This window comes from Mytilus edulis, chromosome 8 (genome assembly GCF_963676685.1).
Source record: "Mytilus edulis chromosome 8, xbMytEdul2.2, whole genome shotgun sequence".
Classification (NCBI taxonomy): domain Eukaryota; kingdom Metazoa; phylum Mollusca; class Bivalvia; order Mytilida; family Mytilidae; genus Mytilus; species Mytilus edulis.
The window spans coordinates 83,184,653-83,328,831 of record NC_092351.1 but is presented as its reverse complement, the minus strand read 5'-3'; the positions used below and the strand labels follow the sequence as shown (position 1 = coordinate 83,328,831).

The window sequence follows — 144,179 nt, the reverse complement described above, 5'->3', positions numbered from 1 at the left end:
TTTCGGGAATGAAATAAAATACAATTATTGCCCGTTGAAAAGGTTAATATCCGAGTTGAAAAGGTGAATTTCCAAAATTGTCAACACGAAAAGGTTATTACTCTGAGGCTCAACCCGACGTGAAATAGTATTTTAGGGTTGACAATTTTGGATATTCATCGCTTCCAAGGAGACACAATTGTTTATTTTATGAACTCACAATGGAAGGGATTTTCAACCATTGAAAAAGCACTACCTTAGTTAAAAACACATTTTTTTGAGAGATAACTCATGTATAAATTATGAAATTCAAAATGTTTTTCGTCGGTGAATAATAGGATTATACACCGTTGTTGAAAATTATTAGGGTAATTCGTCTTTCCTTGTAAATTAATGAAACTTAACTGAATTATTCCTTGTAACGTGGTCACGTTTTACCTAATAGGGTTCCTCATAATATATGTTAGGTATAAAAAATAACACTCCATACCTTCTCCTTTCCAGATATTAACATCATCAACAGGGAGTTATAAATGAATAATATGGAAGATATGTACGAATCATTTGATATAAATGTCCGTTCGACAGTCTATCAATACATCTTGTTAGCACAAATATGAACATAAAGGAAGAGATACTATTAAAGGTAGAAGAAAGTATAGCCATTTTGTTTTATTATATGGATTTTTATCTCGTCTTATCTTGTCTTGAATAGTTATTTTCATTTGAAGAGGAAAAATGGACACATCTGATTTATATAGACATGATAGAATACATTATCTAACTGGGTACACAGTTAATCTGCTTTCAAAACGATTTCCGTGATCGAGGGATGCTGCACACAAAACTCTATTTAACCAAGAGTTCCACATGGTGAAGTTGAAGGCATCCCTTCGTAGTTTTACGGACGTCATTACAACAATGACTATATGATAGAACTGTTTTTACATGTTTTATTTGAGACAACATTTATCCCATTCACTATATTTTTTAACCCGTCAAGTTATAAGACCTCACGGATAGCATTTGTCAACAATTAAAGCATGAATACATCAATTTAAGGGTATATCATACACATATTATTGTGCATTTATTAACGTTGTTTTATAATTCCCTCCTTGCTGTAATTTTATTTATTATTAATGATTAGAGGTATCGGTCCTAGCATTAGGTATAAAACCTTTCTTGTTTGGGGGCAGTAATCTTTTAAATAAAAACATACCATGAAATATCTTGCCGACGTAGATGTTAAAAAGGTTTTCTCCCTTTGAAAAAAAAATTAGTTGTATTTCGCTGAAATGTAATGACAAAGTCACTGGAAATAATAGGGAGCTGGCTTTACCAGCCTACAATATCAATCAAATCATTTATGGATCAGCTGTATCCTCTGACGATACAGATACTGGTGCTGAAACAACTGTTTAACCGTATCCCAGTACAATGAATTGGATGGGGTTCGACCAGTAATGAAAATCTTTATCGAAAATAAGCCAATTTTTATATTAGTCAGTATCGGACGAAAGATCAAGCACATATTCAATGATATAGGCAATTCATTAGTGGATAAAAAAAATTCAAAGAAAATTATATCCAGAATATTATGGTTATTTCAATGAATGATTGATCAATATTTTGCTATCTACGTTCAAAATGCTTCCATTTAATGAAACAGGGAACATACTTTTAGTGGGAGAAGCCATTTCTTACACAAGATGAAAACTGCACTTGTCCTGCTGGTTAATTTTGTTTTGAACTCGTTAACTGTTTAGTAAACTTATATTACTTATCCTAAAGCTACAACTTACCTATAAAAAAACAGATACAACATGGTAAACATAATCTTTACTAAAATGAACAAAAATGATGTAATTAAAAAATATCACTACAGGAGAAAAACAGAACGGCAATATGATTTATTTCCTGTACAAGATCAGAATTTGACCTGAATAAAATGCAAAGTTCAGTTTGTTAAAACCAATTTCTATGATAATTATCGTGTGTTGTTGCCAATTTGGTAATCGACAAAATGAAGTATACATTTATCTCTCTCTCTCTCATTCAAAACCGGTTTTGACAAAACAATACATGTATAAGCATGCTCGGTGTTATAAATTATCTATTACCAATGTCATAACTTTCCATGTGATGTCTTTAGGATATAACAAAAGTGCAATAAATAAGATGATTTATTATCCTCTTTTGACAGTTGATTGAATAATTGTAAACACTTCCCACCGTAGAAACAAGTTTAAAACTTTGTTATATTAAGCATGTTATGGTTCTAGGTAAACATGTAACTACACCCACAATAAATCAAATAGGTATACTCACATTTAAAAGAATCACAATCAGGTGATTGGGGATCATTCTTGCTAACATAGCCGGGTTAACAAATAGGTGGATAACACAAAATGGAAGGTAACATTTCTCTTTATTGCACACTATTTTATGATTTGTTTGTCAATTTTTAACGGTTCTATGACAATGTAGGAGGATTAAATTAAATTAATTATACGCCAAAAAATGTTTACACTTTTCAAATTTGTATTTGTTTATAAAGTTTTAAGTATATACTTATGCAATTATTTTGTAAGCAATCCTATATTAATCAATACAAACTTTGAGTACGTATTCAAAGTATTGTGCTGAAATTTAAGCTTCGGACCCTTTAATTTGTGTAATTAACGTCAGTGTATCATAATGTGACATTTGGTTCCTATACATTATAAATATTCGTCTTTGAGCGTTATTTATTATTCAAGACAAAATTATTCGGACGCATGCAATTTAAAAATATTGTTGTCATTTGTACAGCACAGGGTGTATTATTTCTCCAAGGTATCATCAGGTCAAAAGTCAATCGGTACTGATATGAGTCATATTTACCATTCCTAAAATGTTCCGTTTAAACATGTTTGAAATTAGATAGCAACTAAGGTTTCAACTCCCTCAGGCAAAACTGACCAGAGCCAGTTGTGGCTAATGTTGTATGTCTTTTCTTTGGTTACTTAGCTGTTCCACTATATCTGATCTAAAACATCCTTAAAGTCATATGAAACGAGTGAGTGAGTGATGAAAAAAAATGTTTATCCAATTCTTGAACCAATGTGCACACTTTTCTCATCTTTTACGCAAATTTATCGTATAATCGTAAAATGTTTTTCATTTGTTATGATTTAACAAATATGGCTGCGCATTAAATGCCGTGTTTTGAAGCCAAAGTTTACCGATTGTCTCCTTACAGCAAACATATAACGAAAAGCATGGGTTTTGAGCAGGTGTTTAACATTTACAATCAGATAATTGTTTATTTTTATGACAGATCCATGCGTATTGCGATCACCGGATTTTTACGAGGAGGGTTACGCTCAGGTCACTATGCATACGGAAAATATGTCGGCGAATTGCCTCTGGTTAGTTTTGCCTGAGGGAGTTGAAACCTTACATGCCTTAGTTGCTATCTAATTTCAAACATGTTTAAACGGAACACTTAATAAGATAGCAACTAAGGTTTTAACTCCCTCAGGCAAAACTGACCTGAGACAGTTGTGTGTAATGCTGTATGTCTTTTCTTTGGTTACTTAGCTGTTCCATTATATCTGATCTAAAACATCCCTAACTTTCAAATTTGCGGCTTTGACCATTTATAATGAAAGTTAATAAAGAAAAGCGCTCCGGACTCCTGACATTTGTCAATGTTTATTGTTTGTAGTTTCGTAAGGACAAGGGTGTCCGCTAGACATTAAGCGAAGCACAGCCAAGTTGAAAAAATTTTATTTCATGCGTTGCAAGGTATAATGATGTCAGCCATATAAAACTTCTGTTTAAGGCAAACTGTTTCTCGGAAACAGTAATACCGTCAAACGATTGATTCTCAAAGTCCATGCATGGCATTATATTTTGCAGAACTAAATTTTAAATACGGCATTACATCTAATAATGAGCAACTGTAAAATATTGATCACTTTTGATAATCATTTTAATAATGTCTATCTTTATATTCAAACATATCAAATCTACCATAGCAGCTAATATAAGCAACCAAGTGTATTTTTTATGTTCATTATATATGTTATAAATCACTTTAAATTGCAAATTCATTTGCAAAAATAATAAATTGATCATGTTAAACCGTTTTTATTTTACTATGCCCTAGATTTTTCTTTGTAGTAAGGAGATAATACTCAAATTAGGTGACCAGGGTACGAAATGTAAATATGCCATTAGGACAATGATACATAAAAAAAATATAATTTTCCCATTTTTGCAATTTTACAACTATTCTTTTTTCGAATCAAAATATTGAAAGTAATAATATATTATCACAACAATAAAAACGTCTCTTCAAATATCAATTCCCTGTAATATAGATAAGAAAGTAAAAGTTAGGGGAAGACCCACTAATGTATCCAGGTCAATGAATTTAAAATGGCAGGTAGTCATTATTTGAATGAAGAATTTATATTTTTAACGCTTTATTACATACGTGTTCTCTGCGAATTTTTTAAATAAACTTGACAAAAAAATCATAATTTTCTTTAAAAAGCAGATTACAATAAGCTGAGATTGCACAAAAACAATTATTATTACATACACACAAATCAATGAATGTGTTTGTAGATAGATGTTCTTTTGTTCTGTTAAATTGTTCGTTAAAATTGTTATACGATGATGACTGATGTACCCATATTCTGACTAATTTATTTAGTGTGTCTGTTTAGTTAACGCATTAATGTAAATATAACGGAATTTGATGAGACTGTCATCAAATTGAGCGGGTTAGCGCTATAAAACCAGGTTAAATCCACCATTTTCTACATTTCAAAATGCCTGTATCAAGTCAGGAATATGACAGTTCTTGTCCATTCGTTTTAGATGCGTTTGTAATTTGATTTTGTCATGTGATTATGGACTTTCCGAATTGAATTTCCTCTAAGTTCAGTGTTTTTGTGATTTAACTTTTTATGCAGTCCAGAAAATTGTGTAATTTCAAACTTTTAATAAATGAATTATTGGTTTATATTTGCATTCATGAGAAAGTATAAGCTCAGCACACTCACTGTAACCAATTAAAAACATGAGTTACTATTGTACTGGCCTGACTAACACGAAAACGTTCTCCTTGAAACTACGTTATTGGTCTGATGACTGTCGTGAAGTGGCGTAGGTTATCCAAGAAAAACAACAGGCAAGTTGTAGCTTTGTCACTGTACTGGCCTGACCAGTGAGTGTAACCCAGATGACTGGGTTTAAGTAAAGATAAAACAATCAGGAGCTGACTTTTATTTCACTACCAATTCAAATGGTGAAAAACTGAAAATACAAATATAAATGCAATTTTACAATGTGTTCAATGATAACTAAAGTTCATTAAAATACGGATATAAAACAGTTCGTAGATATATAAAGCTGTTAATGTTCTTTATAATGACAAATAGATAAATATTCTTGCACACGTCGAGTTCTGTCTGAATTAAATTGTGTAATCGCAGATACGAACAGTTTGAACGGTAAAATGTTTATAGTTTCTTTATAACCTAGGAAAATATATTAAAACCGTTCATCGCTGATGTGAATACAAAATTTGTAATGTTTTAAATGTAACTCACGCTGTGGTTAGCCACGAATTGTTCCTTTGGACAACGTGTCCGATGAATGTTCCTTGTAGTTGTGCACACGATTCGCTGAGCAGTTTTCGTCACTCAGAAGAGAGGAGAAAGTAACACGGATTCCTACACTGTCCTGTATAAACCTCATAAAACTGGAGCACGTAAAGCGATGTACAAAATGAAACGTTAACGAGATAAAATGATGATCACATGAAGAATAAATGATGAATGAGTTCCAGAACAACTATTTTTACTCAAAAGTCCTCCAAATTAATTACCTACGTTTTTGGAAAGGTCAAGTAAGCTTTTCTCATCACTTGGCGTCCGTCGTCCGTCAACGTCCGTAATCTTTTACCAAAAACTTCTCCTCTGAAACTACTGGGCCAAATTTAACCAAACTTGGCAACAATCATCATTGGTGTATCTAGTTTAAAATATTTGTCCGATTACCCGGCCAACAACCAAAGATAGCCGCCATGGCTAAAAATAGAACATGAAAATCTTTACCCGAAAATAAGCCACAAAGATGTGGAATCGTATTTGATAAATAGTCAATATCATGAATATCGGATGGAAGATCAAGAAATAGGCAATGCTATATTTAATTCATTAGTAGATATAACTTCCACAAAGAAAATTATAATCACGATATTATTGTTAATTTAATTAATGATGAATCAATATTTTGCTATCTACGTTCAAAGCGCTTCCCTTCTAAGAACAGGGTTCAGACATTCAATGGGTGTTCATGACAAAGTAGAAGTAATTTCTTACACCAGAAGCAAGCTGCACATGTCCTACTGAGTAATTTTGTTATAACTCGTTAACTTTTTAGTAAACTTATATTACCTAACCTACATATACAACTTACCTATTAAAAAGATACAACATGGTCTACATAAGTTTTATTATAATAAACAAATATGATGTAATTAAAAAATATCACTACAGGAGCAAAAAACAGAACCGCAGTATGGTGTATTACCTGTACAAGATCAGAATTTGACCTGAATAAAATGCAAAGTTCATATAAAAAAGAAGATGTGGTATGATTGTCAATGAGACAACTATCCACAAAAGACCAAAAGTTTGTTAAAACCAATTTCTACGATAATTATCGTGTGTTGTTGCCAATTTGGTAATCAACAAAATGAAGTATACATTTATCTCTCTCTCTCTCTCATTCAAAACCGGTTTTGACAAAACAATTCATGTATAAGCATGATCGGTGTTATAAATTATCTATTACCAATGTCATAACTTCCCATGTTATGTCTTTAGGATATAACAAAGGTGCAATAAATAAGATGATTTATAATCCTCTTTTGACAGTGGATTGAATACTTGTAAACACTTCCCACCGTAGAAACAAGTTTAAAACTTTGTTATATTAAGGTTCTAGGTAAACATGTAACTACACCCACAATAAATCAAATAGGTATACTCGCATCTAAAAGAATCGAAATCAGGTGATTGGGGGTAATTCTTGCTAACATAGCCGGGTTAACAAATAGGTAGATAATACAAATTGGCAGGTAATTATTATTTTAACATTTTCTATGTATTGCACGCTGTTGTATATATGATTTTTTTGCTAGTTTTTTAACGGTTTTAGGACAATGTAGGAGGATTAAATTAAATTCATTATACACCAAAAAATGTTTACACTTTTCAAATTTGTATTTGTTTATAAATGTTTGAGTATATAATTATGCAATTATTTTATAAGCAATCCTATATTAATCAATAAAAACTTTGAGTACGTATTCAAAGTATTGTGCTGAAATTTAAGCTTCGGACCCTTTAATTTGTGTAATTAACGTTAGTGTATCATAATTGAACATTTGGTTCCTATACGTTATAAATATCCGTCTTTGAGCGTTATTTATTATTCAAGGCAAAACTATTCGGACGCATGCATTTTAAAACGTATTTGTGTCATTTGTACAGCACAGGGTCAATACCCCTGTGGTGTACTATTTCTTCAAGGTATCATCAGGTCAAAAGTCAATCGGTACTGATATGAGTCATATTTACCATACCTAAAATGTTCCATTTAAACATGTTTGAAATAAGATAGCAACTAAGGTTTTAACTCCCTCAGGCAAAACTGACCTTAGACAGTTGTGTGTAATGCTGTATGTCTTTTCTTTGGTTACTTAGCTGTTCCATTATATCTGATCTAAAACATCCTTAACTTTCAAATTTGCGGCTTTGACCATTTATAATGAAAGTTAATAAAGAAAAGCGCTCCGGACTCCTGACATTTGTCAATGTTTATTGTTTGTAGTTTCGTAAGGACAAGGGTGTCCGCTAGACATTAAGCGAAACACAGCCAAGTTAAAATAATCTTATTTCATGCATTGCAAGGTATAATGATGTCAGCCATATAAAACTTCTGTTATGGGCAAACTGTCTCTCGGAACAGTAATACCGTCAAACGATTGATTCTTAAGGTCCATGCATGTCATTCCATTTTGCAGAACTAAATTTTAAATACGGCATTACATCTAATAATGAGCAACTGTAAAATATTGATCACTTTTGATAATCATTTTAATAATCTCTATCTTTATATTAAAACATATAAAATCTACCATAGCAGCTAATATAAGTAACCTAGTGTATTTTTATGTTGATTATATATGTTATAAATCATTTTAAATTGCAAATTCATTTGCAAAATAACAAATTGATCATGTTAAACCGTTTTAATTTTACTATTCCCTAGATTTTTCTTTGTTGTAAGGAGATAATACTTAAATTAGGTGACCAGGGTACGAAATGTTAAAATGCCGTTAGGACAATGATACATAAAAAAAATATAATTTTCCCATTTTTGCAATTTTACAACTATTCTTTTTTCGAATCAAAATATTGAAAGTTATTATATATTATCACATCAATAAAAACGTCTCTTCAAATATCAATTCCCTGTAATATAGATAAGAAAGTAAAAGTTAGGGGAAGACCCACTAATGTATCCAGGTCAATGAATTTAAAATGGCAGGTAGTCATTATTTGAATGAAGAATTTATATTTTTAACGCTTTATTACATACGTGTTTTCTGCGATTTTGTTTTAATAAACTTGATAAAAAAATCATAATTTTCTTTAAAAAGCAGATTACAATAAGTTGAGATTGCACAAAAACAGTTATGCAGTCCAGTAAATTGTGTAATTTTAAACTTTTAATAAATGAATTATTGGTTTATATTTGCATTCATTAGAAAGTATAAGCTCAGCACACTCACTGTCACCAATTAAAGACATGAGTTACTATTTTTACTCAAAAGTCCTCCAAATTAATTACCTACATTTTTTGAAAGGTCAAGTGAGCTTTTCTCTTCACTTGGTGTCCGTCGTCCGTCGTCGTCCGTAATCTTTAACAAAAATCTTCTTCTCTGAAACTACTGGGCCAAATTTAACCAAACTTGGCAACAATCATCATTGGTGTATCTAGTTAAAAATATTTGTCCAATTACCCGGATAACCAACAAAGATGACAGCCATGGCTAAAAATAAAACAAAGGCTTGAAAAGTAGATTTCGGCTAATTTTTCTGAAACCAAAGCATTTTGGGCAAATCTGATGTGAAAAACAGTGTTTGGAAGGTCGAGATCTATCTGCATGAAATTTTTCAACAGATCGGACAACGGGTTATTAGGTTGCTGCTCCTGAATTGATAGTTTTAAGAAAATTTTGCAGTTTTTGGTTATTATCTTCAATGTTATCTTAGATAGAGAAAGACTGTAAACAGCAATTATGTATAACAAAGTAAGATCAACAAATAAGTCAACTTGACCAAAACGGTCAATTGACTCCTTAAGGAGTAATTGCTCTCTATAGTAAATTTTAAACAATTTTCGTAAATTATGTAAATTTTTGTAATCTTTTACAAAAAAGTTTTCTAATGAAAATACTGAGCCAAGATTATTATAGATAGAGAAAACCGAAACAGCAAGAATGTTCAGTAAAGTAAGATTGACAAACACAACATCCTCACCAAAACATAAATTTGTCATGAATTCTATGCTCGTCTATAATGTGTGTTCTTTGTTTAATATGCACATAGACCAAGGTGAGCAACATAGGTTCTTTAGAGCCTCTAGTTTTAATTTTAAAATGACTTTCGTCCTGAAATTGTATTTGAACTTTAAACATTAAATCGGTAATAAAATAGTTTTTGATTTGTCACCGATTGATAGTGTTGCTTTAACTTCAATTCCAATAACAATGTATATTGATCTATTGAATAATTTATTTTACAGATTTAGCAACACAATGTGCATCACTAGTTCTGTATAGATATATGTGTCAGTATATTGTTGGAACAGAGGAATACGTTAAAACAATCAGAATGATGATAAATGTGAGAGACATTTTATCAAGAGATCGTGAAACAGAAACCATCACCAGCGGAAGCTTTGGAGAGGGACTTGAGATGCTAGGCAGTGATTTAGATATTATGCATATATTAAAACATCATGAGGTGTGTGAAAAAACACACATTTCTTTCAAAACTGGTACATCGTACTTTTTAATGGAAACAGATGATACACCACCAGGTTACACACAGTTACGTCAACTGTACAGTGGTATTTCAGATATTGTTGCATTTCATGAAAAAAGAGGAAATGATATCTACTGTTCGAGCGCTTTACTTAAACAGAAATTATTAAAGACATGTGTGACGCTCTCATGTATTCATGGACCATGTGTGTCTGATAAAAAAGGACTGCTTGACATTGCAATGTGCTTACATAGTAAATCATGGATAACACCGGCAATGCCATGGATAACACGACCAAATAATGGGTGGCCTACGACGGATATTAAACAGTCTATTGTTCAACATGGAGCTCTTTTTGTACCTATAGGTATTAAAGGTTCAAAACATGAAGAGTTAGAATGGCGAATATCATTTTCTGTTGGCGAAAAATTTCTAATATTCTCCTTTACACATACACAGTTATTATGTTATGCTCTTTTAAAAATTCTTCTAAAAGACGTCATAGAAATGGACTTAGAATGTAGCGAACTGCTTTGTTCATATTTTTTAAAAACAATTTTATTTTGGATTTCCGAAGAATTTTCGCCTCAAATATGGCGACCCGAGAATTTAATATCTAATTTTATGAAATGATTCAGAAGACTTATTTATTGTGTTCAAAACTCAATATGTCCTCATTACTTCATTCCCGAAAATAATCTGTTTGAGAATAAAATTAAAGGTCATGCACAGAAAATACTATTAAATAGATTGGTTATCCTGAACAATTATGATTGGCAATGTATCTTATTTTCACAAAAATTTTCTTTGTTTTATGAAAAATTATTGTATGGACTAAAAGACTCACATTCTTTACATGTTTACGAAATTGAAAAATTACTTCGTTCATTGTTAAATGCGTTGGATAGCTCAGAGTTTTTTGGTCAAAATGATTATTTCACACTGGAAAATGGAATTCGCGTTTCACATTTTGCATCGTCGTTTGCGAATTCTAAAATTAAATATCTTTACTGGTATCATATGTCCAAATATTTCCGCCGGAGTGTCCAAGTATGTCCATTTAATGATACATGCACATGTAAATTCGGTAATAAATTGAATAACCGGAGGTACAAAATCTGCAAAAGTAAATTATTACTGAATTTACGTCACGATGCTGTATCTGGGTGGTTATTGTTTGCTTCGTTTTTATATTATACAAAACAGTACAGTTCAGCTATTGATATCCTCAAGTATTCTTTATTGAAATGCACAGAGGGCAAAGTTCAACCATTATCGAGATTTTCATTAATTCATTATGATCTTTTTAATTTAAACATATTTAGGAAGATGAATATCACTCAGTTGTTTAAATTGCAGCTAGTTGAAAATGTGCATTTTTGGAAAAAATCTATCTTTATACCAGATGAATTATTAAGTGTGGTAGGGCCGATAGGATGCGAGATACCACCAGTAGTGTATGCTCATTTCCTTAGTTTTCTATGTCATTATCATCTCAACAATACCAGACAATGCCGTGATTCTATTCAAGACCTGCAATTGACTATAGCGGAAAACTATTTTATAGCAGAAACATTTCAAAAAGATATATGTTATAACATTCTAGGCATAGCATTTGAAATAATAGGAGACAAAGTATCTGCAAAGAAAGCTTTATTGCATTCTGTAGGACTAAAACCTGATAGAAGGCTTTCTGGATACTGTCATAGATAAATTAAGCTCATATTGATTTTAAAAAAAATCAATTAATATCCGAAGTGTATTGCGTTTTTTTTTTTTACTTTCGACTTATTTGTGCTCACATTGGTTTTTTTGGTTAATTAATCTTCAGTACTTAAAAGTTTTCAGTGTTTTATTTTGTGCAAATATTTTTTTTGTTTCTTTAAGAATAATTTAATTTTGGATGTAGCATGTCTTCTACTTGGCTTACAGTTTTAGTTTATCAGATCATGAACATAATTTTGCCAGCGTGGCAGTGTGAAACATATTTTTGATATTATTTCATCCTAGACAGAAAAAAATATTACATTTATTTCTTAATGGGATAAACATTTTCTTTTAATAATTTATATTGAACAGTTTAAGTCGATGTAAGACATAAGACTGTTTCTATACTTTTGTGAGAGTTTGCATTGTTGTATTCGAAACTTCATGCGATGTTACTAATAAAGTCTTAAATATTTAGTTATTGTTTTGATGCTGGATCAGTATAAGTCTGCAAATACAACAATATAAAAAGGTGATTTGGTAAGATTACCATCAGACAACTTTCCACCAAAGTTCAAAATATGAAGTGGATATTAGCAATTATAGGCAACATGAAGGTCTTCAACAATGACAAACGTCATACCCTAAAGTCGGCTATAAAAGGCCTCTACCAGAAAAAATAAAACAATTTAATTGAGAGAAATAGCAGTCTGAAAAAAATAGCAGTCTTAATTTATAAAAAAACAGTTTACGAAAAAGAAATGTGACAAACATAAACCTACGACAACCACACAACTACAGATTTTTGACTTGGAACAATGTAGCAGGGTTAAACATTTTTGTGAGCGATCAACCTTCACCTGGGACGGACGTACAACTAATGAACAAACAAAACAAATCAGTTGAAAATGGCTTAACTCATCAGACAGGTACAATGCTAAGTACATCTAATAGAAACACAAAAAGTAGACGTTGTTGGGTACTTATACATCCAAAAAAACACGTACATTAAGTATATATCTGTGCATATCTTAGGGTACTCAAGTTACTGACATCTAGTTAAAAGCCTATAACAACATTTTTATGACATAAACTAATATATATAAAGAGTGAGTGCGTACGCTTATGAGGCTCAACGTTTAAATATGGTAATCTTTTCTCAATAGATCATATTTGATTTAAGATATCAGTATCTGGCATTGGTCAGCTGAAAATCAATTTTAAAACTGCGACAGTAGATATAATTCGACAGCAGAAAACGGAATCTGATAGTTAAGGATCACAACATCAACAATTTATTAATGAACATAACGGAATAAAAAGAACCACACAGAAACATAAGCGTTGACAATGTGTATACTTATTCTCAAATAAAAAAAAAACTCGATTACCTGAATTTATTTCTTTTAAGATCAGTGGCTTTATAATGTGCTATAATTAAGGAGGCATAGCTGTGGTCCAAATTGTTGTACTTAAATCAATTACAAAATAAATAAAAGACAAGAGTTTAACAATGTTACTATATAGCACAATAACACAATGACTGGATGTAGGTGTAATACCACCAAATCATGATACGCCACATCCGGTTGCATACGAAAGGTCTAAAAAAATATTCCCTTGAATTTGACAGTTGTAGAAAATTAACCCTGCATTTCAATGCACTTAAATTTTTCTGAGTCATAAACATGTATGTTGGGTGTCTGAAAGCATCATTCTTTTTTTATTTGATGGTCTTATAAAATATTTTGGAAAGTTAAGGTTACATAGTTGCCAAAGCAGGTAACCAGTAAATAACCTGGTAAAAATGTGATTGTTTACTTCCGGTGCAGGTTACTTTCTTATATGCAATGAAATGTAGTGTGAAATTTTCACTGTAGCACCGGAAAGGATTAAACTTTATTCATGCAAAGTATTTCTTTGGTTGAAATAAAGGTAAATTCTGTACATTTTTTTTAAAAGTACCAATTTAACAAAGACTAATAGGGAAAAATCAATGGTGGTATTACACCTGTATATCAGTACAGAGCAAAGGCATATGTCATAAAATACTTTCGGTCAAAGATGGCGTCAACCAAGTTTTTTTTCTGTAGAGACATAAACAGCCACTAAGCAGCCAAAATCCTGATATATCACATGCATATAAACTTAGAAATATATTTAACATTTCAAGGAATCACTCATTATGACTACGGCTGACCAAAATAACGAAATTACTAGTGATAAACACAAAGTAAACATTACCTCGTATGACCTCAGTTTCAACAGTGTGTATAAGGACTACCCAAAACAATATCCCAGATAAACTCAGTAAACCAGCAGGGTCAAAAGCAAAAAAAACTTCGATAAGAAGTACTTGTTGAAAGTCTATATGAACAGCAAGCCAACATGGTTGCATTTCGAGTCACGGTTAATAAACTTGTCCCACACATAAAGGGCCTTTCATTACTTTACTATGAAATATATGGAGCAAATGACCAATGTCTTATTAAATGGTATGACGATCCATTTCTATGGAACAAAAAGTCTGGGGGAAAGAAATCTATCTGTATAGACGTTTGAAATCGTGAAATACGACTTGTTATTCAAAATAACTTTTCATATAACTACTGGAATTGTTCAAATTCAAGTAACATACAAAGACCAGTTTTTAAAAAAGACTTCCCCTTCCTGATATACATCGTACAACAAGTAATTGAACACAACACACCAACTGACGTACAAGTAGAGGGTATTAATGAGCATTTCACAGTTGATCATAAAACAACTGCAAAGACATTAGTAGATACTACTGATCAGCCATTTATAAAGAATGATGGTAATAAACACAATGTTTAACATTCTTCAAACCATTGCTGTCGACTAGTACTATAACTGACAAGTGTGTCACGGTTGAAAAAGAAAATTCAGAACTTAAATGCAAGCTGAAAAACCAACAACACACAAATACATTGGAACAGCAAATTATAAAATCCAAACTGGATGCCAAATGTACTTCTCTGAAGACTCAGTTTGACAATCAAAAAGACATAATTCAAAAACTGAACACTGACATCAGAGGAATTTCCTCACAATTAGCTGACAAATCAGTTACAATCGACAATCTTCAAACTCAGATAAGTTCCAAAAATAGTATCTTGGAACACAAGGAAATGGAAATATTAAGTTTGAAAATTCATGATAGCAGAGACGACAGATCTGAATTTCAACAAGTCCAAACTAGAAACTTGAAACAAAGAAAACCTCACGTTACAATAATCGGAACTTCTAATATAAAAGGTACTCAAGCAGAAAAACTCTCAAATCACTTCATAACATACAAAATTACTGCATGTACAATAGAAGAAACTACAACGGAAATAAAACAACTAGCTCAAGCCCCATCAGTGCTAGTTCTACACTCACTAACTAATAAACTACGTACAAAGGAGGCAAAGGACTGTGTTGAAAACATGTCAACAATGGTTAACTGTACTCAAAATGAGTACCCTGATACACCAATAGTGATTGCTTTGCCTACCCTTAGAACAGACTCTGACGAACTTAACTTTAAAGGGCAAATGATAAGTTTAATGATAAAAGAGCGCCTAAGAACAAACAAAAATGTATCTATTTGTGATAACTCTAATATTTCATACAAGGGAGAGGCTTTGCCAAGATTTATTTATGACAAGGATGGATTTCATCTTACCCCGAATGGTACTGCAGTATTGGCATCAAACATCAGAGACTCTTTCATACTGTATAATGACAATATTTTAGACTTGCCTAAACGTTTACAAAGAAAACTAAATGGCAATCGAGGTCGGGGCAACCCTTATTACAGAGGACGGTGCGGTGGACGTGGCCGCGGTAGATACGGATGAGACTAATTAGTATTTCAAAAAATAATTTCACAAACTGTAGTATTTGTGAAGATATTATTCATTGAGAAACATTAGTTTTTCATTTTTGTTTTTGTATTGTTTTTGAAATTTTTATTACTGTTAAAAACCAAGAGTGTTTCATTTAGATTCATTTTAAAGTATAGATACTTTTATCTTTGATTATTACACCGTAAAATTTAATTAAAAAAAGTAAAGATAAAACACTCTTTTATATATACATTTGTAACTAGATACAAAATCAGTTAATTGATTAACTGTATAGAATTTAGAAGGTGTGATTTGAATCATTATATATCACATATTAATCCTTTAGGGAGATTAAAATGAGAACATCATTAAATATTTTTACATGGAATGTGGGTGGTCTTATATCAGAAAATCTTGATAAAACAACAGACCCTAGCTTTTTAGCAGAGTTTATAAATGATGACTTAATATTTTTAACAGAAACACATGCCGGATACGATTCATGAATTTCATTTGAACATTTTCAGTATAACCCTTTTTGTAGGAGTTATACGAACAGATATTTTGGTGGGTTAGGTATTTTGATACGTAAGAAATTCAGAAAAGGTGTGAAATTTCAAAATGAAGGTACCTCTAGATCTGAATATCAATGGTTAAAACTCTGTAAGGAGGTTTTTAACTTTAAGAGAGACATATTTATCTGTATAGTGTATTACGCCCCTAAAAGCTCAATTGATTTAATAGAAATATTAGAAAAAGACATTATAGAGAAAATGGAAAAAACGGAGAAATCATATTGCTTGGCGATGTTAACGCCCGAACTGGAAATGATTGTGATTTCATTGAAGGGGACAATACCAACAACATTCCATTAAACAACAGCAATTATAACATTGATATTTTGAATGAGAGAAGAGCCAGCTGCGATAATACTGTAGATTCTAAAGGGAAAGGCCTTCTTGATTTTTGTATATGTAATCTTTTCCGTATCTTGAACGGGAGAATATTAGGTAATAGCACTGGCAAGCATACATGTTTTAAGTATAATGGTTGTAGTGTAGTTGATTATGTGTTAGCATCAGAACAATTATTTTGTAACATTTTATATATGTGTGTATCAGATTTCAAGGCAACTTTTTCAGATTGCCACTGTAAACTATCATTTAAGTTATTAGCCTCATTTACAAATGAGAACATTTACCCAAATTAAAAAGATTTCCCAACAAGATACGAGTGGAATGAGGGAAAACTAATAAGTTTTCAAAATGCCTTTGCTCATCCCGCTATCCAAAATGAGTTAAAGAACTTTATAACAGAAGATATAAGTTTTGATTCATCTGGTATAAACCAAGCAACTAAAACAATCCATTCACTTTTTTAGAAAATTTGTAATATCGCCCTTAAGAAAAAAAAAGAAAAGGGTAAAAACTGATACAAAATGGTTTGATCACGAACTGACATCGTTAAAAAAAATTGTTGATTGAAAAGCTGCACTGATGAATAAATATCCTAAAGACCCATTTATTCCTGTGTCGTTTTTTAAAACATATAAAAAGTATGTAAAACTTAGAAAGTATAAAAAAGGAAATTAAAAAATGTAATTCTAAATCGTCTAAAAATTTGGAAACTGAAAACCCTAAGGAGTATTGGAAACTTGTGAACCTCCTACGCAATGAGAACGAACACGGATAAGCCAGACAAATAATATTGATGGTGAAACTTGGTACAAATATTTTGCTTCTTAAGCATATATTCCAATAGATAAACATGATCAAATAAAAAAGATTGAAGTGAAATTAAAGTTACTTCAAAGTTATATAACCAGTTTCACACTTTTAGATAACAAAATATCAGAAGCTGAACTAAATAAAGCATTTAAAAAGCTTAAATCGAACAAAAGTCCTGGATAAGATAATATTAGCAATGAGATGTTTAAAGCATTGCTTAACGCATCTCAATCTTTTATTAATACAATTTTACTAAAACTTTTCAATGCAGTTTTCAGCTCCGGTATATATCCAAGTGAATGGTCAAAGAGTTTTATTTGTCCAATATTCAAAGCAGATGATAGAAAAAAACCCTGAAAATTACAGGGGAATTGCTATAAACAATAGTATCGGCAAACTATTTAATATCATTTTAAACAACAGATTTGACCATCTTTTTTAGATGAAAATAATATAATTCACGAAACCCAGATAGGGTTCTCCAAAAAAGCACGTACCTCTGACCATATTTTTGTATTAAGATGTATCATAGACATTTAAAGACTGGAAATAAAAAATATTCACATGTTTTGTCGATTTTCGAAGAGCTTTCGATAAAGTCCTACATATTGGTATTATGTATTAACTACAACTGTGTAATATCAATAATTATTTTTATAGAATATTGAAATCTATGTATACCAAAGACAGATTATGTGTAAAAATAAATGATAAAATGACAGAGTTTTTTTGTATCAGGGGTTGTTGTAAGGCAGGGGGACGTTTTAAGTCCAAATTTATTTACATTTTTCATAAATGAACTTCCAAAAAATTTGCTGGAAAAGTCAGAATCAGTCTGTTTAAATAACGAGAAGATACCATGCCTCCTATATGCTGATGACCTGGTAATTTTTTCAGAATCTAGAGCAGGGCTTCAAGACAAACAGTTACATGATATTTTATATAACTATTGTAACGAATGGTGTCTTGAAGTCAACTCCCAAAAAACAAAAATAATTATATTTAATAATAATGGACATTTGATAAAAGATGACTTCCATATAGTGGAGGAAAAATAGACTTTGTAAAGCAATATAAATATTTGGGTCATATAATTCAAAATACTAGTAAACTTACTGAGGCTAGAAAACAACTTTATCAAGTCTTAAAGCCTGTTTAAGCTCTATAGGGACTTTAAGTCGTCAAGTCCTAGTATTGGTACTTTTCTTCATTTATTTGATCATTGTGTTAAACCTATTATTTTATATGGTTGTGAGAACTGGGGCACTATTAATATAACCCCTAAGAGAAAATCATCATCTCTCTTTGATATATTTAAGGACTAGGAGTCTGTAAAACTGCACCATAAATTTTGTTAATATATCCTTGGTGTTACTAAATTGTGCACTAATATTGGAGTTCTTACAGAACTAGAAAGATACCCTCTTTTCGTAGACATGTTAAAACAAGTCTACGTGTATTGGCACAGACTTGAGAATTCCCAATCAAACCTGCTGAATAATACATATAAGGAGTATACGTATTTGCATAGCTTAAACAAAGGTAATCATTCCTGGTACACTAATATACTCTTGTATGGGGAAAAGTTAAACTTAAGGCTTACAGTAACACCCTAGGTAAATATAAATTTAAAAAATCACTTAAATAATGTCTCCGAAACAGTGTTCTTGAGACTTGGAAAGTAATCAGAGATTCTTATTTACAGGATAAAGGAAAATTGAGTACTTATTTTAAATTTAAATTCTCATTTGGTAAACAAAATTATCTATCCTCTATAAATAATGGCAATTGTCGAATTCTTACTAAATTTAGATTAAGTAATCACAAATTAAGAGTTGAGACTGGTCGTCATGAACGCAGGGTAAATATGTCAGGTAAATTAGAAAATATTCCACGATGTGAAAGATTTTGTCAATATTGTAATTTGAGTGTGACTGAGGATGAACTCCATTTTTTGTTGGAATGTCCTCTATTTGCAACTTCAAGAACCATTTTACTTGATGATTTATTTATGGAATATCCAAAACTAAGAATTCGCAAAACCTATTTATATGGATTATGACAAATGATGATGATAATTTTATTAAAAATGTATGCAAATATTTGACTTCAAACTTAGAAGTGAGAAATAATACTGTCAAGTAAAAAACAATACAGGTTTTACTGATAATATTTGGTGAAGAGTTATCTTTCTTTTGCTGAACTGACAATGTCGTATATATACTGTTCTTTTGTTTTTATATGAATCATATTATAATGTTTAATTTCATATTGTTTCTAAACATGTATATATTTTGTATATTATGATTTATTTGTTTGTAATTGATATGCCTATAAGGGCCCCTTGATTAGGAAATAAACATATTTAATATTTGATTTGATTTAATAAAGGAACATGCAAAGGCAAAAAGCCAAAGGACATTAGCAAAAATGAACGACAAGAATACAAAATCGTTACCATATACTAGTATAGCACAATGAAACAATGATGGGATGTATAAGTCAAGGCACACCAGAAACACTGACAAGCAGAAATAAGAACCACGAAACATAAACTCCGAAACAACAAACACATATTCATTATCGTGAAATTGCCTCCACCAGGGATTTTTCTCGCTAGTATCCACATATCATCCGTAACATATGAGTACTTCTCATTTTGCAGTGATTTCCGTTACCTTAAACTCAAATTCCTAAATTCTGAAATGTAATAATTAATTGATGGATTAGGTTCCTACAAAACTAGCATTTTCTTTCCATCTAACAAAACTCCCATCGTCAACAGCCTCGTGGACATTACGTAAAACAAATCTACATTTGTAGAGAAAAAATGGCCATAGAATTATGATTTGTTAGGCATTTGAAACGTCATATTTGCCATAAAATTATTATTGCCATAGATCTGGAACCCATCATATATCTGAGTCCTGCATATTTCCCATCAAATTTTGGTCAACCAAGCAAGACAACTAGTATGAATGCCAATTCACATAAAGCTATAAATCAGAAACATTTAAATTACACAATGATAGGAAACTTTAATATCATTTTACTAATTCGAGAAAAAAAAACTAGTTCAAGAATAGTAATTTTCAAATTAAAATGTACAATTTCACAGTTTTTAGTGTTACATTAAATTGGGAATGGAAATGGGGAATATGTCAATGAGACAAAAACTAAACCAAAAAAACAGAAATCTGTCGGACAGTGGTATTTACCACAGCGAGAAAATCCCGCATTACTATTAAAACGAATGGGATATAATGTCAATAACATATCTCTTCTCAACGTAAGTAAAACAGATCTTCAATCTATAAACCTTAATTCATGTGCCTCAATACAATATTACCGTGATGTATGTATAATAAGGAGATGATTCATATTGCCAATTAAACAACCTTTCACTAAACACATCAACACAAAAATTGAACTCACTCTTTGCCAGATTGAGTGTCATTTTTATCCTTTTACAACTGAATGTACAATTGTGACTTGAATGGAGAGTTGTTTCATTGGCATTCATACCACATCTTCTTATATCTATATGATATGTTCTGCGCTTTTGTTTGCTTTATTTATAAGCATACCGACTTTATGATATGATAGAGAAATATGGAGCTTTATCATTTGTTTGTATAAATCGAGTTCAAGTAAAACATTTATCGTTTAAACAAAGAAGTCATAAATCCCATATAATGTATTTTCTTTTTAAATTGGGTTTTAGATGGTGCTATATATAACTTATAAACTTTCGAAACGTATAGGTACATTGTGTTGGCTATTTTTTTTCGTATATAAATCTAGTTTGACAACGCGAAACGACGAGCATGTATATGTTTAGTTTATATATAACACTTAGTTGTAGACCATCATTATATAAACTAAATGCACGTCAATACTGTGTGCACATATTTTGTTTGATTTCTTAAATTTCTGTGTTTTCTAGAAAACTTGCGTGTACTGCATGTAGATCACGCGATTATACTATAAATATCTGAACGAGCAGTTATAAAAAAAAATGCATATTAAACTTTATGTGTTTTCTGTAGACTAGCTTTTACTCTTTGTGTTAAATATCTAGTTGAAATATGAGCCAATTACATTTTTTCTTTAAAATCACTTTTAGTTTAATCATGTTGATAATGTGAATATCAACCCATTACAATTCCAAAAGTGTGTGTTACGTTTTAATGTTGTGTCGTCATTCTCCTCTTATATCTAATGCGTTTCCCTCGGTTTTGGTTTGTGACCCGGATTTGTTTTTTTCTATCGATTTATGAGTTTTGAACATCGGTATCCTACTGTTGCCTTTATCCAGCAAGATTATTCTATCCGGTTCTGCTGAAATGTTCATCTTGATTCTATCATTCAGTTTGCATACCATTAAACATCCTGATTTTCTTTATTTTCAATTGCGTATTCATACCTTTTGTATTATGACTTTGACACTCTTATCAGTAAATGCACACATATGAATTCCATTTCTTAATGTTGGTATATATTCAGAAACATAACAGAATTAGATTATTGCTGTTTTACATAGTAACGGAAAACATTTTTAACATTTGAAAGTCAAATAACAACTCTAAACATAAAAATTGATATTTCTGTTAAAAATAGTGTCCAAATTTGATCTAAACCGGCCATTTTCATCAGAACAGGACTTGAATGACTTTACAATAAAGTATCATATCATTTTCGTCTCTCAATAAATGTTCAGAATTATCCATAATGGTATATTTTAAAAGTACTGTTCATACAATTTGCTTGCAGGCAATTTAGATCTGTCCAGTCGATGCTAAACCTGCTCGCTGGATGTTATATACCTTCACATACCAGCATCATAGTAAAATGTAGAAACAGTACTGAAATTAACGCATTGAATACATAAAAAAAATGAACATAAATTAATAAGTTAATAATATATGTTCAGAGTTTAAAAATGATGGACAGACTAAAATGGTTACTATAATTTCTATAGCGTAGAAAAGTTGATCACAAATGGATCATTTTGAATTTAATTGTTTATTAACTTTACCATGGTCACAATAGTCGTGTTAAACATCTACACATTAAGACAGCATATGCGTGGCATTTTGATGGATTTGGTCAAATTGTCTTTAAGAAAAGGTACCGAATTTTCCTACAAGGTTCTATGTAAAAGCCGCTCTCGTGTAGTTTATTTTATACCTAAAATCACCCACAGTTCTTATTTTAAGTGGACACTTACGCAATATTAAAATTTCATTAAAATCAACTTAGATATACTCAAATCATGCATCAAACCCCCAAGTTTTTTAATGTTCTACATTGTTATTGTATCAGTCCCCGAGGATATCATCAGCTCAGTCGTCGGTGCTGACATGATTTACCAAATTTTACTAAAATTGTCCGTTTATAAATTTAGAAATTATTAAGAAACTAAGGTTTAAACTCCCTCATGCAAATTGGCGTATATGTCTCCTTACCAATCATATATCGTACTCTTTATTTCTTTATTTACATGTAGTAATACCCCTTTATAAACATCCCGCATTTTGATGTTGCTCATTTTTTAGTTTTTTGCATGTTTGATATTCTTCGTTTATTTTATTATGTTGTTTGTCTTTCTTCATTATATTTATTCTCGTGGTGTTTTGTCTGATGCTTGGTCCGTTTCTGTGTGTGTTACGTTTCGGTGTTATGTCGTTGTTCTCCTCTTATATTTAATGCGTCTCCCTCGGTTTTAGTTTGTTACCCCGATTTTGTTTTTTGTCCCTGGATTTATGAGTTTTGAACAGCGGTATACTACTGTTGCCTTTATTTATATGCCATTTATAAAGATATATTGTTAAATGTTGTAACATTGTGTAATGACGCAATCATGATGTCGTTGACAGGAATACAACATTTAAGTCCTATTTCTATGGATACATGACCGTTAATGAAGCTTCAATATCATCATTCATTACTGCGCATGTGGCATCGACGAAATTGATTAAGCACTTGCTATTCATTAATTTGAAATTAAATGAAGTACCCTAGCATGTTACTAATGTTTTACTCCGGTTTATTATTATTAAAAAACTATCTTAGTTTTATGGTCTGTGTTTGTGAAATTTTGTTTGTTTGTCTCGTTTGGTCTCACAACTTTTTTTAAACTTTTGGTCCTCGACGATCTTCAACTTGGAAGTTGTTATGGCTTTCAATTTTTTTTACATCTGAGCATAGTTTTGTGTGGACGTAGCGCGCGTCTGGTGCATCACGATATTTTTCAACCTGTTACCTTTGGTTGGCTATTATTCGTTTGTTTCTCTGTCCTATATTTTCTCCCATTGATCTGTTAATCTATTGTAACCCTGTCATGTAATGTTGTAATTGTAATGTTATACTTAACACTGCCATTAAAGTGGGAGGTTTGGCATGCCACAAAACCAGGTTCAAGGTTAAAATTTGAGCTGAAATTAAAATGGGAGGTGTAGGCGAAGACAATGACGAAATTCGTCCTAGATCTAGTTTATTCAACAAACACTTCATGAAAGACAATGGTTATGATTATTATAATGCGTATAAATTGTCACAGTCAACGGTAAAATGATACTACTATGTGAATTCATGAATGTTCTCAAATTGTCACAGTCAATGGTAAAATGATACTACTGTGTGAATTCATGAATGCTCTCAAATTGTCACAGTCAATGGTAAAATGATACTACTATGTGAATTCATGTTTCTTTTCAAATTATCACAGTCAATGGTCACATGATACAACTATGTGAAGTCATGAATGCTCTCCTATTGTCAATAGTACACTCGTTCTTTTGAATTCTGCTCTGCGTTTTGCATTTGCTTTTTCCCTTTCTAATCGTCTTCTCATTCTCCGCCTGAATATCCTTTCGCCTGCAAGTAGTTCTCTGTAAAGAATAATGCATGGAAATTAAAAACGTTCATGAACACTATAAAGATATCGAATTAAAGTATGTTACAATTTCTGTTTCAGACAATAGGCCGCGGAAGCTATATAGATGTCAAAGACAAAGTGTGGATTATTTTCAGAAGATACAAGGCTAACTTTAATGTATTTCTGAGGTGACATTTTCGTGATTTTCATATTCTTCGTTTTAAATTGCAAAATAAGGTGAAATTAACGCATTTTTTCATATTTAATAAAACATTTAAAAAAAATAATCCCTTTCTATGGATTCACACAATCCGAGATATCTAAATGAAATAACAAAAAGAAGACCACACTTCATATTGTTCCGGCTTCAGGAGCGCTTTTCTGTATACGAAATCAGGAACGTTCCATGACAAATGTTTAAAGCACAAGGATGTATAGAAATAGATCCTTAAAAAGCATAAAGAGAATAGCCAAATCATTGTAAGGTCAAATATCTCTGGTGGAGATGAAACCTTTGTTTATCTATATTTTAATTTATATACGAACAATTTTAGAAAAAATTATTTCTATAATTTATGACAGTATCGAAGTAAATTGCTATTATACCAATGAAATACTCGGGGATTAATTTTTCCCTAGCAGTGGTATCAACCTATTGCTGTCAAAAACATCTGAACTACTTTTCTGGATTTACCTTAAAAGTTTATCTTTAGCAGAAAAGCTCAACGCCGGAGGCTTGGAAGCCAACGCTTTATAAGTACCCAAAAAAGTTCAAAGAGCTATATGACCAAATAGGATATGAACATAGCAGCCAAATCGGTGTAGGGTAGACTTTGTCTGAGGAAAATGAAACAAAAGTTCTTTTTTCAATTTCTAAATCTATTAACGGGAATTTTTAGAATGATTTGTTATAAATGTTGTTAGTACCGATGTACAGGAAAAGTTTTGTAAATTAACATAGTTTAATGAATGAAAAAATACTAGAAGTTAATTCTGATCATTTTCTGTACTATTTTGTTTACATTTTTTCATTATTTCTACCATCTTACCACATTTCACTATTATCAGTGATAAAATTGTTCATTGAAAAAATTGCAAAGTAAATGGACTATGCTCTTGTTTCTCCCTAAAATAATTCTAGGTCTTAAAACAAACAAACTAAAGGTACTGACCAAACACAATATTGAAAATTAAAATTATTTTGTACATTTATAAAATGCTACAGAACAAATATTGGAATAAGAATTAATAGTTATCAAAGGTACCAGGACTATAATTTAGTACACCAGACGCGCGTTTCGTCTACATAAGACTCATCAGTGACGCTCATATCAAAATATTTATAAAGCCAAACAAGTACAAAGTTGAAGAACATTGATGATCCAAAAGTCCAAAAAGTTGTGCCAAATATGGTTAGGTAATATATGCCTGGGATAAGAAAATCCTTAGTTTTTCGTAAAATTCAAAGTTTTGTAAACAGGAAATTTATAAAAATGACCACATTATTGATATTCATGTCAACACCGAAATGTTGACTACTGGGCTGGTGATACCCTCGGGGACGAAACGTCCACCAGCAGTGGCATCGACCCAGTGGTGTAAATAGTTATCAAAGGTACCAGGATTATAATTTAGTACGCCAGACGCGCGTTTCGTCTACATAAGACTCATCAGTGACGCTCATATCAAAATATTTATAAAGCCAAACAAGTACAAATATGATCGATATAATATTAATATGCAATAATAAACATCGCAAATAGTGTTAAGTGGAACGTATAATTCAGATCATAGCGGCAAAGTTCACGTTTGCTTTGTGTTCTTAAAAACTCATCTTGAAGGGACATTTTGATTTCAATATTATATGCGAAGACTGAACAAAACAATGTTAATACAAAATTAGACATTTTTGTTGTTATTTTTGGAACTATTCAGACATTATATTAGTCTTATGGTCAATTAAGTCCTGTTTAGATGCAGTTGATTAATTCACTGTCCAGAAAATAACAATTACTGCAAGAATTAATCCACGGTTGTACTGATCTTAATTGACTGAAAACGAATTGTCTTAACAGTACTCACTATTCCGCAGTAGATGAATTTAAGTATTTCCTGAGGGTATAACACGATTAGTAGTCGGAGATAAAAATTCACTTACTAGTGTTTATAGCTAAAATGTCACATATATCACAAATAATAGAAGAAATATCATAGGTTAACGAATTCGTCGTTTCTTTCACGATGATCTTTCAAGATTCAAAAGCTGTTCAGTTTCCATCTAATTGGTCTTTGGAATTGGAAACACGCAGCGCATTCATGAATCGTATGACTTGTTCAATTGTTTTTGAGAAACCTTCGATATAACTTTGCTATTCATAAATGTATTTCAAATCAAATTTCATTTAAAACTCTTAGTTTTGACTCATTTGCGATAAATAAAGCCAGTAACATTTGAAAATAAATCCTGTAATGCTCTCTAAAATATATAAATTACTTTGACCCTCGAAGTGCTACGCCACTGCACGTTTTGTCCTGAAATAAATTACTTAGGGACAGTTTTGACATATTTTAGGGGCAGTTTCAGGTGGTTTCAATCAATCTTCTTTGTAAACAGGGTGAATTTTAGGTGTCAAATATTATGAACATGAATAAAATGAAAAGACCATATCTTAACTCAAAAACAGCATTTTTTAGCATACCATTAATTCGCTTACTGGTTTAACTGTCACCACTAAAATGGATAAGCAAGATCTAGCTTCTACATTGTATACCAAGCACATGAATAATCTAAATACCTACCGAACATCTTTTCTAATTTTCTGAGAATAAGATTGAAAATTATAATAATTAATATCTACAGTTATTGTACAATTTCAAACTCGTTAAATGGAGTTTTGAGTTTCGGATTGGGAAAAAAGAACTTGATTCATTGCATTCTGAATATTGCGGTAAACTAATAATATACATATTAGAGTGATTAATGTGATAAGGGCCTTCAAAATATATGTTTAAGAGAAATTTGTAAAAGATCAATGTTTCAATTGTGTGGGTTAGGTCACTAAAATAATCAGGAATATCCCAGTATGATGTTTTTGAGCACTTGATTTTGTCATTTTCTTAGTGACTTTTGTTTTAAATTTCCTCGGAGTTTTGTGATTTTACTTTTTAATGTATGCTTTAAGCCTCGGTCACACCTTACCCGATAGCTCGAACGGACGCCTAACGGATAACTTTTTTTCAATCCGTTCATGTCCGCTAGACGTCCGTTCTTATCCGTTAGGCGTCCGTCCATATCCGTTGCATGTCCGTTAAGCTTCCGTTTTATCCGTTGACGTCCGTTCTGTCCGGTGGAAAATTTTGAGCATGTTCAAAACTTTGAACGGACGTCCAACGGATAAAATGTCCGTTGAACGTCCGTTAGGCGTCCGTTAGGCATCCGTTTTGTACGGTACTCGTCCGTTTTGTATCCGTTACGTGTCCGTTATGCATCCGTTGGAGATCCGGTAGATCAATTTACCAACGGACGTCTACCGGACGCCTAACGGATAAAACGGATGTGAAACGGACATTAACGGAAGGATAACGGATAAAACGGATGCCTACCGGATGTAAAACTGACAAATGCCAATTGAAATTTCGCGTCAGAAATTCCAATAATTGGTATGTTAGATTTTCTTGAGTGTCATGAATATTTATTATTCGTGATGGATCTTGGAGTAAGAGCACGTCTTCGCTACCAAGCAGCTCTTATTCAGGCCAGACTCAACTTAAATGTAGCAAATATAAACCTTATAGCTGTCGAAAGGACAAGAAGGAGAAGACAAAGGAGATGGTGGACACGACCATGGCTTAGTCCTGAAAGACGACGCAGTTTTGGTCTATATGACCAACTCATGACCGAACTTAGGCGGGAGGATCGGCAGTCCTTTGTACACTTCCTTCGAATGCCCACAGAGATGTTCGACGAGATATTGCAGCGGATTGGACCTCGCATAGCCAAGCAGAATACCTTTTACAGAAATCCGCTGGAACCAGGACTCAAGTTAGCAATTACACTTAGACACCTTGCTTCTGGAGCAAAATATCGTAGCATGCAGTACGGATGTATGTGTATGTGGTTTATTGCCTTTAATTTTCAGATGGTTTATTGCTTTTAATTTTCAGATGGTTTATTGCCTTTAATTTTTAGATGGTTTATAGCCTTTAATTTTCAGATTATTTTGTTCATCCGTTTTATCCGTTACGCTTCCGTTAGGTGTCCGTTTTATCCGGTACTCGTCCGTTGGATGTACGTTCGACGTCCGTTCTGTCCGGTACGTATCCGTTTCACGTACGTTCAATGTCCGTTGTGTGTCCGTTAGGCATTCGTTACATGTCCGTTAGTACACCAACGGACTCCAAACGGATAAAAATTCTGTCAACGGATAACTTTTTTTTATCCGTTAGGCGTCCGTTCGAGCTATCCGGTAAGGTGTGACCGAGGCTTTAGGTTGTCAGTGAGGTTTTTATGTTTTGTTTCATTGTGTTGCTTATAGCGTTTCAAGAAAATAAACATATACAAGATATATGCATTTGTGATGAGTACTCACGAAAAATCAACTTCGCCATCACCATCCATATCTAGTTCGTCTACCATTTTGTCCAACTGAAATTCTGTCAATGGAAACTGTGCTGTCTACAAGATGAGAAATTATTAGAAATTGTATCGTGTTGTAGTGTGACTCCACAGTAAGTATACATATCAAGACCATACTTTGACCTATAATTGTTTACTTTTACTAATTATGACTTGGGTGGATAGTTGTCTCATTGGCACTCATACCACAGCTTCTTATATCTATATATGTGTGTCTGTTTGTGTTTTGTGTATGTGTTTGATGTGTGGCACGAAGTATAGATTGTATTTTTTCCGTTTGTCACATTAAAACGTAGAGTTCCTACTATGTGACTCTTAAAACGAATTTGTGAGCACAGACTGTAAATTTTCCACTTGTGACATTAAAACGCATATTTCGAACTATGTGACTCTAAAAACGCATAATATAGAAATAGGAAGACGGAGTATGATTACAAATGGGTAAACTCTCCACAAGAGACTTAATAATACAGCAAATATAAGTATGAATGTTAACTCACCAGTATTTATAGTGCATTAACCACAATAACTTCTATTTTTTTTTACGAATTTAATTCATATAGACAAGGTCCTATTTTAAGTGATAAGTTACGCAACGCTTAAAGCTGAAAATAACAATTATAAGTTTATATATACATGTATACGATTTAAATCATATTGTGCATCATGTCTACAAATATTTATTTCACCTTTGCATTTGATTTCATCCTATTTTCTCTATTACTTTTCTGGTTTACTCATAGCATATACATGCATACATGTATGTAACAGTAAATAGGTGAAATTAGGAATTACATTTAATGACTAAAATTTAGGAATTACATGCACTTAGTAAATAGAAGTAATTCCTGAAACTGCCCAAATATTACCAATAATTCTAATTTTTAAATGAATTTTTACGCCTATTTACCATAAACTGTTAAAACAGCGTTGTAAAATGGTCATATTATACGTAGTATGGTAAATGTGAGGACCGCATGCGCATTGTGAGAAAAATGTAGTTCAATTATAGGTGAGATGAGAACGCGATACACATATCGATAATAAGTGCTGATATAACAAAGGGAAACACTAAAATTATTACTAAAGCGATTTACTTAGTTTTACCACATAACATATCTTTAGAAATGGTTAAAAATCTCATACAGAATCATTTCCATGTTATTCATCCAGAATAGAAACCAAATAAAACTAATTTTGAACTATTGTTGTCACAGTTTGTTTTGTTGCATGTTTGTTTTTTTGTTGTTGTTTTTTTGGGGGGGATGGAGGGTGGCAGTTTGTAAGATTGTGTTCAAGTATAAAGAACAGGAGAAATAAAATTGATAAGCAATGAAAGTTATTAGACAAAAACTTACTTTCATCCCTTGTTTAAACTCGTCCCTACTAACACTCATGCTGCCATCTTTGTCCAGCCATTTCATTAGATCTATCACTCGGTAATTATTTTCATGCATATATTTAAAAAGTTCGTCAACCATGTTCACATTATAGTCTATGCCTTCTACTTCCCGTTTTTGTAAGCCGCCATGTTTTAACACGTTTGAATATAATACTTCAAAGGGCCGGTACATTGTTATATCATCCACAAGGGACACAAAATCTTCGTTGACGTCAATGTCCTGGAAATTAAATTAATTTACAAGTAGATTAAACCCAAATTATGATCGATAAAGAAATAATTTTCTAAATTTTCATTTTCGCTTTATGGGAAGGTTAAAGCAATTCAAAGCAAGGTGTCTGAGGTATTCCGGAAAAATGTAAATTCACTTATTGTTTAGAAAACATTTAACAACAAATCGTTCAAATACTTTAACCATCATTACCGTATGACCATGGTCATACGGTCTGATTAGTCAGAGGCTAAACGTCAGGTTCGGGTAAATCTGTTAACGATATTTCTGTTATTTCATTGGTTATAAATACTGCTTCGCGGATGTTTCCGGAATGATTTTTTGGGAAATGAAGGTCTTTTTAACGTCTGATTGGCTATTAATGAGTGGCATGCATTATATGTTCAACGCTTTCCGTATGACCATGGTCATACGGTCTGATTAGTCAGAGGCTAAACGTCAGGTTCGGGTAAATCTGTTAACGATATTTCTGTTATTTCATTGGTTATAAATACTGCTTCGCGGATGTTTCCGGAATGATTTTTTGGGAAATGAAGGTCTTTTTAACGTCTGATTGGCTATTAATGAGTGGCATGCATTATATGTTCAACGCGTCCGTAAGTGGGGTCGGATTGAAATCATGATACTAGGTTATATGTACATATTATGATAAAGTGTTCATTTGCTATAGTGATTAGTTATGATGATAACTCACGACAAACTGTCAATTTGGTGCAGATTATATAATCTTGTGACAATGTGGTGATTTAATCTTGTAATTATGTTGCTATTTTGTTAAGAAACTGTACATTTATGTATTATTGCTATTCTCTAAAAATAGAACAGTAATGCGTATAATTTATACTTTAAACTGCGTATTAAAACGGTTAAATGATTGAGATCGACGAGCATTGAGATACTTTTGTGTTAGATTTCTTCGTAAGCTTAGATTTTAAATAGTAAATATATAAAACGTATGCTCTATGTATAAAAATTATAACGATTTATTTTTCATTGCTTGGACATATTGATTAGAAAATATTAGAATCATGGAATTTACCGAAGATGTAATTTCGTTTCCAGCATTCATCGCTTCATTGATTTCTGGTGTAAATAAACAAACCCGACGATACTTATTAGAAGAATACAAAAATAGACCACTTTCGAGTTCATCCGTCACCGGAAAAAACTCGTCAATTATACGCGCTTTTATCACCGTCATTTGTGCGTTTTGGGGCGTCGTCACTTCCCTTCCAATGTTGAGCGAGTGGTTGGAAAACTATAATTCTATATTATACGAATTATTCGGCAAATTGAATTCTCAAAATTAACAATCAACACTGCTGTCATTAGGGAATTGTCAGTAAGTACCTACAGAGCAACCATTATTTCTAGTTTATCCTGCACAAAGACGATCACTAAGACGCTTGATGAACGTAACTAGTGCAGGGATACAGGCGACCCCCTCTATCTGGTAAATGACGTCATAAAGGCGTGCATAATTGACGAGTTTTTGCCGGTGACGGATGAACTCGAAAGTGGTCTATTACAAGGTGAGCAATATGGTTTCTTATGTGCAAAGAAGCCTACACCAAGCACCACTGACACTGTATTGTTATTTGCAAGGGTTTCAGTGCACTATATACATATATAGTGTCAGCTGTTGCAAATTATATAATTTATCTTTAGCTCTATATTTTGACAATGACCCCCAATGCAATGATTTATACGATCCTTCGAACCCCCAAAAAAAACTTGCAATACAGTGAACTCCCAAATAGATGTTTGCATGTGGGGTAGATAGTTTAATGATCTTTGATGTACTCGTACCTGATAATTTATTCTTTGTAGCTGTCAGGAGACTGATTTAGAAGGGGGCCAGGGGGCATGCAATCCTTTTTTGGGAAATTTGGTGGGCCTGCACTCATGAAAATTTCTGGATCCGCCACTGGTTGTTGGACCATAATAGTCCCAGTATGAACACAGTGGTGATCAGCAGTCATTATAAAAAAAGAAGATGTGGTATGATTGCCCATGAGACAACTGTCTACAAGAGACCAAAATGACACAGACATGAACAACTATAGGTCAATGATGATCAAAATCTATACAACATAGTCAGCTATAAAGGCCCTGATATGACATGTAAAACAATTCAAACCAGAAAACCAACGGCCTTATTTATATAAAAAAATGAACGAAAACAAATATGTAACACATAAACAAACAACAACCACTGAGTTGTAGGCTCCTGACTTGGGACAGACACATACATAAATAATGTGGCTTGGTAAACATGTTAGCGGGATTCTGATCCCCCCCCAAACCTTGGACAGTGGTACATGTATAACAGTACAACATAAGAACGAACTATAAAAATCAGTCAAAAAAGTCTTAACTCATCAGATTGCCCATTGATATATCAAAAGCACTGAAAATTTTATTTGATATGTCTGATTTCAATTTATTCACATCATCAGGTTTTACACTTAGTATATGTTTTCGTAACAAACATTACTATTTGGTTGATTATCTAGGGAATCACTGAAGCATGACTGGAGAAGTCGCCCCCTTCCCCCTTATTGTCCCACCTGACCTAAGAATCTGTCCGTTCTTAAACCATTAACGTCATACATGTACAACAATTACTTTTCCATTGTGGCATCATATATTTTGTATTAAAACATCAAAATTTTACATGGAATATTTGTGATGTACATGTACAGTTTGTAATGGTGGACATATTCATATTGTAGCAAGAAGGTGTATTCAAAGCAAAATAATTAATAATAAATCAACTCAATGGATAGAAGCATACTGTTTAGTCAATTTTTTTTTTCACACAGCATCTGCATAGAGTGATGAGATATAAATCAGGAGATCAATCACTGGTTTTGGAGGCAAGAATTTTCATATTTTACTTATTTGGGTAGATACATGTAACACAACATTTATCTTGTCATAATACCTGTACGCTCAGTGTTCTTCATGAAAACTATCACACTGATTTTAAATCATTATAGGAAAGCAAAGTGTATAAGCAAACATTTCAGGCGGCTGACTGCAATAGTCTGTATATTATCTGAAAAAGCTTATTTCTTGTCAACTTTCTTATTATTTCAAACATTTTAATAGATGTCTCCCAAATTTGGTGTCTTTCTATAACATGTATAAGCTTTTTTCAAAGTCATTTTCATTTATTTTTCAACCCGGCCCAGAAATATGTGGTTACCTTTTATATAGCTGATTTAGGGAAAGGCGACCTGGGTGAAACAAAGGCTATATTTATTGTCAATGCAAACATTTTACCTGTTCAACACCAAATGCTGTCAAGTTTGGGGTCTCTGGCCATGCCATGACTTTTTTTTAATAATAATAATTCATGTTACATGTACTTGTACATCTCCTTTGAATTTGTTTGCTTATTTGTTCTATGGTCTCTTTATGCATATCTATCTATATACCCCATTTTCATGGTCCTACAAAAATGTTTAAAATGTATACATTTTACTTTTTTCTAGCTTCTCTCATGTGATAGCTGTACCTTTTTGGTCACTATTTATGTGTTGCGTTTAAATAGGAATTGTAACACTTTACAGTGACTGAACAGGTAAAAGAAATACTTCTCAAGAAACAGAAAAAAGAAAACTACTTGGAACAGCACCAGACTACATGTATGTATGAATAGAAACTAAGATCGGAATAGCACGGAGGATATTATATGTCCTTGTGAATAAGCAAGGAAAGCTTTTAATAATAGTGCCTATTTTTTAATTTACTCTATTTTTCATTCATTATCTGTGCAAATTTCAACATAATATGTCATAAATTCTTATCTAACTATACTCAAACGTTTAGTGGTGGATCCAGAAATTTTCATAAGCGAGAGCCCACTGACTGCCTAAGAAGGGGCCAACTCCAGTCATGCTTCAGTGATTCCCTATAAAAAAACAAAATTTTCCTACAAAAGGGATGGCCCAGGCCCCCTGAAAAACCCTCTTAATTCCACCCCTGACTTTAATTTAATATGACAAGTGTTTCATTTACCAAAATTCTGGTGCGTTTCTGTTATAGATATCATGCACAATTTTATAAATGAGAGGGGAAAAAAGATCCACATGTGGTGTACCTGCACATGACAATTGCAAACTGCCCCATTTTTTCTATCACAACCAATCAACTGATCATGCTGAAACTGACATTACCAGAGAGTACACATCAAATGAAAAATCACAAATAACTGATACATATTATCAGATATTATAGAAATAATTATCTTTTAAATTTATTACAAAAAAAATGTGTGCTCAATCTTGTAGATAGATATAACTGGATCTCATATACATGTATGTAAGTACCAAAGACAACTGTCTATCCAAGTCACAATTTATAAAAGTAAATTATTAAAGGTTGGAGTTTAGTCTTCAACGCAAAGCAGCACTTTTATATATTCAATCAATCATGACAATGGCATTTGGGGTTAAACATGTTCTCGTAGGTAAATAATATTGCCTCAGAATTTTTTCATGAGAGTGTTATAGTCTATAGAGTATTACTTCCTGTTCGGTGGAATAGTTAAATAGAAGTCAATACGTTCTTGCTCAATCCTATGTCGCTTTGAAGGTGTCATGATTGTCATCCTCAGACTTAGCAATGTGTTACTGTAATTTGAATTTCAAAACAACTGAGTGACGTTTTTCGAAGCACTGGTCAACTCTACCATAGCGAATCACATTACTTTGACAATCAGTAAATTCCAGCCAAAAATATCTTTATAAGTAAAGAATTATCACATAAATATAAAAAAATAGAGTACACAGGAAATCGCAAAGTTCACATAGTCTAGTATGATTAATCATTTAAAAAAAAAAATGAGCAAAAGGGGGGGGGGAATGGGGTGTACGCCTTATACATCCCCCTCTGGATCCGCCACTTCCTTCTGTTGTTGTCCATTTTGTCAAGTAGTAATCCTCAAAAGTACTTGTAGGTTATATGCTATTTTTATCAAGTTGATTATAGACACAAAATACATTTTATTATAATATCATTCCCCATTTCCATTCTCAATTTTATAAAATCTCCTTCCATTATAACACGGGTAGACCAATAATACACCAAAAATGACAAATTAGTAGAAAAAAGCGCATGTTTTCATATTTCTTGAAGTGCAATATTCCAATAAAAATAAACTACTCACAAACCACTGATCTCAATATAATCAGCTAAAATACGGCAAGCTTTTTAGAAAAGCTATTACTTGTTATACTAACCCCCATGTCCAACTGCTGTATCCGGCAATTCTCGGACTCTTTTATTACTTTTATTATGGCAAGTGCTAGTTCCGGTGAAACAGGATTACCTCGTATCTGTAAGTGAAATTTTAGAGTACCATTAACGCGGTTCCAATTTTGACAACATTTCAGAACTTTGCGTTCGGAGACATTCTTTGATTTTTAAAAGAAATCCAAAATTTTATAACAGCACATTTAACAAAACTCGTATTTTCAACATCTAAGTTTGTTCTTCCCGTTCAGCTATGTTGTTTCAGTTTGTGTCATACAACAAAGCTTTAGTATTAGTATGAACAGTTGTTCGCACTAATGCATTTGAAATGTAAGTCCGTTTACCATTATTCAAGCAATAAACCAACCGAAAGTCATGAAACTTGTCAATAGTTCCACATAGTCTAGCATTATATTCTATGTTATCAAAAATGATATGAGCAAATCAGCCCTAATACAAATAAATCAAAATGTGTATTACTGGTACCGTTGTTCTTTCGATATAAATCAGGAGTTGTTATTGCTTTTCGGACAGAGTTAATACTCATGGCCTAAAACTGGAAGTTTACTTCCGATTTATAATTTTCTTACGCCTAAGCTTACTTATCACTTAACTTTGGGCATATCGTTATCTATAAAATACATTCATATCTTTAACTTTATATCATAAAAAAAGTTTCAAATGATGTTCAGTGTTTTGTAACGTCAGACTTTTCGAGTATGACTCCTGATTATTTTTACTTTTTCATTTCCGTTGATCAATCGTCAGAACGCAGACGATTCTAAAGCAAGAATAGTTAAATTGTCGGATTTATTCTTCGTCGCAGCCACCTAATATTTGTTAAATAAAATTAATTGTAATAGCAAACTACTAAAAACTTGGGAGGAGAAATCAGATAATACATATGACGATGTTGACAAAAATAAATAAACGTGAATGCTTATAGAAAAGTTCAGATATGATATTATGCATCTTCTTCGCGGTAAGTTTCTTATTTACTCTAATTAATACCATTTAAATCATTTAATAAAAGTGTTATGAACTGGCTGTTTCTGTATTAGCCCTGTTATAGATTCGAGATTACCTGTATTGGACCCGAGACTCGAATACAGCTTACCTCGAATCTATAACAGGTCTAAAACAGAAACAGCCAGTTAAATACACTAACATTATTTAGACAGGTTTCTATTTTTAGGCTTATTTAGTGAATGGAACATGTTAAATACGTGTATTTTCTATTTTAAAAATGACAAAACATCTTACACGTAGAGTTTCCAGACCGTCTCCATTTTGTATTCCATCTAAAAGGTGTTTTATGGTTTCCTGATTCAGTCGGTTATTGGATATATCAAGTTCCTTCAGTGTTGTATTTTCTTGCAGCGCATGACTCAGAATAAAACATTCATCTTTGCCATAACCATTCCATGAAATATCTAGTTTGCGTAGACCAATATTTTTCTGAAATATAAGATATATTCCGAATATCAAAATTGTTTCCGTAAGTTGAACGAAAATGAAGAATGCCAAAATAGGAATGCTCAAACATGACACAAACAAAATAAAACAAAAGGTAAAAGCTTATATTCCTGAAATTAAACCTAAGACGTATATTTTATTATTTAGCACTGTAACATGTGTAATAAAAGATAGTTACACGCATTTTATTCTATTTAATAGTTCTCATTATGTTCACTAAGTTTTAGCAGCTAAACTAATAGAGAGTATTTCCTCTGCAAAATAATTATGATATTAATAATTACCTGTAATGCTGCTACTATGGCCATGGCACCTTTACCTCTAAGATGATTCCAACTTAAATCTAATATTCTTAAGGTATCGTTCATAGCTGTAATATGTGTAAAGAATTGTTAAAAGATATGATCATGTAGTGTGAAAAATCACTGGAGGAGTGTGTGTAGTAGCAATGATTTGCTAGTTTCCCGTAATGATTAGTCAAAACGTTTTCCCGTTGAAATGTAGAATCGAAATTTTTCGCAATCTTTGACAAAGCACAATATACAAGCAATATCTGTAACAAAGAAATAGTTTGTAATCGTCTACTAAGCAATTTTAACACAATTTGACACTAAGATCACATAAACGAATACATAATGTATAACGGGAGTTAAAAATATTTTTCAGTATCTTTTGGTTTCGTTATTAAACGTTTAGAATGCCTTGTCTGTCTTTGGTGGGCGGCATTTTTTTAGGTTGCTGTTCCATTACCTTGATATTACACTATGTTTATTCTGAAACAGTCTGAGATCTCACAAAAGGTGACCAAAATGTTCAAAGGTATATACTGTGCGATGAATTGGTATTTAAATCTGCAAATTTATGATGTGAAAATACTAATGTGATATGACTAAGAACCCTGCTTTGTGCTAGCATGATAGTCCTTGATAACAAGAACAGTTCGGTAAGAGACAATTCATACGTGTGCCTATAATATTATCCGTGTCCTCAACTATAGTCATTCTTCCATATTACCAATAACTCACCTATTGCGGATCCTAAAATCATCCCTCCTTCACCGCAAAACTTATTATGGCTAAGAATTAATTCACGTAAACATGGAGCGTTCTGAAAGAAAGAAATGAAACAGTTATACTTCGATTGTTTTCGGTAGAAAATATATCATAAATTAATTAAGAGACCCTGAAATAACAAATGAATAAAGAAAACAAACAAGCAAAAAAACAAACAAACATACAAACAAACAAACTTAAAAACAAACAAACAAACAAACTGGTTAAAGATGACGGTAGGCAACATTGTTCGTATTTCGTATTTAATTAGTGTATAAGAACTAATTATATAAGTAGCAATACCACGGGATACCATGGGGTAATAATGTAAAAAGTGTAATAACAAGAAAGTGGTGTAGAATTAATACATTTCAAAATAAATAAATTTGGTAAATATACTGTCTTCTGATCGGTTAAATGTATTGCTTTTATTTTCAATGTTGTCAATTTTTATGGCGACACACCCACTTTTACTCTCACTCTGAAGTTGTGTATTCGTACGATTCAATGTGAAGAGTCAAAAATTAATTTTATGGTTCAATAAATTCAAAATAAATAATAGACATTCATTAAATGGTATTCCTCTTACTTGCAAAATATCCGCTAGCACGAGTGCATCTGTATCTACTAAACCACTTCCTAAAATAATGGAACAAACAAACAATAATGTTACATTAAGTGAATGCATAAACTTTTTTTTTTAAACCACTATCCATACATTTTCTATATTGTGTTTTGTGTACTGTTTTTGTCTCTTTGTCGTTCCCCCCCCCTTTTTTATGTCATGAAATTGTCATTTTGTTTTCAAGTAATGAGTTTGAATGTCGCTTTGGTATATTTTGCAATTGGTATAGGTAATCTGACTGATGTCTACATGAGGTCCAGTATATACAAATATTGCATGCATGTTCTGGACAAAAACAAATTACAAAATACAATCGGTAGGTCCTGAAATAGACAAATGTGAAGGTCACTGGAAAATGAATATGTGATCCCCTCGTTTAATTTAAAGCAGTTAGACAAGACAAACTGCACAATAAATTATCGTCAAAACATGTGCACTCAAACACAACCACACATAGTTGTTCATAACATTTCTAGTATATTCGTTTCCACACGGCAATAAGATAAAAAAAAAAAAGGGGAAAGTTTCAATTCATTTGTAATGTTTGTTTGTTTCGCTGGATGTTCATGACCGTTTCAATTACAAATTTTGATGACGTCGCTGTCAATAATCGTAGACCAGATTTTTTCGTTCGAGCACTTTTGATAATTCAAATTAACCTCGATAATAATAAGGGGCACGCATTTATTTACAATACGTTCAAATATACCAATGATAAATAATTACCGTGATTTGTTTCAGCGCGTGACCGACGTTTTATCGAAATATGTTTCATCTGTCTTGAGCACGTGTTTTGGCGCCATGCTTTTCAATTGTCTTACCTGATATATCTAATGAGGTAATTTTATGATTAACATGTAACACGTCTGCTATTGCACGTACTCCTTCTGTACCAATTAAATTCTCTGCTATATTCTAAAATATATATTATACATATAAAAATAAGATTATGCAAAACCAAAGGAGTAGGTCCGGTAAGGACCGATTTTGGCCTCAAATTTCAGTTTCATCTGATGAAAGATTTTGACCACTTTTTAAACACTTAAGTGTCTATTTTATTTGAATTAATTAGTTTATGTGAAAGATTTTAACAGATTTAGTCATTAAAAACGATCCGATTCAAGCTCAAATATGAAAAACCTACTTAATATGCCGAAAAATGTCACTTTTCAGATGGTTTTTGGTAAAAATGAAAGTGGCCGCATCCGTGTTCATCCTCAATCTTCATATATGTTATGTATTATCATAAAATACAACTTACATTTCAATATTAAGGATGAACACGAATGCGGCCACTTTCGTTTTACACGAAAACCGTCTAAAATTTAACTAAAATGCTAGAATTATGAGGATTTCAGTAATTTAGCATGACTTAATGGTGCTAGTACCGGATATATGTGCATTGTATTGTCAAAAACAGCCCATATTTATGTAGCAGAAGCATTCTACTGTCCAATAAATAACTAAAGGTTTACATTTTAACAATTTTGTAAAACTGCTATATTTTGGGGCCAAAAAGGGGTCTTACTGAACCTACTCCTTTACATAGTTTCATGAAAAAAAAGAGAACTTACGCAGAGGAATGAAAAATTGAAGCTTGTCGCGTTTTGTCTTGTTGTTTTGTCTAATAGAATATATAATGGAAGGGCGCAATGTAATACGGCAGCAGCAAGCAAACCAAAAAGCAGAAAAAAAAGTCCAATTAAAGCCTTAAATGGATCTTCAAAACATCTTGCACTCGGAGCCCGGCTTCAGTTGGTCCTTAAACAATAGTTAAACCTAGTTCAACAAAATCGACGCTAAACTAAGTTTTAAAACATACAGATGAACCAAAAAAAACCCAAGTCAACCGAAGTCTACAGGTTCCTGATATATGCAAAAATTCGTCGTGGGTAAACATGTTTTGTAAGATCTTAACCTTCCACCTATTAGTATGTCTGTAGTGCAATGATGTTTAATGCAATATCGAAACAGGGACCTAGTGAATGAGACGGGGTTAAAAGTGAATATTTATACATATTAATACTTACGAGATCAATGATAGTTCTACTTTTATGGAGCATTTCTGCGATATATTTAGCACCATCTGTAAACAGACCATTGTCTTCTAAATCTAAACTAGTAACTACTTAGTAAACAGTATTTATTAATGAAAAATGTCAAGATAAATATTACAATGTTACATAAAGTTCAAATATGGGATTCGGAAACAAGTTTGGATAAACTTTTATAAATCCGTCTCCCCAGCTTTTTTAATGTTCTACATTGTTATTGAATTAGTCCCCGAGGGTATCATCAGCTCAGTAGTCAGTATGTCGGTGCTGACATGATTTAACAAATTTTACCAAAATTGTCCGTTTATAAATTTAGAAATTATTAAGAAACTAAGGTTTCAACTCCCTCATGCAAAGTTGGCGTATATGTCTCCTTATCAATCATATATCGTACTCTTATTTCTTTATGTAGTAATACCCCTTTATAAACATCCCGCATTTTGATGTTGCTCATTTTTTAGTTTTTTGCATGTTTGATATTTTTCGTTTATGCTATTATGTTGTTTGTCTTTCTTCATTATATGCCATTCATAAAGATATATTGTTTAATGTTTTAAGGACGCATTTATGATGTCGTTGACTGGAATACAACATTTAAGTCATATTTCTATGGATACATGACCGTTGATGAAGCTTCAATATCATCATTCATAACTGCGCATGTGGCATCGACGAAATTGATTAAACACTTCCTATTCATTAATTTGAAATTAAATGAAGAACTCTAGCATGTTACTAAAGTTTTACACCGGTTTATTATTAGAAAAAAAACTATCTTAGTTTGATGGTCTGTGTTTTGTGAAATTTTGTTTGTTTGTCTCGCTTGGCCTCACAACTTTTTGGAACTTTTGGTTCTCAGCGATCTTCAACTTGGTAGTTGTTATGGCTTTCAAATTGTTAACATCTGAGCCAAGTTTTGTGTGGACGTAGCGCGCGTCTGGTGCATAAAGATATTTTTAACCTGTTACCTTTGGATGGCTATTATTTGTTTGTTTCTCTGTCCTATATTTTCTCCCATTTATCTGTTTATTTATTGTAACTCTGTCGTGTAATGTTGTCATTTTAATGTTATAATTAACACCTCCATTAAAACGGGAGGTTTGACATGCCACAAAACCAGGTTCAACCCACCATTTTTCATAAAATGCCCTGTACCAAGTCAGGAAAAAGGCCATTGTTACATTATAATTCGTTTCTGTGTGTGTTATGTTTCGGTGTTGTGTCTCTGTTGTGTCGTAGTTCTCTTATATTTGATACGTTTCCCTCAGTTTTAGTTTGTAACCCGGATTTGTTTTTTTCTCTGTCGATTTATGAATTTTGATCAGCGGTATACTACTGTTGCCTTTATTTGGCATGTATGCTTGCTGACATTTGTTCTTTAAATGCTTTTCGCCTGCTGCCCTTGTATACAAGCTATCCTTTTTTTCTTATAATTTTAGTTTAATAAAATTGGTCATGGTTTTGTTATGCCTTTATCTTTTATCAACTATTGCAATTGTTAACTTTCCATTGTATTCAAACTCATTCATTGTTTCATCAGGTATTGAAAAGATAGTAAAAACTCAAGTACTTGCAAATTGTATGGGAAAGTCAGACTGCATTTATTTTGTGGGGACATACAAAGTTCTTTAAACAACGAAAAAGCCTTGTTTGTTTGACATAGTTTGGCACGTTTGCTGTTTATCTTTGTGAGCCAGTGGAAGTGTCTCATTGGGACTCATACCATTGGCGCACATCTTCTTATATCTAAGAATTGTAACACCTATATGTTTATAACATGTGTATGCCCTGAATAAACTGATCCTCGTATATTTAAGCAACATCTCTTTGCATTCAATGTATTTAAAATTTGAGCTGAAATTAAAATGGGAGGTGTAGGCGAAGACAATGACGAAGTTCATCCTAGATGTAGTTTATTCAACAAACACTTCATGAAAGACAATGGTTATGATTATTATAATGCGTATAAATTGTCACAGTCAATAGTAAAATGATACTACTATGTGAATTATGAATGGTCTCAAATTGTCACAGTCAATGGTCACATGATACAACTATGTGAAGTCATGAATGCTCTCCTATTGTCAATAGTACACTCGTTCTTTTGAATTCTGCTCTGCGTTTTGCATTTGCTTTTTCCCTTTCTAATCGTCTTCTCATTCTCCGCCTGAATATCCTTTCGCCTGCAAGTAGTTCTCTGTAAGGAATAATGCGTGGAAATAAAAACGTTCATGAACACTATAAAGATGTTGAATTAAAGTGTGTTACAATTTCTGTTTCAGACTATAGGCCGCGGACTCTATATAGATGTCAAAGACAAAGTGTGGATTATTTTCAGAAAATACAAGGCTAACTTTAATGTATTTCTGAGGTGACATTTTCGTGAATTTCATATTCTTCGTTTTAAATTGCAAAATGAGGTGAAAAAAACGCATTTTTTCATATGTAATCAAACATTTAAAAAAATAATCCCTTTCTATGGATTCACACCATCCGAGATATCTAAATGAAATTACAAAAAAAAAGCCACACTTTATATTGTTCCGGCTTCAGGGGTGCTTTTATGTATACGAAATCAGGAACGTTCCATGACAAATGTTTGAAGACCAAGGATGTATAGAAATATATCCTTAAAAGACATCAAGAGAATAGCCAAATCAATGTAAGGTCAACTATCTCTGGTGGAGATGAAACCTTTGTTTCTTGGCAATTAATGCTAATTTATATACGAACAATTTTAGAAAAAAATATTTCTATAAATTATGACAGTATCGAAGTAAATAACTATTATACCAATTAAATACTCGGGATTGATTTTTCCCTAGCAGTGGTATAAACCCATTGCTGTCAAAAAACACCTGAACTACTTTTCTGGATTTACCTTTATCTTTAGCAGAAAAGCTCAACGCCGGAGGTTTGGAAGCCATTGCTATATAAGTACCCAAAAAAGTTCAAAGAGCTATATGACCAAATCGGATATGAACATAGCAGCTAAATCGGTGTAGGGTAAACTTTGTCTGAGGAAGTTCAAACAAAAGTTCTTTTTTTCAATTTCTAAATCTATTAACGGAAAATTCTAGAATGGTTTGTTATAAATGTTGTGAGTACCGATGTACAGGAAATGTTTTGTAAATTTACATAGTTTAATGAATGAATAAATACTAGAAGTTAATTCTGATCATTTTCTGTACTATTTTGTTTGGATTTTTTCATTATTTCTACCATCTTACCACATTTCACTAATAGTGAAAAAAAACTGAGTGATCAAATTGTTCATTGAAAAAATTGCAAATTAAATGGATTATGCTCTTGTTTCTCCCTAAAATAGTTCTAGGTCTTAAAACAAACAAACTAAAGGTACTGACCAAACACAATAATGAAAATTAAAATTATTTTGTACATTTATAAAATGCTACAGAACAAATATTGGAATAAGAATTAAAATATGGTCAATATAATATTAATCCTGCAATAATAAACATCGCAAATAGTGTGAAGTGGAACGTATAATTCAGATCATAGCGGCAAAGTTCACGTTTGCCCTGTGTTCTTAAAAACGCATTTTAATCTTGAAGGGACATTTTTATCTCAATATTATATGCGAAGACTGAACAAAACAATGTTAATACAAAATTAGACATTTTTGTTGTTACTTTGGAACTATTCAGACATTATATTAGTCTTATGGTCAATTAAGTCCTGTTTAGATGCAGTTGATTAATTCACTGTCCAGAAAATAACAATTACTGCAAGAATTAATCGACGGTTGTACTGATCTTAATTGACCGCAAACAAATTTTCTTAACAGTACTCAATCTTCCGCAGTAGATGAATCTAAGCATTTCCTGAGGGTATAACACGATTAGTAGTCGGAGATAAAAAATTCACTTACTGGTGTTTATAGTTAAAATGTCACATATATCACAAATAGAAGAAGAAGAAATATCATAGGTTAACGAATTCGTCGTTTCTTTATAACGATGATCTTTCAAGATTCAAAAGCTGTTCAGTTTCCATATAATTGGTCTTTGGAATTGGAAACACGCAGCGCATTCATGAAGCGTATGACTTGTTCAATTGTTTTTGGGAAACCTTCGATATAACTTTGCTGTTCATAAATGTATTTCCAATCAAATTTCATTTAAAACTCTTAGTTTTGACTTATTTGCGATAAATAAAGCCAGTAACATTTGAAAATAAATCCTGTCATGCTCTCTAAAATATATAAATTACTTTGACTCTCGAAGTGCTACGCCACTGCACGTTTTGTCCTGCAATAAATTACTTACTTTTTAGGGGCAGTTTCAGGTAATTTCAATCAATCTTCTTTGTAAACAGGGTGAATTTTAGGTGTCAAATATTATGAACATGAATAAAATGACCATATCTTAATTCAAAAACAGCATTTTTTAGCATACCATTAATTCGCTTACTGGTTTAACTGTCACCACTAAAATGGATAAGCAAGATCTAGCTTCTACATTGTGTACCAAGCACATGAATAATCTAAATACCTACCGAACATCTTTTCTAATTTTCTGAGAATAAGATTGAAAATTATAATAATTAATATCTACAGTTATTGTACAATTTCAAACTCGTTAAATGGGGTTTTGAGTTTTGAAAGAGTTTCGGATTGGGAAAATAGAACTAGAGTCATTGCATTCTGAATATTGCTGTAAACTAATAATATACATATTAGAGTGATTAATGTGATAAGGGCTTTCAAAATACATATTTAAGGGAAATTTGTAAAAGATCAATGTTTTAATTGTGTGGCTTAGGTCACTAAAATAATCAGGAATATCCCAGTATGATGTTTTTGAGTACTTGATTTTGTCATGTTCTTAGTGACTTTCGTTTTAAATTTCCTCGGAGTTTTGTGATTTTACTTTTAAATGTATGCTTTAGGTTGTCAGTGAGGTTTTTATAGTTTTTTCATTGTTTTGCTAATAGCGTTTCAAGAAAATAAACATATACAAGATATATGCATTTGTGATAAGTACTCACGAAAAATCGACTTCGCCATCACCATCCATATCTAGTTCGTCTACCATTTTGTCTAACTGAAATTCTGTCAATGGAAACTGTGCTGTCTACAAGATGAGAAATTATTAGAAATTGTATAGTGTTGTAATGTTACTCCACAGTAAGTATACATATTAAGACTGTACTTTGACCTATAAATGTTTACTTATATAAATTATGACTTGGGTGGATAGTTGTCTCATTGGCACTCATACCACAGATTCTTATATCTATATATATATATGTCTGTTTGTGTTTTGTGTATATGTGTTTGATGTGTGGCACGAAGTATAGATTGTATTTTTTTTCCGTTTCTCACATTAAAACGTAGAGTTCGTACTATGTGACTCTTAAAACGAATTTGTAAGCACAGACTGTAAATTTTCCATTTGTGACATTAAAACGCATATTTCGAACTATGTGACTCTAAAAACGCATAATATAGAAATAGGAAGACGGAGTATGATTACAAATGGGTAAACTCTCCACAAGAGACCTTATAATACAGCAATTATAAGTATAAATGTAGTTAACTCATCAGTATTTATAGTGCATTAACCACAATAACTTCAATTTTTTTACGAATTTAATTCATATAGACAAGGCCTATTTTAAGTGATAAGTTACGCAACGTTTAAAACTGAAAATGACAAATATAAGTTTTTATACTGCACTCGTTCTATTTGAGCAGTCAAAATGCGTTGACTGTATATTACTATGTCATATACAGTTACTGACCCGATATCACTTTCCTCATGAATATTTAAATAAAAGTTGCTGAAACTATATCTAATTATTCATACGACCTCTTTAACCTTTTCTTGTTTCCAACGTATACAACGAAGCGTGGATCATGTGGAACGACTCAAACTTATTTCTTTAACAATTTTTTGAAAAACATATTTCATTTATTAATATTTTTTGTTTGAAACCTATAAATCAGTATGTTTTATTCTTATTGTTGATATTTTAAGCCATTCTCAAACGAATTCGTTCACCATCGATTGCGGATTTCAACCGGTTATGCACATTTCATATTCAATTTGTTGTATATTTCTCTGCCTGATATGAGGTCTTTTTAAAGTGGAACTTTTCCTATATTTTAGACAAATAAATAACAATAACCCATAAACAACAATTGAATGTGGTTTTTTTCTAGATTGCAGTATAAAGACAACAATAGTGCATTGACTTGACATATCAACGATATAAGGATTCGGTCCGAAACTGGGGAATAGCTCGGCACAGCCTCGCATTTCCCCGTTTCTGAGCCCCATCCTTATATCGCTGATATGTCAAGTCAATGCACTATTATTGTCTATATATATATACGATTTAAATCATATTGTGCATCATGTCTACAAATATTTATTTCACCTTTGCATTTGATTTCATCCTATTTCCTCTATTACTTTTTCTGGTTTACTCATAGCATATACATGTATATGTTACAGTAAATAGGTGAAATTAGGAGTTACATGTAATTACTAAAATTTAGGACTTACATGTAATTTCTGATGCACTTAGTAAATACAAGTAATTCCTAAAACTGCCCAGACATTACCAGTAATTTCTAATTTTTAAATGATTTTTTACGCCTATTTACTAACTGTTAAAACAGCGTTGTAATATGGTCATATTATACGTATAATGGTAAATGTGAGGACCGCATGCGCATTATGACAAACATGTAGTTCAATTATAGGGCGATGAGAACGCGATACACATATCGATCATAAGTGCTGATATAACAAAGGGAAACACTAAAATTATCACTAAAGCGATTTACTTAGTTTTACCACTGAACATATCTTTAGAAATGGTTAAAAATCTCATACATAATCATATCCAGGTTATTCATCCAGAATAGAAATCAAATAAAACTAATGTTGAACTATTGTTGTCACAGTTTGTTTTGTTGCATGTTGGTTTTTTTGGGGGGATGGAGGGTGGCAGTTTGTAAGATTGTGTTCAAGTATAAAGAACAGGAGGAATAAAATAGATAAGCAATGAAAGTTATTAGATGAAAACTTACTTTCATCCCTTGTTTAAACTCGTCCCTGCTAACACTCATGCTGCCATCTTTGTCCAGCCATTTCATTAGATCTATCACTCGGTAATTATTTTCATGCATATATTTAAAAAGTTCGTCAACCATGTTCACATTATAGTCTATGCCTTCTACTTCCCGTTTTTGTAAGCCGCCATGTTTTAAAACGTTTGAATATAATACTTCAAAGGGCCGGTACATAGTTATATCATCCACAAGGGACACAAAATCTTCGTTGACGTCAATGTCCTGGAAATAAAATTTACAAGTAGATTAAACCAAAATTATGAACGATAAAGAAATAATTTTCAAAATTTTAATTTTCGCTTTATGGGAAGGTTAAAGCAATTCAAAGCAAGGTGTCTGTGGCATTCTGGAAAAATGTAAATTCACTTTTTGTTTAGAAAACATTTAACAACAAATCGTTCAAATACTTTAACCATTATTATACTAACCCCCATGTCCAACTGCTGTATCCGGCAATTCTCGGACTCTTTTATTACTTTTATTATGGCAAGTGCTAGTTCCGGTGAAACAGGATTACCTCGTATCTGTAAGTGAAATTTTAGAGTATCATTAACGCGGTACCAATTTTGACAACGTTTCAGAACTTTGCGTTCGGAGACATTCTTTGATTTTAAAAAGAAATCCAAAATTTTATAACAGCACATTTAACAAAACTCGTATTTTCAACATCTAAGTTTGTTCTTCTCGTTCAGCTATGTTGTTTCAGTTTGTGTCATACAAAAAAGCTTAAGTATTGGTATGAACAGTTGTTCGCACTAATACATTTGAAATGTAAGTCCGTTTACCATCATTCAAGCAATAAACCAAGCGAAAGTCATGAAAGTTGTCAATAGTTCCACATAGGCTAGCATTATATTCTATGTTATTAAAAATGATATGAGCAAATCAGCCCTAATACAAATAAATCAAAATGTGCATTACTGGTACCGTTGTACTTTCGATATAAATCAGGAGTTGTTATTGCTTTTCGGAAAGAGTTAATACTCATGGCCTAAAACTGGAAGTTTACTTCCGATTTATAATTTTCTTACGCCTAAGCTTACTTATCACTTAACTTTGGGCATATCGTTATCTATAAAATACATTCATATATTTAACTTTATATCATAAAAAAAGTTTCAAATGATGTTCAGTGTTTTGTAACGTCAGAATTTTCGAGTATGACTCCTGATTATTTTTACTGTTTCATTTCCGTTGATCAATCGTCAGAACGCAGACGATTCTAGAGCAATAATAGTTAAATTGTCGGATTTATTCTTTGTCGCAGCCACCTAATATTTGTTCAATAAAATGAATTGTAATAGCAAACTACTAAGAACTAGGGAGGAGAAATCAGATAATACATATAACGATGTTGACAAAAATAAATGAACGTGAATGCTTATAGAAAAGTTCAGATATGATATTATGTATCTTCTTCGCGGTAAGTTTCTTATTTACTCTAATTAATACCATTTAAATCATTTAATAAAAGTGTTATGAACTGGCTGTTTCTGTATTAGCCCTGTTATAGATTCGAGATTACCTGTATTGGACCCGAGACCCGAATACAGCTTACCTCGAATCTATAACAGGTCTAAAACAGAAACAGCTAGTTAAATACACTAACATTATTTAGACAGGTGCCTATTTTTAGGCTTATTTAGTGAATGGAACATGTAAAATACGTGTATTTTCTATTATAAAAATGACAAAACATCTTACACGTAGAGTTTCCAGACCGTCTCCATTTTGTATTCCATCTAAAAGGTGTTTTATGGCTTCCTTATTCAGTCGGTTATTGGATATATCAAGTTCCTTCAGTGTTGTATTTTCTTGCAGCGCATGACTCAGAATAAAACATTCATCTTTGCCATAACCATTCCATGAAATATCTAGTTTGCGTAGACCAATATTTTTCTGAAATATAAGAGATATTCCGAATATCAAAATTGTTTCCGTAAGTTGAACGAAAATGAAGAATGCCAAAATAGGAATGCTCAAACATGACACAAACAAAATAAAACAAAAGGTAAAAGCTTATATTCCTGAAATTAAACCTAAGACGTATATTTTATTATTTAGCACTGTAACATGTGTAATAAAAGATAGTTACACGCATTTTATTCTATTTAATAGTTCTCATTATGTTCACTAAGTTTTAACAGCTAAACTAATAGAGAGTATTTCCTCTGCAAAATAATTATGATATTAATCATTACCTGTAATGCTGCTACTATGGCCATGGCACCTTTACCTCTAAGATGATTCCAACTCAAATCTAACATTCTTAAGGTATCGTTCATAGCTGTAATATGTGTAAAGAGTTGTTAAAAGACATGATCATGTAGTGTGAAAAATCACTAGAGGAGTGTGTGTAGTAGCAATGATTTGCTAATTTCCCGTATTAATTAGTCAACACGTTTTCCCGTTGAAATGTAGAATCGAAATTTTTCGCAATCTTTGACAAAGCATAATATACAAGCAATATCTGTAACAAAGAAATAGTTTGTAATCGTCTATTTAGCAATTTTAACACAATTTGACACCAAGATCACATAAACGAATACATAATATATATGTAACGGGAGTTAAAAATGTTTTTATCTTTTTGTTCCGTTATTGAACACTCAGAATGCCTTGTCTGTGTATGTCTTTGGTGTGCGGCATTTTTTAAGGTTGCTGTTCCAATAACTTGATTTAACACTATTTTTGATCAACAACAGTCTGAGATCTCACAAAAGGTGACCATAATGTTTAAAGGCATGTATGTACTGCGCGATAAATTGGTGTTTAAATCTGCAAATCTATGATGTGAAAATGCTAATGTGATATGACCAAGAACCCTGCTTTGTGCTAGCATGTTAGTCCTTCATAACAAAAACAGTTCGGTGAGAGACAATTTATATGTGTGCCTATAATATTATCCGTGTTCTCAACTATAGTCATTCTTCCATATTACCAATAACTCACCTATTGCGGATCCTAAAATCATCCCTCCTTCACCGCAAAACTTATTATGGCTAAGAATTAATTCACGTAAACATGGAGCGTTCTGAAAGAAAGAAATGAAACAGTTATACTTCGATTGTTTTCGGTAGAAAATATATCATACATTAATTAAGAGACCCTGCAATAAACACTGAATAAAGGAAACAAACAAAATAACAAAATAACAAACAAACAAAAAAAGAAACAAACTGGTTAAAGATGACGGTATGCAACATTGTTCTCATTCGTATTTGACGAATCTTGATGTATAAGAACTAATTATATAAGTAGCAATACCACGGGATACCATGGGGTATTAATGTAATAAGTGTAATAACAAGAAAGTGGTGTAGAATTAACACATTTCAAAATAAGTAAATGGTGAATATACTGTTTTTTGATTGGTTAAATGTATTGCTTTTATTTTCAATTTTGTCAATTTTTATGGCGACACACCCACTTTTACTCTCACTCTGAAGTTGTGTATTCATACGATTCAATGCGAAGAGTCAAAAATTAATTTTATGGTTCAATAAATTCAAAATAAATAATAGACATTCATTAAATGGTATTCCTCTTACTTGCAAAATATCCGCTAGCACGAGTGCATCTGTATCTACTAAACCACTTCCTAAAAAAAATGGAATAAACAAACAATAACGTTAAGATTAAGTGAATGCATTAACTAATTTAAAAAAAAACACTATCCATACATTTTCTATGTTGTGTTTTGTGTACTGTTGTTTGTCTCTTTGTCGTTTTCCCCCTTTTTTATGTCATGAAATTGTCATTGTGTTTTCAACTAATGAGTTTGAGAATCGCTTTGGTATATTTCACCATTGGTAAAGGTAATCTGACTGATGTCTGCATGAGGTCCAGTATATACAAATATTTCATGCATGTTCTGGACAAAAACAAATTACAAAATACAATCGGTAGGTCCTGAAATAGACAAATGTGAAGGTCACTGAAAAATGAATATGTGATCCCCTCGTTTAATTTAAAGCAGTTAGACATGACAAACTGCACATTACATTATCGTCAAAACATGTGCACTCAGACACAACCACACATAGTTGTTCATAACATTTCTAGTATATTCGTTTCTACACGGCAATAAGATAAAAAAGGGAAAGTTTCAATTCATTTGTAATGTTTGTTTGTTTCGCTGGATGTTCATGACCGTTTCAATTTCAAATTTTGATGACGTCGCTGTCAATAATCGCAGACCAGATTTTTTCGTTCGAGCACTTTTGATAATCAAATTAACCTCGATAGTAAAAAGGGGCACGCATTTATTTACAATACGTTCAAATATACCAATGATAAATCATTACCGTGATTTGTTTCAGCGCGTGACCGACGTTTTATCGAAATATGTTTCACCTGTCTTGAGCACGTGTTTGGCGCCATGCTTTTCAATTGTCTTACCTGATATATCTAATGAGGTAATTTTATGATTAACATGTAACACGTCTGCTATTGCACGTACTCCTTCTGTACCAATTAAATTCTCTGCTATATTCTAAAATATAAATTATACATATAAAAATAAGATTATGCAAAACCAAATTTACATAGTTTCATGAAAAAAAGAGAACTTACGAAGAGGAAGAATTGAAGCTTTATATCGCGTTTTGTCTTGTTGTTTTGTCTAATAGAATATATAATGAAAAGGTGCAATGTAATAAGGCAGCAACAAGCAAACCAAAGAGCAGAAAAAAGTCCAAGGCCTTAAATTGATCTTCAAAACATCGGAGGCTGGCTTCAGTTGGTCCTTAAACAATAGTTAAACCTAGTTCAACAAAATTTACGCTAAACTAAGTTTTAAAACATACAGATGAACCAAAAAAAAAACAAGACAACCGAAGTCTACAGGTTCCTATATATGCAAAAATTCGTCGTTGGTAAACATGTTTTGTAAGATCTTAACCTTCCCCCATATTAGTATGTCTTTAGTGCAATGACATTTAATGCAATATCGAAACAGGGACATAGAGAATGAGACGGGGTTAAAAGGGTATAGTTTAACAAATTAATACTTACGAGATCAATGATAGTTCTATTTTTATGGAGCATTTCTGCGATATATTTAGCCCCATCTGTAAACAGACCATTGTCTTCTAAATCTAAACTTGTAACTACTTAGTAAACAGTATTTATTAATGAAAAATGTCAAGATAAATATTACAATGTTACATAAAGTTCAAATATGGGATTCGGAAACAAGTTTGGATAAACTTTTATAAATCCGTCTCCCCAGCTTTTTTAATGTTCTACATTGTTATTGAATTAGTCCCCGAGGGTATCATCAGCTCAGTAGTCAGTATGTCGGTGCTGACATGATTTAACAAATTTTACCAAAATTGTCCGTTTATAAATTTAGAAATTATTAAGAAACTAAGGTTTCAACTCTCTCATGCAAAGTTGGCGTATATGTCTCCTTATCAATCATATATCGTACTCTTATTTCTTTATGTAGTAATACCCCTTTATAAACATCCCGCATTTTGATGTTGCTCATTTTTTAGTTTTTTGCATGTTTGATATTTTTCGTTTATGCTAATATGTTGTTTGTCTTTCTTCATTATATGCCATTCATAAAGATATATTGTTTAATGTTTTAAGGACGCATTTATGATGTCGTTGACTGGAATACAACATTTAAGTCATATTTCTATGGATACATGACCGTTGATGAAGCTTCAATATCATCATTCATAACTGCGCATGTGGCATCGACGAAATTGATTAAACACTTCCTATTCATTAATTTGAAATTAAATAAAGAACTCTAGCATGTTACTAAAGTTTTACACCGGTTTATTATTAGAAAAAACTAGAGGCTCTAAAGAGCCTGTGTCGCTCACCTTGGTCTATGTGACTATTAAACAAAGAAAGCAGATGGATTCATGACAAAATTGTATTTTGGTGATGGTGAGGTGTTTGTACATCTTACTTTACTGAACATCCTTGCTGCTTACAATTATCTCTATCTATAATGAACTTGGCCCAGTAGTTTCAGTGGAAAATGTTAGTAAAAATTTACAAATTTTATAAAAATTGTTGAAAATTGACTATAAAGGACAATAACTCCTTAGGGGGTCAATTGACCATTTCGGTCATGTAGACTTATTTGTAAATCTTACTTTGCTGAACATTATTGCTGTTTACAGTTTATCTCTATCTATAATAATATTCAAGACAATAACCAAAAACAGCAAAATTTCCTTAAAATTACCAATTCAGGGGCAGCAACCCAACAACGGGTTGTCCGATTCACCTGAAAATTTCGGGGCAGATAGATCTTGACCTGATAAACAATTTAACCCCCGTGTAAGATTTGCTCTAAAGGCTGCGGTTTCAGAGTTTTAAGCCAAAATCTACATTTCACCCCTATGTTCTATTTTTAGCCATTGCGGCCATCTTGGTTGGTTGGCCAGGTCACGGGACACAATTTTTAAAATACATACCCCAAAGATGATTGTGGCCAAGTTTGGTTAAATTTGGCCCAGTAGTTTCAGAGGAGAAGATTTTGGTAAAAGATAACTAAGATTTACGAAAAATGGTTAAAAATTGACTATAAAGGGCAATAACTCCTAAAGAAATCAACAGACCATTTTGGTCTTGTTGACTTTTTTGTAGATCTTACTTTGCTGAACATTTTTGCTGTTTACAGTTTATCTCTATCTATAATAATATTCAAGATAATAACCAAAAACAGCAAAATGTCCTTTAAATTACCGATTCAGGGGCAGCAACCTATCAAAGGGTTGTCCAATTCATCTCAAAATTTCAGGGCAGATAGATCTTGACCTGATAAACAATTTTAAACGATGTCAGATTTGCTCTAAATGCTTTGGTTTTTGAGTGATAAGCCAAAAACTGCATTTTACCCCTATGTTCTATTTTTAGCCATGGCGGCCATCTTGTTTGGTTGGCCAGGTCATGGGACACAATTTTTAAAATACATACCCCAATGATGATTGTGGTCAAGTTTGGTTTAATTTGGTCCAGTAGTTTCAGAGGAGAAGATTTTTGTAAAAGATGACTAAGATTTACGAAAAATGGTTTAAAATTGACTATAAAGGGCAATAACTCTTAAAGGGGTCAACAGATCATTTTGGTCCTGTTGACTTATTTGTAGATCTTACTTTACTGAACATTTTTGCTGTTTACAGTTTATCTCTATCTATAATAATATTCAAGATAATAACCAAAAACAGCAAAATTTCCTTAAAATTACCAATTCAGGGGCAGTAACCTATCAACGGGTTGTCCGATTCATCTCAAAATTTCAGGGCAGATAGATCTTGACCTGATAAACAATTTTACCCGATGTCAGATTTGCTTAATGCTTTGGTTTTTGAGTTATAAGCCAAAAACTGCATTTTACCCCTATGTTCTATTTTTAGCCATGGCGGCCATCTTGGTTGGTTGGCCCGATCACCGGACACAATTTTTAAACTAGATACCCTAATAATGATTGTGGCCAAGTTTGGTAAAAATTGGCCCAATAGTTTCAGAGGAGAAGATTTTTGTAAAAGCTAACGACGGACGACGACGACGACGACGACGACGGACGACGGACGACGGACGACGGACGACGGACGACGGACGACGGACGCCGGACGCCAAGTGATGAGAAAAGCTCACTTGGCCCTTTGGGCCAGGTGAGCTAAAAAGGGAATCTAAACCCTTTTCAAAATATGCTCAAGCAAAATCTGGAATATGAACTTGAAATACGCCAAATCAACACGTCAAATATGAACAGAATGGAAATGAAAGACAAGCTGCAAGAGACTTTGTCAGGAATTGCTAGACCACCTGCACTGTCAATTGAAAATCCTCTTGCCAGCCTTAAAAATAAAAATTTGGAAAAATATGAGGTATTTGGTTGTGAACCCCTTCATGATATAGCTGGTATGGTCAAAAACCTTATCGAGGAACTACCACCACACATTGAAGACAAAAAAATAAAATCAGAGTATGAAACCTTTTCTAAAGACACCATTGGTGATCGTAACCAGATAAAAGGATCTGACGCAAGGTTGTTCGCTGTGAAGTTAGCAAAATTCACTCTGATTAAAAACTAGAGGGTCCAAGGACCCTGTGTCGCTCACCTGATATTTTTATTTACAATTGTTGCATGATAAACGCAACTGTTGTACTGTCGTTTAGATACTAAAAAGTGCATTTGAAACCTATGTTTTATTTCAGCCATGTGGGCAGGCAGGGTCATCCTACACAGTGGTCCCTGGATATCCTTGTTGTGATTTAAACCAAGTTTGTTTAAATTCAACAGTTGTTTCAGGGGAGAATTTTTGTAAAATTTATCTAACAAGAAATGCAAAGTAATGAGAAAGTTGTGAAGTAGTTTTGTTGTTGCGCAACCCCCCCCCCCCCCCCCCCCCCCACTTTGCCAAAAAAACCAAAAAGGTAATAAAAAATTATCATATAAGGGCAATCTATCCTATTAATGATTTCTGCAAAATTCAGTTGATTGTGCAAGGGTTGTATAGCCAGCTGAGGTCGTTAAAAACTCTCTTTCTTTTGTTGTTGCAGATAAATCTTGACCTGATAAGCAATTTTACCACATGTCAGATTTGCTCTAAATGTTTTAGTTTTTGAGTGATAAGCCAAAAACTGCATTTTACCCCTATGTTCTATTTTTAGCCATGGCGGCCATCTTGATTGGTTGGCCGGGTCACCGGACACAATATTTAAACTAGATACCCCAATGATGATTGTGGCCAAGTTTGGTTGAATTTGGTCCAGTAGTTTCAGAGGAGAAGATTTTTGTAAAAGATAATTAAGATTTACGAAAAATGGTTAAAAATTGACTATAAAGGGCAATAACTCCTAAAGGGGTCAACAGACCATTTTGGTCATGTTGACTAATATGTAGATCTTACTTAGCTGAACATTTTTGCTGTTTACAGTTTATCTCTATCTATAATAATATTCAAGATAATAACCAAAAACAGCAAAATTTCCTTAAAATTATCAATCAGGGGCAGCAACCTATCAACGAGTTGTCCAATTCATCTCAAAATTTCAGGGCAGATAGATCTTGACCTGATAAACAATTTTACCCCATGTCAGATTTGCTCTAAATGCTTTGGTTTTTGAGTTATAAGCCAAAAACTGCATTTTACCCCTATGTTCTATTTTTAGCCATGGCGGCCATCTTGGTTGGTTGGGCGGGTCACCGGACACAATTTTTAAACTAGATACCCCAATAATGATTGTGGCCAAGTTTGGTTTAATTTGGTCCAGTAGTTTCAGAGGAGAAGATTTTTGTAAAAGTTAACGACGGACGACGACGACGACGACGACGACGGACGACGGACGACGGACGACGGACGCCGGACGCCAAGTGATGAGAAAAGCTCACTTGGCCCTTCGGGCCAGGTGAGCTAAAAACTATCTTAGTTTGATGGTCTGGGTTTTGTGAAATTTTGTTTGTTTGTCTCGCTTGGCCTCACAACTTTTTGGAACTTTTGGTTCTCAGCGATCTTCAACTTGGTAGTTGTTATGGCTTTCAAATTGTTAACATCTGAGCCTAGTTTTGTGTGGACGTAGCGCGCGTCTGGTGCATAAAGATATTTTTAACCTGTTACCTTTGGATGGCTATTATTTGTTTGTTTCTCTGTCATATATTTTCTCCCATTTATCTGTTTATTTATTGTAACTCTGTCGTGTAATGTTGTCATTTTAATGTTATAATTAACACCTCCATTAAAACGGGAGGTTTGACATGCCACAAAACCAGGGTCAACCCACCATTTTTCATAAAATGCCCTGTACCAAGTCAGGAAAAAGGCCATTGTTACATTATAATTCGTTTCTGTGTGTGTTATGTTTCGGTGTTGTGTCTCTGTTGTGTCGTAGTTCTCTTATATTTGATACGTTTTCCTCAGTTTTAGTTTGTAACCCGGATTTGTTTTTTTCTCTGTCGATTTATGAATTTTGATCAGCGGTATACTACTGTTGCCTTTATTTGGCATGTATGCTTGCTGACATTTGTTCTTTAAATGCGTTTCGCCTGCTGCCCTTTTATACAAGCTATCTTTTTTTTCTTATAATTTTAGTTTAATAAAATTGGTCATGGTTTTGTTATGCCTTTATCTTTTATCAACTATTGCAATTGTTAACTTTCAATTGTATTCAAACTCATTCATTGTTTCATCAGGTATTGAACAGATAGTAAAAACTCAAGTACTGCTGCAAATTGTATGGGAAAGTCAGACTGCATTTATTTTGTGGGGACATACAAAGTTCTTTAAACAACGAAAAAGCCTTGTTTGTTTGACATAGTTTGGCACGTTTGCTGTTTATCTTTGTGAGCCAGTGGAAGTGTCTCATTGGGACTCACACCATTGGCGCACATCTTCTTATATCTAAGAATTGTAACACTTATATGTTTATAACATGTGTATGCCCTGAATAAACTGATCCTCGTATATTTAAGCAACATCTCTTTGCATTCAATGTATTTAAAATTTGAGCTGAAATTAAAATGGGAGGTGTAGGCGAAGACAATGACGAAGTTCATCCTAGATGTAGTTTATTCAACAAACACTTCATGAAAGACAATGGTTATGATTATTATAATGCGTATAAATTGTCACAGTCAATAGTAAAATGATACTACTATGTGAATTATGAATGTTCTCAAATTGTAACAGTCAATGGTCACATGATACAACTATGTGAAGTCATGAATGCTCTCCTATTGTCAATAGTACACTCGTTCTTTTGAATTCTGCTCTGCGTTTTGCATTTGCTTTTTCCCTTTCTAATCGTCTTCTCATTCTCCGCCTGAATATCCTTTCGCCTGCAAGTAGTTCTCTGTAAGGAATAATGCGTGGAAATTAAAAACGTTCATGAACACTATAAAGATGTTGAATTAAAGTGTGTTACAATTTCTGTTTCAGACTATAGGCCGCGGACGCTATATAGATGTCAAAGACAAAGTGTGGATTATTTTCAGAAAATACAAGGCTAACTTTAATGTATTTCTGAGGTGACATTTTCGTGAATTTCATATTCTTCGTTTTAAATTGCAAAATGAGGTGAAATTAACGCCTTTTTTCATATTTAATCAAACATTTAAAAAAATAATCCCTTTATGTGGATTCACACCATCCGAGATATCTAAATGAAATTACAAAAAGCAGACCACACTTCATATTGTTCCGGCTTCAGGAGCGCTTTTCTGTAAACAAAATCAGGAAAGTTCCATGACAAATGTTTGAAGACCAAGGATGTATAGAAATAGATCCTTAAAAGACATCAAGAGAATAGCCAAATCAATGTAAGGTCAACTATATCTGGTGGAGATGAAACCTTTGTTTCTTGGCAATTAATGCTAATTTATATACGAACAATTTTAGAAAAATTTATTTCTATCAATCATGACAGTATCGAAGTAAATTACTATTATACCAATGAAATACTCGGGGATTAATTTTCCCCAGCAGTGGTATAAACCCATTGCTGTCAAAAACATCTGAACTACTTTTCTGGATTTACCTTAAAAGTTTATCTTTAGCAGAAAAGCTCAACGCCAGAGGTTTGGAAGCCAACGCTTTATAAGTACCCAAAAAAGTTCAAAGAGCTATATGACCAAATAGGATATGAACATAGCAGCCAAATCGGTGTAGGGTAAACTTTGTCTGAGGAAGTTGAAACAAAAGTTCTTTTTTTTTAATTTCTAAATCTATTAACGGGAATTTTTAGAATGATTTGTTCTAAATGTTGTTAGTACCGATGTACAGTAAATGTTTTGTAAATTTACTTAGTTTAATGAATGAATAAATACTAGAAGTTAATTCTGATCATTTTCTGTACCATTATTTCTACCATCTTACCACATTTCACTAATAGCAGTGATAAAATTGTTCATTGAAAAAATTGCAAATTAAATGGACTATGCTCTTGTTTCTCCCTAAAATAATTCTAGGTCTTAAAACAAACAAACTGAAGGTACTGACCAAACACAATATTGAAAATTAAAATTATTTTGTGCATTTATAAAATGCTACAGAACAAATATTGGAATAATAATTAAAATATGGTCAATATAATATTAATCCTGCAATAATAAAAATCACAAATAGCGTGAAGTGGAACTTATAATTCAGATCATAGCGGCAAAGCTCACGTTTGACCTGTGTTCTTAAAAACGCCTCTTAATCTTGAAGGGACATTTTGATCTCAATATTATATGCGAAGACTGAACAAAATAATGTTAATACAAAATTAGACATTTTTGTTGTTACTTTGGAACTATTCAGACATTATATTAGTCTTATGGTCAATTAAGTCCTGTTTAGATGCAGTTGATTAATTCCCTGTGAAAAAAATAACAATTACTGCAAGAATTAATCCACGGTTGTACTGATCTTTATTGACTGCAAACGAATTGTCTTAACAGTACTCAATCTTCCGCAGTAGATGAATTTAATTATTTCCTGAGGGTATAACACGATTACTAGTCGGAGATAAAAATTCACTTACTAGTGTTTATAACTAAAATGTCACATATATCACAATTTATAGAAGTTAACGAATTCGTTGTTTCTTTCACGATGATCTTTCAAGAGCTGTTCAGTTTCCATCTAATTGGTCTTTGAAATTGGAAACACGCAGCGCATTCATGAACCGTATGACTTGTTCAATTGGTTTGAGAAACCTTCAATTTAACTTTGATATTCATAAATGCATTTCAAATCGAATGTCATTAAAATCTCTTAGTTTTGACTTATTTGCGATAAATAAAGCCAGTAACATTTGAAAATAAATCCTGTCATGCTCTCTAAAATATATAAATTACTTTGACCCTCGAAGTGCTACGCCACTGCACGTTTTGTCCTGAAATAAATTACTTATTTTTTTGGGGCAGTTTCAGGTGGTTTCAATCAATCTTCTTTGTAAACAGGGTGAATTTTAGGTGTCAAATATTATTAACATGAATAAAATGAAAAGACCATATCTTAATGCAAAAACAGCATTTTTAGCATACCATTAATTCGCTTACTGGTTTAACTGTCACCACTAAAATGGATAAGCAAGATCTAGCTTCTACATTGTATACCAAGCACATGAATAATCTAAATACCTACCGAACATCTTTTCTAATTTTCTGAGAATAAGATTGAAAATTACAATAATTAATATCTACAGTTATTCCATATTGATAAAATTTTAGAAGGTTTTTCTATATGAATGGGATTTTGAATAAATAAGCATTTTCACCTGCGTAAAAAGGATATTCACCGCGCAAAACGTCGAGTGCTTTTACGTGTATAATTTTGGTAAAAAACGTTTGATGTACTGTTGGTTTTGGTAAATAGTTTCCATAAAATTCAGATCTCTCGGAATATGGAATAAAACATTTACTGTCTTTTGTTTCGGTAAATATGTGGTTTAATTGACTTTTGAAAAACTGATATTCACTTCGGCCGTTGGCCTCAGTGAATATCAGTTTTTCAAAAGTCAATAAAACCACACATTTACCTCAGCAAAAGACAGTAATTGTATATTATTGTACAATTTCAAACTCGTTAAATGGGGTTTTGAGTTTTGAAAGAGTTTCGGATTTGGAAAAAAGAACTAGAGTCATTGCATTCTGAATTTTACTGTAAACTAATAATATACATATTAGAGTGATTAATGTGATAAGGGCTTTCAAAATACATTTTTAGGGGAAATTTGTAAAAGATCAATGTTTCAATTGTGTGGCTTAGGTCCTTTAAATAATCAGAAATATCCCAGTATGATGTTTTTGAGCACTTGATTTTGTCATGTTCTTAGTGACTTTCGTTTTAAATTTCCTCGGAGTTTTGTGATTTTACTTTTTAATGTATGCTTTAGGTTGTCAGTGAGGTTTTTATGTTTTGTTTCATTGTGTTGCTTATAGCGTTTCAAGACAATAAACGTATACAAGATATATGCATTTGTGATAAGTACTCACGAAAAATCAACTTCGCCATCACCATCCATATCTAGTTCGTCTACCATTTTGTCTAACTGAAATTCTGTCAATGGAAACTGTGCTGTCTACAAGATGAGAAATTATTAGAAATTGTATAGTGTTGTAATGTTACTCCACAGTAAGTATACATATCAAGACCGTACTTTGACCTATAATTGTTTACTTTTAGAAATTATGACTTGGGTGGATAGTTGTCTCATTGGCACTCATACCACAGCTTCTTATAATATCTATATATGTGTGTCTGTTTGTGTGTTGTGTATATGTGTTTGATGTGTGGCAGGAAGTATAGATTGTATTTTTTTTTCCATTTGTCACATTAAAACGTAGAATTCCTACTATGTGACTCTTAAAACGAATTTGTGAGCACAGACTGTAAATTTTCCGTTTGTGACATTAAAACGCATATTTCGAACTATGTGACACTAAAAACGCATGATATAGAAATAGGAAGACGGGGTATGATTACAAATGGGTAAACTCTCCACAAGAGACCTTATAATATAGCATATATATAAGTATGAATGTTACTTCATCAGTATTTATAGTGCATTAACCACAATAACTTCTATTTTTTACGAACTTAATTCATATAGACAAGGTCCTATTTTAAGTGATAAGTTACGCAACGTTTAAAGCTGAAAATGACAATTATAAGTTTATATATATACGATTTACATCATATTGTGCATCATGTCTACAAATATTTATTTCACCTTTGCATTTAATTTCATCCTATTTTCTCTATTTCTTTTCTGGTTTACTTATAGCATATACATGTATATGTTACAGTAAATAGGTAAAATTAGGAATTACATGTAATTACTAAAATTTAGGAATTACATGAAATTTCTGATGCACTTAGTAAATACAAGTAATTCCTGAAACTGCCCAAATATTACCAGTAATTCTAATTTTTAAATGAATTTTTACGCCTATTTACTAACTGTTAAAACAGCGTTGTAAAATGGTCATATTATACGTATTATGGTAAATGTGAGTAACGCATGCGCATTGTGAGAAAAAATGTAGTTCAATTAAAGGTGAGATGAGAACGCGATACACATATCGATCATAAGTGCTGATATAACAAAGGGAAACACTAAAATTATCACTAAAGCGATTTACTTAGTTTTACCACATAACATATCTTTAGAAATGGTTAAAAATCTCATACATAATCATTTCCAGGTTATTCATCCAGAATAGAAATCAAATAAAACTAATTTTGAACTATTGTTGTCACAGTTTGTTTTGTTGCATGTTGGTTTTTTTGGGGGGATGGAGGGTGGCAGATTGTGTTCAAGTATAAAGAACAGGAGAAATAAAATAGATAAGCAATGAAAGTTATTAGATGAAAACTTACTTTCATCCCTTGTTTAAACTCGTCCCTACTAACACTCATGCTGCCATCTTTGTCCAGCCATTTCATTAGATCTATCACTCGGTAATTATTTTCATGCATATATTTAAAAAGTTCGTCAACCATGTTCACATTATAGTCTATGCCTTCTACTTCCCGTTTTTGTAAGCCGCCATGTTTTAACACGTTTGAATATAATACTTCAAAGGGCCGGTACATTGTTATATCATCCACAAGGGACACAAAATCTTCGTTGACGTCAATGTCCTGGAAATTAAATTAATTTACAAGTAGATTAAACCAAAATTATGATCGATAAAGAAATAATTTTCTAAATTTTTATTTTCGCTTTATGGGAAGGTTAAAGCAATTCAAAGCAAGGTGTCTGAGGTATTCCGGAAAAATGTTAATTCACTTATTGTTTAGAAAACATTTAACAACAAATCGTTCAAATACTTTAACCATCATTATACTAACCCCCATGTCCAACTGCTGTATCCGGCAATTCTCGGACTCTTTTATTACTTTTATTATGGCAAGTGCTAGTTCCGGTGAAACAGGATTACCTCGTATCTGTAAGTGAAATTTTAGAGTACCATTAACGCGGTTCCAATTTTGACAACATTTCAGAACTTTGCGTTCGGAGTCATTCTTTGATTTTTAAAAGAAATCCAAAATTTTATAACAGCACATTTAACAAAACTCGTATTTTCAACATCTAAGTTTGTTCTTCCCGTTCAGCTATGTTGTTTCAGTTTGTGTCATACAACAAAGCTTTAGTATTAGTATGAACAGTTGTTCGCACTAATGCATTTGAAATGTAAGTCCGTTTACCATTATTCAAGCAATAAACTAACCGAAAGTCATGAAACTTGTCAATAGTTCCAGATAGGCTAGCATTATATTCTATGTTATTAAAAATGATATGAGCAAATCAGCCCTAATACAAATAAATCAAAATGTGCATTACTGGTACCGTTATACTTTCAATATAAATCAGGAGTTGTTATTGCTTTTCGGACAGAGTTAATACTCATGGCCTAAAACTGGAAGTTTACTTCCGATTTATAATTTTCTTACGCCTAAGCTTACTTATCACTTAACTTTTGGCATATCGTTATCTATAAAATACATTCATATCTTTAACTTTATATCATAAAAAAAGTTTCAAATGATGTTCAGTGTTTTGGCCATGTGATTATGGACTTTCCGAATTGATTTTCCTCTGAGTTCAGTATTTTTGTGATTTTACTTTTTTGTAACGTCAGACTTTTCGAATATGACTCCTGATTATTTTTACTGTTTCATTTCCGTTGATCAATCGTCAGAACGCAGACGATTCTAGAGCAATAATAGTTAAATTGTCGGATTTATTCTTCGTCGCAGCCACCTAATATTTGCTAAATAAAATAAATTGTAATAGCATACTACTAAGAACTATAGGGAGGAGAAATCAGATAATACATATAACGATGTTGACAAAAATAAATAAACGTGAATGCTTATAGAAAAGTTCAGATATGATATTATGTATCTTCTTCGCGGTAAGTTTCTTATTTACTCTAATTAATACCATTTAAATCATTTAATAAAAGTGTTATGAACTGGCTGTTTCTGTATTAGCCCTGTTATAGATTCGAGATTACCTGTATTGGACCCGAGACTCGAATACAGCTTACCTCGAATCTATAACAGGTCTAAAACAGAAACAGCTAGTTAAATACACTAACATTATTTAGACAGGTGCCTATTTTTAGGCTTATTTAGTGAATGGAACATGTAAAATACGTGTATTTTCTATTATAAAAATGACAAAACATCTTACACGTAGAGTTTCCAGACCGTCTCCATTTTGTATTCCATCTAAAAGGTGTTTTATGGCTTCCTTATTCAGTCGGTTATTGGATATATCAAGTTCCTTCAGTGTTGTATTTTCTTGCAGCGCATGACTCAGAATAAAACATTCATCTTTGCCATAACCATTCCATGAAATATCTAGTTTGCGTAGACCAATATTTTTCTGAAATATAAGAGATATTCCGAATATCAAAATTGTTTCCGTAAGTTGAACGAAAATGAAGAATGCCAAAATAGGAATGCGCAAACATGACACAAACAAAATAAAACAAAAGGTAAAAGCTTATATTCCTGAAATTAAACCTAAGACGTATATTTTATTATTTAGCACTGTAACATGTGTAATAAAAGATAGTTACACGCATTTTATTCTATTTAATAGTTCTCATTATGTTCACTAAGTTTTAACAGCTAAACTAATAGAGAGTATTTCCTCTGCAAAATAATTATGATATTAATCATTACCTGTAATGCTGCTACTATGGCCATGGCACCTTTACCTCTAAGATGATTCCAACTCAAATCTAACATTCTTAAGGTATCGTTCATAGCTGTAATATGTGTAAAGAGTTGTTAAAAGACATGATCATGTAGTGTGAAAAATCACTAGAGGAGTGTGTGTAGTAGCAATGATTTGCTAATTTCCCGTATTAATTAGTCAACACGTTTTCCCGTTGAAATGTAGAATCGAAATTTTTCGCAATCTTTGACAAAGCATAATATACAAGCAATATCTGTAACAAAGAAATAGTTTGTAATCGTCTATTTAGCAATTTTAACACAATTTGACACCAAGATCACATAAACGAATACATAATATATATGTAACGGGAGTTAAAAATGTTTTTATCTTTTTGTTCCGTTATTGAACACTCAGAATGCCTTGTCTGTGTATGTCTTTGGTGTGCGGCATTTTTTAAGGTTGCTGTTCCAATAACTTGATTTAACACTATTTTTGATCAACAACAGTCTGAGATCTCACAAAAGGTGACCATAATGTTTAAAGGCATGTATGTACTGCGCGATAAATTGGTGTTTAAATCTGCAAATCTATGATGTGAAAATGCTAATGTGATATGACCAAGAACCCTGCTTTGTGCTAGCATGTTAGTCCTTCATAACAAAAACAGTTCGGTGAGAGACAATTTATATGTGTGCCTATAATATTATCCGTGTTCTCAACTATAGTCATTCTTCCATATTACCAATAACTCACCTATTGCGGATCCTAAAATCATCCCTCCTTCACCGCAAAACTTATTATGGCTAAGAATTAATTCACGTAAACATGGAGCGTTCTGAAAGAAAGAAATGAAACAGTTATACTTCGATTGTTTTCGGTAGAAAATATATCATACATTAATTAAGAGACCCTGCAATAAACACTGAATAAAGGAAACAAACAAAATAACAAAATAACAAACAAACAAAAAAAGAAACAAACTGGTTAAAGATGACGGTATGCAACATTGTTCTCATTCGTATTTGACGAATCTTGATGTATAAGAACTAATTATATAAGTAGCAATACCACGGGATACCATGGGGTATTAATGTAATAAGTGTAATAACAAGAAAGTGGTGTAGAATTAACACATTTCAAAATAAAAAAATGGTGAATTTACTGTTTTTTGATTGGTTAAATGTATTGCTTTTATTTTCAATTTTGTCAATTTTTATGGCGACACACCCACTTTTACTCTCACTCTGAAGTTGTGTATTCATACGATTCAATGCGAAGAGTCAAAAATTAATTTTATGGTTCAATAAATTCAAAATAAATAATAGACATTCATTAAATGGTATTCCTCTTACTTGCAAAATATCCGCTAGCACGAGTGCATCTGTATCTACTAAACCACTTCCTAAAAAAAATGGAATAAACAAACAATAATGTTAAGATTAAGTGAATGCATAAACTAATTTAAAAAAAAACACTATCCATACATTGTCTATGTTGTGTTTTGTGTACTGTTGTTTGTCTCTTTGTCGTTTTCCCCCTTTTTTATGTCATGAAATTGTCATTGTGTTTTCAACTAATGAGTTTGAGAATCGCTTTGGTATATTTCACCATTGGTAAAGGTAATCTGACTGATGTCTGCATGAGGTCCAGTATATACAAATATTTCATGCATGTTCTGGACAAAAACAAATTACAAAATACAATCGGTAGGTCCTGAAATAGACAAATATGAAAGTCACTAGAAAATGAATATGTGATCCCCTCGTTTAATTTAAAGCGGTTAGACATGACAAACTGCACAATACATTATCGTCAAAACATGTGCACTAAGACACAACCACACATAGTTGTTCATAACATTTATAGTATATTCGCTTCCACACGGGAATAAGATAAAAAAAAAAAGGGGGGGGGGAGTTTCAATTCATTTGTAATGTTTGTTTGTTTCGCTGGATGTTCATGACCATTTCAATTTCAAAGTTTGATGACGCTACCAATAATTGCAGACCGGATTTTTTTCGTTCGATCACTTTTGATATTTCTAATTAACCTTGATAGTAATAAGGGGCATGCATTTATTTACAATACGTTTAAATATACCAATGATACATCATTATCGTGATTTGTTTTAGCGCGTGACCGACGTTTTATCGAAATATGTTTCACCTGTCTTGAGCACGTGTTTGGCGCCATGCTTTTAAATGGTCTTACCTGATATATCTAATGAGGTAATTTTATGATTAACATGTAACACGTCTGCTATTGCACGTACTCCTTCTGTACCAATTAAATTCTCTGCTATATTCTAAAACATATACTATACATATAAAAATAAGATTATGCAAAACCAAATTTACATAGTTTCATGAACAAAAGAGAACTTACGAAGAGGAATAACGAATTGAAGCTTGTCGCGTTTTGTCTTGTTGATTTGTCTAATAGAATATATAATGGAAAGGCGCAATGTATTAAGGCAGCAACAAGCAAACCAAAGAGCAGAAAAAAGGTCAAGGCCTTAATGAATCTTCAAAACATCTTGCACTCGGAGGCCGGCTTCAGTTGGTCCTTAAACAATAGTTAAACCTAGTTCAACAAAATTTACGCTAAACTAAGTTTTAAAACATACAGATGAAACAAGACAACCGAAGTCTACAGGTTCCTATATATGAAAAAATTCGTCGTTGGTAAACATGTTTTGTAAGATCTTTACCTTCCCCCATATTAGTATGTCTTTAGTGCAATGACATTTAAAGCCATATCGAAACATGGACATAGAGAATGAGACGGGGTTAAAAGTGTATATTTATACAAATTAGTATACTTACGAGATCTATGATAGTTCTATTTTTATGGAGCATTTCTGCGATATATTTAGCACCATCTGTAAACAGACCATTGTCTTCTAAATCTAAACTAGTCACTACTTGATTATCCTGAAAAGAAACAAATCAAAGGACATAGAAAATACATTAAGATGGGACTTGTCGTGTTACTTTAAAACATATAAAAATACTATTTTCATATAAAGTTATACATGAACATGTACATTGTCCACGATATTTGATATTTCGTGGCTAGTTAGGGTTCTATGTACTTGTATGTCCTATTTAATCATGAGAAACATGAGTAATGAAAAAAAAGATATTATATTCTCCCAGTGATTGCTCTTCAATTAGAGTAGTTCTTTCATTGTTAAATTTAATAGTGTATTATGCTGGTTATAATGATACAGGTCGGATAATGGACATTTAAAATGTAATATGTTTATATAAGTAATGAAATAGGAATCCCTAATGGGGTTGATCGCATGCATGAAAATTAACAAAAAAAGACATGAATTTATATATGGACATATCCTGAAGTTGCTGAATCCAACTATCTTCAAAAAGCACAAAATATCAGTATATGAGGAGTAGAACATGAGCATAATTAGAATCGGTTTTCAACAAAGAACCACGGCTTATAATTTTTTGCCATATAAGAACTACTACTTACAACTAATGCGACTGCCATCGCTCTGACTCCGGCAGGTCCGGTCGGATGACTTCTCATGGTAATAGCTGGTGTCGCCACCTGGTTTTTAAATGAGGATGCAGGTGTTACACCTAGCATTTTACATGTGTTACGATATGCGCTTTTAATCTGACGAGTGTCGTCGTCATCGTCTTCGTCGTCGTCTGAACACTCTGGTGAAGCAACTACAAATGCATTGTGAAAACATTATATGAGATCGTGGATGGAGGTTTACGGAATAGAGAGAATTGTAATGGACAAAAGAATATATAATATCGATGTGCTTTCATATTAAGAATAGAGAATAATGGGCAAGAAGTATAAAAATAGAGTAACATAACGTAAAAAAAAAAGAATTGAAAAATGAAGGACCCCAAACCCCTTCTACTAGACCCTGTAATCTCAGTTCAATATCAGTTCAAGATAAAACAAGACTTAATTTCCACGAATTTCTTCACTGTGTAATCCAGTACACCGGATATTGTTCATGTTGTACCGTATTTAAACCGGGGTATCGGGAATTTAAATAGCTGATGCACCATGCAGTATATCGGGACAATGCTTTAATTTCATTCTTTTGTTGGTTTTTTTTAAGTTATGATTGACAATTTCATTTAAACCTATATCAAAATGAAGTCTTCATTACCGGGTATACAATGATATTGTCTTGAAACGCATTGCACATGTATGTATATCTGGCATTGTTGAAAATGTATATCTATTTAGGGTTTACGTCGGGTAATTTTTCAATAAACTACTAATCATATCAACGTATCGAATCGCTATTCCAAATCAGACGGCGACTTCCTAACGGTAAAAAAAGTCAAGTCCGCGGGTAAGTATATTTTTATTTTCAGACATCGCAAATCCGGAAAAAGTACGAAACAAAAAAAAAAGAAACGAAGAAGGTAAAGACAAGAAGATCAACCACGATTAACGGGTAAAGTAATTGTTTCGTTTTGAAAATAGATTTGATATATACAAGTACATTTATTTAAAACAAAAATATTCTGACTTTTACAAATAATCATTTGATTAAAAATAGTTAACAAAATTCCAGTAGCAAATATTACACATTTTTTTTTTTACTTTTTTTATTTGAAGCAGTTCAAATGAACAAAAACGTATGTTTACTATCTTTAACATTCAGTTTCAGCAAAAAATATCAGCTGAAGACTTCGATTTGGTATCTTATCATGGACTCGGTACATTTATGTGCTCTTTCTTAAGACATTTGCGCTTTTTAATGGTCATTTTCGCTATGACAAAAAAAAAAGCTAAATATATGAATATCATCCACGTTTACGACTTGAAAGCTTGACCCGGAAGAGTTAAATTCATAGTTAACATGTCATTATGGTTAAAAGTTTTAAATTAATAGTAGCGTTATATCAAATTTTTGATTAAAATTAATTTGATAGTAAATTAATATAGCTAAAATTAAACATTTTAATGACATACAGACGCGTACAGTCATTGCAGGTCAATTTTCGCTTGATATCTTAAGCTAATTTAAGGGAGTGAACAAATTTAGCTCTTGTTATATATTTTAATTTGTATTTCGTCCACATTTCTATAAAATATCAAAGTTTCATGCTTTCTCAACTCTTTGACTAAGGTCCATGTTCATCAATACAACGAATTTGTAATTTAGTTAAAAAGTGAAAATCATTATTTCGCAAAGGTTTCAGTAATTTCACAACAATTTGCGTTACAATTCTCATGCGTTACAATTCTCAAAGTTTTTTTTATGTTATTTCGCAACGGGTTGCGTTATAAATCAAATATACAAAAAATATAAAAACAAAATGTGTGACGTAAAAACATTTCCGTTATTTGGAGAGCAAATGACCTATCATGTGACAGGTAAAAAATCTCACAGACTTCCTGTACTCCAAATGCATGCTTGTCAGCATTCGATTATTTATCAAGTATCACCCGCTTTTCATGATCTTTGAAAGACAATCAAAGATCACGATAGGAGTTTAGTTTAATAACTGTTACAGATAACTATCTGCATTTTTAATAAACTCATAACAATCTCAAAAATTATATCACCGCGGTAGCCATTTTTAATTTCAGGTTTCAGTTTCTAAATAAACTTGAAATCTGTTTATCAAAGCATTATATACCTCATTAAGCAGTTTCTTAGATACAAACATTTATTTACTAAACCAGTATATATTTGTTTAGGGGCCAGCTGAAGAACGCCTCCGGGTGCGAGAACTTCTCGTTGCATTGAAGACCTGTTGGTGACCTTCTGCTGTTGTCTGCTCTACGGTAGGGTTGTTGTCACTTTGGCACATTCCCCATTTCCATTCTCAATTTTATTAAAAAGATATTTCAAAATGCTTTGTCATCCATGATGCATCACACAAGATGAACGCTCTCATAAACATTGTCTTACCTTCAGTGATAAATGAGCTCTTCGATTTCCGTCGTACGAATTTTAGTTTCAACATTATTCCACTTATAGAGAAACTGTGGCTAAGTTAATTCATATTTTTAAATTTTATATTGAATTGGTCAGTAAACATTGTAACCCAACCCATGGTTTTGTGCATTAATCTTTCCCAAGTACCACTTTCCTTCGGCCAACAGGTCAATCGTAATAGCTGCATTTGTTATCAAATGATCTGATTTATAGGATTAATAAGTTTCGATATAAAAGACCTACGTGTGTTTTACGTAAATAACAATAGAATTTAAATACACCTGGTGCCAATCTTATTATCTCAAAATAGTACACATAAGATTGCAGTGCAATTTGGAGTGTGTGAACCACCTGCATATAATATATGCAGTCGTTATTGTTTTCATTCAAAGACAAAGCATACAGCATTTAATTTAATTGATTTGCGCCAAAATCTTAAGTTCTTTCTATCCTAAAAAAATACATGAAAACGGTACTAATAATTACTATAAATTATAAACAGTCAAAAAGGCCACATCAACCAACAAGGACTCAGATAGCGGCAAAAAAATGGTGGTATATCAAATTATAATAGTTTATATTGAGTATACATGTTATTATTGTGCACTAATATACCCAAATAAAGTTGACGGCATACATTAAAAAAATCAAAATTAGACATAACTTTGTTAATTTTTCCTGTCCTATTTGCATGGTTTGTATTAAAATTACCAGTATTTATAATATAAAATAAAAGATGTGGTAAGATTGCCAATGAGACAACTCTCAACAAGAGACCAAAATGACACAGAAATTTATTTTAAATATTTATAGCGCCGTTTTCTATCTATATCCGTTCACGTGAACACCAACTTTTATATATGGTAAAGATAGTCTATCAGGTACTATAGGAGATGGGCATGATTATCGTTAGCAGAAAAATACAGTGTATAGAAAGGTTGCTAAAACCAATTTTACTTCAGTTTGTTTTCCAAACACACCGCATTTCAAAATACTGTTCATTCATCTAATGATTTTTTTTCTAAAGGTATGAATCGCAATTCTAGATCGGCGCACTCCTATATAGTAGGATGGCTAATGCTCTATTTACAAATATACACCCGTAACCACTAAAAACTTATATTAACACACAAAGGAACGTGCCACTAATCCACCAATTCATGATTACAAAGTAAATCAACTCATTACAAAGTAGTTCAACACATTTCTAGACGCTTCTACAGTAAAACTAGAGAACAAGGTACATGCTACACAAGTTGTTACAATAAAATTATTTTTTTTTACAAGATTCAACACATTTTCAAAAGACATTTTTGTCGTCAAGTTTTTGAATATTTTCAATCGTTATTTTGATATCTTAAAGAAAATCATACTCGATATGAAATTGAAATGTAAATGCAGCTTGGTAATGGTATCATTCAAAAACATTGTCAATGAGGCTACTCTACACCGTAGACCAAATGATATAAAAGTTAACAACTAAGGCCTTGAACAATGAGCATTAATTCACCGCGTTCTTTGTTCATTGGTTAACAATGATATATTGGGGTAAAAACTCTAATTTGGCATTAAAATTAGAAAGATCATATCATAGGGGACAGTGTTATATAGATTAGACAAATAAATATGGATAATGGAAATACAAGGTGAGAAGAGGAATTATAACAGATAGAAAATTGAAATGATGCCACTTACCATCAGCCATTATATCATAGCCAGTGAAAGTAAATTCCCTTTTTGGTCTTATCTGTAGCATTTCATCCGGAATCAATCGGGATTTTTCCCGTTTTGTCTTTGTAGTTTGTCGAGAAATTGGCGCAGGCGTAGTTGATGGTGAAGGTTTTGCATTGTTTGTGTCTTTTGGTTTAGCTTTCGAAAGATTAATTGATGCTGAACTCAGAAATAATGAAGCACTTCGATTTCCAATTTGAACAGTTTGTGTTTCCCTTTTTGTGTCCGATGTATTCTGAACCGGAACATTTTGATTTTCATCATGTTTTGAATTTGCATCCTGATTACCAATGTCGTCTGTTTCTCGTCCGTCAAGTTGCTGTTGGGCCGCCTTCATTGCCATTAACTAAAATGAACAAAGACATTTATTTTTATTGAATTGCTGAAAAATTCGATTAGCTAATATATATAAATGATGTTACATGTACTTGTGTTTTATTTATGACGAGAATAACTTAAATGTCTTCTAAAGATGATAATTCATTCGGAAGAAATTTCTAACTGCATCAAATGGTTTATGTTTTTTCTCGAGTAATGTGAAAATTATACTTCTTTATGTGACCAGTATCGCGCATGAAATAACCATTGTTTTTCATAGATGCAAATCTAATCAATTTATTCAAATAATGGTAAATATCTGATTTTCAGATCAAAATTATTACTGTCAGTGACAAATATAAAATATTTAAATCATTGATAATCGATTTCAGTGCTTGAAAGCACAAACCCTAAGATACATATACAAATCTCAAGACATTTGAAATGTACATGTCAACGGCATCACGAGATGAGATTTGATTTACCGTAATAATAGAACGATTCAAACAATAACCGAAGAATTAGTATCAATTAAAGAATGAAGAAAAAACTAAATAAATAAATATTTATCAGATCTTACGTTGAATGTCACATTATTGCTCAAGACATGGTTGTGTTTTAATGGGTGTAGTAGAATTATTTCTTCGATGAACTTAATGATTAATAACTTGCAACATAAAATTCTGACATTTCTTTAAAATATAATGTCTAAATAAAAAAGAACTCATATTGATCTGACTTGATATAAGATATTGTTTTTGGTTTGCATTTAAGGGTCGATGTAGATCGATAATAACAATTTAAGGTGGTACCCAACACTTTTACAAAACTTAATTTGGCTTGTTTAATTTTCATAAAATTTTGTCAAAGTATTTTTACTTTGACACTTTACCAAAAATATAAACATTTTAAAAATTTTGAACCAACCGTTTTGTCAGAAAAATTACACTGGTTATATAGCAAGTTGACAAACACCAATTTTGATCATTGAGAAGCTTAATATTCCTTTTACAGCACAACATAATTAAAACGTTAAGCTGACTTTACAGAGTTATCTCCCTGTAGTATTAGGTCCCACCTTAAAACAATTACATGTATCATCAAAGGCATATGATAGTATCCATCGGTACTCATACTAATATATAGGACTGTTTCCTCCTGATTTATGACAAGGGAATATACAAGGTGTAATACCACCATTGATGTTCCCCTATTAGCCTTTGTTAAAAGTGCACTTTTAAACAAAAATGTGCAGACTTTATCTTTATTTCAAATTAAGAAATACTTGGCATGAGTAAAGTTTTATCCTGTCCAGTACTGTAGAAAAAAAATCACATTACATTTTATTGCATATAAGAAAATAACCATCACTGGAAGTTAACCAATCTAATTTCTCCTCTTATTTAATCTGTGTACAAGGTTTAGTAACCATGTAACCTCAAGTTTAGAAAATATTCTATAGAAATCCCAAATAATATATAACATTTGTTTGTGGCACATAAATGTTTTACTGAAATGAAATGTAGGATTAATTACCTACAACTGTCAATACAAGGATTTTTTTTTTTACCTATCTTGGTTGAGTTTAACATGTTACAAATGTAAAAGAAGTATGTTTTAAGGGCTGACCTCAACTTCCCGATTCCTAAACTGTGGTATAGCAGAACAACTTTGGACAAAATGTAAGGCAGCAACCATTTGATTTTCTGGGGGGGGGGGACAATTTTTTTCTTTCAATTTTAGCATTACATATAGTGGCAGCTGAGGGTGAAACAAACAATTTTTTTTCTCAGAATCAAAAACAAATTATTTTTTTCTCCAAAAACTGGAAACTTTTTTTTCCAAAAAAAACCATAGCCCCCCCCCCCCCCCCCCCCCCAGAAAATCAAATGGTTGCTGCCTAAGCATCAAATGAAAAGCTGAAAAAGTTTTTTTTGTAATCATTTTAAATTATTATTTATATATACTTTTAGCTATTATTATTATTACCCAAATAATATCAGTCGTCTTATTCCGCCGATCTCCGACTAATCTACGATTGCTGAGATACCTTGATTAAGCCGCTAGAGAGCGCCAAATATTTCTACGTGTATTATTTTTGTTGTTGCTGTTGTCATGTTCATTATAAGTGTTGCCATTATTTTTATGTGTTTTTAAAACAGCTATATTTGTTTGTATCCAACGTGGAAAAGTTGCACAATATATGTGAAAGAAGACATTCTTTAAAAGATTTTTAAATTATATAAAAGCCCTAAACCCCATAATGTAAACCTATTCGCCGATATTTATGAAGCGGTGAAACAAAATTAGTAAAGGAAATATTTTGATATGTTTGGTAAAATCGCTAAACATTGTGTATACAATAAGGTCACCACACCCTGATCTCATTATATATGTCAATAAGTGGAGTGAAAAATAATAGAAAATAATTTTATTAATGAATTTATGGCAAGTGCTCATATCTGTTAGACATTAAAAAGCTAGGGTCAATTTAGACAATTGTAAAATATACTGAACAACAGATATTTGAACTGAATTTTAATGTGCGTATTGTTATGCGTTTACTTTTCTACATTGGCTAGAGGTATAGGGGGAGGGTTGAGATCTCACAAACATGTTTAACCCCGCCGCATTTTTGCGCCTGTCCCAAGTCAGGAGCCTCTGGCCTTTGTTAGTCTTGTATTATTTTAATTTTAAATTAGTTTCTTGTGTACAATTTGGAAATTAGTATGGCGTTCATTATCACTGAACTAGTATATATTTGTTTAGGGGCCAGTTGAAGGACGCCTCCGGGTGCGGGAATTTCTCGCTACATTGAAGACCTGTTGGTAAACTTCTGCTGTTGTTTTTTTCTATTGTCGGGTTGTTGTCTCTTTGGCACATTCCCCATTTCCATTCTCAATTTTATTTGACACATTTTCCCCCTTTTTTCTATTTTTCTTTATCAATTTATTTTATTTTTTGCGAGAAAAGGGAATCAACATGATAAAACGAAATTACGTTTAATTAGGAAAACGAATACCGATAAAAAGACCAAGAACACCATACATTTTAAGCACTAAAACGGTTATAACATAAAACTGAATGCAAGTCTAAAAATATTTAACATGCATAATTAAACACATTACTGTGAATACAAATATTCTCGGCTCGAGTCTTCTTTTTGTCATCCCTATTTTATGTCATTAATATCGCTTAATCTTTTACGACAAGTGAAATTCTAGGGTTTTTTTTATGACTTCCCGCGTTTACTAGGTGGCGGGATTTAGAGCACGTTGTACAATACCATTGACGTTCAGTATACCGGTATTGCAACAATTTTAATCGTTCAGTATAAATGCACTGGGATCGGTACCTTTAAACAAATTAAGAAAATATCACAAAATCTTTAAACAAATGTTTTCATTTTGACGTAAACTGATTTTCTTTCAATGCTAAGCATATACTTTGTTTACATTTATTTATATAAATATTTTATTTTATTAAGTATGAAGTCAAGAAATAGTGTTAAAAGTTAGCCTTCTTAAGTTTTAACATGCGATAAAATACGATATGCCGAATTTTGATATGATTTAAAGAAACATCATACTGCCTTAAAACATTGTATTGTTACATTAAAATTGCATGTCATTTTACAAAATGAAAATTTTAATTTCAATTGTGCTCTTATTTTTTTATAATCTACTCCGTGCTTTAATAACTGAAAAACATTGACAACGTCAAATTGTAAACTAAACTATTTACTATCTATTTTATTAATTCAAAATTGTTTATAAAGGTCGACCTCGAGGTCCGAGAGAATAACTTAATTTAAAAAACAGATGACAATTGAACTAATATCCCGATGTCTCTTGTAGAAAGATTGTCACGCTCTCTGCACAGAACGAATCCTTGCGACAACTCTTTTAAGGGTCTTTATGTAGCCTGTTGCAAGGCAAAATTTTCTCTATATATATTCCCCAATATACCCTCTTTTTCCAGTGGCTAGCATAATATACCCAATGTTCATCCCAGATGGCCTCTGTTACTGGACCTGTCTATTGTATGTGTTTGATCTCGTCCTAAATATGCATGAAATATATTGCCACAAGACGTTTAGCAACCAACAATCAATCAATAATCAATAACTTTGCAAAAATGCATATGTTGTACTACAGTAGGGCATGCAGAGAGTGACCGGACTAGTTAGATTTTTTTTTTCGAAAAGATTTATTGGTGTTTAACGCCACTTTTAACACTTTTATGCTATTTCGTGGCTATCAGGTTTTTTTTTGTTTTTGGAGGAAGCCGGATAGATGTGACCTTTATGATATTGATTGATTGATTGTTGGTTGCTTAACGTCCAGTGGCAAATATTTCATGCATATTCAGGACGAGACCTTTATGATAAATTGACTATATAATATTCATAATATAATTACAAAGTATACGTGTTGTACTGTTACAACACTGTCCCAGGTTAGGGGGGGGGTTGGTATCCCATTAACATGCTTATCCCGGCCACATTCTGTATGTATGTGCCTATTTCAAGTCAGGAGCCTGTAATTCAGTGGTTGTCGTTTGTTATTATATATTCGATTTTTCGTTCATTATTTTGCAGTAAGTTTTCTCGTTTGAACTGTTTTACATCTGTGGTTTCTGTGCCTTTTATAGCTGACAATGCTGACCTATAACTAATTGATATCATGTGGAATGTTATCTCATTGGCAATCATATCATATCATCTTTTTATATAGATAAGAAGATGTGGTATGAGTGCCATCCAAGTCATAATTTGTAAAAGTAAACCAGTAAAGGTCAAAATACGCCTTCAACTCGGAGCCTTGGCTCACACCGAACAGCAAGCTAATAAAGGGCCCCACAAAATAACCAGTGTTATCCCATTCAAAAAGGAAAACCAACGGTCTAATCTATATAAATAAAAACGAGAAACATTTATGAACCACATCAACAAAGGAACATCAGGTTTCTGACTGATTAGGACAGGTGCAAACAAATGCAGCGGGTTTAAACGTTTTGATAGGTCCAAATGTACCAACCTTCACCCTTACCTGAGACATTAGTGTAACAATGGTGTAACATATATGGATGCTTCACCAAGACCTAACAGAAGCTTGATACCCTCCTATGGCATTATGCAATGGGGCAAATCACGTATAATTTACAAACACAACTTGATAATGGTATAATGCGTTACTGTGCGACTCGGAGTGGGAGCCGGTTTAGCAGTTTCAAAACACTCTCCAAATGTATAACTCTACGTTGTTTTAAACCTAAAGTTCGGAACACTGGGTTCATAGCACTCCCAAAACCCGTGTTCCAAAACACTCGTTATTAAAGCGATGAATACACATCATGATTAAGCCTCTGCTGTCAGCTGCGTTTTAGTTGACTGCATTACCGATGGTTTTCGAGTAAAAAGCTGTTTTCTATATTGCTACGTGTATTTTTTAATGATTAATTTTTCGAATCATTTTTTAAAAACAAATTTTATACAATATCCCGTCGCAAGTTATTATTGCAGCCTTCTGTTGTTGTTTCACCAGCAAGTTCATGTATATCTTTTATTTTGGTATTGCTAGTACATACATACATGTACACAAAAAAATGGTCAAGTTACTTACTAGTAACTGTTTAAACATTTGATTTGCATTAACAACAGAAGGGATTGTACACTAGATATAACAAGTCAACATAAGAGACGTCCTCTCCTTATACAAATATAAACAAAAAACATTTAATAATGACAACAAGTAGTCAAGTTACTAATGGTAGCGTGATTTGAAAAGTTTAACAAAATGGCACCCTCTTCCTAAATATTTTTAGAATGACATAAATAAAGTATACTTCGACATATTTTTTTTTAATTCAATATCACGCAAATAACATTAGCAAATAAAAGGCCTGCAGACAGGTTTATAGATCTTTTCGAAGTATGGTCAAACTAAAAAATAAACAACGTGTTTACCTTATTTCCCATCTTGATACTTTTCCTAATCCGAAACTTCGGATATGTGAATACAATTATCTTCTTTTCTTCCTAATGCACTGTCAATGACTGTCGTTCAGCAGTGTATAGTTTACATGAACTACCCTAATCAAATTTGAATTTTAACTTGTTGATCAAGGGATTTAACCTGTTAAATCACTTCTGTTCTACTTTGAATAGTCGAATTACATTGTAAAAGTCACAATTTTGATATTAGCTTTAGATTTTTTAAGTAACGAGGTCTTTATTTTCAGATAATTGGTTTGAATGGAAATTGAATGCACTACAAAATTACTCTTTAAACTCAAGATTTAATGGGATATATTTAAAAGTGTCATTTTTGATAATAATTTAGATATTACTAATATGACACGACAGCTTTTATGAATGACATACTTTAATGGCTGTTGAATAGGTAAATTTCAATATACTTATGTTTTATCATTTTAGTAAGTGTAGGTACTATATTTGTACAAACTAACATAGAGTATAAATTTACCACATTGATTGAAAAATTCACCTAGTTTTACCTAAGTGTGTCTATACATCATCTAGACCACCGCATTCTCCGTGAGTTTATATTGCACATAGCCTGAGGGCTCCAGGGGGTCTTGAAGATCCGCCCCACCCCTTTTGTGGGAAAAACTTGGTTGATTGTACTTTTTGAGAAACGTTTGCGTAAAATACAAAAGAGTCAGTCGTAAATCGGAGGGAGGGAACGTAAAGTCCATACCACCTTCCCTCTTTGCTCGACAGAAAAACAATGGATATCATTTATTTATGATTATATAACGATTTTTGCAACATCAAATCGTCCAAATTTTGTACGACTCGCTTTGCTCGACGGAATATAATCATTTTGAATACATCTTCCACTCCTTGAAAAAATCCTTGATCCACCAAGGGGTGATCTACCTCATTTTCCCAATGAACTTTTAATTTTGTTTTATTGTTCATGTAAATACGTCAAATATAATCGTTTTTGCTTTTTCACATGTTACATTTGGTGTACTGAGTAATCACTGTTTTAAAGGCTGCAGGTATGATACAGAAAGCCATGTTGGACAAAATATGAACTTATGCAAATTCCGTGTCTGAAGACAATTTCTACAAGTATGTTGGAAAATGGAAGCTTCAGTAAAATGTAAATGTATTGGCATTTTAAGTTGAAACCATTGTCCTATATATGCATTATTTCTTTATCGCTATTTAGTCCAATCCGAGGAAAAAACAGTTACAAAGATGTCAAATGTCACAAAACAAAAGGTCATCAGCAATGAAATGGTGTAGAAAAGGTTTGGAAATGTTTTATTTGATGTGTTAACGATTATCATGGTTTAAATATATCTTTACAAAAAGGTTGTATGCACAATACAATGTTTGAATAAGGTCCCAGATAGTACTGACTGGTTTAGAAGTTGTGTAACTTATTCGGAAAGGAATAAATAACTATAAGGTGTATTGTATCTGCCTAGCTGCTTTCGCCATATTACCGAATTTATTTTTGAGATAAAAAAGATGATAAGAGAATTGCATTATATTTTGTTATTTCATTTAAACTTTGTTGATTTCCTGATCTTATCAAATGTTTTATTCTTATATAAATTGTATTGATCAGCACTTCACCAGAACAATACCGTAAATTATAAATATAGTAGATTAAGTGGATAAAGAAGCATTAGTGTCTGAATTAGTACATATTTAAATATACAGTGAAACCTGACTAAACCGAATCCTGTATAAAACGAAAACATGTATAACCGAAACATGTTCGCAAGCACTAAATTTCATCAAATACTGTGCGTTTTGAACTTGATAAAACCAGAGACGTATTATATGTCTCTAATAAAACCGAAAAATTGGCTAAAACCGAAAAAAATCTCAAGTCCCGAAGAGGTTCGGTTTAAACAGGTTTCACTGTATTAGGTAACCTCAATACTCTTTGACAAGAATGATTGGATAACAAGATTAACGTCTGCTACAATGGGTCACATTTTGTCAGTGTTTATTTATAATTATCCAACTATTTGAGAAAATCTAACAACAAACATATTTCGATTAACAAGAAAAGTATCAGTGGTAATATGATAGTATGATCGCTTTGAAATTATGCTGGAAGAAGTGAGTTCGTGTGTAGAAATCTAGAAGCTGTAATACTACCAAACATGATACATCACATCCGCTTTCACACAAAAAAGGGTCGAAAGGATACTTCCTTGAAACGAAAACTCAGCTTGTCAGTCTAATATAAAGTATATGGTATATGTATAGCTAAAATTGAGAATGGAAATGGGGAATGTGTCAAAGAGATAATAACCCGACCAAATAAAAAACAACAGCAGAGGGTCACCAACAGGTCTTCAATGTAGCGAGAAATTCCCGCTAACTCGCATGTTTCGGACTAAATATGTGTGTACTACTTGCCGCTGGACATTACTAGTTCATCTTTCAAGCAATTATCAACTTGTTAATTATCTACATGGAAATAACTATTAGTATTGTATAGTCTACAATAAAATCTTATTTCCGAGGTGTCTTATAGTGCATGCGACTTTTTAAAAGCCCCAAAGAACCTTAATCTGAACAAAACGCTTATACTGTATTTCGAATCAGATTCATTTTCTCCTGTGTTGAGAACAAAGCGACCTTTCAATGACTGATCTAAAATATAACATCAAAATAATGAAAAAAAAATTTTTTTTTTTTAAACTGACAAAAACATGCAAAAAAAATGCAGGTTCGAGCGTTTTTTAAACTATAATAACATATTGAGTCGGTATGTTTCTATCTCGGCCGTTTTCGTGATACTAGTAATTACACAATTTGAACTTTGTGATACACTTTTGTATATTTTGTTACCTTTTTAGAAGCTAATCTAAACAGTTGTCAATATACTTACCGATAAGATCTATAATAGGCCATATTAGTTTTCAATGTTTTAGAAGTTATTTCACTTTTAAAGAAAATACAAAGCGGACGATCTGATTGTATATTTTATTCAGTTTTGTAAGAAAATATACTGTTTACTTTTAAATCGTTTATTTCAAATTTACTTCAGACACCTAATTACAGGTGCGAAATAGTATGCACATTAATTGATACTTTAAACGGACTGGTGCAATTTAGTTTGGCGTATTTCATGACGTATATGAGGGGAATAACACGCCTTTCAAGGACGTGGGCTATAAGGAATAAAATGTTAAAATGTGGGGTATATTGGGTAAAAGAATTAAATTTCGGAAATATTGGAAAACAAGTTGGATCTAAGGAAAAGAAGGAAAAAATAGTGGGAAAAGGAGAAGGTGAGAGATACAAGCAAAAAATACTCTAAAAAGCGAGATTGAAAACCCCGCGTCACCCTCGTCTTCGGAAAAAGAAAAAAAAAGTTAAAAAGACACGTCTTGTTAAAGTATATATTACATATACTATCATTAAACGTTCGTAGGTGTAAATGAACATCTCAATACCTATGCAAATATTGACATGAAAAAAAATCTAAACTGTCGTCATTCAAATTAAATATTTAAATACATTTTATCGGTTTGAGATGTACATGGGTTACAAATTGCACTTTAAATACAATAAAATCAAATCTACCTTTGAAAAGGTATACTCGAGATTGTGTTTAAGTACTTATCTTTTTCAAGTATACTGCAATTCAGCAAGTTATTCATCGAGATGACAGTGATTAAAATAAGAGGTAAACACTCCCGTGGGTCTAAATGGGGGTTCCTTCATTTCTGTAATCTTTATGTGACGAATTAAGCCATTTTCATTATCCATTTTTCTTTGTGCCATAGATACTTGAGGACAGGACAATTTTTTTCCCTACCTCTTTTTTCCAAAATGTATTATTCTTTTTTTTTTTATTAATTTCAATAATATTCGCGTTTTCTGTATTATAACAACATAAATATACAAAAATAGATTATATTTGCTATTTACTATCAATTCCACAGTCTTTACTAATATATAGTAAATAGCAAATATATAAATAAACGGATCTTGGAAAAAGGGGGAGGGTAAACAAAAATTGTACTGTCCCCAAGTACCTATGAGTTGTGTCAATTGTTCTCTTTTCTTTATAAATTGCCCATAAATATCTATTTTCTATTCTTCATTTTGTGTAACACACTATTATTCTCTATTGTTTGATTTCGAATTCTTTCATTTGCCCATTATAACATATTCTGTTAACCCCATCAAAACCCTCACATGATACTTACAAAATATATCAACTTTAAAAGAGAAAGCTGATGTTTGTTTGGCAATGGATAAGATTTGTTTACATGTTCATTGCTTAGCAGTAGATTTGTTTGTAGGAATGAAGCACAAAAAGGTTGCATGTCTGTTCCTGTTACGAAAATGTGCATCATGATGGGGTTTCAGAATTGGCCCCAAAAAGAACATACGGGAAATATTTTTCGTTATTTTTAGCCCTTCAACAATGACTAACTTGAAGATGACTTGTTTCCCTTTTCGGTTACGGGGAAATATGAAGATATTTAACTTCTGAAAGTCGTAGAGCTGTGCAAAATGAAAAGAAGGGAAAATTTATATAGTCTAACACTTGATTTTGTCAGGTTCTTATATTGACACCCCCTTTTAAATTTTACCTTGATACTGTTGTTGGTAAATTTATGTTTTATAAAATTTGAATAAAACTTAAAGAAAACATCCTTTCATATATACGGTTTGCATCATACGAAAATGGAGGAAACACACCAAAGGCATTATAAACAAATGCAATTTAAAGATAAACAACGCTTTTAATTCAATTTAATTTAATACAAACATATTTATCAATAGTGGATTGGGAAACACGTTTTGCAAATTATATTAATCCCTTTCCACTTTGCGGTACGAGTGCTGCCTTGTAGCGGCATTAGCTTGCTCTTTTTCGAAATCAACAATGGTGTCTTTAACGTGCAAGAAATATGGCTCTCTCTTAACACGGGTCAGCCATTTATCGTCCCCTTCCGACGGACTATCATCGTTTCCTGGAGACCATACTCGCAAATGGTGTCAAGGGAGAGTCGAAAATTCAGTCCTTGATATTTTCATTCCGGGCGTGAATCGAACCAGGAACCTTTGTGTTAGTAGTCCAACGCATTAACCATTACACCACGGCTCTCAATAGCGCTTTGACCCCATCCCCTCCTCCCCCAAAAACAACCAATCAAACTCTCAACAAAAATTACACAAAAAATGCGCATTATGGCTCTTACCAATAATTGAAAAGGGTAAGTAATTCCTGCTTTTCAATTTTCATTTGTGCATTTGTAATTTAGCTTTTGATTATTGTTCTTTATTGTGGACCGATATTCTTAGGTCCAAGACCACAATTATTTCGTAGTGCATTTCTTTTAGAACATAAATGAAAATAAAAAAAAATCCCACCTGCGCTTTCTCAAAGAAATGTTTACAGTGTGTTGTACTACTTTTGGGACAAATTATATCAAAATTATAGAAAACTTCATCGGCTCTAACTCAAAATATGGACAATTCAGGGCCGTAACTACCTATGAGGCAGGGAAGGCAACTGCCTCCCCTGAATTTTCTACACAAATGTTTTTTTTTTAAGTAAAACAATAAAATATTGACAATATGTACACGAAGAACTTGAATTTATATTATAAACAACACAAGTTAACAGTTTTAACAGTGTGACCATGATACGTGATATGTCTGTCATTTTTCGGATTTTTGATCGAAAGTAAACCGTTTCAGTATTTGTTTTATTTTCTTTTTCGTGTGGCCGTCCGTGTGTTATTCAGTATTGAGGGGGTCAGTATTCGTATGAGAACACATATGAAACTATGTTTTCGATAATTTTGAATGAAAGACTAAACTATTTTCATTTATTTGGGGCTCAATTATTTAAGCAGAGGAAGTTCCCTTTGTGTTGTGAATCTTTTAAGATATCGGAAATTCGTTACCGGCTGAATCAGCTGTTGGATCGTTTTTTAAGTTTCCCGATCGTACGAGAACATTATGGTCAATGCCTTAGTAGGTGAACACTCCCATTCGTTGTAGCAGGGACTTTCTATACTAAGTATATACTAGACTAGTATAGAAAGTCCCTGGTTGTAGTTATATACGTCTGTTCAGCTTTCAACATTATTGAAATTCAAGATCCTCGATAAAAAAGAATATCTTGCGTTTTATAATCTTGCTTTATATGTTTTTTTAACTTACCAGTTTATAAAAAAATATCTTTAAATATAAACACAGATAATAATTGTTTGCATGAAAATTGCTCCAAGGATCCAGCAAGCGAAAACTGATCTTTCAAAAGTAAGGAAATCGAAGGAAAACGGGTAATTTTAGTCATATCATTTGAGAAAAAAAAATCCACAGTCACAATGTATTTAATGTTAACAATTATAGGTCAAAGTACAGCCTTCAAGACGGAACTAGCCTTGGCTCTACCCGAACAGCAATCTCAGCTTGTTTTTGCTTAAAAGTTGCTTCCAGGTTCAAGCAATACTGGTGTTTCTTAAAGTAAGGAAATCGAAGGGAAACGGGTAATTTTTAGCCAATGACTGAGAGAAAAAAAATCGGCGGGGGGCTGCGCCCCCTACCTTCTATCAAAGGGGCTCAATCAGCGGCCCCCAAACCCCTGCGTCCCCTGAATTCGAACCCTAGTTACGGCCCTGCAATTTTATGTTTAGGGCATCTTGAAATCTTTTAACAGCTTCCGAAGTGCTGATTTTTAACCTTTTTCAGCTGGACCAAATCACTACTTTCCTTTAAAATTCTGGACCCAAATTTTTTTACAGTGTAATTTCACCCCTTACTTGCAATTTGAGGCATTAAACATGGAGAAATAAATTTGGAAGGGGTATAAAAATAAATGGCAAGTAACCCACTGTCAATACTAGGGTCTATGAACAACGAAAATCGACAATTGTGGTCTCGGACCATATATAACGACAATAGCAGTTATTATAAGTTTTGATATCTTTGAAAATCTTGAAAGCAAAATATCATAGAAAAAAATAACAGAAAGACGCTTCGATGTCTAAATCATTTAGTAATAGTTGTAAAATTAGGTAATAGTTTTGTAACCATAATAAGTCGTTTAAGTGATTATAATTATTTTTGGGTTAAAGGATTATATTAACACATGTTACAGAGCGATTATAGGTCAAGAGGATTCATTAGAAATATCCAGTTACATCATTATTGTTATTGAACACGTAAATTAACATCATTATTGTTATTGAACACGTAAATTATCTACTACATAATTATACATCTATTAAAATGGGCAAAAACGTAATATATTCAAAAGGAATTAAAAGATACTCTGAGAGGTGGTGCTTTGATATAGCAACCATATATAATAAGTACAAAATAAACGCATCATAGATACCAGGATTAAAATTTTATATTTACGCCAGACGCGCGTTTCGTATACAAAAGCCTCATCAGTGACGCTCGAATCAACAAATGTTTAATTAAAAGGCCAAATAGAGTACAAAAACGATACATTGTGTACCTATATACTATATATAGGTATATTTTCAAAAATACAGACGAGTAGCTATACGATACATGTAAATTCTCCAAAGTCGAAAATTATTGAGTAGAATAAATTTATCTCAAACTATCAAAATTATAAGATTAACCATCTATATAGTTGTTTACTTCTGGTGGAGAGTTGTCTCATTGGCATTAATACCACATCATCTTATTTTTAAATCAATTAAATCAACGCTAACCAGATTCAAAGAGACAATATATCACGAGATTCATGACTGAGGACAAGTTTTAGAATCATTATGTTTGAGTGGACTTTTTTGAACCAATTAATATAATTATGTACTTCTTTGTTTCTTTTTTTTTTTTTACTTTTTTTTTTTTTTTTTTTTTGCTTTATCAAAACTCTCAAAACATTTACAGCGAGTCTTTTTTTTATAAATAGTGATCTGGAAATTTCTTGTTTGTTAAAGGATTATCGCCTGGTTTTTTTTGGGGGGGGGGGGGATTGTTTGGGGGGTAGGGGGGTATTGTTATAATTGTATTGTTATACTTTTTTAGCAAACATCGGTTAAAACGCTTGACCGAATAGTTATTACAAAACTGTTTGTTTTAAGATGCTTCCAAAGTAAAAAAAAGTATTAATGTGAAACAAATTATAAACATGTTGCCTTGTTGACTGTATTTAAAATATTAAACATTCTGTTTAGTATAACTTTTTTTATGACAAAACATTTCTGGAATACAATTAAGACTTTATAATTTAACAGAATACATAGAATAACAATATGTAAACTTACCGCAAATTAGAGATTCCCGAAATACTGATTACAGTGACCACCAAAATTCAAACTGCACGAATAATTCAAGAAATATCCAATTCAAATGCTATATCTATAAATTTTATCATGTATGTTTAAGTCACTATGAAAAATTGTTTTACATAAATCTCTTGAACAAATGGTCTTTGATAAATTAAAATCACCGATAATTCTATTTATTAACTTAGATTAAATTCAAAGTGGGCATTCGGACAGATTAATTTTTTATATGTATTTAACGGTAAACAATAGTATTTGTTAAGGCTAAGCTAAGTGTACCGTATTGGCCATTTAAAACAGGATGGAATACTGACAAGTATACATAATTGGTTTGTGAAGAAGACATTTTAATCTTAATTTAATGCTTCAATCAAGCGTCAAATAAGTTTAATCTAATTTATTCTAAATTACTTTAAAACAGAAAAAGGAATTCAAATTTAAATTTAAATTAAATTGCCGGAAGCTTTAGTAGGATAATACTACATGTATCTTTAAAAAAAGCCATTCTTTTTAATGTAATTTTAAAAATTTGGACCTCACCAGTCCTGTTCGACATTTTTTAACAACTTTTCATGATTTGAAACAAGAAGGCATTTATATATTCGTAATTATCGCAAATAGCGAGGAAATGACGTACGTTTCAACTGTTAATTTGAAACGTTGTTAAGATTTTGAACAATTAGTTTACTGTAATTCAAAACGTTGAAATTTTTAATCACAGACACATTACGGACATTACGAGGAAATTTATTCTCTTTTTTGTTATGGATGGTGAAAATTTCTCCAAAAACGTTGAAATGTAATAATCATATTTCATAATCGTTGATCATCTCACCGAGATTGATCAATGATAATCTGTTTCTCACTATTTTACCTATGACGACGTTGTCAATTCATTGACAACGGGCAAGTGCGCCCGTAATTTCTGCCAATAATTTTTTCACATCACTCGACTGTGCTGAGAAACGAAATTATCAGTCAGCAAGATAAAAGAAAAATTTCGTAAGATGGTTTGTTTTATTTATTCTCATCAGACTCAGAAGCCGAGTCGTCTAGAATGTCCAACTACTGTATCGCTAGCCTGTCAACACTGCGGAGGCTGTTTAACCACGAACATGACAGGTGCGTTCAACTTCAATCTTAACATTCGCCTCAACTCGGCCGATTCCGTACCCTCATCTTACGATAGAAGGAGAGAAGCGGATTCTACCGAGGATTGCCGAATGCAATCTTAATTGACTAAGAGTGTCAGTTTCCTACCGAAGGTTGGTGATTCTCTTCGAGTATTTCCGTGTTCCTCCATCAATAGAAAGTGACCTTTATGCAATATCCAAAAATGCCGAAAGTGGCGCTTAGCACCAATAAATCAAATTATTAATTTTATGTTATACATGAATTCAGGAAAACATGAACAATGTAATAGCTTATTCCTAACATTTACGGTAAGATTTTTGAATAATGAATATTTGATCACCACATAAACAGTTACAATCAAACCAAGTACCAACAGTTTGTTTATCTTTTCTTAAGTAAATTTAAATTTACCAAAGGAAAATAAACTCGGTCCAAAGAAAATTACACGTTTGAATGTAATATCGTTCGGCTGATATTAAATTAAGTTCAATTCTTTTCAGTTTGTTGTTTGATCATAACAAAAATGATGAACAAAGTTATACTAGGTTTAAATTCCTTCATGTTAAAATAGGCCTTTAGTATATGTAGATTGCATTGTTATCACGAAATAATACGAGTTGCAACTTTTCTATAGACCCTGTTATTGCAACTATATACAATGTAAAATTCGAATAGATACATTGCAACTGTATAAACATGTTATGAAAACCTGATATGTTTTAGATAAACATATAGCGCACGCACTCATTAACATACACATTCATATATATCAAAGAATTTTAATTTTGTTATTACCATAGGCGGATCCAGGGGGCCTGGGGTGGGGCCGGGGCTCCCCCTTTCATGGGGAAAAAATGGTTGATTATATAGGGAATCATTGAAGCATGACTAGAGCCCCCCTATGTCAGTCACCCCCCCCCCCCCCCTCTCCCCTTAGGAAAAGTTCTGGATCCGCCACTGATTACTAGTACATAAACAATATATTAAGATATCTCTCTATTTCCTGATTCTAGATATACACCAATCTATCAAGACTGGTACGCTTTTGCAAAAAAAAAACTGTTTGCATTAACCTAGATTCGTTTTTTTCTTAAGATATTTATAATATTTTTATAGGGTAAACCTACGAAGAAGCATAACACAAAATTAGGTACAATGTAGAGCTACTAGTATCACGAAGAACGACTACTAGTTTCCGTGTTGACCCCAATGAAAAAGGAAGCCATAATTGAGAATAATGAAGTACGTGCCTTATTCATTTCTTTGAAGATTTATGCATTAATATTACGAAACTAAAGGTTATTATTATAACATGAAATTTTTCATATCCGACTCCTTATCAGCCTTTGGTCAGGATGTCAGCCCGAAAGCCGAAAGGCTCGAGGGACGATATAGACCATGTATTTTCCTGATTCTTAATCTTTGTTATCCCACTTTGTTGTTTTACACCAAAAAAAAAAAACCGTACCATTGAGGTGTTTTTTTTCTTCTGGTAATTACCGAATGACGTCGAAGTGTCATGATAAAGTTAGAGAAAAGCATGCGATAATAACGCTGCGATAATAACCGGAAGTAGTTGATATAAAACGGAAGCAGTTGATATAATCCGGAAGCAGTTGATAACAAAAGTCAAATCACACGGCTAAAACAATTCTTCAAATTTAGTGAATAAATATATGTACATATTATAGTGCATTTCTTTCTAACACAAACGATACAAACGGCTAAGCGAGCACATGTTTTGATCATTTCTTTCAAACATACGCTTGCAAAGTTTACATACACTTTGACAATCTATGCACACGCTAAAAATGCGTGTGCAATTTGTCGTTTGTTAGTACAAACGCTACATTTGTTTCTAACTTTAACATTTGTTTCTAACTTTAACCTGATTAAACGAAGTATTTGTTTCTTGGTTTGTAAAAAAAATGTTTACCAATATCATGTGCATACATTATTGAAAGTTCAAACAGGTTCAGTAAAGACTAATCAAACAATGTATTTGTTTCTACTATTGTAGCGTTTAAAAAGAGCAACAACAAACGCGAGACAGCGTTTACAAAATTTTGGTTAGAAAGAAATGCGGCCTTAGTTTTATTATGGGGTAAAATTATACCATTATTTTTTTCAAGTATATGATAAGTTTAGATTATTACATGGCATTTTTCATATCAGACCCTTTATCGGCCCAAGGTTATGATATCAGCCCAAGAGCCGCAGGCTCGAGGGCTAATATCATGAACGAGGGCCGATAAAGGGTCTGATATGAAAAATGACATGTAATTATCTTTTTATCATATACTTCAGCAGAAGAAATACAGACAAGAACTATTAAAAATTATTTTTGTTTCAGATAATACTAACAGCCAACAACCAAAAAAAATCTTAACTTTAATTCTTTTTATTGATATTACAAGCATTTTATTTATCTTGTCACAACAATTATCATGTTCTTCAATAATATTGTTACCTCATTTATGTCTTTCAAAACATATTTAACTTAAATCTTTTTTGCTCCTCAAACATTTTGTGAAAAGTCTTATCACTTGCCGTTTTCCGCGTTCTTTTGTCGTTTAAAACAAATTTCCGGAAATGCACGAAGTTGCATGTGATAAACGTCACGGAAATTAACGGAAAGGCATGTAATAACATTCCGGAAGCAGTCAATAAAGGTACCTTTATCAGCCCGCTATGGAGTTTCTTAGGAATCTGGTCAATAAACCTAGTAATCCTTTCATAGCCTTTTGATATTTTCCAGTGTTATTGAACTGTAAAATTTTAGTAATATTTTATACAAGCATATGATAAAATACGATATATATATGTGAGGGTCATTCCATTTCATATATGGTCCGAGTAAAGTGTGCTAGTGATCTAATATACTATATATATGAGGTCAGTAAATCCTTTATGGGGTTCGAGCGAAGTAAGCTAGTGATCTAATAGGATATATATGAGGTAGTAAATTCCATACGGGTTCGAGTAAAGTGTGCTAGTGTACGGTGACCTATCGTTGTTAATTTCTGTGTCATTTTGGTCTCTTGTGGAGAGTTGTCTCATTTGCAATCATACCACATCTTTCTTTCATAGTGACCTTATATGATATAAATGAGGTCAGTTAATTCTATATGGAGTGAGAGCGAACCCTACATGGAATTTACTTATCTCGTATATATTAGTACACTGTGTAACGAATTTATCTTACCGATTATCTTAACATGTGGCATTTAGACTAGTGGCTCTCCAAAGTCACCAAGTTACCAAGTTTTCAATATAAAGAACATACTTCCTCTGATCTAAAAATCAAAAATGTCAAGATGGATATTCAATATCTAGTGCAATGCATTCTTATAATTCGTTTGATATCTGTTTTGTTAGTTTGTTAGTTTGTTAATTTGTTTGTTTGTTTTTGGTGTTTGTGTTTGTAGTATGTTTCTCTTTGTCACCAATTTAATTTCATATTTTATGTTTATAAGTATACTGATGAAGGTCTGGATCGGGGTTTACAGAATAGAGAATAATGGTCGAAACAATATAAAGAATAGATTATAATAGATTATAATAGGGTGCTAAAATATAAAGAATAGAGAGTAATGAGGAAAACATATACAGAACAGAGAAAAATGGTCTAAAACATTAAAAGAATAGCGAAATTGAAAGACCTCATCCAGACAATAACTGATCGTAGTATCGAATTTTACAGTGTCATGTTTTATAAGAAATGGTCGAGTTACAAAAAATATGCAAGGCGATCAAGATAAACGTACTATTTATATATGTATGTACCTGTCCAAAATCAGGAGCCTGTAATTCAGTGGTTATCGTTTTTTTATGTGATACATATTTGTTTTTCGTTCATTTTTATGGCCCCGCAACGAAATTGTCGGTGCTATATAGTTTTACCCTTGTCCGTAATTCCGAAATTCTGTAATTCCGACATTCCGAAATTCCGTAATTACGTCATTCCGTCATTCTGCAACAAACCATTATACGGAGTTTTTTTCTAAACGCCTTGGGATAATTTTTGGCATGTGAGTTAACCAAGATGAGTTACAGATCAAGTTTAAGTTTTGTTTCGCTCGGTTGTATTTTGCCGAAAATTACGGACTATGGACTTAAAAATTATAAATTGTTGAAAATCACAGTTATACGGACTTTTTTCTATAGCCATCCAGATTTTGAGCTGAGTTTTTAGACTACCAACGTGTTTGTGTCCACATGTGTTATTGAAATTGCAGATTTTTCAACTTTTTGAGACGGGGCCATTCGTGTCGCTTTGACACATCTAGTTTTATATACATAAGGCCGTTAGTTTTCTCGTTTGAATTGTTTTACATTGTCATTTCGGTGCCTTTTATAGCCGACTATGCGGTATGGGCTATGCTCATTGTTGAAGGCCGTACGGTGACATATAGTTGTTAATTTCTGTGTCATTTGTTGTCTCTTGGGGACAGTTGTCTCATTGGCAATCACACCACATCTTCTTTTTTATAATAACGTATTCATTGCCATTGGGTAATTTATTTGATGTTGAGTATGAGTCGTCGTAGGTTGGTTCCCACTGTAAAATACACACTCAGTATGCCTTTCTGTATAGTCAAACTTGTCAAAAAACGAATGGGTATTAGTCCAGGGTCAATTTTTATAGGATTTTCATATTTGCTTTTTAAATTTACCCGAATAAATCAGTCGTAATATTGCAATGCTCTACGATTGCATGCTTGGATAACCCAGAGGGCTTAAAATATTTGGTTTATTTTTCTTCCAAATTGAGTCGCTTTTTTAGATTATAGAAACAACTACATGATGAGTCCACAAGATGAAGCAGCTATGCAGTCTGCTGTTTAACATGATTTGTTTAAAAATAGTATAAAACTTAATGCTCGATCTATACCAAATGAAAAACAAGTCTACATCTTTTTTCCGGGGTGGGACATTCATTTGTTTCTCTCTAAGGACCTGGTGTTTGCTTATCAGAAGATACATGTATTTATTTAGGTAGAAAAAGGGGGACAATAATTCATTGACAGGTAAAAAAAAATCCAGTATTTCATAATTACAAGCATGTTGTGTTACACAGTTTTTAGACTTAAAGTTTTATGTATACAATATTTTCAATTTATAAAAGGTAAAATAGTGTTAATATACATATCTTGAACATATATTTTTTATTATATAAAAAAATATATACAGTATCTCAAAACAAGATGAAAATATCAGGCTACTATACAATTTTATACATATGCGTAATGTAAATTTTACGTCAGTATTTAAATGCTCTGACTAAAAATAGTATTTCATATCGGTTTAGGGTATATCATAGTCTATTTTAAGCTATTACATGTACATTTCAATTCTATTTTTATACGTAACCGACGAGAAATCTCCATTTGGTATTGTTTGATAATAATGACTAAGAGTAAATACAAGCTTACTAACGTTTTTCTACTAATTCAATCCGAGTTCTTGGAAAAAGTCTTACATGGGTATAACATGTATAAATAGGACTACTTTTCAAAAATTGTTATCATAATAAATTTGGACACGAGAGATTTCACAAAGATACATAAACAAGTAAGTTATTTGATAATATTATTTGCCTGGGCTAAAATGCATTAAACAACTAAGGTTAAGATATCAAATTGTAATACTTATTTATCGTAGGACATGTACAAAAATACGTCCGTTCAGAACAAGTCTTAACTTAAGTTGTTTTATGCATATCAACCCTGTCGTGTCCTTTGCAATATAAAGATTAGAAAAATACTTTTTGAAGATATGGATGTTATCTGCGTTTAGTTTATGAATAGTATAAAGTAGTAAGTACTTTGTTTTAATCATTCTAAAACAGAAAACATTGGAAAAGGTACAGTTTCAACATGGTTCTTTATATTTGTATTTATGTACATATGTACAAAAATGTATAACAAACCAGGTCTTACTTCCCGCATTTTTTTAGATGAACATATTTTGCAAATTTGAATAACTCACTATCGAATATTTACAATTTTGCAGATATCACCTGAAATAAATAGACAAAATGAGTTTCAACGAAGACATCACTGCAGTTATAATTGACAATGGTTCCGGAATGGTTAAAGGAGGTTTTGCAGGAGATGATGCTCCAAGAGCCGTGTTCCCTGCAGTTACTGGACGACCAAGATATCAAGTAAGCGTCTGTTATTCTAAATGACTATCATATATTTGATTTACAATATTAAAATTATATTTTTAAAGCTGAACATGAATTTTAGTATGTTAAGTTTACTATTAGTATGAAATGTGCTTTTATATTTCCTTAAATGATATATCACAATTCAAGCAATCGCTGAAACGCCATGAAGTTTGTTTTTTATGGCCTCGCAACGAAGTTGTCGGTGCCATATAGTTTTACCCTTGTCTGAAATTCCGATATTCCGTCATTCCAATATTCCGTCATTCCGAAATTCCGTCATTCCGTCATTCCGCAACAAACCATTATACGGAGGTTTTTTTTCTAAACGCCTTCAGATATTGGGCTGATTTTTGGTTTGTGATTTAACCATGATGAGTTTGTAGATCAAGTTTAAGTTTCGTTCCGCTCCGCTATTTTTTGCTGAAATTACGGGCTTTGGACTTTGATAAATTGTTGAAAACCACAGTTATACGGAGTTTTTTTTCTAAACGCCTTCAGATATTGGGCTTATTTTTGGTTTGTGAGTTAACCATGATGAGTTACAGATCAAGTTTAAGTTTTGTTCCTCTCCATTATTTTTTGCCAAAATTAAGGGTTTACAACTTTGCAAATTTATACGGATTTTTTTTCTAAACGCTTTCAGATACAAGGATGATCATTGTTGTATACCTCAGTCAACCCTATCAGAGCCAAACATAAAATAATAGAACAAATAAATGGCCATTTTGTGTACAAAGAAAATATATATATTTTTTAATCTTTCAGATGGTAATGGCGGGAATGGGAGGAAAAGACTGTTATGTTGGGGATGAGGCCCAAAGTAAACGAGGTATACTGTCTATGAAATATCCAATCGAACATGGAATAGTGACTAATTGGGATGACATGGAAAAGATCTGGCATCATACGTTCTATAATGAACTGAGAGTGGCACCCGAAGAACATCCGGTTATGTTGACAGAAGCACCGATGAATCCGAAAGCAAACAGAGAACGAATGACACAGGTAAAATGCGTTCATTTTTCCGAATGCACGTCATGGAAAACACTTTCCCCCTCGAGACGAAAAGATAAGACCCCCTTTCCAAACAAAACAAAAATGGTTCCTTATGTAGAAATGTGTATGAAATAATTTCAAGATTCACAGATTTAAAACGAGAAATGTAAACCCTTTAAGTGCAAAATGAAAATAACTTTTTCCTATTATTGGGGGAAAGGTCTTAAACTGACATATTCAAGTTACATGTTATAAGGCATACTGTAATGTGTCAGATAAAAAGATGTTTAAGAGTTTTGCTAGCCTTGTTTTTCTAAAATGATACTTTAAACATTTTGACGGAATGAACCAATCATACGGGGGGGGGGGGGGGGGGGGGGGGGAATAGCAGGACAATGTTTCAAATAAATATAAAATTCATGTGTTTGTTTTCACGATAGCTATCTTACATTAGATATTTTCAGAAACAAAACGTAATTATATGTTGTCGACGAATTATCTTTTTGATTTTTATGTTAAAAAAATTAATGATCGATCGTTTTTAATTCCAGACAATGTTTGAGACTTTTAACACACCAGCATTTTATGTCGGTATCCAGGCTGTTTTATCCCTGTATGCATCAGGACGAACAACAGGAATCGTGTTTGATGCAGGAGATGGAGTTTCTCATGTTGTTCCTATATATGAAGGTAACCAGACTACAAATATATTATATTATTTAATGATTTTTGTGATACTTACCATGAAAAGACAGTCCTTAATTGTAAAATGCTAGATAAACTTTCTAAATGTTATTTTTTTAATTGCATACTCATATTATACCTGATTCATTTATAAAACAAATGATTAAAGCCTAGTTTTGCAATTACTAATAAAACTAATATTGTTAAGACACCTTCTTTTTTTTCAAAAGTCAAATTCTTTGTATTAGGTCTTTTAGATTGTTTTTATAAAAACTTTATTTTCATGATTTGCTTTAAGGCAGTCAGTGGTCTTCCTTTTGAAAATTTCTAGATCCGCCACTGTATTGATATAATAAGTGTAGGTTAATATTGTACATTTACATTTTTAAATATAAAGTAGTGAACTACCAGAGTGAGAGAGTGTTGTATAAATTGAATATTGTTTATACTCTTAGGGTACGCTTTACCCCATGCCATCAAGAGACTAGATCTAGCCGGACGAGATTTGACAGACTACCTACAGAGAATACTTCTTGAAAGAGGGTACAGATTTACCAGTTCTTGTAAGTATAAGTAGTTTTCCCGCTTTTATACAATTATTTTGTACTATAATACTTTTAACAGAGCATTTAACATTTTCTAATATTATGTCCAACTTTTTTTAAGTTGTTATCGTTAACAGATAATTATCTAAAAGAAGTAACGATTCAACGAGTTAATAATCTGAACAAAAAAATTAACAAACAAGAAAAGGTTAAGAAATAGTAATCCATTTATTTTTTCAAAAGTTAATAGTACCAAAATTGAGACAAATAGATAGATAGATAGTTTATTCTCATAAAACCATGCAAGTACAAAGGTTACAGAGAAGATAAAAAAATAATACACTAGTAATGTATTCCTGTTTTTGCATTGTGATTTAGACACGATGTGTTTACCGTTATTTATTTTTTCTTTAAATTAGCTGAATGGGAAATTGTTCGGGATATTAAAGAAAAAATGTGCTACGTTGCCCTCGATTTCGAAAAAGAACTTGTTTCATCTGTCAAATCATCTCGAGTAGAAAAAAGCTACGAGCTACCAGATGGCGGTGTCATTACCGTTGGAAACGAGCGATTCCGGTGTCCGGAAGTCCTGTTTCAGCCATCTTTTACTGGAATGGAGGCTGCCGGTATACATGAGATGTTGCATAACTCAATCACGTCAACAGATATTGACATCAGACGAGACCTGTATAATAACATTGTTTTGTCTGGAGGGTCAACAATGTATCCAGGTGAGCATACATTTATATAAAAAATTGAAAGCAACACGTTTAATAATTTCTTGCGTCCGAAACTATAATAGCAAAACAATCTCCGTCACAGAAAAACATATCCGTTCCGTACCTGCTACGCAGTACTTTAAATATTTAGTTGTAGTGTTACATTGTACGTACTACTTTTGAACGGAAAGGATATAATTTTGAATCAGTATATTAAATAAACCAATATTTCAGAATCTTTACATGTATAATGCTTTCTTTAGATTAACCTCTTTTTTATGCATAATTTTTAATGTTCCACGCTACAAAATAAAACATCCAAGTGGAACTTTATTAGATAATTTCAAAATGAAATTAAAATAAATGTTTACTCATTGTTTTGATGATGATTATTATATTTTGAAGCCCATTATAAAGCTGTTTTTTTCTTGTCTTTAGGAATTGCAGATAGACTGAAAAAAGAGTTGGACGCGATCATTCCAAATTCGATGAAAACAAAAATAATTGCCGCCCCAGAACGGAAGTACTCGGTATGGATTGGAGGATCTATTTTAGGATCACTTGCTACTTTTGGACAAATGTGGATTTCTAAACAGGAATATGACGAATGTGGACCTAGTATTGTTCACAGGAAATGCTTTTGATGTTAATGTAGACATATTTTGACAATACATATAGTTGTATGTGCAATAATATTTATTATTACGTATCTCACAGATTGGACATATTTGACCATTGGTCTTTCTTGTTAATAAACGTATGTGCTAATTTTGGACACACGTGGATTTCTAAACAGGAATATGACGAATGTGGACCTCGTTATGTTCGCAAGCAATGTGTTTATTGTTGACAATAGTATGTGCAATAACATTGGACCATTGGGCTTTCATGTTAATTAATGTATGTGATATCATTCTCAATTTTATTACGTTACCATGGTTATTTCCATTGTTGTCATCATTATTATTCTTATCATTAATTTATTATAATTATTTGAAATATCATTGTTTGTTTCATCATACATGTAATCATCTATTTCATACTCATTGTTATTATCTAGTATCATTGTGTTATTTTTAACTTTATATATTTGTTATATAAATAATAAAAGTTGTATTATCATATGATTAGTTTAGTACGCCTAAATATTGGATCGAAAATTTGGAAAGACATTATAGATGTTCATATAAGTAGATGTGTATTGAGTGCCAATGAGACAACTCTCCATCCAAGTCACAATTTGTAAAAAGTAAATTAACACGGAGCTTTGGCTCACACCGAACAACAAGCTATAAAGAACCTTCAAAAATGACTAGTATAAAACCATTCAAACAGGAAAACCAAGTGAACGGTCTAATCTAATGAAGAAATAACAAAAAAAAAATGTGGTGCACACTGAATAACCCACGTAGCGGGTTATTTTAAAGTGTGCACGGCATTTTATATGTTATTTTGAATAGACAGAAAAAATATTACAGTCATTTATTTTAAATTTAAACCGTAGTAAACCATGAAAAAAGTTGATGACGTCACGGTCACATGACTAAATTATGTCTATGAGCTGATAAACAAAACAACGTCAGCTATTCAGAAGACGCGTTACATCCAAAATTGAATTATATAACCAACGATAAACGCCTATGAACCAAATTACCGACCGTGCAAGGGTTGTATAGCCAGTCAAGGTCGTTAAAAACTTCTATTTGTTTGTTGATGAACCACCTCAACGACAACCACTGAACAACATATTCCTGACTTGCAATGTAGATATGTATGAACAAGGCAAATATTTCGGATGGGTTCATAAACACAATTAAAATCCAAACACGCATTTTTCAAAACTTAAAGGGATAATTCGCGAATTTTTACTTATCAGCTAATTATGTCCATAATACAATAAAAAACATATTCACCAAGTTTTATCTGGATATGAACAGCAATAAAGGAGAAAATTAAGAATTATTAATTTTATTTCTTCGAACTTCCTGACTTATGTGACGTAGTTTAAGTCTTTAAGCATGCAGGGAGTGGAAATTATCTCATTTTAAATCTTAATCGTTAATCATCTTATAACGCTATTTAAAGCGCATAGACGACGTTTGGTGTAGCTATTAACCAACTAATAATTAAGATGGAACAGCGCTCAGCTTGAAAGTAGAATGTACGATTTATATTTTAATATTTTCTGAAATGATTATAGTGATACAAGTAAATCATATAAAATATTTTTGTTTTAATATTACATCAGAGCAAACGCTCATTGGATTGGGATCGACCGATACATGTACATCTGTGTAAAATAAACAATGAATGAAATAAAATAAAAAAGTAGGTTGTTATCGAGAACATTTATTATTCAAACATATTCAAATCAATAACTGTGATGATAACAGGTTTAAGACATTTTCAAATGCTTTGGGTTTTTATCATCGATCGAAATTTCTTTGTTGAAATAGCTAGTTGTTTCTAATTATATTAATTAACTAACTAAAAGCTAAATGCCAATGTTGATTACTGTACCATTGTTGGTTTTTTTTTATTTTTAACTTAGTATGTCCGTTTTGCTCTCATCTTGTTTTCAATATACTTATGGAATTCTGTACGTGTCAAACAAGTGAGAGGTTTGGCTAGCTATAAAATCAAGTTCAGTCCGCCATTTTCTATTTCAAGAAATGCCTGTACAAAGTCAGGCATATGAAAGTTGTTTTTCATTCTTTTAATATGTTTGGGCTTTTGATGTGAATGTTTAATAAACGACTTGTCGTTTTGAATTTCAATAGAAGTTCAGTATTTTTGTTATTTTACTTTATTTCGAAAACTAGTTTACATAACTTTTTCTAAAGTATTGGTTTGGTTATTTCATGTATTATGTAGATAATAATGACGATTTGGCAAACATACTATGTCTTTTTCTATCAAAATTGATGTTGGAAACATTATTAACACTAGAACACACCCGCGAAATCGCGGGCATTCAGACCGTAGTTTAAAGTATGTAAAGTGTTGTTGGAAGAATTTTGTAAAATATTGAATGACTGGAGAATTTCAGCAAATGTATCATAAGTCATAGGTTATTGGGGACAGGAAAATGTTTTTTTTATCCCTCCTTCTTCATTTCCAAAATTCCCAATTTTTGGTTTTCTATCAATTTCAATATTAACATACATTTAGTATGTTATGAACATTTAAGTAAGGAACCACCTGTAATTCAGTGGTTGTCGTTTGTTTATGTCAGAGACATATAAAAGTATTATGTCTCTGTTTATGTGTTACATATTTGTTTTTCGTTCATTTTTTGTACATAAATATGGCCGCTAGTTTTCTCGTTTGAATTGTTTAACATCGTCATTTCGGGGCCTTTAAAAGCTGAGTATTCGGTATGGGCTTTGCTCGTTGTTGAAGGCCGTTCGGTAACCTATAGTTATTAATTTCTGTGTCATTTTGGTCTCTTGTGGAGAGTTGTCTCAACATGGCAATAATACCACATCTTTTTTGTTGTTGTAATAAATGAATTTTTTAAAAGATTTAATGACTGGAGAATTTCAGAAAAGGTATCAAAAGTTCACATGAATAATTTTAGCGCTTATCTTTATATTATGAACATTCATTGCTATATAAATAAATTAAGTGTATTAACTTTCAATTCCAAGTTTACTAATCGATCCATGGTGGTCAATTGATATAGTATACAGACCCTCGCCATTTAATAAACTCTGTGACCGCCGTGGATAGTAAACTTGAAAATGATAGCAGATAGAATAATCAATTAAAATACACTTTATTCGTAGTATATATATGTTCAAAGTATACAGAAAAACGCAAACCGGAAGTCTAATCTTACTTAAAATTTCGCCAAAATTAATCAATCTGAATAATCATATAAATGGATGACAAATGTGACTATGCACTGTACCTATAGGAAACAGAGGCATGTTGATTAATTTATTGTGGAAAGAAGAGAAGCGACACCCAAAATGAGGCCTTCTCGTTTAATAGTATAGATAGATGGGACTCCTCTTCAAAACGTCTCTATTTATAATCTCTCCCAAGGAACTCGTCTCCCAGTATTCTTGAAATAAACTAATGTGCAGATATGTTGTCAAATCATTAGAGTTGGCATGTAGATGCGGATCCAGGGGGGAGAAAGGGGGTTTTTGGTTGATTATATAGGGAATCACTGAAGCATGACTGGAGTGGCCCCTTAGGTCAGTCAGTGCCTCCCCCATTGAAAAAGTTCTGGGTCCGCCACTGGCATGTTTATTTAAGTAAAATCATGCCTCGAGCCTGTCGGCTCTTACCAGGCTGGTATCATGACCTAGGACTAATTAAGGCTCTGAAAATAAAAAGGCCATGTTTATTAGTTAAATTTGAATTGTCAGCTGTTTAATATGACTTTTGTTATCAACTGCTTCCGGTTATTATTGCATGCCTTTCTGTCAAGTTATCGTATATTATAAAAAAAATGAAAAAAAGCAAGTTGTTTGTTGGTTGGTTCTTTCGTTCGTTCGTTGGCTCGTTGGTTCGTTCGTTCGTTCGTTCGTTCGTTCGTTCGTTCGTTCGTCCGTCCGTTCGAGCGTGCATGTATTCATTCACTAACTTATTTATTCATGTGTTCGTTCATTGAATAATTTTAAATTCAAATCATACATTCCTTCATTCATTTGTTCCTGCAGACACATACATAATGTGGGGGGAGGGGGTAAACTTGTTAGTATGTACCCAACCCTCCCTCTAACCTCGAACAATGATGAAACAGTACAACATTAGAACAAATTTTCAAAATCAGAGGAAAAAGGCTCGACTCATCAGACGGATACTAATTGAAATATATCTAACAAAAAAACCTCAGAATAGACGTGGACGGTTAATTTTACATCCCAACAACAAAAACAAGTACAGATCTGTGAGTACTCGTAGTTACTGACGGCTAGTGAAGCCAATATGCATGTAAGACTAAATAGTTAGTATTTTTTGGTGTTTTTTTTTTATTGTCGCTAGGTTGTTGTATGATTTACGTTCATCCTTTATATTTTGAAAGGCAAACATCATGCACATAGTTAAGTTTTGGTTATTTATATCGCTAGGTCGATGTTTTATTTGCGTATACTTCCGTACTTTATAGATGAACACATATGTTTTGACATACAGTTAATGTATTGTTTCATTTCATTCAGATTCAAATTAACCCCCACTATCAACTTCCATTAAGCGCATTTGAATAGAGTGGACTGGTTTTAATCAGACTGATTTCATGTGTAAATGTACGCTTAAATAAAGCGCACAAAAGAAGATCAGAGAAGGAATAGAGCAGACGATAAGAAAAATTGATTAGCTTTATAACTGACTTGTTTGGTACATATACACCATATACACTTTTTTTTTTGTAAAAAGGAACTTTAGACTTTGTCAAATTAGGCAAAGTTTGCTACCCTAAAAATAGAAAGACTTTGTTGACCTTTTGCTGTCATTTGATTTTTCTTGTCGTGTGGTTGCTGTTTAGTTTGCGTATGGTCAATTTGAAAAATAATAGATGCACACTCCTTCATCCAATATGACAAAAAATTTTAAGCTAATTTAACTTCGAAATTATTACCAAAGACCGCACGCAATCGTTTCATACTTGCTACTATGGCAATAATGGCGGATCACTATCTCTATACATGCTTTTTTATTTGTACATTCTATCTAAACCATTTCAAACATCAACCATCAAGGAAAATAACAATATCATTTCAATAAAACTTTACTAATTTAATAACAAGTGTATAAATATTATATTAAAAATAATGATAATATCAACAATGAATCAATGTAAATGAAATAACAAAAATAACGTATCGAATATATTTACATGAAAGCCCATTTTTCCAATATACAAAATGTATCACTTTATTATTGTATTGCACATAACTTCATAATGTAAAATTATCCACATTCAGATCAAAAGCACTTCCTGTGGACAATACTGGGTCCACATTCGTCGTATTCCTGTTTAGATATCCACATCTGTCCGAAAGTAGATAATGATCCTAAAATAGATCCTCCAATCCACACCGAGTACTTCCGTTCTGGGGCAGCAATTATTTTGGTTTTCATCGAATTTGGGATGATTGCGTCCATTTCTTTTTTCAGCCTATCTGCAATTCCTGAAACAAAAACAAAACAAAAAAAATATAAAAATATTTCACCCATAGTTTTTCATTCATAATTATTTAATTCTACCTGTATTTAAAAGCAACTGTGTATGCACTTTCCATACCCTTTAATTTTTACTATTTATATTGGTTTTTTTCCAGGTTCTTAAAGAGATCTGATATTTTTTTTTTCTTTTACATATTTGGTATTCTACAGGCAGAAAGGAGTAAAGATTCGAATTGCAATAAACACAAAGAAAATGATTGCGATAACATTAAGCCCTGCCCGCATTACATTGCAATTGTTCAATGAACAATTAACAGTTAAGGTCTTAACTATTAATTAAATGGCATAGCATTTAAAACTCTATTAGCATACTGATAAATAACATCTTTATAGCGCTTTTTTTTCTTTTTAATTTCTTCTTTTTTTATTTGTATTTTTCATTCATGTATGTATATGAAAACGTGAACATGAACGTTTTTTTTTAATTCTTGAGCGTCCGAGCACATACCCCTCTCCATTCTGTAACGACCTCTCTGATTGGTTAAGTTACTAACCTGGATACATTGTAGAACCTCCAGACAGAACAATATTATTATACAGATCTCGTCTAATATCAATATCTGTGGACGTGATTGAGTTATGGAGCATCTCATGTATACCGGCAGCCTCCATTCCAGTAAAAGATGGTTGAAACAGAACTTCCGGACATCGGAATCGTTCATTTCCGATTGTGATGACACCGCCATCTGGTAGCTCGTAGCTCTTTTCTATTTGAGATGATTTGGCAGATGCATCTAGTTCTTGTTCGAAATCAAGTGCAACATAACACATTTTCTCTTTGATATCTCGGACGATTTCACATTCAGCTAAATTAACAAAAAAAAAAATATTTTAAAATCATGTCGAAATTTATAAAATGTGGAAAAGTCAAATTGTTGCTTTACAGATTTATTTAATACACTTTGAAAAAACTTATCTCATGCGCCTTGATGTCTGGGTGTTTCTCCTGTTGATTAATAATTTTTATTAGAAAAGTAAATTTATAATTTTCAACCCATCTATATAATATGTAGTTTTCCTGTGTATTCATTAAATATTTGCCACTGGACTTTAATAGAGAACAAATCTATAAATATATAAGAAAAGTAATAACTCATCAAATTAAAACTACTTACAGGAAGTGTTAAAACAATATCCTCTTTCACGAAGTATCTTCTGTAGGTAGGCTGTCAAGTCTCGTCCCGCGAGATCTAGTCTTTTAATGGCATGAGGTAAAGCATATCCTAAAATACAAACGACATAATTATGTTTCATTGCTTTTGAGAGAGTGGTGAATTTTAAGCTCAAAGTCATACTTTTTTTTTAGTCTGAATGTAAAGGACGAAAGTTATTATTGAAAGGAATGTCCGGGAATAACAAATTATAAATAAAAAGAGGAGCCTGCATTGGAACTTTGACTGTAATTATAAAGGATAGACAATTGATTAAAAAAAGAAATATGCTAAAATTTAAAATAATATATAATTGTTTGAATATGTGTACCTTCATATATGGGAACAACATGAGAAACTCCATCTCCTGCATCAAACACGATTCCTGTTGTTCGTCCTGATGCATACAGGGATAAAACAGCCTGGATACCGACGTAAAATGCTGGTGTGTTGAAAGTCTCAAACATTGTCTGAAATTAAAATGATACATCATAATCAAAACGAATTTAATCTGAAAGCCACATCGGTTACAAGATTTGCAGTAATTTAACGGTTGCCAATTAAGCTGGAAGGAAACAAATGATATCAATTAAAAGCAAAATACTTGTAAAAAAAAGAAGAATAAAAAACTTGATATTAAACATTTAACATGTCATTTTGGATCTCAATGCTCTTCAACTTCGTACTGTATTTGGCTTTTTTTTTTTTTTTTTGATTCGATTGTCACTGATGAGTCTTTTGTAGACGAAACGTGCGCCTGGCGTATATATAAAATTTAGTCCTGTTATCTATGATGAGTTTCTTTATTGAGGAGTTTTGCGATTTGATTCAGTTTTTAAGTGACATTTTGAATTTGTATTTCGAAAAAAAGTTACGACTTTTAAATATTGATAGAAGATTTAAATTGAGTTACAAATGAGCTGCGTCGGATAAAAATCGACCTTATGCAAATGAATATCAATACATCTTTTAACCTTTTGTCGGGTTGAAAAAATCGCTATGAACAATCAGTAAATGTAACTACTGATATAAGATAACTTTGTTGATATGAAAACCCTATATATCAGACCAAAATTTATCTTTGAATCGTTTTTCAAATGTTCCAAAATTAAACAAAGTCTATACATATATAAACATACGTACACTTGCATAAGGTCGATTTCTATCCGACGCAGCTCAAATGTCCTCCTCTTTAGAACTATAGGCAATTATTGCAGAAGTAGGACTGACCTTCGGCAGGTAGCAGACTAAGGGTTTATGTAATGTGTCTTTCTTATTATTTTTCACAGAATAGAAAGAATTATAACTTTACCTAAACATTACTTATTATATATCTATATACAATGTATCTTTAACTCGATATTTCTCCCCCCCCCCCCCCCACGTAACTCTCAATAATATTGACTCTGTTGTACCTGTGTCATTCGCTCCCTGTTTGCCTTTGGATTCAACGGTGCTTCAGTCAACATAACCGGATGTTCTTCGGGTGCCACTCTCAGTTCGTTATAGAACGTATGATGCCAGATCTTTTCCATGTCGTCCCAATTAGTCACTATTCCATGTTCGATGGGGTATTTCATAGAAAGTATACCTTGCTTACTTTGGGCTTCGTCTCCAACATAACAATCTTTTCCTCCCATGCCCGCCATTACAATCTGACAAAATAAATAAGGTTGGTTTAATGTTCACGTTGAGTTTCAGGGATGGCATCGTTTCAAACAAAAGTATAACAAGCAAAATTATTGCATCTAACATCATGGAATTGTTAATATTATATATTTTTAGAATAAGAAAGATAAAGGGGAAGCAGGGTCAAAACCAGCTATTTTTAAAGGGGCAACCAATCCAGAATAAGGGAGGAAGGGGGAAAATTATCCACTATAGGTGCCGATTGAAATGCTTTGATCGTCCAAAAAAGGGGGTCTTAACCTCATACCCCCCCCCCCCCCCAAACTTTTTTTATCCGCGAAGAAAGTTCAAACAAATGACTTCAAAAAGTTTGGATGTTACCTTGTATGCTCCTATTATTCCTTACAAAACCAACTGTGAGAAGACTAACAAAGTTCACGTTTTATCCGAAAACACAAGTTTTAATTCAAAGTGAAACTCACATGTAAGATGTAAAATGAACTACACTTACTTGATATTTTGGTATTCCAGTAACTGCGGGAAAAACGGATCTTGGTGCATCATCTCCGGCAAATCCAGCCTTAACCATTCCGGAACCGTTGTCAATAATTACTGCGCTGATGTCTTCGTTGAAACTCATTTTTACCGTTAATAGTCGCGTGTGCTCTACAATTAAAAAATAACGATCAACTTAGATATGATAACAGATACTTGTTGATTGCAGAGAACAATTCATTTCGCTATTGTGCATGCAAAAATACGATTTGCAACCTTTCAAAGCAAGATGATATCAATGGGCAATAGACTTAAAGCATTTGCCAACATCTTACAAAAGTTGAGAAAATATATAGTAAATAATTGCAACTTTTACATGTAAATTCTTAAAGTATAGACTAACTTTGATAAAACTCGATTTTACAACAATTTTCTTAGTGTTGATAAAAGTTCAAACAAATTACTCTTTCTACATGATATACAAAAGGGAAAATTTTACTTGCATGAAAAGATGCGATTTGCAACCTCTAAAGCCTCGGTCACACCTTACCGGATAGCTCGAACGGACGCCTAACGGATAACTTTTTTTCAATCCGTTAGACGTCCGTCCATATCCGTTGCATGTCCGTTAAGCGTCCGTTTTATCCGTTGCATGTCCGTTAAGCGTCCGTTTTATCCGTCGACGTCCGTTCTGTCCGGTGGAAAATTTTGAGCATGTTCAAAACTTTGAACGGACGTCTAACGGATAAAATGTCCGTTGAACGTCCGTTAGACGTCCGTTAGGCGTCCGTTTTGTACGGTACTCGTCCGTTTCGTTTCCGTTTTGTATCCGTTACGTGTCCGTTATACATCCGTTGGAGGTCTGGCAGATAAATTTACCAACGGACTTCTAACGGACGTCTAACGGATAAAACGGATGAGAAACGGACTTCTAACGGACGTATAACGGACATAACGGATGATGAACGGATCTGAAACGGATAAAATTGATGCCAATTGAAAATTTCTCGTCAGAAATGCCAAAAATATTTCTTAAGGTTCATGAATTCTTATTATTCATAATCGATCTTAGAGTAAGGGCACATCTTCACAATCAATCAGCTGTTAAACTTATTCAGGTCAGACACTACCCTTTAGCGGCATTTTGAAGAACAAACAAAAACCAGTTACACAGAACTTTGACAAATAGATTTGCTTTCATTATATTGCATGTTTTTTCAGTTTTGTTTGGTAGGATTTGCATGATTTTTTATGTGATAGTCGGTTAAAAAGTTCATCAGAGCTCATGTTTTGTCTGTTATTATGTATATATATGCCGACTCGAAATAAAATCAACTTACTTAATTACTTAACTAGAACATTTTCAATATTAATGCGATTGACATGTATTATTATTGTCGCCTTTAATTTTTTCGTATATCTTGTTTATCCGTTTTATCCGGTACGCTTCCGTTAGGTGTCCGTTTTATGCGGTACTCGTCCGTTGGATGTACGTTCGACATCCGTTCTGTCCGTTACGTCTCCGTTTCTCGTCCGTTGCATATCCGTTGCATGTCCGTTATGCATTCGTTAGGCGTCCGTTTTAGTTGGTCAGTACATCAACGGACGCCCAACGGATAACAATTTTGTCAACGGACAACTTTTATTTTCATCCGTTAGGCGTCCGTTCGTCTTATCCGGTAAGGTGTGACCGAGGCTTTAAAGTAAGATGATATCAAAAGGACAAGACTAGACAATTTATTACAACTTAGGCCCACGTATAATGCTTATAGGTTATTACTTTGCGAATTGCATGGACTTAAATTCTTTACCAACATCTAACATCTAACAAAATCAGCGGAATTATTTTTTGGCAACAAATGCAACATGTAAATATTATAGCTTAACTATGCTTAAAACATTTTTTTAATTTTTCGTAATTCGTATTTTTTGTAAAAGTTAACTTTATGAAAGAATTACTGAATAAACAAAGAAAATACAATGGAACTTACTTGTTTTTATTCCTTTTACGATCTCTTTCGTGTTTAAATTTGCTATGATTATAATTTGAAAATTTTGTCATATTTATACCTGGGTAAAACTTTTCCCGAGAACTCAGATTAAATTAGAAGAAATACGTTAGTAAGCTTGTATTTAGTGTTAGTCATCGAAATCAAACAATACCAAAGGAGATTTCTCATCGGTTATGTACAAAAATAGATTAAGATCAACAATACCTGTCGTTTAAAGGTACCTGTAATAGCTTAAAATAGACAATGATTTACCCAATAAAAATCCTATTTTTAGAAAAGACATTTCAATAAAAGTCTATTAGAATTACTCATAAGTTATATAGCAACCCCAATTAGGACGTCTGTCAAATGTTTTTTTCTTCATTTTTGTGAGTTTATAACAAATGACATATATATACATATAGCAAAAATGTATGTAGCATGGATATGTGTAGTAATATACATTTGAGGCACTGGTTTTCAAAATTGTCAAAGAGATATGTTCTAATATGGTCTTTGGTATGGAATTTGCTCATTGTTGAAGGCCGTGCGGTAACCTATTGTTGTTAATTTCTGAATCATTTTGGTCTCTTGTGGGGAGTTGTCTCATTGGAAATCATACCACATCTTCTTTTTTTTTATATTTCGGCATAAATATAATAGGTCGTATATGATGTTTTTCAAAGCGTTAAGTTATGATAGTTCAAAGTCAATTTCTATTTCAAGAAACTCTTGACAACTGTGCAAAATGCTCATCTCAAAATCGTTGAAGTTTACAATTGAACTTTGAAAGGATAAATACAAATACAAATACAAATATTTTATAGACACAAACACAATTATGGTACAATAATTAGCAAAGGCGTATATTTCAGTTAATTATAACAATGAATACACTCAGCATAGTTAAATATGTTGTAAATAAGAATCTTAAATCTCATTTCTATATAACAGACATTTATGTATATAAGAACTTGTCTTTTTTAGGACTTTTAAAGAATTGCTATAAATGCAACTTTTCATATTTAGCTGATTTTCACTACAACATGTAGGATTGATTGATTGTTGGTTGCTTAACGTCAAGGAAGTATTATATCTAACATATTTAATATAATAGTTTAAAAGTTATTCTGTAATTAAAAATTTCACATTTCAGAAAAAAGATATTTCCTCTTCTTCCTCACCCGATTTAGGGACGACATCAAAAGTTCAATGTAGGATTAAAAAACTTAATTCATATAGTTTTTTCACTGACCCCCTACCCCCCTCCCCCCTCCCCCTCCCCTTTTTAACATAATTTGGAAAAAAATGATTGACCAAAAAGGATATATATATAAAAACAATGTCAATTAAACAAAGCTATTTGACTCCCACCCCCAAACTAATTGAATTAAGTTTGTTATCCTGCATTGATTTTTTTTAAATTGTCGTCCCTTACATACATGTACACTATAAACTCTTTCATCGGTGGGAAAACCTAAATTTCGCCCCTTTTCAATAGCAAGATTATGTGCACTCAATTTTATTTCTACACGTACGATTATTGGGTTTTCATTGATCTCCTATCAAGGCAAATGTGAACGACGTATTGGTTATATAACTAATAATCATATTTAATACATCTGAAAGTTTAATAATAGTAAAGTTTATTTTGCATCATTTAACCTCGCCACATTCTGTATGTATGTACCAAGTCAGAAGCCTGTAATTCAGGAGTTGTCGCTTGTTCAGGTGTTACATATTTGTTTTTCGTTCTCTTTTTTTTTGCATAAATTAGGCTGTTATTTTTCTCGTTTGAATTGTTTTACATTTGTTATTTTGCGGACATTTATTATAGTTGACTATGCAGTATGGGCTTTGCTCATCCTTTGAAGGCCGAACGGTGACCTACAATGTATAGTGGTTTTTTTCTGTGTCATTTGATCTCTTGTGGTGAGATGTCTCATTAGCAATCATACCACATCTTCTTTTTTTTTGTATTAAATTAAAATTGTTTGCTGTTGACACACACTTTTCTTTCTTTTCCATAAAAGAGGGACGAAAGATACCAAAGGGACAGTCAAACTCATAAATCTAAAACAAACTGACAACGCCATGGCTAAAAACGAAAAAGACAAACAAACACCAGCACACACGACACAACATAGAAAACTAAAGAATAAACAACACGAACCCCACCAAAAAACTAGGGGTGATCTCAGGTGCTCCGGAAGGGTAAGCAGATCCTGTTCCACATGCGGCACCCGTCGTGTTTTGTTCAATGTTATGCTTTTACATTGAACAAAATGACATAGTGTTGCTGTAAATAATGTTTCTTTGTGATTTGTGATCGTTTAGATTATTATAAAATGGCATTTATAGTTTTTATTTTTTCTTAGCTGTTTGAAAAATTTCGTATTTCACAACCTTGTTTATATGAAACAGCTGGACAAACGTCCCAATTAGGGTTGCTACACAAAGTATGCGTAATTCTTATTCGACTTTATTTAAATGTCCTCTCTAAAAATAGGATTTCGTATTTGATAAATCATTGTCTATTTTAAGCTATTACAGTTACAGGTCCCTTTAAACGGTTAAACGACAGGTTATATTTATCTTAATCTATGTTTATACATATAAACCGATATAGAAATCTCCTTTGGTATTGTTTAATTTCGATGACTAACCCTTAATACAAGCTTACTAACGTTTTTCTTCTAATTTAATCTGAGTTCTCAGAAAAAGTTTTACCCAGGTATAAATATGACAAAATTTTCAAATTATAATCATAGCAAATTTAAACACGAAAGAGATCGTAAGAGGAATAAAAACAAGTAAGTTCAATTTTATTTTCTTTGTTTATTGATTAATTCTTTAATAAAGTTGACTTTCACAAAAAATACGAATTACGAAAAATTAAAAAAATGTTTTTAGCATAGTTAAGCTATAATCTCACCATGTTGCATTTGTTGCCAAAAATAATTACTCTGATTTTGTTAGATGTTCGATGTTGGTAAAGAATTAAAGTCTATGCAATTTGCAAAGTAATTGCCTATTAGCTCCAAACGTGTGCCTAAATTGTAATAAATTGTCTAGTCTTTTCCTATTGATATCATCTTGCTTTAAGAGGTTGCAAATCGTATGTTTTCATGTACAATGAAGCAGAAATGAATCGTTATTTGCAACAACAAAAAATACATTGAGAAAACATGGAATCACTTTTAAATTGATAAATAGCTGTTATCATAATTAAGGTTTTAAATTATCGTATTTTTATATTTTAATTTCTTTTCAATTACAGTTAATAAAAAGTAACAATGAGTTTTAACGAAGACATCAGCGCAGTAATTATTGACAACGGTTCCGGAATGGTTAAGGCTGGATTTGCCGGAGATGATGCACCCAGGTCCGTTTTCCCCGCAGTTACTGGAAGACCAAAATATCAGGTAAATGTATAATAGTTCATTTACCTTTGAAGCTTTTGTCTTAACACTTTTTAGATATGATACAGCACGTCGAAATGTTTGAATTTTCTGATAGATTTTTTTTAAGATTACTCGAGCAGTCATAGAAGTAAAGGATCTTAAAATCATTTGTTTTGCGTTGTATTTTATTGAATTTAGATATCTTCAAACAAAATTCTAATTACTGTTTGTTGTTAAGATGCAACGTTGATATCTAAAAAACCGATGTAATTCGCTAAAATTTACGTGTATAAATCAAACCAACCTCATTTATTTTGTCAGATTGTAATGGCGGGCATGGGAGGAAAAGACTGTTATGTAGGGGACGAGGCCCAAAGTAAACGAGGTATACTGTCTATGAAATATCCAATCGAACATGGAATAGTGACTAATTGGGATGACATGGAGAAGATCTGGCATCATACGTTCTATAATGAACTCAGAGTGGCACCCGAAGAACATCCGGTTATGTTGACTGAAGCACCGATGAATCCAAAGGCAAACAGAGAACGAATGACACAGGTACAGTAGAGAAACAAATTGTTGAAATCAACAGAGAAATAACAAATCTTTTATTACATTTTGCTCATCGACATCCTAAAGTTATGATTCTTTCTATTCTATATTTTTATATTATAGTTCGTTTCTGTGTGTGTTACATTTTAACGTTGCGTCGTTTGTTTTGTCTTATTTTTGAGTGTAAATTCACATTGCGATAAGACGTGTCATGGTACTTGTCTATCCCAAATTCATATATTTGGTTTTGATGTTATATTTGTTATTTTCGTGGGTTTTTGTCTGATGCTTGGTCCGTTTCTGTGTGTGTTACATTGTAGTGTTGTGTCGTTGTTCTCCTCTTATATTTAATGCGTTTCCCCCAGTTTTAGTTTGTTACCCCGATTTTGTTTTTTGTCCATCGATTTATGAGTTTGAACAGCGGTATACTACTGTTGCTTTTATCTATAAACAACTATCAGAAAGACACTTTACGTATCAACAATGGTGTCCTTGAGTGAACTGTTGTTGTAACACATCAAGAAATGAAGTATTAAATACGAATAATGATGAACAAATGCGCTAAACGTATAATGATTCAGAAGCTACTAGATTTGTCTTTGGAACATTTTTTCAAACTTAAAAAAACTGGAAACTATCGGCTGCCGTTTTTTTTTTATTTCATTTCTTTTCCCAAAAATACGCTCATTCGTATTTATTAAGTTTGTATCTTTCGGTTATAGTGACATTAAACACGTTTAACGGGAGACAACTCAATTCAAATATATGGTTCATGTTTCTCATGTCGATTTAACGATGTGGGACGACATTCGTAAATTTCTTTAATAAAAACATGAATCAGTTTGATTTTGAATACCAATTTCAAAATATAGTTGATACAATAGAATTATACCGGAATTATAATTAATTGAAGATGATACAGAGAAATTCGTGTATTTTTATATTTACTGGGGATTTTACGAGATATATTTTTATTTTATTTCAGACAATGTTTGAGACTTTCAACACACCAGCATTTTACGTCGGTATCCAGGCTGTTTTGTCCCTGTATGCATCAGGACGAACAACAGGAATCGTGTTTGATGCAGGAGATGGAGTTTCTCATGTTGTTCCTATATATGAAGGTAAACAAATTGAAATATCATTGGACATTATTTTTGCAATTTCCATTTCTACAAACGTGTAAATATTTTTAATTGAATACTATAAAATGTCAGAAACTCCATTCCAACGAATTTTACTAAATTAAAAAAAAACCCAATGTTTTATCATGATGAATTGCATGTAACGTTTTACGGAGTCAGTTTAATTGTGGCATCACATATATAATCTGTGGCATCACATATATAATCTATCAGATGACAATCTTTCATACTTGCCGGAAAAAATGTGATTCAAGGTTCTCTTTTAATTATTGATTTTTATGCCTTCATTTTGATTCGTTGTCAATTTCCACATGAACGTTTCGACTAAACAGAATGATTACAGCTTGAAGCAAATGAAGCAAAACAATAACATTTCCCTCAAAGACAAAAACAATGTTACATAATTTTGTTGTTCATATTTTAGGATACGCTCTACCTCATGCCATAAAGAGACTAGATCTCGCAGGACGAGATTTGACAGCCTACCTACAGAGGATACTTCGTGAAAGAGGATACTGTTTTAACAATTCGTGTAAGTAGCTTTAATTTGATTTAGCTTCGGCACAGGCAATATAAACTCTAGCACGGGAATGTCACACATATGATATAAAAATGATGTCCAATGGCAAACACATCAAGAATATATAGGAAACAAAACAATATAATAATGTTTAACGGATAACAGAAATTAATTAATATACTATAATTATTAATTGATAAAAACGTTCTTCTATGAACAAAGTCCAGTTGCAAATATTTTATGAATATTTAGGAAAACCTCTGATTGTGATGGGTTTGATATAAATGAAATGCAATATTCTACTCGTTGATCAACAGAAAACGAAGAGAAACAAAATATGTTAACAGAAAGAATAACTTAATGTACTCATATAATCGGTAGTCAAAAAAGTATTAAAAACTTTGCATTGCAAACATCTGACTCGAGTTTGTACATTTCAATACTTTAAATGACATTAATTTAGCATCTTTTATTTTTTAAATTTTAGCTGAACGGGAAATCGTTCGAGACATCAAGGAGAAAATGTGTTATGTTGCTCTTGATTTCGAGCAAGAATTAGATGCCTCTGTCAAATCTTCTCAAATAGAAAAGAGCTACGAACTTCCAGATGGTGGTGTAATTACTATTGGCAACGAAAGATTCAGATGTCCGGAAGTTTTGTTTCAACCATCTTTTACTGGAATGGAGGCTGCCGGTATACATGAGATGCTCCATAACTCAATCACGTCCACAGATATTGACATTAGACGAGATCTGTATAATAATATTGTTCTGTCTGGAGGTTCTACAATGTATCCAGGTTAGTAACTTAACCAATCAAAAGGGTGGAGGGATTGGATGATATTTGCACGGACGAACAAGAATTTTAAAAATGTTCATATACAAAGAATACAAAAAAAAGAATCGCCGACACATTGGTTTTTTAGCAATTTTGATCAAAGTACTTAAATTCTCAGTCAAATAACAGTGTTCTGTAGGTTTTTTTTTGACTTTTGAAGTACAGTGATAATTGCTAAATGATGAAATAATTGTCATGAATTTTTTCCAGGAATTGCAGATCGGCTGAAAAAAGAAATGGATGCCATCATCCCGAATTCGATGAAAACAAAAATAATTGCCGCCCCAGAACGGAAGTACTCGGTGTGGATTGGAGGATCTATTTTAGGATCATTATCAAACTTTGGACAGATGTGGATATCTAAACAGGAATATGACGAATGTGGACCCAGTATTGTCCACAGGAAGTGCTTTTGATGTGGATGTGGATAATTTGATATTGTGTAATTATGTGCAATACTTAAGTGACACATTTTATATGTGGAACATATGCAGGGCTGTCATGTAAATATGTTTATTATTTCATTTCCATTTACTCATGATTGACATTTTTATTATTTTTCCATAGAGTACATATATAATATATACACTTGTTATTCAGTTATTAAAACTTTGTTGAATTAATATTTGTTTGTTTTTTTTTGTTTTGTTTTTTTGAATGGTTTAAATACGATTTATAAGGCAAAAAAAAATTAAACTAAACACAAAAAAGGAAAAAGATAGAGAGATAGTTGTCATAGTGATGTTATAATTGTGGTGTCATGGTACCTTGTGTACATCAAAACTTAATCGTTTAATAATTGATTGCGTCCGAAGCGTTTTTCTGGATTTATACCTTCATCAGGAACGCTCAAAGCCAAACATTTGAAATCCGAAGATATATAAGTACCGAAACCGTTGAAGAGCTATATGTAAAAAAAAACTAAAATAAAAATAGCCAAATTCATCTAAAGCCAACTTTGCTTGTGGAAGTTTAAACCTTAGCTTCTTAATAATTACAAAATTTATAAATGGAAAATTTTGTTAAATCATCTCAGTACCGAAAAACTGACTACTGAGCTGATGATATTCTGGACTGATATTCTGCACATTTAAAACCGTGTTAAAAATAAAAATATATATTACATACATGTTTAAACCAAAAATGACGCAACAACCAATCTATAATTATCAAAATTTAATTTTTATTGTGCAACATAGCACAATATACAATATCTATACAAGATGTCAAACTCTAAGTCAATTAATGCTGTGGAAAAAAAGAAACTTTGGTGCACTTTTTATCGGTACCCTCCAAGTCGGGGGATTGTTGGTACATTAGCTGTAAAAAGTAAAATCACAAAAATACTGAACTTAGAGGAAGATCAATTGGGAAAGTAATCACATGGCAAAATCAAATAACAAAACGCATCAAAAACGAATGGACAAAAACTGTCATATTCCTGACTTGGTACAGGCATTTTCAAATGTAGAAAATGGTGGATTAAACCTGGTTCTATAGCGCTAACCCTATCACTTTAATGGCATTCTCATCAATTTCCGATAGTTTTACATTGATGCGTTAAATAAACAGACACAATAAATATAATAGTCAAAATATGGGTACATCAGTCATCATAGTTTAACAAATTTTAAAAGGGACAATTTAACAGAACACAAAAACATCTACTATCTACGAACACATTTATTGATTTGAGTGTCTGACGTCAGAAAATTTTATACGTCACATAAATTTGTCGTTCAATTTACGTACAAACAATTTTAAAATTTTCATGGGAATGTTAGCATACAGGGTTAAAAAATCAAAAGTATGTAAGAATAAATTTAAGAAATAGACCGAGATTTAAACTAGTCCAAAAGTGATATATAGAATTTATAAGAATCCAAAAATAGTTAATTCCACTACGCGATTGAATGATATTGACGTTTGTGGTTCAACGTATATTGTAATTCATAATAGAAATATATCATAATGACATATAAATAGAACAATATCATACTGACGGGATCTTTTAAAGTACAGAGTCACGTTATAAGAACAAAAGAAATACAAAAAGTCGCAAATACAAAACAAACCACAAAAAAATGAAAGCCGATACAAGTGTTTAATGAATATATAGAAGACCGACCAAGTGTTTAATGACTATATAGAATTATATTTCCGTGCTCACACCACGTGGTTCTAAAATAAACCTCGCCAGAAACGATCTAAAAGTTTTCGAAGATAAAATCATCATCAAAATATAATAAATTAACTATATAGAAAACGTTGGTTAACACAAGAATCAACAAAAATGCATTAACGAAAATAAACGTTAATAGTGGGAAGTTCATGAAAAATAACAAATTCTTATTCGGGCTTATATTAACCTACTAGAGAACAGCTGTCATATTCTAGGCCTGGTTTCCAAAAAAAGGACAGGTCAAACCAAACGACAATAAACATTACAGACTAAAGTTAAGTTTGCCAAACTTGGGCGGAATGTTAGTCTAGTCACTGCAGTTCCAATCTAGAGGTGTAAATCTGTTTGGTATAATTATTGCGCACTCATTTAGAAATAGAATAGAAAAGAAGAAAAAGTATTCAAAAATACAATTCCGAACTCCAATTATATACAATTGAAGGGACGTCAATAAAACCTGGAATCTAAAGAAAAGTACATTGTAACAGTATATCAACCAACGAAACGGTGCTGTTCCTGACTTGTAACATCTAGATACATTTCGATGACAATGTTGATGTGTTAAACCTCCAAGTTGCTTTATACTACACAAATAACGTGTATAACAGTTGTTCAAAATTCTTTGTCCTTATGCCATTTTGTGTTTTTGTTGAAACAGTTATTTGTTTTTTTATTAATTACGACTTAGTCTATATTACAATGTGGACTGATTTTTTTTTATTATGTTTGGTTTGTTTTACTCGCACATTGTTGTCAATATGATGGAATACAATGTGATTGTATTACAAGTGAGAGGGTCACCTTTATATAAAATCAGGTTTAATCCGCCATTTCTACATACGGAAATACATGTACCACGTTAGAAACATGACAGCTGTTTTCCATTTGTTAGATGTTTGAAATATAAATTTTGACATTTTATTAACGGGTTTTCGTTTCAGATGTCCCTTGAAGTTCTGTTTTTTTTTGTTATCTTATTTATATCTCAATCTGTTTTCGATAACTTGTAACATTTATAGTACAAAGATACAAAAAAATTATTTGAAAGTGAAATTTAAACTAAGTGGTTCATACATTTATTATATAATTCAACATCAATTTAGATACATTCGATCATAAGTATAATAAACATAACACTAAATTTACCAAAAATGCTTCAAAAAGCCATGAAACTTTATTCAGTTACTTCCTTGTATATGGTGTATTCAGCAAATTGTAAGAAGTGTGTAAGCTGCAGAAATTAGTATGTAGTGTAGTCAAAATATGATATGTGCGTCACTTTGACCCACGAATAAACTTTTGCAGGTCTTCCTCTGATGCTTTTAACGGTCAGTTGCTTTAAACAAAATATGATATGTGCAAAATAATTCTAACGTCTGCTAAATGATTTAAAATTGGTATTAATATTAAGATACTGTTAGCATTTTATATTGGTATTGACCAACAAGTACTTGTTATGTAAGCTTTGTGAAAATATTAGCGTAAGTGTTTTCTTACTCGATTTATTTTATTTAGCGAGACATTTTGATACTAATAGACACGTTTATTTTTCAAGCTAACAATGAATTCAATATTACATATTTACAAATTTTTAGATAAATTCACGTTTCATGTCACTTCCACTGTTTTATAAAAATGCCTTTAAAAAAAAATCACATCTATAACTGACGAAAGTCACTTTTAATATTAACACGATGTATACGTATAAAAGAAGTTGATCTAACAAGGTTGATCAAGTATATATAAGTTTTGGAGGAATAATATATAGTAACAGTTAGTTTGAAAACAGTTGTGTTGCACTGTTCTTGTCAGACATATTGAAGGTCAGCGTGTCGTTTAAAATCTACAACATAGATTGAAAAAATCATGAAAAACATTCCCTGACCTACAAATTAACATACAAATTTATTCGTAAAAGTATTGTATTGAGATAATATAGCTGAACTTCTCTGCTTGTAATGATTGGCTGAAATAAATATATTTTTTGTGGGTACACATTTTCGTGGATTAAAAAATAACTTCATGTTCGTTTTTATTTAATTTCGTGGTTTTCTCGAAGTCTACATTAAGCCTATGGAAAATTTGTCGTTCGTTAAACATTTACTTTCGTGGTTCGCCTATACCAACGAAATCCACGAAAATTGGTATCCAACGAAAATTTATGAATTCACAGTATATTGTTCGTAAACAAACAACCATGGCGTCTACATATGCATCAGATGCATTATGAAACATTTTAAGGAAATGTGCGTCTATAAGTTTTACCTTAAAAAGTTTTGTATTGCTCTTTTATTTCTTGTAATCTGCATGAACATAAACATCAATTACTTACATTTCTATACCACTATTTATTTCTTATAAATTGTTCAGTTGAACAGCTAAAATATTTAATACAACCCTGTTGTTACACTTTAATTTGTACTTAGTTAAAAAATATTTTAAGTGATTAATAAAAGGATATATATCTATTATTCTTTGAAAGTCACTCTTTACAAAATGGCAAACTACTTTCGATTAATACTGTATTAAGTTGCAAAGACAGCTTTCTAATCATAAAGCCTTTCTTCACGGTTACATCTTCACCATCCTGTATTGTATACTGCTGATTAAGACATCCGATGGTTACACAAATATTTGATTGTACTTGCCAATTTTTTGGTCGATCAAAGAAACTGTAATATGTTTTGGTATTCCTCCTACATAGATAACCACTGGGTGCAAACTCGCTTTTCGATTGAGGGTTGACTTTCTGTGAAATATTCCCTGGAAATTATGTTTTAACATGTTTAATTTTAGAATACCTTAACATTAAATATACAGGTGACATTGCCTTTATTCAACGGTGTTTATATCTTTAAGGTAGAGGCTATACTTCCAGCTAGCAAGTAAAATGACAAAACTGTCAATATTTTCAAAATAAAAAGGAGAAAAACTTTCTATAATGTATAATCAATAATGCATATGTGTTTGGTTAAGTGGTTATTGATACATTCAGTTGGAAATAAATTGCCAAAATAAATGCAAACGTATAGAATTAAAAATATGATTGTTTTGGCAGATTTGACTCGTAATTCTTTGTGTTTACGTCACGCGCTATTGGTCTGTAGTCTTGTTTTAAAATGTGCTTTAAAGCAATCGCATTCCTTGTAGTGTTCTTGATGAACCATTGATTTTGAGATACGTTTGCTAATTCTGAAAACGTCCATTGCAAATTATGTTTGCAATCCGACATCTCATCCACGAGGTTTCTTACCCTCATAAATAAAGCAACAGTAGTATACCGCTGTTCAAAACTCGTACATCCATGGACAATAAACAAAATCGGGGTAACAAACTAAAGCTGAGGGAAACGAATTAAATATTAGAGGAGAAGAACGACACAACATTAAAATGTAACACACACAGCAACAGACTAAGCACTAGATAAAATCCTATGAGAATAACAAATATAACATCAAAACCAAATACATGAATGTGGGATAGAAAAGTACCGTGACACGTCTTATAGTATTGTGAATTCACACTCAAAAATAAGAGAAAACAAACGACACAACATTAAAATGAAACACACACACAAACGAACTATAATATAACAACGGCCATATTCCTGACTTGGTACAGGACATTTTTAAAGGAAAAAATGGTGGGTTGAACCTGTTTTTTGTGGCATGCCAAACCTCCCTCTTTTATGGCCATGTGAAATATAACATTAAAATAACAACACAACATTACAGGACTACAATATAAATAAATAGGAGAACACAATTGACAAAGAAACACACGAATAATAGCTAACAAAAGGCAACACGTTTAAAATTTTAATACGCCAGAAGTGCATTTTGTCCACACAAGACTTACTAGTGAAGCCCAGATACAAAAGTTTGAAAGCAGAAACAAGTACAAACATGAACAGCATCGAGGACCAAAAGTTCAAAAAAGCTATGCCAAAAATGGCCAGGGTTTTCTATTCCTGGGTACCAGCACATCTCTATTATTTAGAATAATTTATACTTTTGCAAACAGTAAATTTTATAAAATGACTATACAAAAGATAAACATGATAAAACTGAAGTATTAACTAATTACAGGAAACAACCGAAATACATTACATAACCCGACAAAATACAGCACAAAAAAAGACACATCCGAATAAGTTAAAACCTCAACAACAAGTGACGTCATATTTAAAATTGTAAAATATGACCCAAAAAAAATGACGCCACATTTGAATGAATAAGATATAATTAGGATTGATTTAAGATCATATTTGAACTAAATACTGATATTACATTTAATAACAATGCACATTTCATTACTTATTAATAGCAAACTAAGGTAGCAATTTACAGCTATGTCCAGTTTGTTTTGAATCTAACTTTAAACGTGAAACATCGTACAGATTACATTTGTACGTTGAACAAAATCAAATCTAATAAATGAAGGCGGTGATTAATTTTCTTTACCATAACACATGAATATAATAGAAAAGACGTCAACACATTTGACAAAATCCGATGATAATTACAAATATAACATTAAACATTAAACATTTAAACTAAATATTTTTGGGAATTTGGGATAGATAAGTATCGTAACACGTCTTATAACATTGAGACTGATATTGAACATCTACGTATGCCTAAATGGATGTCCTGCACAATAGAGATTTAACTATTCTGCCAGGTAGTTTAACAATAGATACTCCTTATCTTTAATACAGAACAATAGAGGATATTTTAATTTATTTGTTGATGTATGGCTCACTTTGACTAAACATTTCACATTTCTCAATGTAGCCTGAAGTTTCGAAAGATTCTTTTTTTATATTAACAAAAGACTTGATTTCTACACAGCACATTACATGATAGTTATCGCGTGCACTGTTCTATTTATGTTTTTGTGATTGTTTTAAAAATATGCCAAAAACTAGCATACATTATAGTTGTCCCATTTGCAATTATACCACATCTTCTTTTTTATATGCAGGAGGAATACTAATAGGCGTATTACAATTTCTTTTATCGACCCACAAATTGACAATTAGGGTCAAATAACTCTGTAACCATCGGAAGATATCGAAACCGCGTTGTTCAAAGATACCTTTAAAAGATACTACCGGATTCATTTTTTTTACCCTAACACTATAATGATGCAAATATTGAAGATTTTCTGTAAGTTTTTTGTAGCTAAAGTCCTCTTTTTCATAAATTTCTCTCCTTTAAATACGGTCACATCTACAAATGTAATGTGACTCTCGCTAATGTCAAAAGTTGACATAAGGAGAGGATATATGCTATTCGATATGTCACAGAATTCAGTTGATTCTGTTTACAAAACTTGAACTTTTCGAAAAACTATGGAGTTTCTTATCCCAGGCATAGATTACCTTAGCCGTATTTGGCACATTTGGATCCTTAGTGCTTTTCAATTTTGTACTTGTTTGGCTTTTTAAATATTTGATATGAACGTCACTGATGAGACTTATGTAGACGAAACGCGCGTCTGGCGTCCTAAATTATAATCCTGATACATTTAATAACTAGTTACACAACTGGGTCGATGCCACTGCTGGTGGACGTTTCGTCACTGAGGTTTTCACCAGCCCAGTAGTCAATACTGCGGTGTTGACTTGAATATCAATAATGTGGTCATTTTAAAAAATGTCCTTTTTACAAAACTTTGAATTTTTTGAAAAACTAAGACGTTTCTTATTCCAGGCATAAAGTACCGTAGCAGTATTTGGCACAACGTTTTTGAATTGTGGATCCTCAATGCTCTTCAATTTTGTACTTGTTTGGCTTTATAAATATTTTGATATGAGCGTCACTGATGAGCCTTATGTAGACGAAACGCGCGTCTGGCGTCCTAAATTATAATCCTGGTACCTTTGATAACTAGTAGTTCCTCTGAAAATCAAGAATGCATCATCACGGTACATTGATAAGTGCATTATTTTGTCTGTCATCGTAAATTTGTTTAAAATCTCATTGATTAGTTCAAACATCCTGAGAGAGAAGACGAGAGAGGACTTCCAATCGGAACCCCTGTTTTCTGTCGAAACAATTCACCATTGAATTCAAACTCATTATTTTTTAGTATGATTCTTATAAGTTCTAACCTACTTTGTTAAGGCGGAATTTTTATTTTGAAATTGCAAGATCTTAGCTTTTTTCCAAACTCTATCAATGGCATTAACAAATTCGGAATGTTCCATATTTGTGTACATACTTGTTACATCAAATGATACCATGATAAATTCAAATGGAAGCTTAAGTTCTTTTATCTTATTTATAAACGCAGTGCTGTTTTACGTTAATGTTTATTTGTTGAAAGACTATTTCCCTTAAGAAATAATCTATAAAATGTACAATTGTCTCTTTATGACTGCCTGACAAAGATATAGTTGGTTTGCTGGGTATATTTATATCTTTAATGAGATTTTTGACTTTTTCGATGTCATCTATTTCATCTATGCGTAATTTATGTGTTTTGGAAGCATATAAAAACGACATGGTTTAAACTCTTTGCCAGATGTCAAATAATCTAGCAAATGTTTGTCTATATCCCCCATATAGTGTAGAAGGATAATTATTTCAATTATCTTGTTGTAAATATCTTGACTGTGTGTTTCTGACAGCTTATGATAATGGATTTTACTTGATAGTTCTGTCATTGCCTGTTTGATATACATATGTTTGTCTAATACTACTATCGAGGAGCATTTATCTGCCTTCTTAATTATTATATTTTCATTTTTCTTTAGCGAAGTTAATGAATTAAATTTTCATTTTATTTCAGGGTGTCTCTACTGTTAACCATAGGTAATCTTTCAAGTTCTATCTTGGTTTTCCAAAAATAAGTTTCAATAGCGCTATTTGCGAATTCAGGAGTGAATTCTGACTTTCGTTTGAAAGGACGTTTTCAGGAGATTTTTTTCAGTGTTTCTAAATGAGCAATTAATCTCATTCTACGTGATAAATTTTCCTAGTCACAGAGGAGGTCATGTTTATCTCTTTTTATAACAGGACTCAGAATAAATTTTAGCCCTTTGGATAGTATGTAAATATCTGAATCAGATGACTTTTCTCTTGTGAAATTTTCACATAAATTTCTGCCTTTCGATGTATTCATACTTTCTGTTTGTGTCTTTGTTTTTTTTGTTTTTTTTTTTATTTTACTTCGTGTTTTTCTTGCTGTATTTTTTCTGTTTTTGTCAGTACGTTTGAAGTGTCTAATTCGTTTTGACCTATTTAACCACAATTGTACAGAAAAATGCTAATCAAAAATACTCCTCATTAGAGTTTTGTTATAATGAGTCATAAAAATCTCTGCATTTGAGAAAGACACATATGTCATCCATACCTAAGAAAGAAGTGATAATGAAATCGCAAGTTTTGTAGGCAAGAAATCTGATGAGACAGCACTATTTCTATTGGCTGCTGGCAGGAGAATAAATGACGGAGGTGTTCTGACCAGTTGCGTGTGGTGTTAGACAGATAAATTTAGAAATTTTATATAAATTCTATATTGATTGAATGATTGAATACGCAATCATAATTTAATATGAATGATGAATTGATGAATTCAATATACATGTATGTATATTGCATAGGTAATTTTAGATAAATGCATGTTGCATGTCATTTCCACTGTTTAATAAAAATATCTTTGTAAAACAAAATTAACACCAGTCCCATAACTGATAAAGTCATATTCTATGTAAACATAATGTATAAGTATAAAACAGTTGATTTAGAATAATTAAGTAGTTGATCAAGAAAATACAGATTTTTGCAGAATAATATATAGTAACAGCTAGTTGAAACAGTTATGTTGTTCGGGCTAGACATTTTTCAGGTCACCTCGTCGTTTTGAAAGGAGTAGGTCCGGTAAGGGCCGATTTTGGCCTCAAATTTCAGGTTCATCTGACAAAATATTTTGGAGATTTTGTAACACTTAACCGTCTATTTAAGTAGATTCAATTAGTTGATGTGAAAGTTTTAAACTGATTAAGCCATTAAAAGCGCTCCGATTCAAGCTAAAAAATATGAAAAATGTATCAAAGATGCCAAAAAATGTCACTTTTGAGATGGTTTTTGTCAAAAATGAAAGTGGCCGCATCATTATTCATCCTCAACCTTTATTTATGTTATGTATTATCATCAAATACAACTTATATTTCAATATTAAGAAGGAACACTCATGCGGCCACTTTCATTTAAGACGATAACGTCTAAAATTTAACTAAAATGCTAAAATTGGGACTATTTCAGTAATTTAGCATGACTTAATAATGCTAGTACCCGATATATGTGAATTGTGTTGTCATAAACAGCCCATATTTATGTAGCAGAAGCATTCTACTTTCCAAGAAAAGTTAACATTTAAACAATTTTGTAAAACAGTTATATTTGGGGGCCAAAATTGGATCTTACTGGACCTTCTCCTTTACAACATAGATAACAAAAAATCATGAAAAACATTCCTTGACCTACTTATTAACATACATCTCACAAATTTATTGTGAAAGTATTGTATTGAGATTATCTACTAGCTGAATTTCTTTTCTTGTAATGATTGGCTGAAATAAATATATATTGTTCGTAAACGAACAATCATAGCGTCTTCATATAATCAGATGCATGAATCATTGAAATGAAATGTGCGTCCATAAGTTTTACATTTGGTATTGCTCTTTTATCTTTTGTAATCTGCAAGAACATAACATCAATTACTTATATTTCTATACCACTATTATTCCTTACAAATTATTCAATTGAATATGTAGTAAAAACCTGTTGTTACATTTTTAATTTGTATTTCGTTTATTGTTCTTTTCTAAATGAAGGATGTATATTAATTGTTCTTTGAAAGTCTCTGTTTACTAAATGTCAAACTTGACTCGGTTTAGACTGTATTAAGTTGCAAAGACAGCTTTTGAATCCTAAAGACTTCATGTTGACCTTTTTTTGTGTATAAAAGTGAATTGCCTGGTTGGGTTATGATCTCATATTTATATATCCCTGACCACCAAATATATTATTCTTAGAAGAGTAAATTGCAGGATACTGATATAAATTGGTTTGATATCATTGATGTTTAAGTTTTTAATGATTTTATTTATATTTTAAGATTTTGCTCAATTCAAGCAATTGTTTTTTTAAATAGGTTTTCTATAAATAAAAAATACTATATATGAAATGCTGAAATATTCGAAACACAAAGATTCTTGTATTATAAGAATAAATTACCCGGCTAGTAATGGTGTGTTTAACTTTGTGAAATGTTTAAGTTAATAAGCTCTTCAACCACGTATTTTTTTTTTTATCTTTCTCATGATTTGATTCGAGCGCCACTGATGAGTCGTATGTCGACGGAACGCGTGTCTTCTATATTAAATTATAATTAGTGTATGTGAAATTAGTTTTCATAAGCTTACATAAACGTCGTCACTAGAACTGTTTGGTTTCTTGTATTCCAAATTTCTCTTGCTGAATAGGGCAGAGGTTTAATCTGCAATTCTTTGCGTCGAAAGGTTCTGTTGACATGTAACTGTATGATACTGTAAGACCACTGTGCTCCATTTGTGGTACATTACCTGGTACATCTTCACCATCCTGTATTGTATGCTGCTGATAAAGACCTCCTATGGTTACGAAAATATTTGATCGTACTTGCCAATTTGTGGGTCGATCAATGAAATTGTAATACGTTTTCGTATTCCTCTTACATAGACAACCACTGGGTGCTAATTCGCTTTTCGAATGATTGTTGACTTCCTGCGACATTTTCCCTGGAAATTTTAAGTTTTAAGCTTAGTATACTTTAGCATTAATTTTTTAATGATGATATCAACTTTCTTAAGCGGTGTTAATATCTTCAAGGTAGAGGCTATATTTACAGTTAGCCATTAAAAGGAAAATAATGTCTATATTTCAGGCCATCTATATTTGGGTAAGTGTGGTTACTGTGGCATCAAGAGAAGAAAAAAATGCATAAAAATGTAAACATTGAGAATTGAAAATATGATTGTTTTGCAGGTTTTCTGCTCGGACGTATCTGATTATAATCTCAAAATACATCGTTCAGGAAAATAGTGAGTTTTTCTTTTAAAAAAAAAACCAGAATAACAATGTACAAAATTAATTCGAAAAATAAATGTCTTAACTTCCTTTTATACAACATAGTTAGGTTTGTTTTGCTTATAAAAGGATGGAGGCCAAAATGACTCAACATTTTTGTTTTTAATATAAATTTTCTGCAATATGAGAAGTCGTGCCAGTGACTTATGGCTTCAATGTGATTCCATGACTTCTAAAGAAGATGATTTCTATAACGTTTTATTTCAATTCTTAACACATAGAAAATAAAAAAAATAGTACGAACATTAAACCGTTAACAAAAAAAAAATAATATTTTTATCAAGAAAATTAATATAACAAAATAAGATAAAAAGGGGAAATTATGTCTAAATTCTGGTAAACAATTCTAAGCCAAGGTATATCAAATGCATGTTCCTTGATATCCGTTGTAGTGGTATTCATACATCCAAGTATATTTAATCTTTTACCTGTGAATTCTTTTTACTTTGCTTTGCCTCTAATGATACCATGAGGTAAAGGTAATGGGATAAATTACCGATTTAATGCTATTTTTTTTACGTGCACACGCTATTGTTCTACAGTCTGATATTTTGAGAAATTTCTTACTTAAAGAAACGGATGGCCGAAACAAAAGAGATTTTTAACTGTTCTTCCATGCAGTTAAATGGTAGACACTTCTTATATAAACACAGGACAATAGATGGTTCTTTTATTTTTATTTTTTTATGTATGGCTCTCTCTGACCCTCATAACTCTCAATATAGTCTGAAGCTTCGAAATATTTTTTCTCTATTAAGAAAGGACGAGATTTCTAAATATCACATTAAACTTCAGTTATCGCATTCAATGTTAACTGTATGTTTTTTTATTATGTCATTTTTTTTTAAATGTGTCCATTTTGTTGAACTATCATACATCATTGTGTTAAGGCCAGCAGAATACCGAATCCAGGTGCGGAACTTTTGTTATCCCAGTGACTGTATTTATGCACCAGTGTGAACTTCTGTGTTCCGGTTTTTGGTCGGGATGTTGTTTTTTTGACAAATACCATTTTTCCATTTTTTTATTTTACTTAAATAGGATTAAGTATTCAATTTTAAAATGTATATTTATAATATTTGTGTATCATTCGTGTATTATTGCAAACATTTCTTATTGCATTTTTTTTTTAATTGACCTCAATGCGAGAATTATTATCACGAAAGTCTTCATCTTTACTCCTGTATCAGATAACATAAGTTCGCATTATTGCGGTAGGCACTAAGACGTATTCTCATATAAGTAAAAGTTCGCAATAATTTCTGAATTTCAAAAATTGTGTAATAACAATAACAGCAATAATAATAGTTTGAAAGAATAAATGAAATTGTTTGCTTACCTCTCAGCAATAGGGTTGCTACTGCACAAACAAAAATATCTTTTTAAAATGTACATATGAACACAGCAGTATATTTTTATATTTTGGTAACACTTATTGATGACATATATTTATTAGGGAGTACTATTTACTTGTTGAATTTTATATAAAATCATAAACACACACTAGAAATAGCTTTTGAACAGATTTGAAACGATAAATATTTCATATTGAAAAGTTTTTATGATTAAGTTGATTTCATTTTCAAGAGACATGGAGTACATGTTATCATAAAATATCAATATTACTATCTCGTCTAAACACTAATTTTTGTTGATACCCACATTCGGTTTCTCTTAATCGATTTATGACTTTTAGCGGTATACTAATGTTGCCTTTAATTGTAAATTGCGGTATTAAAGCATTAATTTTCTTTTCTTTTTTTTTCTCTGTCTAACACAGAAACGCTTTAAAATAATTTCTGGAAGATGATATCAGCAAATTGTCTGGACCTTGTTTTGCATTAATAAAAATAAATGTACATATTCGGAATCATGTTAATACATCTGCATAAGAAAAAGGAAACTGATGAGATATTTGTATGTTTGTGATGCAGTACATATAATCAGGGTTAACCATTTGATCAGAATTCCACATTTTAACCAGAGCATTTTATGTAAGCTTAAAGGTCCCCATATTACTATGATAACATGAGAAAAAAACAATAAAAATATAATTTATCAAAAGTACCAGGATTATAATTAAGTACGCAAGACGCGCGTTTCGTCTACATAAGACCCATAAGTGACGCTCATATCGAAATATTTATAAAGCCAAACAATTACAAAGTTGAAAAGCATTGAAGATCCAAATTCCCAAACGTCATGGCAAACAAAATAATATGTGTTTCAGGTTTTAGTCATTTTGTCAGTATTGATAACAAAAATTTGATGTAGAATTGAGCACCAATTTTATATTTTTAGTGTTGTCATTCACCCCATATGTATCAAATTTTAGAATAGTTTTATTGTCCAAATTTTAACCGTAGCATTAAATGTAAACTTAAAGGTCCCCCACATCACTATGATAAAATGGGAAAAAAACGAAGAAAATACAATTTTAGATTAATTGGTAGAGTCACGCCAAACAAAATAATTCCAGGTTTCAGTCATTCACTTTATTCTAACCATATTGTGACTATTTTACCGATTATGTCTGTTTTGTCCACGCATCGTTGTAAAAAAACGGAATTTGATGCAACTGTCATAAAAGGGATAGGTTAAGCGCAAGAAAACCAATTTCAATCAACCATTTGCCACATTTGAATATGCCTGTACTAAGTCTAGGAATAAGACAATTGTTGTCCATTCGTTTGATGTATTTTATCCCATGATTTTGCCATTCGATTAGGGACTTTCCGTTTTGAATTCAGTACTTTTGTGATTTAATTTTTTGTCAGTATTGATATCAAAATTGGGATGTAGTTACATATAACATGTATAAGAATTAAACGTAGTTTGAATGCCAATAAGAAAACTTCCATCAGAGACAAAATGACGTAGACGTTTACAACTATAGGGTACTGTGTGGCCGTCAACAACGAGAAAAACTCATAACCGTAGGTCATATTATACATATTAAAATGACAAATGTTAAATAATTCAGGGTACTGTGTGGCCGTCAACAACGAGAAAAACTCATAACCGTAGGTCATATTATACATATTAAAATGACAAATGTTAAATAATTCAAGAATGTATGTGTTACATTACATATAAGTTACACTACTGCAGGCTTAATATCTTGAGACAAATATTTCTCTTCTAGATATGGGAGGAACGTTTTATTATCATCATGATGACTTTAAATGAATATGAAGGTTATATGAAGTAAAACTTCGGATTGTGAAATATAGACAAAAAAGAATGTCACGTATGGGTTGATTTCAATAGTAATATGTATTTTTATAAGCATATCATATTTATAAAACCATTTTTATTCGTTTAAGATATTTACACGTCATGATTATTCAATTTATTTGACAGATATCATCAGAGTTGAAGTACTATACTAATAATAAACTGGTGTCGTATATATTACCATTAAAGATTCACTGATATAATATCTAAACATCACCATACATGTATCTACTATGTACAGTTTTATAAGTAGAGTATTATGATTGCTCGATAATCAATAGAATGCTGTGACTGTAGTGTTCTGGGGTTCTTTAACTATATATGAAAGCCTAATGTTCTATATAGTTATCAAAAGTACCAGGATGATAATTTTATACGCCAGACGCGCGTTTCGTCTACATAAGACTCATCAGTGACGCTCAGATCAAAATAGTTCTATGAATGTTCTTTATTTCCATACATTACATACTTCCCAGGGGAAGGTAGAAAGCTGAAATTAATAAAATGTTCCTATTACAATATGTCTTAGTATAATAAACAAAAATACACAAATTAGGTAAGTATCAGGTAAGTACACATGCACTAACAGTATATGAAAACACACACCTAAATCAATCAATCAGTCAAAAGCTCACACATCGAAATCCTAGTTAAACACTTGCAAAGTGTCCTATCAAACCTGTGCCTATAAATATGTTACATGCTTATATACGCATGCCTAAACCATGACTACAAACTAGCATATAAGCATTCCTAAGGTGTAAATATACATAACCAACAATTCCTAGTGTGTAAGTTTGCCTATCACTACATGTAAGAAAAGATAATGGTTGGTAACCTAGACAGAGAATTTTACTTTTGTGTGTGTAATAAAATAAATGCAAAACACCTAAAAAATATATATGTCCATGAAGGTAAGTATTTAAAATACTTTTATATAGGTTTAAAAAGTGTGTATTGCCTGGACCAAGTTAGAAATTCAGTTCGTATGAACCAAAAAATAGAACCCTTATTTACGGGTTGAAAACACAAAAATGTATACCTTGCACTATTTGTGCATACTTCTAAATACATAATAAAAATATAATTAGGCAGGGAAATAAACTTACTCTGTGGGGGACTTCTATTTTTCTAATTTTGTTTTGATTGAACTGAAAACGTGTTCTATGGCTGAATTTTGAGAGCTATTTTCGAAAGGGGATGGGAACTACCCCAAAATGCGTTTTCTCTAAACCTGTACAAAGAAGGATAACTCTATACCAAAAAAGTGAAACACTACATTCCCCGCCTGATTTTGACATAACAAAATCACTACATTTAAAAAGAAACAAACAAATTCAAACCAGAATTTCTACAATTGTCTGATTCCTATGCAGAGTATCATCAATCATGAGCACAATATCATCCTTACATAGATTGCGGCTTTCAACTTCCCACTTTTTCCTGAGTTGAAGATTATGTAAGTATTCTGTTTTCCACCTTTTCCAAAACTGATTGGCTAATACTTGCACTTGTTTCCATTGAGCTTTATAAGTATCTTTAAGTGATAAATCTGGAATATATTCCGTATCATTGTCTGTTTTGTGAGTGAGAAGGACATTTGGCCATAACACATGAGGTGACTCTGGATCAATAAATACTACAGTTATTGGTCTGTTGTTCACAATACAACATAATTCCGCCATTAAAGTGCATAGAATTTCATGTGTAAGTTGTTTACCTTTGATATCGCACAACATTGAATTCAAGATCTTTCGAGCTAGTCCAATCATACGCTCCCAAGCACCGCTCATATTGGAGGCGTGTGGTGGGTTAAATTTCCATATGGTTCCATTGTTTTGGAGATAGTCTTTAATTGGTTGGTCTTCAACTTTGAAACTTGTAATGTCTAGTTCATTTATAGCTCCAATGAAATTTGTACCTAGATGTGATCGGAATTCCTTAACTGGTCCTCGAAGAGCTGTAAATCTGCGCAACGCATTGATAAAGGAAGGCGAAGTCATCTCCTCAACCACTTCTATGTGTATTGCTCGAGTTACTAGACAGGAAAACATAATCGCCCATCGCTTTGTATTTGCTGAACCTCCACGTGTGCGTCTTGTTAAGATGGACCAAGGACCAAAGGTGTCCACGCCCACATAGGTAAATGGAGGGCTTGGTGTGAGACGGTCAGAAGGGAGATCAGCCATCTTCTGTTGTTCGGCACTTCCTCGCAATTTAAGACATTTTATACAGTTGTGTAGGATGGAATTAATGAGCCGTTTACCTCCAGTCAACCATATTCCTCTCGAACGAATTGCTCCTTCAGTAAAATGTCTTCCCATGTGCTGAACAGCATTGTGACAGTGCTTGACTATTAATGTAGCAATGTAGCTTTTACCTGGTATAATTACAGGCATTTTTTCACAACTTTCTATGTCTGAGTTTTTAAGTCTTCCTCCTACTCGAAGTAATCCATCAGAGTCTAATACTGGTGAAAGTGCAATTAAACTACTTTTCTTTTGTAAAGGTTTACTTTGCTTCAAGCAGTCAATCTCATTATAGTATGTGTCTTGTTGTACCTCCTTTATAATCAACTTCTCAGACTCCTTCATAAAGGTGACGCAAAACTTACTGTTCTTTTCATCAGTCTCATCTTTGTGCCACATTGAAGCTTTTCGTTTAAGAAATGCGATACCTCTGACAAGACTTGTCCATGTTGAAAAATGTTCATACAAACTTATGTCTACATGGTCTAGACCTGATGACTTAACAAATGTCTTTTTTACTTCCACTAATGGTCTGACTCCTTTGTCGACTTCTGGTTCTATGACTTCAAACAGTGTGCTATTTGATAAATTCTGGGACTCAAAAAAGGCGTTTGGACCTTTTAACCATTCTGATTGTCTTAGACTGTTAACTTCCAATGGTCTTGTACCATGATCTGCTGGATTGTAGCTTGTTGGCACATAGTTCCATTGCAATTTTGTAGAAACCTTCAGAATTCGGTCAACTCGATTGCTGACATACACGTAAAATCGCCTAGTCTCATTATATAGATAACCTAGGACCACTTGACTGTCTGTATAAAAGTATGTGGCTGATGAAGGTATCTAAAGAGTCTTCTGAATGAAGGACGCAAGTTCTGTTGCTAGAACGGCTGCACACAACTCAAGTCTGGGTATGGTGTGACCATGGTTAGGTGCTAATTTTGATTTTCCTAAAACGAATCCCAACTGAGAATGTCCATTGTCATTGAATGTGCGAATGTAAGCTACTGAGGCTATAGCATCTTTGGATGCATCTGAAAAGATGTGGAGTTCACATTTTGAACAGTCGCCTAAAGATGTTTCAGTGAAAGATCTTCGGATTTCTAATGTTTCTAAGTCCTTTAATAATTGTTTCCAGACCTGCCAATCATTCATCAAATATTCTGGTAATGGATCATCCCATTCTACACTTGCGTTCTGTAAAGCTTGTCTCATTATCAGTCTCCCTCCTAGGATTACAGGCGCTACAAAACCTATAGGGTCAAAAATTCCATTTATGACTGAGAGTACTCCTCTTTTTGTGTAAGGTTTCTCATCTGATGATAGCTGATATTTGAATATGTCTCGAATGACGTCCCAGCTTAAGCCTAAACTACGCTGTAAACAAGATGCGTCAGAATCAAAGTCTATTTCCGTAATATTCTTTGCTAAGTCTTTTTGTGGAAAGCTAGAAAGCACTTTGTTACTATTCGATAAGATTTTGTGTAATCGAATATTACCACCCGTCATTAGTCTATCCTGTGTTCTTTTAATAAGACTAGCAATGTCTTTTTCACTGTCACTAGAAAGAAGTCCATCATCAACATAGAAGTGTTCTTTCACATATTTACATACGTTGTCACACGGTTCTTCTAATGCATGATTACAAACCGCCTTTCGTAAACAATAATTTGCAACAGATGGAGACGGAGAGTTTCCGAACACATGGACTCGCATCCTATACTCTACAAGTGGCATTTCAATGTCATTGTCCTTAAACCAAATAAATCTGAGAAAGTTTCTGTGATTCTCCTGAACTTCAAAGTTAAAAAACATTTGTTCCACATCAGCAATAGCTGCAAACTGACCTATTCTGAACTTTGATAATACACTAACTAGATTGTTTGTTAAGTCTGGTCCTTTAAGCAGTACGTCATTTAGACAAATCCCATGGTACTTTGCCGACGAATCAAATACTACTCTTATTTTAGACAGTTTCTTAGCATGGTAGACTCCAAAAATGGGCAAATACCATACTTCTTCTCCATCCTTGATAGGGGGTGCCAATTCTGCATGGTTGTTCTTAAGTATCTTTTCCATGAACTGAAGAAAATCCTCTAACTTTTTCGGGTCCGCTTTAGACTCCTTCCTAAGTTTTCTGCTCTTTTTCGTGCTTGTTCATAGTTATTACTTAGTGTTATACCATCTTTGCAAAAAGGCAGAGGTGCACTGAAGTTACCATTTGATTCCTTCCTTACTCCATTTTCCATAATGGTTATAAACTCCTTATCTTCACGGGATAATCCCACTTCATTATCTTCTACAGTCTGTTCGAATATATCACTATATTCAGATTTTTGTTCTAGTTTTGTGTCCTTGACCTTAAAGTTATATTCACAAGGTTTCAGGGTTATTTCCTGATTTGGTAAAACTGATGTTTTGTTGACAGTTATGACATTAGACGTATGCACTAGACCAAGACATGCTACTCCAATAATAGTCCATCCTAACCGTAGGCGCTGAGCATATGGTTCATGATCTTTAATAATTATCTGGTCCAAAATGTGATGACAATTTATCATGTCCCTTCCTATAAGAAGTGAAATGTTAGCGTCATGATCCAATTCAGGGATAAATTCTGCTATTGACTCTAGATGACAATACTGTCTGGCTACAGCAGGTGTAGCTATTTCTTGTTTGGAATTTGGAATGTCATTACACTCTATAAATGATGTGCACTCGAGTTGAGTATTTCTATCGAATGATTCAAGTATGAATCCTGTGGCACGACGCCCAGACTGTGCAGATTTTCCTGAACACGATGACAAGGTATACTGTATAGTATCATAGTGTTCGCTAAAAGTATCAAAAAATTCAGAGGTAGCTAAAGACCTGTTACTCTGGTCATCAATTATGGCATATGTTTTAACACGTTGTTCTGGTTTTCCCTTTGGATATAGGTTTATCAGTAATGTTTTTGCACATGACTTTCCATTAAACTGATTTGCGTCGCCACATATTTCTGTACATAATGATCCTACTTTTGGGATATCCTCGTCTATCTTCTTTCGTTCCCCGCCATTATCTAACAATGGTTCCTGATGTTCGATGTGAAACGCTGTGCAGTGTGATGAGTTTCCACATTTTTCGCATTTAACCTTTGCTGAACAGTCTTTAGCCAGATGCTTGCCTTTTAAACATTTAAAGCAAATACCATGTTTCTTTATTATCTCCCTTTTTTCTGCAAGGGGTTTGGTAGGAAGTGATCGACATTCTACTAAACTATGTTTCCCTTCTTCGTGTACTGGACACTTAAGGTCATTTGAGTTCTGATTTTCTACTTTAGTCTTTTTTGTGTTTAATACTTGTCTGTTTAATGCATTTCTATTGTTAAACTTCTGCTTTTCAGGATCTTTTCGGTTACTACCGGATTCAGTCTGTTGAAACTTAAAACTTGGGTCGTTCATCTTTACTGCTAAAGAATGAATAAATTCTGCAACAGTTCTAAATGGTGGATACATCACTGAATTGTTGAACTTGTACTTGCTGGCGTGGTCAATCCATCTAGTCTGCATAAAATATGGCAGTTTTGTTACAATTTCATTCACTCCATATGAAGCGTCGAAGTACGCCAAAACTAATTTATATTTTTCATTCTGTTTAACTGAATCGATTTCAGACAGAAGGTCTGCGATTTCATACAATTTATCGTATTCATTGTTTTTAATTTGAGGAAATCTGTCCAAGCGTTCTTTGAGTGAGGCGGCTACACTTTCAGGTGCTCCATACCTGTCATCGAGCCTCTCCCATATTTTCTCTAAGCCTCGAGTTTCATCTTGAGCGTTTGCGACTCTTAAGCTGGATGCCTGTTTCTTTGATTGCGGGCCCAACCATTTGTTCAACAGATCTAATTCTTCTGGGCTTGTTGCGTCGAGTTCTTTCATAATGTTTTTGAAACTTCTCTTCCAACTACAGTACTTTTCTGGCTTGTCGTCAAATTGTGACATTCTTGACAACATAATGTCTTTTTTCATAATGTATTTTGTGAGGTCAATTCTTCCAGGTGATGGTATTTGATTTGTATTAGTTTTTTCAGAATCTAACCTATAGACTGGAGTTTCTGACACAAGCATAGTCTGTTGCGGTTGAGATGTTTTGATTTCCTTTGGCAGTGTTGTTGAAGGCACAAATTCTGGCACATAAGGGTTTAATTTTGTTTCCTCAACTGGAACATAAACTTCCGGTCTCTGACTGGCAACATAAGATTTTACAATTTCAGAAGTGCATATCTCATTGTCTGGTAATTGCCCGCTTTTATTGCTTATACTGTCACATTAATCTTCTAGTACTTCTTTAACCACACTTAACTCTGTTTCTGCCTCAGCCACTTCCCGTTTATGTTTTAAAACTGTTAAATTGGATTCCAAATCGGACCTTTTCTTCTGTTTATTTTGTTCTCTTTTTAGCGTTTCTTCTTCTTCAATTATCTTAAGTCTGACCTTTGCGGTTTCTGCCTTTGACTTTTTATCTATATAAATGTCTTTGCTAGATCTGTGACTTGTCTTCGTCGAGTGACTTGACTGACTAGATTTGCTTCGGTGACTTGACTGACTTGTTTTACTGTGGTGACTTGACTGACTAGTTTTGCTATGGTGACTTGACTGACTAGTTTTACTGTGGTGACTTGACTAACTAGCTTGACTATGGTGACTTGACTGACTAGTTTTACTGTGGTGACTTGACTGACTAGCTTGACTATGGTGACTTGACTGACTTGTTTTACTGTGGTGACTTGACTGACTAGCTTGACTATGGTGACTTGACTGACTAGTTTTACTGTGGTGACTTGACTGACTAGCTTGACTATGGTGACTTGACTGACTAGTTTTACTGTGGTGACTGTCCTGAGACAATTGGTTTTATTCAGCTGTCCTTTCGTCGATAAATCTTAGTCCGTATCTAACTTTATCTTCTGTAGCTTGATACACAACTTTGAATGCATAAAGTTCATTGATACTGTCTGTAGTTTTTTGCATTAATACATATTCTTTGAATTCCTTTGATTGTTTATGATATTTCTCTAACCCTTCTTACAAGACCTGTCTCACTTCTTTCAAAATTTCCGCATTTTCCGAATATTGATCTAAATATTTCAAACTTCCATCTATAATACTAGTTCTGATTTCTTTAAGTACTTTATAATATCCCGAGACGTTTTCCTCAAAAATATCCTTGGCCTTTGGAGTGTACTTCCTTATTCTTCCAGATACCAATGGTTCATCTGATTCTTCCTGTTTGTCCATGTCGCAGACTTTCTACTGTAGTGTTCTGGGGTTCTATAACTATTCCCAGGGGAAGGTAGAAAGCTGAAATTAATAAAATGTTCCTATTACAATATGTCTTAGTATAATAAACAAAAATACACAAATTAGTTAAGTATCAGGTAAGTACACATGCACTAACAGTATATGAAAACACACACCTAAATCAATCAATCAGTCAAAAGCTCACACATCGAAATCCTAGTTAAACACTTGCAAAGTGTCCTATAAAACCTGTGCCTATAAATATGTTGCATGCTTATATACGCATGCCTAAACCATGACTACAAACTAGCATATAAGCATTCCTAAGGTGTAAATATACATAACCAACAATTCCTAGTGTGTAAGTTTGCCTATCACAACATGTAAGAAAAGATAATGGTTGGTAACCTAGACAGAGAATTTTACTTTTGTGTGTGTAATAAAATAATTGCAAAACACCTAAAAAATATATATGTCCATGAAGGTATGTATTTAAAATACTTTTATATAGGTTTAAAAAGTGTGTATTGCCTGGACCAAGTTAGAAATTCAGTTCGTATGAACCAAAAAATAGAACCCTTATTTACGGGTTGAAAACACAAAAATGTATACCTTGCACTATTTGTGCATACTTCTAAATACATAATAAAAATATAATCAGGCAGGGAAACAAACTTACTCTGTGGGGGACTTCTATTATTCTAATTTTGTTTTGATTGAACTGAAAACGTGTTCTATGGCTGAATTTTGAGAGCTATTTTCGAAAGGGGATGGGAACTACCCCAAAATGCGTTTTCTCTAAACCTGTACAAAGAAGGATAACTCTATACCAAAAAAGTGAAACACTACAGTGACTATATGTTTATCCATATCAAAGTACATGCTATGCATTGTAGATAATTTCTTTACGTGTTTGAAAACATTAAAAAATATGTAAAACTATTATTTGAGTGCAATGCCTTTTTCCAGATATATGGTGGAACAAATAAATCATTAAACTTATGTATTACCTCTCGTCCTTCTTTAAATTTCATAAATGATGTATCAAAAGAAAGAAAAAAGGATTAATAATTTAATTTTTTATTATAATTTCATTATTACATACTTATTACATAATCAATTATGTAGAAATAGGAAGATGTGGTGTGAGTGCCAATGAGACAACTCTCCATCCAAAAAACAATTTAAAAAAATAAACCATTATAGGTCAATGTACGGCCTTCAACACGGAGCCTTATCTCACACCGAACAAGAAGCTATAAAGGGCCCCAAAATTACAAGCGTAAAACCATTCAAACGGGAAAACCAACGGTCTAATCCATATAAAAAAACGAGAAACGAGAAACACGTATAAATAAACAAACGACAACTACTGTACATCAGATTCCTGACTTAGGACAGGTGCAAACAATTGCAGCGGGATTAACTTTTAATGATACCAAACCTTGTCCCTTTTTTTCTGAAACAATAGCATAACATCACAACTTAGAAAATACACGATAAAATATCAATTGGCAGGCTTAACTCAATCAAAAAACGTGAATTAGTACACTATGAACGAATAAATTTGATCTGTGATATCTGAATGCATATTCACAGTAAAAAACATATTAGGGACACACAATCAAGGCAAAAAAGCAAACAAACAAGTCCAAACAAAACCATGGCAAGACACCACAATATTTAACCCCTCGAGAATAATCATTTTGAAAAAAAATACAAATGTAGTATGAAGAAGTGAAAATTAGAAGATACTCCAAATAATTAAAGCTGGTATATAGACAAGATCTATGATTATATAAAATAACAAAAAAGCAATATAAACAGTATCAACAGGTCGAATTAGTTGCTATATTGTGATGTCCATACTTGAATGAATTTCGCCTCTTTGTTATTCATAGCATTCCAATAAAGATTTGTGTACAATAGAGTTTGACCTCCAAAACTGAGTTTCAGATTTTTCCTATTGTATTTCGTACTCTCATAACCTCCAATTAAGTGTCCGACATCAATTCATAAGAGATCACTCAATTTAATTGAGTATACAATTTGTTCCATTGATTTTTTTGAAAATCTGAGACACGGCTTTGGAGGTCAAATATTTCGGGATGCTATGAATAACAAAGAACTACAATGTATTTGTGCCCTCCAAGTCGGATCATATATTTAAATATAAACAATTAGATTTCCGTGCTCACAACACGTATTTCTGGATTAAACCTCGCCAGAAACGTCCTAGACGTTTTTGAAGACAAAATTATAATTAAATTAAAAACCAATTGTTGAGAGAACAATTGAAGGTCTTTCAACCACAAACCCAGTATTTTAACATGAAAATAGTAAAATTAGGTTTAAATGTCGTTCTGATTGTCAAATGATAGCTTATTGTACGCTGATTCCAAAGATTTGTGGTTTCTAAACAATATTTTTTTTAAATAAGAGAGATAGTTTGTTACTTCCGATACTATTTGAATATTCAACAAATATCTGGTTCTATATACTTTTTTATTAATAAAGTACAAAACATAGCTACTTCCTCTTCACACAAGGTCTCTTCCGGATTTTTTTTATAAGGTTAAATGGTTTGAAACCTACTGCACAAGGTTTCATGGCTTTATCATATATACATATGAGGTAAAAGCAAAGGTCAAAATCTAGAACTTCAAATTAAGCTATAAACTTCAGATCCATTTCAAGGTCATTAATCAAGTAAAAAGACCATAGGTCTTAATTATATTTGGTTCATGAGTTACATCACCAAACGAGTATTTTTAAATAAAAGAGGAGGGAAAAACTCCCTTTTACGTTCAACGTACCCTTGCAATCAAAATACACCTGTAAGGACATGTCGCAACTATCAATTTAGTAAAAATGATTTGTCCATATCTTATATTGTTTTGGAAATAAGTGAAAATAAGCCGAATTTAAAATTTAGAATATGACCTTGACCTTTGAACTTGACCTAATTTTCATTTTTTTTGGGGGCCAAGGATTTCAAATCAAAAGATCCTAGGTCTTTATCACTTATGGTTTACAAGATAGAAATTTTTATCACTCATATCAAAGGCATAAGGGGAAATAACTCTCATATGGAGTGTTCATATCGCTTTGGTCAAATTATGACAAATGATATAACGAGTAATTTAATAAATTAGTTTTGTCGCTTTTTTTACGGTTACGGAGGAGATGCAGGAAAACAGTGTTCGGGGAGATAGCTCCTACAAAGAGAATTATTTGGCTACGCAGGATAAATTTCAAATGTGCATAAACTGTTCGATATCATATACCTTATATCTAAAGGACATATTACGGAACAAATATTTATCGCAAGAACAAAATTAGCCGGAATAAAAATAAAAAAGTAATTAAAAACCATTTGTTCAGACAACAAGTGAAGGTCTTTCCACATCAAAGAAATTTTGAAAAGAAGCTATTTACTTTATGTTGATGCGATACATAAGTGGTTTCGATATACTTTTGTGTGAAATAATGGAAATAATTGGTACTTCCTGTGAACTAAATGGCTCTTCCGGTTCTCATTGTTCAAGGTCATATATCACCCAATCTTTTGTTAAAGGTCATTTGGCTTTATAATACACCAAGTTAAAGTAATAATAAATTAACCTTATAATTAGACATTTCAGTGGAACTAACTCCTATAAGATGCCATAAGATTGTACAAGACCAAATGTAACATATCTTCATGATCAGAAAGCAATCATTTTGCACTTGTTATTTTAAAAATATCCTTGAGAGTGTTGGAGAAAATGCCAAAACAAGGAAAAGTCATAATTGAGAACCTGACCTTGAACTTTGACCTTAACCTCATTGTCTAAGTAAGGACCTAGGAGCATCGAATAAAAACAATCCATGGTTAACGGTTAATGAGTTAAAAAACATCTACAAATTGATTTCGTAAAGGTTGATAACTCCTATAAAATTCATCGAATCGCTTCGATTCAAATTAACCAAAAATTCATGAGGATGTAATCAACAATTTGTTAAAAGAATTTTGTCGATATTTTCTTTTTGTTACGAAGGAGATGCACACGTTTGATAAAAAGTGAATAGGGAGATAACTTTTACAAAGAAAATGGTGCGTTTTAGCAGGTTGGAATTTAAAAGCGCTTAAACTGTGCGATACAATATAAAAATTATCTAAGCGACATATTGCGAAACCAAAATTTTAGAATTTGGCGGGGGAAAAAAATAATAATCAGAAAAAATACAATAGGTCTTTCCACAGAAAAGTGGAAAGAACTAATAATCAGAAGAAAAACAATAAGTCTTTCCACAGAAAAGTCGAAAGACCTAATAAACAGAACAAATTCAATTGGTCTTTCCACAGAAAAATGGAAAGACCTAAATATAGATATAAATTGATTAAGCCAACTCGTGACCTTGCATTTTTATAGGTCTGTTTAATTTAATTTTATAGATATAAAATAAATGTTTTTCATCATTTTTACATGTATAAGAAATATATTTTTGTAGATCGAATTAATCATTAAATGATTTAGCTTTGTTTCACTTTCAATATTGACATTCTTGTCCTTTAAATAACCAGTACACGTACCATGTATGCATTGTCAATTTCTAGTTAAAGGGTTAAATTGAAGTTCACATGAACATGGATTTTATGAGATCGATTTATTCACTTGCAAGTGAATAATTCATTATCACTTATTTTACTTTCATTATTTATTGAACAAAATCAAATCATACTTTAGATTTTTTTTATATATCTTGTAGTTAGTGCCCCTTTAAGGTACTGATACTTTATCTTAATAACGTATTAAAGTTTTTTGTGTTTGTCTATGTGCAGTATATATTTAACCTTTACG

The 144,179-nt window shown here is 32.3% G+C and overlaps 7 protein-coding genes across 12 annotated transcripts; 1 reads left to right on the top strand and 6 right to left on the bottom strand.

Annotated features, from left to right (window-relative positions):
• Positions 1-23,867: 23,867 nt before the first annotated feature.
• LOC139484446 (leucine-rich repeat-containing protein 74A-like) lies at positions 23,868-42,743 on the bottom strand. Its single transcript, XM_071268178.1, has 11 exons — positions 42,731-42,743; positions 40,984-41,078; positions 39,775-39,868; positions 38,918-38,967; positions 38,302-38,383; positions 37,561-37,646; positions 37,064-37,258; positions 35,788-35,883; positions 30,263-30,526; positions 28,858-28,943; positions 23,868-24,281 (listed from the first exon to the last, which is right to left on the bottom strand). Exons 1-11 carry the CDS (start codon positions 42,741-42,743, stop codon positions 24,149-24,151), a joined length of 1,194 nt encoding a protein of 397 aa, XP_071124279.1. The 3' UTR covers positions 23,868-24,148.
• Positions 42,744-42,903: 160 nt separating this feature from the next.
• Positions 42,904-53,223, bottom strand: LOC139486453 (leucine-rich repeat-containing protein 74A-like). The gene is made up of 11 exons (XM_071271338.1): positions 53,129-53,223; positions 52,514-52,607; positions 51,664-51,713; positions 51,065-51,146; positions 50,314-50,399; positions 49,817-50,011; positions 48,541-48,636; positions 48,071-48,334; positions 46,018-46,103; positions 45,526-45,545; positions 42,904-43,204 (listed from the first exon to the last, which is right to left on the bottom strand). Exons 1-11 carry the CDS (start codon positions 53,159-53,161, stop codon positions 43,164-43,166), a joined length of 1,047 nt encoding a protein of 348 aa, XP_071127439.1. The 5' UTR covers positions 53,162-53,223; the 3' UTR covers positions 42,904-43,163.
• Positions 53,224-58,638: 5,415 nt separating this feature from the next.
• On the bottom strand, positions 58,639-88,289 carry LOC139486448 (leucine-rich repeat-containing protein 74A-like). Of its 6 annotated transcripts, none has more exons than XM_071271329.1 (14): positions 88,038-88,289; positions 73,410-73,791; positions 69,263-69,465; positions 68,593-68,700; positions 67,979-68,072; positions 67,120-67,169; positions 66,521-66,602; positions 65,770-65,855; positions 65,273-65,467; positions 63,925-64,020; positions 63,451-63,714; positions 62,064-62,149; positions 58,798-58,936; positions 58,639-58,742 (listed from the first exon to the last, which is right to left on the bottom strand). In XM_071271329.1, the coding sequence occupies exons 2-13, from the start codon at positions 73,786-73,788 to the stop codon at positions 58,804-58,806; spliced, it is 1,776 nt and encodes a 591-aa protein (XP_071127430.1). In that variant the 5' UTR covers positions 73,789-73,791; positions 88,038-88,289; the 3' UTR covers positions 58,639-58,742; positions 58,798-58,803. The 6 variants fall into 6 exon arrangements, with proteins under 6 accessions (XP_071127430.1, XP_071127427.1, XP_071127431.1 ...); XM_071271326.1 differs by lacking the exon at positions 88,038-88,289 and adding an exon at positions 79,732-79,905; XM_071271330.1 differs by lacking the exon at positions 88,038-88,289 and adding exons at positions 61,213-61,232; positions 79,732-79,881 and having other exon boundaries at positions 58,639-58,936.
• Positions 88,290-94,694: 6,405 nt separating this feature from the next.
• Positions 94,695-116,863, top strand: LOC139486457 (uncharacterized). The gene is made up of 16 exons (XM_071271341.1): positions 94,695-94,766; positions 95,208-95,361; positions 96,133-96,372; positions 96,915-97,053; positions 97,503-97,610; positions 98,012-98,323; positions 98,750-98,947; positions 100,998-101,014; positions 105,887-105,912; positions 109,442-109,471; positions 113,098-113,203; positions 113,504-113,743; positions 114,723-114,861; positions 115,307-115,414; positions 115,890-116,201; positions 116,451-116,863. Exons 2-16 carry the CDS (start codon positions 95,233-95,235, stop codon positions 116,654-116,656), a joined length of 2,310 nt encoding a protein of 769 aa, XP_071127442.1. The 5' UTR covers positions 94,695-94,766; positions 95,208-95,232; the 3' UTR covers positions 116,657-116,863.
• Positions 104,156-109,803, bottom strand: LOC139486452 (actin, cytoplasmic-like). Its single transcript, XM_071271337.1, has 7 exons — positions 109,779-109,803; positions 107,804-107,958; positions 107,079-107,318; positions 105,995-106,133; positions 105,628-105,735; positions 105,007-105,318; positions 104,156-104,457 (listed from the first exon to the last, which is right to left on the bottom strand). Exons 2-7 carry the CDS (start codon positions 107,930-107,932, stop codon positions 104,252-104,254), a joined length of 1,134 nt encoding a protein of 377 aa, XP_071127438.1. The 5' UTR covers positions 107,933-107,958; positions 109,779-109,803; the 3' UTR covers positions 104,156-104,251.
• Positions 116,864-133,138: 16,275 nt separating the features above from the next.
• On the bottom strand, positions 133,139-136,129 carry LOC139484445 (uncharacterized). Its single transcript, XM_071268177.1, has 2 exons — positions 134,947-136,129; positions 133,139-134,862 (listed from the first exon to the last, which is right to left on the bottom strand). The coding sequence occupies exons 1-2, from the start codon at positions 136,127-136,129 to the stop codon at positions 133,139-133,141; spliced, it is 2,907 nt and encodes a 968-aa protein (XP_071124278.1).
• Positions 136,130-136,146: 17 nt separating this feature from the next.
• Positions 136,147-139,332, bottom strand: LOC139484443 (uncharacterized). Its single transcript, XM_071268176.1, has 2 exons — positions 139,124-139,332; positions 136,147-138,280 (listed from the first exon to the last, which is right to left on the bottom strand). Exons 1-2 carry the CDS (start codon positions 139,330-139,332, stop codon positions 136,147-136,149), a joined length of 2,343 nt encoding a protein of 780 aa, XP_071124277.1.
• Between the last annotated feature and the right edge of the window lie 4,847 nt (positions 139,333-144,179).

Excerpts from the sequence above, each read along its gene's own strand:
- LOC139486452 (XM_071271337.1), bottom strand. The coding sequence starts at position 107,932 with ATGAGTTTCAACGAAGACATCAGCGCAGTAATTATTGACAACGGTTCC. Across the intron at positions 107,319-107,803 it reads CTGGAATACCAAAATATCAA|ATTGTAATGGCGGGCATGGG; the intron begins GTAAGTGTAGTT and ends TTATTTTGTCAG. Across the intron at positions 104,458-105,006 it reads AGGTTCTACAATGTATCCAG|GAATTGCAGATAGGCTGAAA; the intron begins GTTAGTAACTTA and ends TTTTTGTTTCAG.
- LOC139484445 (XM_071268177.1), bottom strand. The coding sequence starts at position 136,129 with ATGGAAAAGATACTTAAGAACAACCATGCAGAATTGGCACCCCCTATC. Across the intron at positions 134,863-134,946 it reads CATACCCAGACTTGAGTTGT|ACAGTCAAGTGGTCCTAGGT; the intron begins GTGCAGCCGTTC and ends ACTTTTATACAG.
- LOC139486457 (XM_071271341.1), top strand. The coding sequence starts at position 95,233 with ATGAGTTTCAACGAAGACATCACTGCAGTTATAATTGACAATGGTTCC. Across the intron at positions 105,913-109,441 it reads CTGCATTGGAACTTTGACTG|GTTAGGCGTCCGTTCGTCTT; the intron begins TAATTATAAAGG and ends TTATTTTCATCC. Across the intron at positions 113,744-114,722 it reads ACAGAGAACGAATGACACAG|ACAATGTTTGAGACTTTCAA; the intron begins GTACAGTAGAGA and ends ATTTTATTTCAG.
- LOC139486453 (XM_071271338.1), bottom strand. The coding sequence starts at position 53,161 with ATGCTCCATAAAAATAGAACTATCATTGATCTC. Across the intron at positions 51,714-52,513 it reads TACCTCATTAGATATATCAG|GAAGTGGTTTAGTAGATACA; the intron begins GTAAGACAATTG and ends CATTTTTTTTAG. Across the intron at positions 43,205-45,525 it reads AAAATTAGAAAAGATGTTCG|AGAACTACTTGCAGGCGAAA; the intron begins GTAGGTATTTAG and ends TATTCCTTACAG.
- LOC139484443 (XM_071268176.1), bottom strand. The coding sequence starts at position 139,332 with ATGGACAAACAGGAAGAATCAGATGAACCATTGGTATCTGGAAGAATA. Across the intron at positions 138,281-139,123 it reads AAAGAAGTGAGACAGGTCTT|TCAGAGACCGGAAGTTTATG; the intron begins GTAAGAAGGGTT and ends TTATGTTGCCAG.
- LOC139484446 (XM_071268178.1), bottom strand. Across the intron at positions 37,259-37,560 it reads CCATAGTAGCAGCATTACAG|AAAAATATTGGTCTACGCAA; the intron begins GTAATTATTAAT and ends CTTATATTTCAG. Across the intron at positions 30,527-35,787 it reads TACAGCAGTTGGACATGGGG|GACATTGACGTCAACGAAGA; the intron begins GTTAGTATAACA and ends TTTAATTTCCAG.
- LOC139486448 (XM_071271326.1), bottom strand. Across the intron at positions 69,466-73,409 it reads CTATGATATAATGGCTGATG|TTGCTTCACCAGAGTGTTCA; the intron begins GTAAGTGGCATC and ends ATGCATTTGTAG. Across the intron at positions 62,150-63,450 it reads AGTTTAAACAAGGGATGAAA|ACAGCACAGTTTCCATTGAC; the intron begins GTAAGTTTTCAT and ends CTCATCTTGTAG.